The sequence below is a fragment of the Carassius carassius genome, chromosome 17 (assembly GCF_963082965.1).
Source record: "Carassius carassius chromosome 17, fCarCar2.1, whole genome shotgun sequence".
NCBI classification, from domain to species: Eukaryota; Metazoa; Chordata; class Actinopteri; order Cypriniformes; family Cyprinidae; genus Carassius; species Carassius carassius.
The window spans coordinates 4,430,283-4,561,506 of NC_081771.1; the positions used below are offsets into that span (position 1 = coordinate 4,430,283).

General features: G+C 37.1%; 4 protein-coding genes and 1 long non-coding RNA gene across 10 annotated transcripts; 4 read left to right on the forward strand and 1 right to left on the reverse strand.

Moving 5' to 3' along the window:
- The first annotated feature begins 21,371 nt into the window (after nt 1-21,371).
- On the forward strand, nt 21,372-25,926 carry LOC132160799 (phosphatidylinositol glycan anchor biosynthesis class U protein-like). The gene is made up of 12 exons (XM_059570496.1): nt 21,372-21,552; nt 22,106-22,170; nt 22,247-22,306; nt 22,520-22,582; nt 22,695-22,804; nt 22,919-23,019; nt 23,498-23,595; nt 23,666-23,820; nt 23,904-24,047; nt 24,136-24,260; nt 24,703-24,845; nt 25,528-25,926. The coding sequence occupies exons 1-12, from the start codon at nt 21,423-21,425 to the stop codon at nt 25,639-25,641; spliced, it is 1,308 nt and encodes a 435-aa protein (XP_059426479.1). The 5' UTR covers nt 21,372-21,422; the 3' UTR covers nt 25,642-25,926.
- A 4,722-nt stretch (nt 25,927-30,648) lies between these two features.
- On the forward strand, nt 30,649-35,365 carry LOC132160800 (oxidative stress-induced growth inhibitor 1-like). Of its 2 annotated transcripts, none has more exons than XM_059570497.1 (6): nt 30,649-30,864; nt 32,273-32,340; nt 32,784-32,920; nt 33,112-33,303; nt 33,727-33,818; nt 33,984-35,365. In XM_059570497.1, exons 2-6 carry the CDS (start codon nt 32,283-32,285, stop codon nt 35,026-35,028), a joined length of 1,524 nt encoding a protein of 507 aa, XP_059426480.1. In that variant the 5' UTR covers nt 30,649-30,864; nt 32,273-32,282; the 3' UTR covers nt 35,029-35,365. The 2 variants fall into 2 exon arrangements, with proteins under 2 accessions (XP_059426480.1, XP_059426481.1); XM_059570498.1 differs by having other exon boundaries at nt 30,705-30,748.
- A 3,760-nt stretch (nt 35,366-39,125) lies between these two features.
- LOC132160804 (protein MTSS 1-like) lies at nt 39,126-110,117 on the forward strand. Of its 5 annotated transcripts, XM_059570501.1 has the most exons (17): nt 39,126-39,348; nt 39,647-39,775; nt 71,647-71,708; nt 75,546-75,619; nt 96,078-96,162; nt 96,344-96,435; nt 97,264-97,338; nt 103,004-103,161; nt 103,483-103,590; nt 103,672-103,769; nt 104,000-104,090; nt 105,357-105,479; nt 106,396-106,491; nt 106,632-106,788; nt 107,106-107,132; nt 107,901-108,172; nt 108,695-110,117. In XM_059570501.1, the coding sequence occupies exons 2-17, from the start codon at nt 39,704-39,706 to the stop codon at nt 109,337-109,339; spliced, it is 2,235 nt and encodes a 744-aa protein (XP_059426484.1). In that variant the 5' UTR covers nt 39,126-39,348; nt 39,647-39,703; the 3' UTR covers nt 109,340-110,117. The 5 variants fall into 5 exon arrangements, with proteins under 5 accessions (XP_059426484.1, XP_059426483.1, XP_059426486.1 ...); XM_059570500.1 differs by having other exon boundaries at nt 39,126-39,775; XM_059570503.1 differs by lacking the exon at nt 105,357-105,479 and having other exon boundaries at nt 39,127-39,775.
- On the reverse strand, nt 44,007-48,485 carry LOC132160801 (sterile alpha motif domain-containing protein 3-like). The gene is made up of 4 exons (XM_059570499.1): nt 47,521-48,485; nt 47,284-47,442; nt 47,113-47,208; nt 44,007-44,333 (listed from the first exon to the last, which is right to left on the reverse strand). The coding sequence occupies exons 1-4, from the start codon at nt 48,469-48,471 to the stop codon at nt 44,019-44,021; spliced, it is 1,521 nt and encodes a 506-aa protein (XP_059426482.1). The 5' UTR covers nt 48,472-48,485; the 3' UTR covers nt 44,007-44,018.
- LOC132160802 (uncharacterized) lies at nt 49,787-51,268 on the forward strand. Its single transcript, XR_009438075.1, has 3 exons — nt 49,787-49,852; nt 49,940-50,144; nt 50,945-51,268. It is a non-coding gene; the product is annotated as an uncharacterized LOC132160802 (long non-coding RNA).
- Nucleotides 110,118-131,224: the final 21,107 nt, after the last annotated feature.

The window sequence follows — 131,224 nt, forward strand, 5'->3', positions numbered from 1 at the left end:
TCATCGGCATGGTTGTGTCAATGACATTACTAAATTGGCCCAGGAATACTTTCAGAAACCACTGTCGGTAAACACAATCCGCCGTGCCATCAGCAGATGCCAACTAAAGATCTATCATGCAAAAAGGAAGCCATATGTGAACATGGTCCAGAAGCGGCGTCGTGTCCTGTGGGCCAAGGCTCATTTAAAATGGACTATTTCAAAGTGGAATAGTGTTTTATGGTCAGACGAGTCCAAATTTGACATTCTTGTTGGAAATCACGGACGCCGTGTCCTCCGGGCTAAAGAGGAGGGAGACCTTCCAGCATGTTATCAGCGTTCAGTTCAAAAGCCAGCATCTCTGATGGTATGGGGGTGCATAAGTGCATACGGTATGGGCAGCTTGCATGTTTTGGAAGGCTCTGTGAATGCTGAAAGGTATATAAAGGTTTTAGAGCAACATATGCTTCCCTCCAAACAACGTCTATTTCAGGGAAGGCCTTGTTTATTTCAGCAGGACAATGCAAAACCACATACTGCAGCTGTAACAACAGCATGGCTTCGTCGTAGAAGAGTCCGGGTGCTAACCTGGCCTGCCTGCAGTCCAGATCTTTCACCTATAGAGAACATTTGGCGCATCATTAAACGAAAAATACGCCAAAGACGACCACGAACTCTTCAGCAGCTGGAAATCTATATAAGGCAAGAATGGGACAAAATTCCAACAGCAAAACTCCAGCAACTCATAGCCTCAATGCCCAGACGTCTTCAAACTGTTTTGAAAAGAAAAGGAGATGCTACACCATGGTAAACATGCCCCGTCCCAACTATTTTGAGACCTGTAGCAGAAATCAAAATTGAAATGAGCTCATTTTGTGCATAAAATTGTAAAATTACTCAGTTTAAAACATTTGCTATGTTATCTATGTTCTATTGTGAATAAAATATTGGCTCATGTGATTTGAAAGTCTTGTAGTTTTCATTTTATTAAAATTTTAAAAACGTCCCAACTTTTCCGGAATTCGGGTTGTATATGGTGCAGATTTTTAGTCAATGCAAATCATCTGATTTGAAATTATATAAATCATCATTGGTTTTTTATTCAACCACATGAATCTCCATCCATTTTGTTCTGTAAACACTATTTAGACTTAGTTTTCCTCACAAAGACTACACCCGGTAACACTATTTTAAGGTGTCCTTGTTAAACATTATAATAGCAATTAATTATGCATAATTAACCCTAAGTAAGTAACCCTAAGCCAAACCCTATACATTATAGTAAGTACTTGTATATATTACTCATTACTAAAATGTATAATTACACTGTATTGAGGCACCTTAAAATAAAGTAACCCTACACTCTTACCAACACACAAGGTCACCTCCCTTTAAATTCATATCCACAGAGAAACACAAAATAAACCCACACTAATGCACCAACTTCATCCAGCTCTCATTTAAACACACGTCCCTGCTCCATGTTCACTGTTTCTCTGTGGGTTCTATTTGACATACCGCATCCATCAGCTGCCACCTTGCTCTAAGATATCTGTTCTTTATTAAACCTGTTTCTTTCACGTCAATATCAGTGATTAGATTGCACATTTTTTTCTGCATTAGTATGAAAATTGCTGCTGAACCAAAACAGCTGGGAGTTCCTTTAACCTGTGTATTCCGGCCCCCTGGCAGAAGTCTCATTTATTCTGTCTGTTGTTCCTGTGGATGGCTGAGAGGGAAACACGAATCACAGATAAACACCAGCACAGCAGGGTGTAGCTCTGAATGCGGGCTCAGATATGACGGAACAGTCTGGAAAGACATGGTTAATGCATACAACTGCAGGAATGCTGCTCAAATTGAGAAGACTGTATGTGAAAGTCACAATATTTAAACTCTAAGAAAAGTTCTAAGTGTGCTGTTGTATTCTTTGTGCATTTAAACATACACATAATAACATGTTATTCTTTGAACTACACGTACAGTAAATATTAATATACATGAATATGGGAATCACTGACGTACCATGGTATATATCGACATCATAAATTTTTTGGACCCTTACAAAATAGAACTGAAGCAGCTACATTGGCAGATGGAAATATTATCATAGTTCAATATTAAAATACATTAACTAATGTATTTATATGGCACATCAAAGTAGTTCCAAAAACACTATGAAACAAGACTAAAAAAGTTGGACCATGTTTGTTTGTTTTTTTGGGTCATGTACTATAATATATTTTTATTTACTGAAGCACAATGGAGGTCCAAGAAAATGGCATGATGTATAAATATGAGAATAATTTATATATAATATATTTACATATCATCCCTGGACCATGGTGCACATGGAGTCACATTTCATTGAAATCAGATCAGAATTTAAACCTATATACTTAATAGTATAAAAATGTAATCCTCAAACACATGAATGTGCTACTATGTGGGAATAATCTTTTAATGACCAATGAATGGCTTCTCTTCCTTGCATTTCATTGCCATGCAAATGGATAAATAATTGATAACAGAAACTGTTGGTGTTCCTTAAGGATTAATGCTCGGCATGATAGAGAAGCAAAGGATGTTCGGATGAAAGGAGAGAACGAGGGGATGGAATTAGATGGGATTCAAAGCAGATAAACGCCCACTCTCTCCTGCTTTTCATGTGAAAGACAAACAACCTATGTAAATGCTCCAAGGACACAGAGCAATCCCTGAATGGAGGAGTTGATCGCCTTGCATTTATTTTATTCAAATAGAAAAGAAAGACGTGCTTTGGCCAATTCCTCGAATTAGCCTTCATTGACAAATGAAGGACAGAAATCCACCCTTCCCTTGGCAAAAATCCAATTGAAAATGTTCAATAACAATTTATCTGCATTATGTGAGTCTAATAAAAACATTTTCCCTTTCTATGATACACGCCGCACATTTCTAATTTCTCAAGGGAAGTAAGGACAGTCATCCCCTTTTGATAATGAATTAAATTATCTGATTTGTTTTAATTGATCTGGTAGTTTAAAGTGGTTTTATGGTTTTAAGCAGATGCTAATTCGCGAACACTCATAAAACGGACTGAGGAATAGTCACCAAGGCCAGTCTGAAACATTCGCAGACCAAACTGCATGCAAACCAAAAGAACGACAAAGGTGGAACAAGAACAAGGACATCAAATATGAGGAGATAACAGTTGCATATATGGCCTACAGAAGATAACAGTTTACATAAATGACGACTCAGAATTTCCACCTTAGATATCTTCAATCTATATTAGACTATTACAAACCCAAAACAGATAATGTAGTCGCATTCTGACTCTTTCACATTGCGTTTCTACAGCAGATGACTGATATATTAGATAAAGAAAGCACACTAGCCCTGTGGAAAGAAGAAGTGAATTCTAATGCAGTCAGTAACCTGAGAATAGAGGGCAGATAGGTAGTTCAGAACAATCAAGATTTATTAAAGGGGCCTGTTCAGTTTAGTTATCTCTAATTATATTCACCAGTATTCACTTGTCTTTCAATTTCTATTCCAGTGCTGTAAAATAAACCTTAAGGACTCTACGAAATCACCTGGTGAACACAATTTTCTGTCCATTTTGATGCATTCCTTAATGGCATATTTAAGGACCTGTTCTTTTCGGTAAAGGAATAGTCCAAAACTGTGTGGGGGGGGGGGGGTGGAGGAGTTTGGGGGCTTAAAGGACAAAACTCAGCTGTTAGACCATACCAACAATGCTAGATGTGTTAGAGCCAACATTCCCAGCTTGTCATAGTCATAACATCACTGCCAATGTCAGCAGTATATATCACAACATACATTAAAAGTATCATGAAAAGTAGTCTATACAACTAATATTCTAAAGCTATACTTTAAAAGACTGAAATTTAAGACCAAAGTTATTCACTTTAATGTAGTACAGCCATTGATGTTTGATGTGATCCTTCAAAAGATGCCATACTTAATTTGAAAGCTCAATGCATAAAGGTTATTTTCATAAGACTTGGAATGTAATGTCAACTGGACTATTTTCACCATTATTATAACATGAGTATGAATTTGTGTTCCATGGAAAATGCAGACAGGTCTGGAGCAAAAAGAGGTTAAGTGAATAATGACAGAATTTTCCATTAGTTTATGTCATAAGCGTTCATAGGAGTTCATAGGGTCCTGAAGTCAGCATCTGTTTTGCACTTGTTTGGAACCTCTGAAAGCATATAATGTCAAACTGAACAATGTGGCACATTATGGCGTTTACTTTTTAACTGTGTCAGTATTCATAGCACAGCACTACAATACTAGTCGTGCCCCCTAAAGGGGCTTCATACTCACAGTTAAAGGTGATTCCCGGTCTCTGAATATGAATTACTGCATAGCACGGCATGATCAGTGTGAAAATGTCCCACTGATGCATACCTGGCAGACATTTTCATCTGCTGAAATGAAGGACAGAAGCAACCAACAATTACTCATTGTGGAGGTATGTGGCAAGCTACCTCATGAACAGCATCTAAATGAGCGTGTAAGGGCCATCATTTATCTAAAATGACTTTCAACTTTGTTTTGTCAGATTGGTTGAGACTTATGTGGTACTGCAAGCAGGACTACTAGTTTCAGCGAGGGACCCTAAGACACATTCAATTCAAGTTTATTTGTATAGGGCTTTTCACGATACAAATCATTCATTGAGACTAAAAACTAAATATTTAGTTAAATATGCAAAGTTCCAATTTAAATTCACAACTTATTAATTAAGTTTGTGCCATTTATAGCCATTATCTGAAAAGTGTAAATTTATTTTACTGTAAAGGGTTGTTAATATGCCACAATGTACATGATTAAATCCTAATCATAACTAAAGAATTTCAGCAACAAACTTGGCAGTCTTTCGGTTTGTTCTGACTCAGATAGCTTTATAATATATTAAAATAATAATAGCAAAAACACCCCAACTCTCACAGATTTCTATTAAAAGTTATGATTACAATCCCTCCTAGATCTATCAACTACCTAGAAACAACTTAGCAACCAACCAACTATATGCCCATGCATATTTTCAAACAATGTAAATCCTAATAATCTTAAGTGCTTAAGAGTTTTCTCAATTTTGAGACTTCACTTTGTAGCTCTTCTTTGAAATTCAGGATGGGAATATTATGCTCTTAAACCAAGTGCATAGCTCTAAAGCTGCAGAACAGGTCAATATGATAAAAAGAAATTGCAAGTAAGCAAAGCTGTTTCAATAAAGCTGTTTGGTTTTAGTATACTGAAGTTTGGATGACTTACAAAATGCCGACCACAGCATCTTGTAAATCATTTAAAATATAATTTAACTTAGACTTTAGAAATATGTCATGTTACTTTTACAAAAATGAACTGGCAGCACTGAGACTTAATGACCAGCATACAGCACCATAGGGGGAACTGTGATTATTTTGGCATATTTTGGTTAATTCAATCTTTAAACAGTTTGTATGCAAAAACAGTCAGTCTGAGACACTTTAGTTTGATTGAACTATCTCCTTTTTCAATCATAATGAAACCGCCTCATATTGCGGCGCACCAAACTTCTGCCATCCATCAGCAGATTGATGGTGAAGGGTGTTTTCATTTCGATTTAGTTTTAAATTCATCCGCAGTGGTAAATGGAGAGAGTGAGATATTCTGAATCTGAGACAAAGCTAATCCCTTTAACCACACGGTGCATTTCAGTGTTTTTCCATCTCATCAGAAATGTCACCCGCTGAAGTGACAAGGGAGGAGAGATTGAAATGTCATGCATGATTTATGGAACCTTTTCATGTAAAACTGTTTATATGACAGTGCCGTCTTATCTGTGAATTCAGCTTGACTGATTTGCCTCCCGCGAAGAAGTAAACGAGAGATGGTGTAAACACAATTCTGACAAGAAAATAAGACCTGTGGCCTATTCACACAATATACTCAGGCAAAGACAAAAGTACTCACATTGGCCATTTGCTGGCAAAGTTCTTACCAATAACAAAAACATTAATGACAACAACAAAATTCTAACTAGAAATCAATTAAAAAAAAAAGCAGTAAAACAGACCTTCTAGTTTGGTTGGTCATTTTGTCTTTGCCAATTGAACTTCAAAAGTCTATGCCGCAACATCACAAAATAAAATGGCAAAAACAAAAAACAGCTTTCCCCTAAGCACCTTTTCTAACCTGCCATTGCAAACAAGGTGTCCCATCACTAACCAGAAAAAATAAGCCAGATGACTTTGCCTGAACAAGTCATGGGACTGAATAATTAGTTCAAAGATGAAAATAAAAAAATTCTAAAATTTCCATACAAGCAACAATTTTGTTTTCTCTAATACATGGGCTAAAAACAATGCCTTATTAGTTTTTTCCACATAAAATAAATTCAAAACTTGGAAATATACCTAATTTAGCTCAAGCTGTTCCCTTTTAAGTTTACCACCCTGTAAAAATAATGTGTAAAAAGAATTAAAATGTGAAAATAAAAACCTGTATGTTTATTAACCATTTATATTTAATTGCTTACTTAACATAAGGTACAAATTATCCTTTAAGAAAGGAAAAAACTTGTATGCATGAATGAAAAGCAGTCTTAAGCAGATCTTGAGCAGAGTATGGAAAGCTGTAAGGGACTCCAACACCACATTTAAATGCCATCTCCAAATCCCACTGAACTGCATGGGAAATAAAGCTACAGTGTTGGCTGCATACCCTCGCTTGGGAGAAAAAAGAGAAACCATTTCATCAATAGAGATTTGTGTATTAAAATCAATATTTGCAAACAATTCAGCTCATTAATGAACTAAAGCTAAAGCCCTGTGTGTATTCTTAGCCATTAGTCAGGAATCAATAAATGTAATTTCAAAAGCGCACCGCAAATAATGAAAAGGGTCCTTAGCAGAATATTACTTTAATCATCTGAACATTTTTCAATTATTCAAAGGGAACCTTGCTTGTCAGGGTGGGCGGACAATGATTAAAAATTCTATGAGAGACTTTTACAAGGGCAGTTTCATTTCAGGTGAGGCTCGCTCTTACTGACATTCAATCAATTTGCCTAAAACAACAAAATCTGAGGACATGCTTTACATGCTTTGAATGGAATTTATATGAATACTCTCCATACCTATTTTATATATGAAGAGCCATTAACACAACACCTGTTCTTGTGTTTTGTACCATTTTGAGTTTATTTTAAAATCTTGCATTCATTTTTAGGCCATGTCTACACGTACATAGGTATTTTTATAAACAGAGTTTTTGGAAAAATGAAATAAACCATTTGTAATCGTGTGGACAGGGCCAGGCTACAAATACATTTCTATAAACACATGAATACATCCATAGATTTGCGTCACAATCATGGATATGTTAGCGAAAGAGAAAACATCTCTTCTTTTGGATCACAAAGGCTTTAGTCAATGCCAATTAGTTTCTAAGAAGAAAGTACATCAAGAGCCCCAGAGGAGGCATTACCTCCAAGGATAATGTGTCATCACCATTCTAGAAGTAAATGGGGGGGTAATGAAATCATATCTCTTCTCAGGGAAATCACCAGCCAAAAAGGATATGGGTGAGCTGAAATGTGTTTAGCAGATAGGCATCAAATCCACACCGGACAGAACGGGCTAATGGCTGAACGATGTACGTTTTTCAGTGGTCTTTGCTAATATGTATAGAGAGATGGGTTACATTATATTTAATAACCATTAAAGCAAATAAAATCGATTTATTAAATTAACATGCATTTATTAAAAGTATGCACCATTTAAAGCCTTGTCAGGTAGATATGGCCCATCATTTGTAAACTCCTTTTATAAAACCAAACATGTCACTTCTGATGTTTTTGAAATTGATCCTGTCTCAGAGGAAAGGGTGAGATTGTGTCTATCCACTTTGTCAATTAACAAAGCTACTGGACATGACCTTATTCCGTCCAGATTTTTGCGCGATAGTGCCAATGTAATTTCTAGGGTGCTCACCCATATAATAAATTTGTCTTTAAGTCAGGGTATTTTTCCATGTGATATGAAAAGGGCCCGGGTAGTCCCCCTTTTTAAGAAAAATAGTAGATTAGATGTTGGTAATTATAGGCCTGTATCAATTCTGACAGCAATATCAAAGGTGTTTGAGCGTCTTGTGTATGAGCAGGTGGAAGAGTACCTTGTTAAACATAATCTGCTATATGAACTGCAGTCTGGATTTAGAGCAGCATATTCGACTGAAACCTGTCTTATTCATTTATGTGATTATATTCGACAAAACTTTGATGAAGGAAAGTATGTGGGTATGATTCTTCTTGATTTACAAAAAGCCTTTGATACTGTAAATCATGCAATTTTATTATCAAAGCTGCAAAGTATAGGCTTCAGAAATTCTGCGGTGAAATGGTTCACCTCTTACCTCACTGGAAGAACTCAATTTTGTGATGTTGCGGGGGCCATATCAGATTCTCGAGATATTACTTGTGGGGTGCCTCAAGGTTCAATCCTTGGCCCCCTTTTATTTTTAGTTTATATTAATGATATGCCAGCTGCTGTGAAATGTAAGCTGCTTTTATATGCTGATGATTCTGCATTGTTGGTCTCTGGGGATGACATCAGCGAGATTGAGAAGACTCTGGGTAACGAATTAAATAGTGTCAGAAAGTGGCTTATAGACAACAGGCTTTCAATACATCTGGGAAAAACTGAGTCCATTTTATTTGGAACAAAAAAAAAGTTGTCTAAAATAAAATTGCTTAAGATCAAATGTAATGGCACTGAAATAGTGTCTCAGAAAAGTGTTACATACTTGGGGTTAACATTAGACCAGTCATTAACCTGTTCATCTATTGCTGACAAAATACTATCCAAGTGTGCAGGTAAATTGAAATTTTTGTATCGCAGAACAAGGCTTTTAGATTTTTCTATCAAGAAATTACTGGTTGTATCGTTGATTCAATGTCATTTCGATTATGCATGCTCAGCTTGGTACTGTGGATTATCAGTTAAACTTAAAAACAGACTGCAAGTGATGCAAAATAATGTTATCCGCTACCTGTTAAATGCACCCTCTAGGACTCATATTGGCAGAGATGCTTTTAAAAGAGTAGGTCTGTTGCCAGTACAGGTTAGAGTGGAGCAGTTAAAGCTGAATCATATGTATAATGTTATAAATGGTTCTGCTCCCAAATATTTACTGTCCAATATAAAAATGGTTCATACACAGCATTACCATAATACTAGGGCCAGTATCCGTTCTTGTAAAGTGCCCAGAGTCAACAATGCAGCTGGAAGTTCTTTTTTTTATACAGGTATCATGTTGTGGAATAATTTGCCAATTTCCCTCAAAATGGTAAATACCAGAGGGACTTTTAGATACCAGGTTAAGGCCCTTTTATGGAATAGAGTAGCTGATCTTTTTAACTAGCACTGGGTGATTTATGATTGCCTGTTTTTAGGATGTTGTTGAAATCCGGATGATTTGTGTAAATGTTTTTGTCTTTGACTTATAATAGGTCTTTGTTTGTGTGAATTGTTTTACCACCAAGGACCATGTTGGAAATAAGTGTTTACACTTTTACATGTTATCCTTTGGATTATGTATGTCTTTCAATCCATAAATAAATAAATAAATAAAAAAAATAAAAAGCCAATTCTAGAAGAAACGCCATATTCAAAATTGATACTAAAAAGTGACATAACTGAGGACACCACTGAGTAATAAAATTAAATCAGCTATACATCACCCGTGACATTAGAAATCGAAACATAAAAGACTGTTATTCTGAAGAGGAAACGGCACACAGATCCAGTGAGGAGGAACTAAAGTTTCCATCGTATTGATTCCCACTACAGTGCATTGAGTTCCACTCGCCACAGGAGTTCTACAGCAGTGGCACTGAAGAGACAGAGAAGGTCAACCTTTGATTTCTCACCATGGTTTCAAAGAATCTTCCAAATAAAGAAACACTTTCCTTTTTCTTTCTCTTACTCAATCAACTGGGGACAAGCTGTTTCTAATTAGTGAGATATGCAGAAGATACATCTCTCCCTTCTCCAACCTTTGCTGAGATTTCAATTGCCCACAAACACGTCTGTATAGCCATTTTCAAATTATGGTTGACAAGTTGCTAAATAGCCAAACAAAATCACTCTTGAAATGTTTTGCTTTTTAGCTCTAATGCCACACAGCAGTATGCATATTATTGTCATCATTTTCCATAATGGGACACAATTAATCATCAAAGCTGTGGCAGAGATGAATGAATTTGTTGAATCTTTTAGGAATATATGTTCATGGCCAATATAATGATTTATTATTGGCCTCAGATAAAATAAATAGGAAAAAATTATGCCAGACATGAGGCACATTTTAATCCAAAGATGAAGTAGAAATTTGGAAATTGTAGAAACTGAGCTATGCACTGAAAAAAAAAAACACTTAGATTAGAGCTTGCTATAATGTCACTAACGTAATTCTGGTGAACTTTGCCCTGTGAAAGTCTTTGCTTTATTTTACTTATTTTTTTATTTTATTTATTTATTTTTATTTTGGGGGGGGGGGGGGGGGGGGGGTTGCCAGCAATTATTGCTGCATCATGCTGTATGATGCTTCTGCTAAAGACATTTTGCCAGCTCAAAACTAGTTTACTTTCCATTAGAGAAAATTAAAAGGTCAGATGCATCGATTTACTAAGGTTGTATGAGCAAATGCAAATTAACTTTAGTCTTAAACCAAAGAACTATTCATCTTACCTTTACAGAATCATTGTCATCTCTAATTACCAAGGGTTAATGCTAACAATTTTGTCTCAATTTTCACAGTACTTCTAATTGCATTGAATTTAAACATTTATTAAGGGTTCCAGTCTAATTCAGAATGATTGAAATGTCTCTGTGAACATATTTCACTGCTTTATTAAGACAGATCTGTGCTCAGAGTCCTGAGTTTGAGGGTGAGGTCAACACATGGAGTGATACTGATGACTCTTGACTGTGTTCACAAAGCACACAAAACAGATTCATTCTTCCTCCATACATATACAATACAACTAACTTTAATATGACATTGGTTGGTTGATTTCTTCAAGATTGGTAAACACCATGCCATTGGAAAACAATCATTAGTCAACGGTGCAGAAATGACACATTTAACCTAAGGAGGCTTCTTTTATAGGTTTTCTTCTTTAGAAAAAAAAGATATTCCTGAATAACAGTACTACATTTCCTTCATAACAATTTCAGCCTTAGGTTTAAACTGTGGATAATAATTTTGTTAATAGCATCAGAGAAACAGTCAGCACTGTAATTGAGTTTAAAAGGTTAAAATTCATCAAATAACCAACCAAAAAAATTTAAATGACTGTTTGTTCCCTTTGGCAGTAATTTTCTGCATTTTATCTCTCTGCGTCTTTACCTCTAAGGTCTTTTTTTTTCTGGTCTTGGCATTAATTTATTAACACTAGTGAGATAAATGCAACTGATAAATCCAAATAATTAACTCCTATCATGTTAAATCTATCACTGCTGAAAGTAGCTTTCATGTCACCATTTAATTTCAATTGATGGAATGATGTTGATGGAAAGAAGCTGATGTAAAAGTTGAAGCTGAAATTAAATAATATTGCTAAAATCTAGTTGTATTAACCCCTTAACTGTCACTCGTGTTTTTGAAGATAGACTTGAATGTGCATGATACAAACCTAAATTTTTATAATTCATGACTGAAAACATTTTGTAACATGATTTTGATGTGCCATTTACATGGTAATGCAATGTCTGATTTTAAAATGGGTTTTAAAGGATGAATTTTGAGATTTTATGTTTTCAAGTGATATATAACTTCTGATGATTTCTAAAACATGATAGAGAAAAAGGCAACGAGAAAGTCTTTTTTTTAAACAAAGGTCAAAACTCATTTTGTAATGTAGATTTCTGAGGGTGCACTCTTGTCATAAATTAATCTATTACTTTTCCTACATAATTTTTAACAAATAATATTGGAAAAATATATATTTGGGAGTCTTGAACCTTTCCAACGATATATAGTTTGTCAGGATTAGATTAGATTTGATTGTAATATAGTATAGTCAACGTAGGCGTCCCGTATACGGGACGGGGTGACAGTTAACAGGTTAATAGTTCCCTAAGCTTCAAACATCATTGTTCTAACCTCTCATGCACATAATACATAATATTTAATCATTTAATCATTTGCCCCAGGACAAGGTTTTGTTGTGGCAAACACAAAATTAAGATTAACCACAGTTAGGAGTGTATCTGAATGCCCTTTGAAGACAAATATTATTAATGCGATAATAAGCGCAGCAAGAACAATACAATTATTAGGGATAACATCAGCTCATATGCCTTTAAGTGTCTCTCTGGATTACATTAACCTCCATTAGAATAAGTACGCTGCTATGAATATGAAATGGAAATATATAAATAAGCATATGAATATGCTAATGGAGCTGCAGATAAATTTAGGGATTGGGGTTTTTTAATTTTAGTGTTTATGAATAAAGCCTGACTCATATTTCAAGCACACTAAATTGTTTTGCGACAATGTAAACACAAACAGAGTTATTTAAAATGCCTGTGAAATCAAAAAATGATGTTGTTATTTTGCCAGCTAGATATTAACTAATAAACTTTAACTAACTTTCTCAGCCAGATATTCTTCAAACTGTTGCTCTACCATGTCAGTAAGTGACCTGAAAGAGAAAACTGGCTGCAGAAGGAGACTGTTTATGCTAATGTCCGTTATATTGGCCCTTGCAGCAACGCAGAGGTTGTCGTGCGCATATGGTTTGCATTAAAAAATTGCAGTCTGACAAAGTTCAGAACGCAACAACGCATGAAATCGAGCTTGTAAGGTTAGAAAAGATTGCGTTCACGTATATTTTGGGCCTTAGGCCAAAGCACTGCTCTTAAAGCACCTTCAGTCTATAGTCTCTCCTTCACTTGAATGGACCTGAGTAGTTTGTACTCATCCACGGGGGCTTGTGCATAAAGTTTAATGGAGGATAAAAAGAGAGCACGATAAAGAGGATTTGCAGGTCCTTATAAATAAGGCCTCTAATGATGTTCCTGTCATTATTTATGTGTGACAGGTTTCAGACAGGCACCTCGAGGGACAGCCGAGACCTTGTCTTGTCGCAGGCACGTGGTGCCCACAAGAGGGGGACTGATTGATCAGGTTCCAGAGCGTGGTCCGTCTGAGATTGAGACGTGATAGTTGGGGCAGCTGATTGATGTGTGAGCGTGTGCGTGTGAGAGAGAGAATTCATCAAGACAAGAGGCTGAACAGACAAACCAAGGGTGCTGTGTGTAGCGTGTAGATATGAAACTTAAATTTACGAACACTCACAGCACGGCTCTTAGGATTTACAGATTTAACCTACTACAACATTTCAAATATGACTGTCAATTATTAATACTGTATATAATGTCTATATAAATGCACACACACCTACATGTATAAATATTTGCATGTATACATAAATTTATTTATACATATACTGTAGAGTAATTTCAAAGATGTTTCCAAAAGAGCAGTTATGGCCGGCTGCACAACATGATATTTTGACACTTTGAATAACCGAAAAATTACAAATAACTAATGTTTTTTGAAAAGTTAAAGTTAGTACATACATGGGAGAGGTGCTTCATATATATCTTTTTATGCATTTAAACCAATTTTTTACTGAAAAAATGCAATTGTACAGAAAATGTAGGCATCACGACATTGAACCAAATATAGAAAGTATGAAATACTGCAATAACTCAGAATGTAGGCTACATGTTTGAAAATCACAGAAATCTTCTGTGTGTTTTTACACCTCTTTTAAATATAAATGTATGTGCTATTACTTTCAGGGGTTAAATTAGTGGTAGAAAAACTTAGTGTGTGATTAAATCACACAACAGAAGAGTGACTTGCAAAACATAACTCATTGCCCAGCATATTATATAAACCTAGAGCAGGTAATAACAAATGCTGAGAAGTCTAAGAAAATGTATTATGATTTTGATAAGACATATTCGTGAAGGAAGGTTTGAATTTTCCATAGTAATTGTATTATTCACCAAAGTACCATGGTTAAAAGCCATTTCCACTGAATAAAATTATAAATTCAACACTTTTGTTTTTGCCCCCATTTTTCATGAGCTAAACTCAAAGATCTAGGACTTTTTCTATGTATACATTAGGCCTATTTCTCTCAAATATTGGCCACAGATCTGTCTAAATCTGTGTTAGTGAGCACTTCTCCTTTACCAAGATAATTCTGAAAGGTGTGGCATATCAAGATGGTGATTAGACAGCATGATTATTGGAAAGGTGTGCCTTAGGCGGGCCACAATAAAAGGCCACTCTAAAATGTGCAGTTTTACTGTACTGGGGGTCTGGGGGTCTGATAACCAGTCAGTATCTGGTGTGACCACCATTTGCCTCACGCAGTGCAACACGTCTCCTTCGCATAGAGTTGATCAGGTTGTTGATTGTGGCCTGTGGAATGTTATTCCAGTCCTCTTCAGTGGCTGTGTGAAGTTGCTGGATATTGGCAGGAACTGGAACACACTGTCGTATACGCCAATCCAAAGCATTCCAGACATGCTCAGTGGGTGACATGTGCGGTGAGTATGCTGGCCATGCAAGAACTGGGATGTTTTCAGCTTCCAGGAATTGTGTACAGATCCTTGCAACATGGGGCTTGCATTATCATGCATGAGGTGATGGTCGTGGATGAATTGCACAACAATGGGCCTCAGGATCTCGTCACGGAATCTCTGTGCATTCAAAATGCCATCAATAAAATGCACCTGTGTTCATTGTCCATAACATATGCCTGCCGATACCATAACTCCACCACCACCATGGGCCACTCGATCCACAACGTTGACATCAGCAAACCACTCACCCACACAATGCCATACTCGCTGTCTGCCATCTGCCCTGTACAGTGAAAACCGAGATTCATCCATGAAGAGAACACCTCTCCAAAGTGCCAGACGCCATTGAATGTGAGCATTTGTCCACTCAAGTCAGTTACGACGATGAACTGCAGTCAGGTCAAGACCCTGATGAGGACAACGAGCATGCAGATGAGCTTCCCTGAAATAGTTTCTGACAGATTGTGCAGAAGTTCTTTGGTTATGCAAACCGATTGTTGCAGCATTTGTCCATGTGGCTGGTCTCAGACGATCTTGGAGGTAAAGATGCTGGATGTGAAGGTCCTAAGGCTGGTGTGGTTACACATGGTCGGCGGTTGTGAGGCCGGTTGGATGTACTGCCAGATTCTCTGAAATGCCTTTGGAGACGGATTATGGTAGAGAAATTAACATAACATTCAAAGGCAACAGCTCTGGTGGATGTTCTTGTAAAACGCTCCCTCAAAACTTGTGACATCTGTGGCATTGTGCTGTGTGACTGCACATTTTAGTGTGGCCTTTTACTGTGGCCAGCCTAAGGCACACCTATGCAATAATCATGCCGTCTAATCAGCATCTTGATATGCCACACCTGTGAGGTGGACGGATTATCTAGGCAAAGGAGAAGTGCTCACTAACACAGATTTAGACAGATTTGTGAACAATATTATAGAGAAATAGGCCTTTTGTGTACATAGAAAAAGTCATAGATTTTTGAGTTCAGCTCATAAAAAATGGGAGCAAAAACAAAAGTGTTGCATTTATAATTTATTAAATTAAAATTCAAACTCAAAAGAAGACAGCCATAACCTATCAAAAACTGTGCTAATACTCGGATTTCACCTCAAGGTAGCATACAACTTAATACTACTTTATGTGCTTTCTCCTAATCATCTGTCATGGTTTCCCTTGTACAACCCAAATTGTCGCGGAGCTCAGATAAATAAACGCCAGCTATCTTAAAGACGTCGTACATAAAACTCAAGCGATATAATATCCATATTAACTTATGTTTTATGGATGTTCAGTCGCTTCCAGCAGGTGTTCAAATCTTCGAACCAATTTTAATGCATGAAAACCTGGTGTCATCGCGACACTTCTGGCAATGCGCTTTGGCTCCATATGATGTCCTTTTGCATGGTCGTGCACGAGAGAGAAATGTTTTATTTGACCGTCTTTTTGAGGATAAAGATAAGAACAACATGAATAAATAACAAAAACGTTTTATTAGAAGTTACATTTTTTCCCAGCCTTGGAGACTTTTTTTTCTATATATATATATATAAATTGTAAAATAAATAAAAAAATTGCAAATTAATAGTTTTTCACACGGGCCCCATATATAGTTTACTACGTTCTAAGTTTGAAGTCTAAGCATATAAAATTCTTAAATATGAATACATGATTTAAATTTATTGTAAGGATTAGTAAATAAACTTGTTATCAGTCTCATTATGAGGCTCTAGCTAATTCTTCCATCACTGGGGTCATGGGTCTTTAGTGCTAATAGGGTTAATTGGAGTATACCATCGCTCCAGACAGGGCACACCCGTCCATGTGTCTCTCGGGTGTTTGACGCACGTCAGGAGCAGAGGGCAGGTGTGATCACTCCCGTCGTGGCCTGACCTGTCGCCCAACCGTGAATTATTCCACACCAGCCGCGGCAGAACAGTTTAGAGGTGATGAATCGCCCCGGTGCTTGGCAGGCGGTGTGAATTTCATTTCCCCCCAATCAGCAGGTGTCTAGTTTTTCCCCCACAACGTGCAGAAACTCTGTTCCTATTGAGCCAGAGCGCTACTTTTTGCCATGTGTCCCCCACTGACAGTTCTATTACGAAGAAAAATGAACAGGAGACATTAACCGTGCTGTCCTGCCATGGTGCATTCTGAAAACTCCCTGTGAACAGAGCAACTGCGGCAGCCATAGTGCCATCAGGTTATTAAAGCAATCAGCCACTCGAGGCTGTGTGTTACAGTGATTTTACCATGGGTAGGGGTGTCCTTAGACACAGTCTGAGGTCAAATCATTGTGCACATGGCCTTTGTGGATTACTGCAGTATGATAAAAGACACCAATGTTCAATAAATGGATTTATTATTCATAATAATTAGTATAAACCATTCTTACACCAAGTCACATCATAGCTCAATAGTCTGGCCTATAGGGCTGGCTGTCTCATTAAAATGTGATGCCTCCTAAAAATTCTTAGGGAGTGCACCTTGTACCCTTTTGTACCATTTATCTCTAACATGTACATATTAGTACCACAAAGGTATATTAATAACTTAAATGTACAAATACACATTAAATAGGCTTGTACCTTTCTTTAAGAGTGTATGACAGGAAAGGTAGAGGTAAAGGTAATATTAAAAGCTAGTAGGCTAATCTTAATTCAGTCCGCGATCACTTCTGGAAATGTAATCATGTTTAAGGTTATCATGTTCCTTGAACTCTGAATCATCAATGTCTCAGTGTTTAGTGAATGAAGATCCTTGCCAGAACCTCGTGAATCCCACTGCACTAACAATTTATGGCCAGTGGTTTACAGAACTGTTATGTCAAAGGAGCTGTATGGATAAAGATCTATATAATTCATATTTAAGATTCTGTAAAAAAAATTTACAGGGACAATGATTTGACAGTGTTTATTTACTCTATTTCTCTTACAAAATAAAAAAGTTAGTTATTCAGTGACAGATATAGTAAAAATACAAATATTGTGAAAAAAAATATTAATATATATTAATATTTGAAATAATTGATTTTTTAAATATACATTTTAATTAAATTTATTCCTGTGATGGCAAAGCTGAATTTTCAGCATCATTACTCCGGTCTTCAGTGTCATATGATCCTTCAGAAATCATTTTAATATGCTGAGTTGCTGCTCAAGAAATACTGTTTTTAAGTACTGACCTCAGACTTTTGATAGATGTAGTGTACATCAGTATATTTCTCACATCACCACTCCTGGCGTTGTCTATAACACTGGGTCACTAAATCCCTGGTTGTCCCTGTAATATTAGAGATCAGAGTTGGAGATAGATATCTTGGTGGACTGCCACAGTTGTTGTTGACACATTTCATTTGGGAAGTAGGCTTTTCCTTCAGCATTATGATTACTTACATCTCTTGGGCCAAAGTTTGATGATAAAAGATATTTGTGCAGCTGCCTGAAAACACTTTTCTGCTGACCGTTATCTGCACTCTGTTCTTCCTTCATGCAAAATCCCATTTTAAACCCCCATTTTTTCTTAGGCATAGCATGATTTTCACCTATACTGGCAATAACATGAATTTAATTGTATGTGCACAGTATCTGCGACAGTGCAGGGCCCTGAGGTCAACTACAGAATCTGAACAGGTGACGTTTGTTTCTATGTTAATTCATGCCTGCAAGACAGGATTAAATTTGAATGAATTTTGTTTCTAATTTTGCTGCCTAAATCAAGCAAATTATTTAAGGTAATACATAATAAAGTCAAATTAATGTCAAATAAATAAATATTAAATCAAGTTCTAGGAGACTCTGCCTAGAAAAGGGGATTGAATAAATTGATCATTTTAATTTGTTATGAGAAACTAAGGTTTATTATAAAAGCTGAAATTGATTGTTGCATGATTACCTTGTTCTTCTGGATATTATTCATTCTGTCAATAAAAATCCCATGTTCAAAGTCAACTTGAATATCTCTGACTGAGTGTAAAACACCTTGATTTATGAGCACACATCATATGCCAGGTTTTTACTTGCTGATCTTCACAAACTATTAGACGCTAAGACTTCTCTCAGCAAGCCAGAAAATTGAGATTCAGTGAGAGAAAGACATACAGAGTTTCAGGCGGGATGGAATAAGTTATCCTCAGTCAAACAGAAAGAGACTCCTGTTGAATTAAAAGCAAGAGAATAGAGAAAACATCACAGACAGGGGTTTGAAAGGTGAGCACAGCCTTTGATAGCTGTCTGACTTCTGCTTCTGGTGTAACGCTTTTCATCCTTTCAAAGAATCCTTTTCAGGGTTGCAGCAAACATTTTAAAGTTTGAGGCAGCTTGAGTTGGTTGATAATGTTATAGGCAGCTGTCAGTAACTCAGTGAATGATACGACCACAGGAAACACTGACAACTCACATTCAACCCAATAAATTAAATATGTGTATGCATGTATATATATCAGAAGTCATCATGGAATCCAATCACAATCTATTTGATTTCCACAATGTGATGCATTTTTCAGTGAAACAGAAGAAATGTAGATTTTACCCACAGGAGCTGCTGGATCATGAAAAGTGGCCGTTTTATACCTGAATAGAGCCAGACTTTAATTGAGTTTGCAGCTGACATCCACTTTTGCGGAGGCTTTTAGAACCTGAATGTGGAGGACAAATTATTATTGCACATTCTACTGACAGAATTTTAGAAATACTGCATTACCAGGAGCTTAAAACAGTGATTAAATTGCATTCGGCTAAACACTTTAGTCAGGGTAGTGCCATATTTAACTTTTTGACAGGAATGAAAAGAAGGTGAGGGATATAAGTACAGTACGTTCAATAGCCTGTACTATTGTTTTACAACATAACGATTATCCATACTAGACAAAAACAGATTTGAAAGCTGTGAGTTGTGAACAAGATCCATGCAAATAATGCACCAGATTAAGGTCTATTGCTTAACAATAAACCAATATCACTATTTAAAATATGAATACATGCAAATTAACCTGCTCATTACAAATTCAACTTAAGCCCAAACAGAAATTATATTTATATTATATAGGTAATAATCGTATAAAGATAAAATGCATGCCTATTATATGATACAAAAAAAGGCTAAATCTTCAATATCTGTCTGTTGGCTTTGGATTAGATCAGAGGAACATAAAAAAAAAATGAAAGTCAAATTATAGATTAATTGGGGTCTCTGGGACTCCAAATATAAAGAAAGTCATTCTCACCCAGAACACGAAGCTCAGCTTGCTATATTAAAAACTTATTTCAGTCACACTTTCTTATTTCTTGCTCTTTCTAAGGTCACTCTTCTTATCCTGAACTTTCTCATTTCGAATCCCTCTCTATCCACATCTCACAGACTCACTGCTGAGCTTCTCTCCACATGCTGTTACCTGGCCTGGTGCTTTGGCCGCTCTTCAGAAGGGTGAGCCAGTGTCGGTCAACACGGTTGCTCGATAATCTTTATCCACTCACCGGCCGGTTCCAGCCCTGCCCAGAGCGAGAAACAGGGGCTGACTGTGTCTGGGGGGAAGGATTTAATGCGCTCTCCTCCCTGATGTCATTACATCCACAGACCAACATCATCCCTCTTGGTTCAGACCTTGAACTTTGCAGCTTCCCCAGCTGAGACCCTCATGATCCTGTGTGAATCAAGCTCATAGTGGCATCTTTAAATGACCTGATTCTCTGGTTTATGACACACACTCAGTAATCCTCTGACACACGCTTTAGTCATCTTCTCCCCATCAGCTCCATTTAGCCTTCACTGGCTGATGTGTCATTTTATATGCACACGGGTTCTCCATAATGTGATATTGTATCCATAAATGTTACTTAGGCTATGTAATAGGGATCCTTCTGGGTCAGCATGTCCTTGATATGTTTAGAAGGACTGTAATGGGACATAAAGCTGGAGTGCATGTGAACAAAATTAGTTTTACAAGCTTAAGGAGAGTTCGGGTATGTTCTTGGGCAATACAAGAAACTCGTTTACTATCTTGGGCCATTGTTGGTTTATAAACAGGAGCTATTGAGTGTTCAACCACTGCCATCTTGTGGTCGGTTTCGAATCCTGTTCCACATTTTAGTAAAAGTGTTCATCTGTAGTCATTCATCCTCACAACAAACTTGACTTTCTGTAGAAAACGAAATGAAATGTTCTGATTAATGTTCACCCTGCTCTTTATATGTGATACACCATCCTTACAAACCAGCCCACGTTACAAATGAAACCTTTATGATCATTTCATTATGAAAAGCTATTATTTTAATTTAACCTAACACTTTTGAGAAGTAGTGAGAAGGTCCGTTAATAAATTCTTTATCGTTGCATTTTGTTTGGACATTAAAAGCTACAAATCATTTAGCAACTTACTTGCTAAAATAGTAGCTACCAAAACAACAATAAAAGTAATTGAAAATCAGAAATTGTGGATCCAATGGAGAACAGTATAAAGAATTACTGTAATGAAATATGAAATCTGTCACACCAGCAAATAACATGATTAGCCGAAATTATTACATGATTAGGACACACACACACACACACAGTCATGTTTTGCTCACTGTATTTTGCTGTATTGTTAAATGAGTTCACACAAGGACTATGACATAGTATGTGAAATGTGAAAGCTTTCATTTGTTCTCATGCATTCCTAGCCGTAATTTCCATTAAACTATCTAAAGCTCCCATTTTCTCCTTTATGAATGTTAGAGCAGGTGACGGTGAACTTCGTTTCCCAGAGTGCATCGCGCTGACAGCTTCTTCCTCGCGACAAAAATGGCGGCTCCTTTAACCCTACTGCTGATAGTAGCTGTTACAATAAGAGCCGTTTTATTCCGATCCAGTTTGGCAGAAATAATTTCAGAGAGGGTCGAGGTGGTGTCGCCTTTGAATGCGTGGAAACGAGGTATGATTATGTATTTTTTCTGTTTGGGAATGCTGTATACAGATGGTATGTTCTTATATGGCAGCATTGCTGAGCTGTCAGTTTATGCATGAAATATATTTTCAGCAAATGATGTTTTCATGCTTTATTGTTAGTTACATTATTGTTTACTTGTATATCTGATTTTAAATATTCAGCATCAATGGAATACGCAGATTTGAACTCCACAGCCTGTGGCACACAGCTTAATATCTATTTACTGTATGTCTTGTATTGAATGGATTGTATTAATGCAGATTGTTCTTAAGTTTGATTTTACATCAGATCCAAGTTACATCTAACATCCTTGTTATATTTATACAGTCTGGCAAATATGAGATAAACTGGAGTTCATTCTATGAAGTGATGTGATTTTGGTGCGTTGTTTCAGTAGAGAAACCCTTACAGATCTGTTTCAGTTACAATAGTGTTCACTTCACTGCCTTGAATAAAATGACTTGTGTATTCAAAGAGAAATGTCCTTAAGTTCGTTAGCTGTTAAATGCATAATATGATTGATTTCTTAATGAAACAGTTATAGAGGGTCTTGCCTTGTTGGATCTGGGGGTCTCGCCTTACTCAGGAGATGTGTTTCATGAAGTAAGTAATTTTATTTTTTTCCAAGCCTTTTTTTTTTCGGTGTGTTTAATAGTTGTTGTTTTTTTAATTCTTCCAGACACCCTTTATGATATACCTCTTTCATTTTACGGTCGACTATGCAGAGATTGTTTTTATGGTAAGTGCTTATTTTGTTGATTGTCTTTCTTGTTTCCTTATATCATTAGACCATGCAAAAAAGGCAGTTGGTAGCAACAATCTCAAATCTGATTTACTTTAAAATTTTCCAGGTTGTTGTGAATTAATATCATGGTTTATAACTATTACTGTGCGTTGTTTTTTTGTAAATTTCACTTCTTGTAAGTATACTCATGTAACGTTATGTCACCAGATAGCAGATGGAATCACAGCGGTGGCTCTTTATCTTTCAATTCAGATTTATAACAAGGATGTGGTAAGTTATAGCTAACTTTTTTTTGTTGATATCTGTGTATGTTTCTTAAGTTAGAGCATATGAATTCATTATATTTTCAAATTATTAAATGTTATCTTTGTGTGCTTTGTAGTTTAGAAAACAGAAATATGCCTTGGAATCAGACCGGTATCCCGCCGACTGTTTGGAGCTCCTCCGCTCTCCGAAGGAAATGTTTTACATCCCCCTCAAGGTTGCCATGTTGTAAGTTCTGATCTGGCTTTAAATAAAGTTTACGTTATCGCTTTTTTAATTTAAAAAAAGAAACTCAGCCTTACAAGTAAGGCGCATCATTTAATTTGCCTAATTGTCTTCCAGTTATTTGTTAAACCCCTTCACCATCCTGTCTTGTGTGGCAAAGTCAACTTGTGGGCTGAACAATGCAATTATTGCTCTCTTCATTTTCTGTACATTAAAAGGTAAGTGTTCTCTGTGTACACCTAAAGGAAAAAAATGATCAGTTTCCACAAAAAAGGTGAAATGTCCCTTTTGATCATGTGACACTGAAGACTGCTGAAGATTCAGCTTTGCATCACAGGAATAAATTACATTTTGAACCATATTCAAATAAAAAAATATATATTTTAAACTGTAATAATTTTTCCAAATATTGCAGTGTTACTTTATTTTAATCAAATAAATGCAGCCTTGGTGAGCATAAGAGACCTTTCAGAAACTTTCAGAATCTTACTGACCCCAAACTTTTTAACAGTAGTGAATATGCTAATTATGATGTAGTCGATGAATAATCAGATGTGAAGCGTGTCACAAAGATCATCCAAAACACATTTAGGATCAGCAGTCTTTGATCTGAGTAATAATTAAGAAATGATCAGCTGCTCATATTTGACTGTTATTTATTATAATCATGTGGTTAACTGTATGTGATTTCTTCAGGTAGTGCCTTGTTGAGTGGGATATTGTTGGCCTTGGCTACATATCAGTCCATCTATCCTCTGACCCTGTTTGCTCCTGCACTCCTGTTCTTCCTGCAGGTGAGAGTCTGAACTCATGCAGAAACATTGCTCTGCTGGCCAAAATGAAACATCTCTCTCTCTCTTTCAGAGGTTATATATCCCAGTGAACCCGAGGAGGAGTAGTTTCTGGTTCTTCACTCTTCAGTATGCGTTCATATATGTGGGCAGTCTGGTTGTGATCACTGGACTCTCTTTCTTCCTCCTGGGCTCCTGGGACTTCATCTCTTCTGTCTATGGATTCATGTCAGTCAGCAGTCATACGCCACATGCTTTATTTCCAAATACATATGTCTTATTCAAATATTCACTGTGTGTGTATTCCACAGATTATCTGTTCCTGACCTGACTCCAAACATCGGACTCTTCTGGTACTTCTTTGCAGAGATGTTTGAGCATTTCCGTCTCTTCTTCAGCTGCGTCTTTCAGATCAATGTCTTTTTTTACACCATCCCTCTCTCCATCAAACTCAAGTAGGTCCTGCACATACCTGAACATGAGCAGTGTGTTCTTCATTTAGCATGTATAGCACTCTTATGGGTGAAAAATTCAATCAAACAGGGAGCATCCAGTGTTCCTCATCTTCATGCAGATTGCCATCATCTCCATCTTTAAGTCGTACCCTACTGTGGGAGATGTCGCCCTCTACATGGCATTTTTGCCAGCCTGGAGTCACCTTTACCGATGTAAGTAGCGGTTTCATTTCTTTTGTGTGGGTTTTTCTCTGTAAATTAACCAAATGTGGAGTGTATTCCGTGCTCTTCAATATATTAAGCACTTTTTCAGAGCACCTTTACAAATAATGTGTGTACTATTTTCAGATTTCATAGGAAAATCAAAATTGAACATGGTAAAATGCGATAAAAACGGGGCACTGCACTTCTATTGGCAGCCGAAAACAATGTATTCGCGGAATATTAAATAGACGCAAATGCAAGGAGTTGGGCTTCTGTGAATGACTGATATTCAAATTCTGAGGAAATATGTAGACAAAAGCATCCAATGCAGATTTTGTGCAAGCCTGCATAGACATGCACTCGGTTAACTGGATAAAGCTGAAATCTGCTAGCAAGCTTTTTACTTTTTGTAGAAATGAGTTTGCTTTATTTCTTTCTCTCTTTATTTCAGTTTTGAGGAACATCTTTCTGGTGTCGTGCGTGCTGTTGGCATGCTCCGCTCTCTTTCCTGTGCTCTGGCATTTGTGGATTTACGCTGGCAGTGCCAACTCTAATTTCTACTACGCCATCACATTGCTCTTCAACTTTGGACAGGTAAAGAGTCTTGATAAGCCATTTCAACTAAACACAATTGCAAATACAGCTGCCAAATTGTCTGTTAAACAAAAACTCTTAGCCTCAATGTACAGTTAGATTCTATTAATTATGCCATGACAGAAGCTGTCATGCCAGGTATTTCCTGTACTCATGGAGGTAGTACACAAAACCTGGCGACAGAAAGATGATGGCTATTAAATTAAATTAAAAATTTAATTAAAATTACATTTATGCATAATGCAAATTTATGTTGTTTGGCAGGTCAACTGCAAAGATAGCAGCAGTTATCCGCTCATAGCTTTTGGTGTTTGATAGACTCAGCTACGACAGTGTTTACAACTACTTGGCTGACAAATTATGGGTGGAAAAATCGATGTAGGAACAAGGTTTCATTATTCATTAACTCGTATTAGTTTCAGCTAAACAGTCCCATATTAGGTTAACCAAGACAGCTGGCACACCCCACATTACCTGTGAGGCACGAGCACCTCACAATCTTGGAACAAATTTTATCTTTTTGTAGATATTACAAAATTATTTATTATTATTCTGATTCTGATTCTGATATTAGAAGTCTGGGAGTTGTCCGTTTGACCTCAGAATGGAAGTTCATTTAGTGAGCACTGTAAAGTTTACAGAATTGCATGAACTGATGTCATGTGTGTTTACACCATCACAGATCCTCCTGGTTTCAGATTATTTCTACGCCTACCTGCGCCGAGAACATCACCTGACACACGGCCTCTATCTAAAGAAGAAAGATGGCACTGAAGCCACTCTAGTGTTAAAGTGACCTTCTTTCATAAGACTTGGAGATCTCACCGACTGCCTCACACCCGATATCTTTGCTTTTTCAATTTCCATTCACACTACATTTTATTTTTCTCTCACCTCAGTTTGCCTCCCCTTTGCTCTTTCCCCATTACTTTCAGAATTTTACCTCATGTTTGAATGTTGACACCACCTTTTGGATCAAAGCTGTTTTGTACAAGACTTTTTGATAATGGGAGCCAAATTAAAGTATCTGAGTGCGACAGAACTATTTTGGCACCCATGAGGTGGCTACGAAGTTATTTTCATTGTTTCGAAAGATTTGCCTTCTTTATTAAACTCCATTCCAAAAGTGAGGTTGTTTGGCTGGACTTGCAGTTTGAAGTCATGGTCAGCAGAGGGCATAACATGAATGTGGAGACTTCAGAGGGCCAAAGCTGAAGACCCCTCAGCGCCTTTGTGGATATTTTACCTGAGAGTATGATATGAAGAGATGGTTATGTTCGAATGTTCTCTGAATGCTTTACTTGGTTATTGTTTTAACATATTAATAATGCAAGAGGAATTAAAAGTCGCTTAAATATTCACATTTAATACTTTTTGTACAAGTTTTTGTTTGTTTTATGTACTTAAAAAATGAGGGATTAAAGTGCACTGCAATTTTATTAATTTTTAAATTGGCCCTGATTTGGATTGTGTTTATTGTTATGTTTTATGATTTCTTTGGGATTAGGAATTAACCATCTGGATTTACTTTGATCTGAACTTTTTGATCTAGCACCAGGGCACATGAACCGATCGATTGCACACCTGTATAACCCGTCCCTCTTGTGGTTCAACCGTCCTTCTAGATCTTAGATGGTGGAATATTCCATTGTCTGTATCGATTCTAGACTTTTCTAATAATCCGCCCTTTGGTCAGGTAGGAAGACGCAAACTTCTGGGTGGCTTTGTTAATCAGGTCAGTGGTTTCAAAGTCTAGTGTGTGGAAGTCATCTCCAAAGTCGTAGATTCTGAAGGTTTACAAACATATGCTTGCCATTTTATTTCCACATGCACTGGCATAGCTTATCGCACCTTATGTTGACCTTAAATGACATTTATAACTCAAATGGATAATACGTTTTCAATTAGCTTCTCTTCCCACATTGGCTATTTTTTTTTATTTATGCTTAAAATTAAAACAAACATCAGTAATGTAAAAAACTAAATGTTTTATATTTAGTACAGTTTTAAAGGAATTTTATTTTGTTTTGACTAAGATATTGTTACTGGACAACAAGACAGAAAGACCGATTCAGGGCTTAATATTAAGGGCTTCTCTCTTGCTCGCATCAGAGGTGGAACCTGCAGGGAATCTTTTTCTTAAATGAAATTTGAAAAACTTAAATGTGTTTTCAGGAGTTTTTATTTTTATTTTCAATGCCTGCCAGCGGTTCAGAAATGTGCACACTGAAGTATTATGCATTACAACCTCCATGTCACATTACTCGTGGTTCCCTTTTCAGCCTGAATGGAAAGTTTGAGTCATTTTGGATGTCATAACACTGATTTGAAATCATTTGTAAATGATATGGGCATTAAAATGCCAATAAAGATTATTTCTCAGTTGTGTTATTTTGTTAAACCACGTTGATTCTTGATTTAAGAGATTTTGTCAAAACTTATAAAAGATCCACCCATTATGATCCGTTATTTGGGTGTACAAAAGCAGTCTTATGATCTGTTTTCTTTAAGGAGAAAGTGCTATTTAAATTAAACTGGTCATGCGTTTTTATGTAGAAACCAGAAGTATAATCTCTCATGTCAGCAAGTGTTGTGTGTCCCAGTTCAAGTAGATACATACCATTGCTGGGATCATGACTTGATGAGTGAACTAATGAATAGACTTCTTAGTAGATTTGAAGGGTTCTATATATTCTATTGATGCTACAGGCTTCCTAAAAGCTATGAATGAAATACATTTAGTTATTAGTTATGAAATACCTTTAAAGACTGTCAAAATGTTGTCACAGTCTTTCATGTCAATGGGAGCTTTGTAAATCTCGCTGACAGATGACACTGAAACAATGTTGAGTGCAGTAAAAAAAAAGAAAAGAAAAATGTTGACAATCAAGCATTTTTGCCACACCTGCTTTAGTTCATCGAATACTTTAAGCTTTCTAGAGTGAAATCAAGAGATTTAGCATTATTCCTAATTATTTCATAAACTCAACCCATCTGCACTGTGAAAATCATTTTTTGTGTTTAGTTCATTTTAAGTTTTTTTTTTGTTTTGTGTTTTTTTTCATACAATTTACATTTCTACTCTGAAGTGTAGTAGCTATTAAGAAGACTACATATTTGCTTCTTGGCATTTGCAACAAACTACATAATAATTTTAAGTCATTATTGGGATACGTCAGTCACGCCAGGTGAAAGTCAGAATGACTCTGCATAAATCACGTTATTATTTTTTTTTCCGTTTTCATTGTTTTGGTGTCCTTTCACCTCTTTCAGTGGATTCAATTATTACTTAACCACAGGTTGTTAAGCTTTATTATATTTATCTTGAGATGTTTGTTTTTAGATCATATTTAAACACTTATCTATAAAACTGTCAAATTATCCATAAATCATACTTTGAGTTTATATTTGATAGTTTTCTTTGACATCTGTCACTGGAATCCAAGGTAGGTCCTACTTTACAACAACTCATGTTAACATTAGTTAACAATAGTTGAAACCAACTAAAACTATGAGTAATACTTCCATAACATTTATTAATCTTGGTCAATGTTAATATCTACATGTAATACAAAATGTTTTAAGATGTCAAGTTGATATAATATATATATTAACGCTACCCAAGCAGTAAAAAGTTATTGTTTGCTGTTAGTTCATGATACCTATGATAACAAATGTATACAATTATACAAACCCAAGTTTGCTTAACATTGTAATTGCTTTTCATTCTCATGGCTTCTGTGCAGATTGTCTAAATAATGTTGCATAAGCATTTACATAACTTCTGAGCTACCATGACAACTGCACGTGAGCCGCTGAATCAGATTTTCATGAAACCATTCTTTCGCTCTTGAGCTGATGAAGCGATGCTTTGTAATAACACAGACTTGGTTCTCTTTGTGATTGCCGTTGACTCTTGGATAGACTAAAGAGAAATGCTTTCAGAAGCCTTTTGAAAAGGGCCCCTCATTCTGTCTAACTGGAAACTCGTTGAGTCATACGCTGACTGGCCAGCAGGATGCAAGAGGCTACTGAAGTAGAGCGTAAAGGACTCAAACATTTGGTCTACAATATATGCTTGTATTAAGCCCACTAATTACAGACTGTAAATGTTTAATGATTAAAAAATACCAGCATTTGAGTAAATATATGGATTATTCTGAAGAAATATCTTGTGTAACCCTGTCAACCCCTCGAAAATTAAACAAATTCATGCAAAATAGAGATACATTCAAAGAGAAAAAAAATAATATTCCATTATGTGTGCAGATGTCTTAACTCACGGTGTGATGAGGATTAATAAATCTTGATGAAAGATCACAATGTACTAAAGACAGCATGTTCTTTGGTTAAATGTTTAGATGGTCAAGAACAAATCCTCCTACACCTTAAACTTTTATGAAGACCCCAGTCAACGTTGTGATAATATTTAGACAAGGTCCCAAGATAAGTCTTTGTTTTTCTTACACGTACCATTTTAGAACCATTGCAGTGCTAATCTTTGTAATTCTGTAGTATTTTTTGAAATCCCTCGGACGATTATGTAAATGTTGTGGTGTATAAATATGGTACCATGTTATACATCACAATACCATGGTTTTGCCGAAGAAAAGTAGGCCTATTGTATTTGTCCTTCATCTGAACTGTATGATCAATATGAATTTATGATTACAGTCCACAGTCAACCAACAGGGTTCCCTTTTTCGAACAGTTGATCATGTTTCTAGACATGCTGTTCTACTTAAGCACTGAAGTTGCCAAACAGGCACTGTTCCCTTGTGCTATTTATTAAAAAGTCTTATTTTCAGAACTCAACAAAATGTTTATGGGAACCCAAATAGACCCAGGAGAAAAGACCTTGAATGAGGATTTAAGTAATTAGTTCCCAACAATGGAAACTTTCTTTTTCTTTTGAGCAGGGTGGGGGTCAAAGAAAGTAGCCCAGACTATTTACTAGTTATACTGCATCGTCTGACCTATAAGCATGTCACCCAGTCACGTACTATTATTGTTTTTATGTTGTAACTTAAATATGAGGATTGTTGTAAATGGTTTACATTTATTTTACAACAGCACACTAAGCATGTGCAAAGTTCAGTACAAAAGGAATATAAATTACAAAAATGGGGTCAAAGTCACAGGAAGTCTTTTTGCTGTGTAACCTGACCAAGTAACCATATCCCCCAGTCAGATTTTTATTTTTATTTTATTTTTTTTTATATGTTTTCATGCTGTATCTACAATAAAAAAGAGCCAGGGCTATACAAATGATTTACTTAATTAAAAAAAAAAGATATATGCACAAACTAAGTAAATAAACCTTTAGCAGTTCTTATTGCTGTTGCAATTCTGTAAGATACATTCAACGTCAAAATGTTTGTCTTGTGAATAAATAATAATTCACATTTGTATTACAAAACAAAGGCTAACATTAATTGTTTATGGGGTCAATAAAGGTAATAATTCTCTGAGATGGAGATGTGATGGGTTTTAACCATAGACTGTATAAAAACAGGTTTTAACATAGATATATATATACGTATCGGTGGGTTTTAACACTGTTTTCTATGGCAGCTACACCGTTCAAGCCGCTGCGTTTGCTGATTGGCTCGTGTGAAGTGAGAGCTAGACTCAGACCAATCGGATAAGAGCATTGTCAGGTGAATGGAAAACTACAAGCTTAGAACCACAGTCTATGCTTAGAACACGCTCTTTGCGTCAACCCTCATCCAACCAATCATAATGCCAAGCGTCACGTCTTCGCTCGATGATTGGCTCTTATGGGCCGACGCTGAAGAAGAATTATAAAACCCATTAGCGCATGAGAGTATCTTCTTAGGGCTCTAACGGTGCTGCGGCATCTCTCATTACAGCCACACAGAAGAACAACCGGAGAAAGCTGCGTGGGTATTTTACCTTTCCATTTAAAATATCTACGCAGCCGCTCTGCTTGTATATTCAAGAATTGCTGTCTTACGTCAACTGCGAGTTATTCGGATCTCGGAAATTTGCATTACAGGTAACTTACATGCTTTTTGGTTTACGCTTATCACGCCAGTGTAAGTTACATTAGAATATTTTACATCATTTTCAATCGTGATTTGATGAAATGCGTCACGTTTTGCGCTCATCTCATCTCTTGGGTCATTTCAACTCATCTTTGTTCTTGTTTCCTTAATTTGGTGTTGCGTCGTAATGTGTCCGTCGGATATGGAAATTGTCTCGCGACAGCATGTCTGATCAGGCTATTCGCGCATCTGACCAGTTTAACAGTGTGCGACTGTGAAACGATGAAGCCATCACTGGGAAACGCATGTTGACTGCTCTGGAAAGTTCTGTGGAGCGCAAATATCTCAGTTATTAAATGCATTATCGCGTATATTAAAAGTGAAAGAAAAATGACAGCAATGATATTTGCAGAATGTTAGGGACTGTCGCCATTCACTTCCATAGCGTGTGTGCCCACATTAAGAAAGTTTAGTAAGAGTTTTGGTTTCGTCACATTTGGAAGAACGTGAGCGTGAGTAAATTATGACCCTATTTAACTTTTGCGTGAACGGTCTCTTTAAATATAGGCACACGTGAAAGCGTGCGGTTTAGTTCCTTAAATGGACTTCAGAACTGAAAAGGTGCACGCGCGGCAACCTTCTTTTCAATCAAAAATTATTCACAATTTGCGGGGCCGTGGGGGGAAACGTCTCAAGTGTCTTAAATGAGCAGTCCCACAGTTTTGCTTTCCAGTTCACACGTTTATAACGGCGTTATCACGCTTTAAAGCTACGCACTTACGGTTACTGAACGTTGAACTTGAATGATTTGTGTCTGTTAAACTTTTTATGAGATGGACATTAACTTTTAACTAAAAACTGCATTCTTATAAACTGTCCAAAACATAAAAACGTCTTGCACGTACTCCGTTTTAGGCACACACGCCCCCTGGACTTCATTCAAAAAAGGAAAAAGTCTGTAAACTCGGTCACGTGTATTACACGTCTATATATTTAAGTGAAATCAGCAGCAGAGCTTTGTATTTGTGTATTAATAGGTGTACTAGACAACTGGCATGTCGTGCGATCGCAATTCAGAATGACTTGGCGATTTTGACCCTGGAGCGAACCGCTTTAAACAGGCGCTGTCACTTTAAGAAATTCTGCGCACTCGAGGTTACATTGAACTTGTTATGTAACAATACATCGGTTGATTCGTAAGAAGTGCCGGCTGAAGCTAATGTAAAGTTTGCCTTACTGTAATGCAGATTATATAGGGTTATATAATACAAGAGGACAATATGAGTCACGATTACTGGTCATGACTAAGAAAGTGGAAATTGGATGGAGTGATCTTGTATTGTGTATCTTGGGAGGGGGTTTATGGTTGTGTTTATAGCTTTCGCAGCTCGCCATTTATTCTCTTTTTGCATGTAACAGGTGAGCCACTATGGAGCTGTACAACAAAGACATATTTTCTGATGATATCCTGCCTGTTGTCATTGTTGGTAAGAGTTGTCATTATATATTTGTTTTCCATGAGCACTCGCAATTGTTAATGCACATTTACATGCATTAGGCATGCAAAACCATTCTATTTTTATTCTGTTGTTTCTCTCTCCCTGTCCTCTGTTCTAGACTGTACTTCTCTGAGCAATTTAAAATGCATTGCAGCCAAGGTCCAGAATTAACTAGAACAGGCTCAAATGGAATCTGTGCGTGCAGAACTCTACAGAATGCCTTGGAAGGCATGTTATTCAACCATGTTCTGCACATCCAGAATCCCTTGCATTTTTGTTTATTCAATATTTTGGCTACTTTGAAAATCCTTTCATGTCAGTTAGTTTTATCATGTTTAAATGTGAGATTATATCGTCTTAAAAACAGTGAGAACTCTTGTTCTGATCTGTATAGAGCATTTCAAGTATTCACATGCATGACCGTATTTCAGGTAATGGACCATCAGGGATTTGTCTCTCTTATTTGCTGTCGGGATACACACCTTACCTTTCCCCCGATAGCTTCCATCCCAACCCAATTTTGCATAACAAACTGAAAGAGAATCCTCATCTGTCTTTGTTTGACCAGGTAATGCACACCCATAATCCCTCTATACACATTTACCACACCTCTTTACATAACAAGTGGTGATCAATTATTGTTTTTCACCAAAAGCCCCTATAGACCACTACAAAGATTAGGGAATGTTGCCAATGACACACATTCTCCTGTTCAAATACAGAAAAAAAGAACAGTTTTGTCGTCTTATGTACATGTAGGATCTGGAGTACCTGTGTGAGGGTGTAGAAGGCCGTTCATCAAACCCTGTGGCTGTGCTCTTCGATGCCCTCCTTCTTCCAGATGGTGACTTTGGGGTGGATTGCGCCTCCCCGCTGATATGGAGACATGAGCCGGAAAGGGCCACACCTCACCTTGTTCTGGGGAAGGGGCCACCTGGAGGGGCATGGCATGTAAGTAACCACACCTAACATATTTCTGGCTTTTTTGTGAAGCTCTACTATTGTTATTTTAAATGGGTGAGTGTCACAAATACATGTTCAAGTCATGTTTCACTCCAAAATCTAAAGAAAAATAAAATTATCTTCAAATTTTGGAGATTCTTTCCAAATCTGTGTTCCTAATGATGTCATGTGATAAAGGGCAATAAGTAAAATATAGAAGTAAACGTGAAGTTCACTCTAATACACAAGTAAAGCCCTGGGGGAAAACACTGATGGAAAAGAACTCATGTGGTTAATAGTTGCGTGCCTGAAAAGAACTGAAACCGTGTCTTCTGTTGAGGTTTCGTGCCAGTTTTATCATATGTTATTCTTGTGCTCTGCCTGCTTCATTCCAAGGTGTCAATTTTTGTTTATTTTGCTTGATGCCTGCAGGCGATGGAGGGCTCAATGCTGACACTCAGCTTGGCTAACTGGATGGAACTTCCTGGTTTGAAGCTGAAGGAATGGATGAGAGATAAACGAAGGTATAAAGAAATGAAACGGAAACATTAAAATTAGTGCAGAGAGTAATGTTTGCTACGGTGTAATGCGTTTTTCAAATTGTGCTTTTTTTGTGAAACAGGCATAATGTGTAGAACATTTTCTGGTGTTCCAAATGATCAAAACTGTTTCTTTGGTTTTGTGTATAGAAATCTACGTAATGACCGGGCCACACCAGCTGAGATTGCATCGTACTATCAGCACTATGTAACTAAAATGGGTCTGGAGAAGAGCTTCGCTTCCGGCACCACCGTGACCTCAGTGTCTCGGGTTTCCCTTGAATCTGGCCGCTCCGTTTGGAAGATCCAAGGCCTCCAGAAAAGAGCAAGCAGTGGTGAAGAAATTGAAATCCCTTTCTCGGTCTATTCCGAGAATGTGGTGCTAGCCACAGGAACCCACGACATCCCTGCCCGTCTCGGGGTGGAAGGTGAAAACCTTCCTTTCGTTTGCCACAGCTTCTGGGAGCTGGAGGCTGCCATTTCGTCAGGCCGCTTGGACAGCGCTTCAGAGCCGGTTCTTGTGGTTGGTGCTGGGTTGACGGCAGCAGATGCCGTTCTTGCAGCTCACCACTTAAACACTCCGGTATATCACGCCTTTAGACGACCTGTGAGCGATCCGGCGCTCATCTTCAACCAGCTGCCCAAGCTCCTCTACCCAGAGTACCACAAAGTGCATCAAATGATGAGCCAACAACAGTGCAAAGGAGGTCAGACGGTGGTCAATCTGTCCAACCAGCCTCTGTCTTCACCTGCTGATGGCAACTGTTATCCTGGTTACCTCAGTTTCCCAAAGCACCATGTAGCTGCCTTCAGATCTGATGGCAAGTGTGTGCTTGAGGATGAGGGAGGGAAACGCACAGTGCTGCAAGTCTCAATGGCGCTAGTTTTGATTGGTGCCCATCCCAACCTGTCATTCCTCCCTGAACATGGTGGCCCGCTGGCGTTGGACTCTAAAGAGCCAATCAGTTGTCGGCGGAACCCGCTAGATGTGGATCCATACACGTATGAGTGTGTGAAGGAGCCAGGGATGTATGCCATGGGTCCGCTGGTGGGTGAGAACTTTGTGCGGTTCCTGAAAGGTGGAGCTTTGGCCATTGTGTGTGATATCTCCGGAAAACGAAGTAAAAAACGTCAAGAGAATTGCACAGCGAGCTCATTGAATATTCAACTGACCAACTGTACACTGGAAGCATGAAAAGACATTGACTTTAAAGGGGTGAAAAGAGCTCTGATATATGTGACCCTGGACCACAAAACAAGTGTTAAGTGTAAAATTTTCAAAATTGAGATTTATACATCATCTGAGAGCTGAATAAATAATAGTTTCATTGATGTATAGTTTGGGCAATATTTGGCCGAGATACAAATATTTGAAAATCTGGAATCTGAGGTGGCAAAAAAAAAAAAAAAAAACTGAGAAAATCATCATTAAAGTCCTTATTAATGCATATTACTAATAAAAAAAACTGAAGTTATCAATGGTAGGAAATTTACAAAATATATTCATGGAACATGATCTTAATATCCTAAAGATTTCTTGCTTAAAAGAAAAATCTACAATTTTGACCCATATGATGTATTTTTTGCTATAGCAACTTAAGACTGGTTTTGTGCTCCTTGGTCACATATAGCTATCTATTCCAGATACATATCCACATACATGTCAGAAAATGCTCAGTGGTTCTGCTCCAACTGACACAAAGGAATCAGTTGTTGAACAGTTCATGACCGTTCCAACATCCCACAGCGCACGGACACATTTTTTTGTTGTTAATGTCTAACCAACCCACCTCTGAACATCAATCTGAGTCTTCAGACACATGGTGCTTTAACACTTCAGGGATTTATTTTTCCATGGCTGCTGTCTCGAAACACTACTCGTGTTCTCACAGCAATCATGTGTTGTGCCAAATTAACTTTTGTATGCTCAGTGTTTTCAAATCTAATATTTCCTTCATGTAAGGAAAACACAAAACTTATCTTTGCCAAGCAAATGCTACTGTTGTATCAATGGTGGTACTAACCCTCTTACTGTCTTCTTCAGTGAATGTAGAAATCATAGTGGACCTAAAAAATCAGAAAGATCATTGTAGTTTTTCAGCTTCTTGTCTCCCGTACATTGCCTTCAGTTGTAGTGAATCCTTTGGCTATACCAACAAACCAGACTTGAGTGTCTAGAATTAGGGCTCTTAAAAGTTTAAGACGTCCTTGTTGCATGATGCTGTTACAAACCTAAAGCCAAGCTCAGTGAGGTCAGGCTGCTCTTACAAAACTGACCACAAGAGGGCCTTTGCACGCAGCGATAGAAGCCAGAAACATTGCATCATGCTGATCTATCATGGCGTTATATGAATGAATGATTAATCCTACTTAAGCTTATTCAACGTTGTGTTAACTGAAATGGGCCAAATATATGACCTCGAGGACCTTTTGATGCAATGATGAAAATAACTACATTTATTTCAAATTTTGTAAGATGTAAAATCAAAGCAAATGCATATATTGTTCCTTCAAGAAGACCATTCATGATTATGATGCAACCTCCTTTTTTTATCTAAAAACTATTACTGCTGCATTACTTGCATGTAAGTTATGAACCCCGGCAGCTCTTATAAAATGTGTTTGTAATAATAGTTTGTACTTTTTTGACATGTATAGTTTATCTACATGGGTTGTTGCAGTCAAATACTTTTTTTTTAAAATAATAAACTGGAGCCTGAAAACAATACTGTGTATTCATTTGTCTATCTATGGCTACTACTTGGTCTGTGGAGTTTTTATTTTTATTTATCAGTTTACAACATAACAAACAACACAATACAATCATTGCACATTAAACAGTATCAGAGTATACAAATGTAGTACATACATCAACAGGTCCATTTTGTATGAGCAAATGAAAACTGAAACAAAGTGATAGCACATGAAATGGAGATATTTGTGTTGACAGTAGGTGAACAATTATATCATGAGTCAAAGGGGTTTATGGTAGATCAAAAATATATATATATTCCAGGTCTCCAAGAATGTGGATTTTGTTTTTTTAAGCTGTATGTTAAATATTCCATATTTAGTGTGTCGTTTATAATATATTTAAATAATTCAAATGTAGGTGATTGTTCTTTTTTCCAATTCAGTAAAATATATTTCTTAGATACATAAGAAATCAGACCTATCCTTTTTATAAATACAGAGTCTAATGTTTAATTTAAGTCCACCCCAAAAAGATAAGTTAAAGGAGTCTTGTGATATGTTTTCCCCAGGGTCATCACAGAGAACTCATGTACAGAATCCCAAAACTCAATTTTTCACAGTTCAAAAAAATATGCATAATGGTGCCCCTGTGTGTCTTGCATCTATTGCACAATGGGGATGCACCAGGATATATCTTAACAAAACGAACTGGAGTCAAATATATTCTTTGTATAAATTTGTAATTTTGTTCAATTATTTTGTTACTGGTCTGTGCAGTTTTGAGAATGTTGGTAAAGCCACTAAGGTTTTAAAAAGTTTAGACTTTTAAAAAAATTGTTAAAACTTTTCCATCCATAAAAGGGTCACATGATAACAATATGGCTTTTGTGTGTTGGTTAAACTACAAGCAGGTAGATGTATTGAATTCATTTTGAATTCAAAGTCTAGAGTTCTTCAAATATTTTCTTTAATATTGCTTTTTTAACTAGGTTTAAATATGAAATATATGAAAATATGGCATACACAATATATACAAAAATATTAAAATGATGTAAAAAAAAAAAAAAATAGGCAGTACGAAATATAAACTGTAGTTTTTGTAATACACTAGTAGCACATCACATATTACAAATCACTACTAAAGTTTCACCACTAGATGGTAGCAAGTATTTACTACAGCTTAAGCCTAAAGGACATCTCTACTAGTTAAAAAAAAAAAATAAAAAAATAAGATACTGAGTATAGTTAAGAGTAATTTTGTTCTACTTATAAGTTCCAAAATGTTTATTCAGTTAGAAATGGCTCTTTTTTAAGAGAAATGAATTCTAAAAATGTCTACTTCTAATGTTCTAATGCAAATTAAACAAATGAAAAGATACTTTGTGTGTGGTTTTACACTTATTTATGTATATGTGAAATGAACTGTTTTATATAGTAAAATAGTGTTTTATAGCAACACTAAAAAAAGACACTGCCTTCCATGGGCTTTGTGGGTCTGGATGTTTGTGCTGTGAGTGGGCACATGAAGCTGTGTGGGAAGCCCTATGCAGACTGATGAACAAGGTGACCTCCGCTCTCTCCCACAGACAGACAGGTGGCACTGGAGGACGTGATGCTGACTTTATCATGTCTGAGAGGTGGACTCATTTCATAATGTCAGGTAACAGCACAAGGCTGGGCAAGATTACAGTGATGCTGACTCATAGATGATATGAATCCCTGAACACCAGCTCTTCTGTGTAGGCTACAGAAATTTAACAGGATGTACTTCTGTTCTAAGAAGAACAGTGAAGTGAGAGTTTAGCAATTTTGGACAGCTTGAAGTCATAAGTAATCAAGTAAATGGTTCTAAACAGTTTTTATCAAGTCTTATCATTAAAAATAAATGAAGAAGAGAAAAATGGTTATAAACAATGATGCATTTGCTAACTATTTTTTGCAGTTGGTTCACATTTTTGCTTTTACTTGTTTGTCTTAAATGTTTTTAAAAGTACCAAAATTTCATATTGTGTCTATTATGAGGTCATATTATGAAATAGGTCATACATATATTATATGTGACCCTGGACCACAAAACCAGTTATAAGTAGAACGGGTATATTTTTAGTCAACAATACGTTGTATGGGTCAAAATTATATTATTTTTCTTTTACGTAAAAAAAATCATAAGGATGTTCCATTAAGATATTTTGTAGATTTAGTACCGTAAAAATTAGTAATTGATTAGTAATATGCATTGGGCTTAATATAATTTAATAATTAAATAATATTTTTTTGCACCCTCAGATAACAGATATTCAAATAGTTGTATCTCGGCCAAATATTGTCCTATCCTAACAAACCATACATCAGTGGAAAGCTCATTTATCCAGCTTGCAGTCGATGTATACATAATTGACCCTTATGACTGGTTTTGTGTTTCAGGGTCACATATTCTTTACATACATCAACTACTTGAATGTTATGACAAAAGTAACGGAAAAGCACGAACATGTCCGAAGTACTCATGCTCCGCCCCCGTTTGAGTTCGTCGCCAGCCACACAAACGGGTTAGAAAGCGCGAGAGCGACCGAGCCAATAGTGAATGTTTACCACTTACACTGTGGAATCTATCAGGAGCCGAAACTTTAGTCAGGTTTTGCTGGTCACCCGAAAAGCTATTTCAAACGGCAACCGCTCAATAATATCTCTATAAAGGACATATCAGCGGTTGGATCGACTGAATGAAACCATGAGGAATAAAAAATACGGCGGTTGTCGCGCTCTAAACTAACGTGGCTATCGATCCAGCAGAGCCAAGATTTTGAAAACGCCGAGCCAGGTACTTCGGCGCAGACTTTCAACGGTCGGTTTTTCCTGCGGGTTTACCTGTGCTTACGTGGCACTTTTTTGACCTGGAGACTTATTTTAAAAAATCTAATTTTTAGGCTTTTTATCCACTTTTGTCGTGGCGATGCGACGTATTTTTAGAGGTTTTGTAAGTTGCGTGGCCGGGACTAGTTTACTTGCGCCAGTCAGCCAATCAGCGGAATAACACTCACTATTTTTGCTTTAATTCATCCACTTTTGCCTTATTCACACGATAGCCTTCAAAAACAGCCTCGTACTGCACCCTTCAGATACTGACAGCGGGTTTCGAGGCGAGCTTTCATAAGGAGGACTGCGCGTGTGGTAAAATGGATGCGGGAATGGAAAAAGAGTGCAGCGCTTTGGGAGGGCTCTTCCAAATCATCATGAATGATATGAAGGTGAGTCCCTCTCAAATTGAAATAACACACCCGATGCTTTGATTTCCCCCCAGCATCATGGGTGGGTTTGGAGTCTGTCTGTAGAAAGGCTCAGAATAAGTTATTTTCCAGCTGTTCTGGAGGGTTGGCAACAGTTCTGTGGTTGGCCGGCTGCTGATAGATGTGAATCCAGCCGCCCTGTGATGTGTGTCCCCTTCAAATCTCCATTTACATCCGTGTAGGCTGATCCTCTCGGATATACGAGAGCATTTACTAGTTAGAAAGACTGAATACATTTAGGTTATTTGTTAAGAAATATACAGTAGAAACATATGTGTTTATTCCACCTTCCTTGTTCAAAGCCACTTCAAAGGGATTGCTGTCTCACTACCATAAAACTACTATGTTATTATTATGGCTAATTTGACAAGCACGTTGGTATTATTTTAAATACATTGAAGCTTGGAGTACCATCTTAGTAACGTTACATCCATGTTTTGTTTATATACATGTTAATGCAAGATCTATACAATGTCAAAAAATATGGTATGACGATAATACCCTGTTGTAAATATGTTAACAGATGGCACCATGGCAGAATCATATTCATATAGCATACTGTTTGATTTGCACATCAAGGACACTATGGTAAATGTAATTTAAATATGGCTGTGTATATAAATGAGCACGGTAGATACGATGGTATATGAGTATAATATTTATTTAGTAGTACCATGGCATATACTAAAGTGTTGAGCAATTATCCAGTCTATCAGTCTATCTAAATTGTGTCAGCTTGGTTTATCATCTGTCAGAAGTTCTAGTTAACAGTCTCGTGCGTTTTTAAGTTATGTCCTGTTGTCTAACAGCAGTGTTGATGAACATTTTTGGACACTGGATTGTGACTTTTAATGCATTGTAACCTTAAAACAGAAATACTCTTCAAATACTACTCATGGTATTTGTTTATTATAGTAACTCTGACTAATCGTTTTCCTCGTTGAAAATGTGTTGTAATGCAGTTGTGTGTGAGCATGCACAGGTGAGCAGGAAGTCTTTAACGTGTGTCACATCCGGTTGTAAACATGTGTGACTCAGGCTTTATTCATAGTATTAAAATCTAGACATTAAGGCTCAGTTTGCAAGTATGCATTCAGTCAAAGCATTGTTTTTTTCTGTCCTTATTAAAGTTTTTCTATTAGGATGTTTATGCATCATTTTATGTGGTTTGGTGTGTTTCAAATACACAGAAAAGCATTGGATGTCATTTTTTGACTCTTTGTTGTACCTACAAGTGTTCTCAAAACATATATCAGTTAAAAAGTGTAACATGAATAATGTTGCTCTATTTAATGCAACAGCACACATTTCTTAATTGTTCAAATACATTTTGGGTCACAGTATTTTAGGAACTCGGATTAGGGCTGCATGATGTGTCGTTTAAGCATCGATATCGCGATGTACGAATCCACGATAGTCACATCGCAGGATGTGCGATGTAGGCTGTCGTAGTTGATCCGTTATTCATTAACTGTACGGGCCAGCTGCTCCCCGGACCTTGACGAATGTGATTCATGGATTAATTGCACAGCTTAACCATCATAGTTTTTAAGTCCTGTCAGTTTAACAGAGCAGAGAGAGAGAGAGAGCGCGCGCGTGCGTGACAAAGAGAGAGAGAGCGAGCCCCGGCCGCATGCTCACTGTCTTCAAACAACACCATAGAGCGCTGTCCTCCTCTCTCTCCCTCGCGCATATTAATCAATTGACACGATGGTGTCAATGTTTAAATCATTTACAATGAGAATGTAAGTGTGCTCACCCCATTTTTGTTTGTAAGAAAAAATTTTATTAGATTTCATATCGCAATATATATCGCAGCAAAATAAAATATCGCAATGTCATTTTTTCCCCAATATCGTGCAGCCCTACGGATTGTTGCATGTTTGGCATTTAATGGTTTGCATTTATGATAAAAAAAATTCAGTCAAGGTATAGTCATGAGGAATAAATGGACCAGAGGTTTTTGGCAACGTCTAGCTATCCATTTGTATGCGTGCTGTTAATGTGGAAATAGGCCACTTGATTCACAGGAAGGGGGAAGTGTGCAGGAGATCCCCATGATTGTGTGTGTGCGCGTGAATTTGTGTGCATGTAAAGTTATGATTAACAAAAAAACAGCTGTGGGGCAAAGGCTGGCTTGTGATCTATAAGACCCAATAAATAGTACCGACCGTAGAGTGCAGTGATGTCCAAGTGCATGGAGAAGTGTGAAGAAGTGAAGTTAAGTTTTTTCTTTGAAAGTTACAATTTTTGTCCAGATTTAAAGGTAAATAGTTCACCCAAAAATTAAAATTTTAAGTTTATCTTAGAGCATCCAATATGTAGGTGACTTTGTTTCTTCAGTAGAACACAGATATCTTGAACTCAAACCGTTGCAGTCTATCAGTCTTATAATGTAAGTGGATGGGGATCATGGCTTTTAAAGTCCAAAAATATACTCAACCAAAACCAAATTAAACACTGCGGCTTGTAACTATACAGTCGTGGCCAAAAGTTTTGAGAATTACATAAATATTAGTTTTCAAAAAGTTTGCTGCTAAACTGCTTTTAGATTTTTGTTTCAGTAGTTTCTGTGATGTACTGAAATATAATTACAAGCACTTCATACACTGTAAAATGTAACGAGTTGAGTTAACTTAAAAAAGTGAGGAAACCGATTGCCTTAAATTTATAAGTAAAGTAATGCATTACTTTTGAGTTGGTAAAACTAAATAGTATTTGTAAATTAAACTTATTCATTAAGTATAGTATAGTATTCATTTTAAGTTGACAAAACTAAATAGTATTTGTAGACCAAACTTAATCATCGAGTACAATTAAGTACTGGTGACTCAAAAGCATTAGTTGAGGTAACTTATTATTAGTGTTCACTTTACTAGTAAATTTAAGGAAACCGATTGCCTCACATTTTTAAGTAAGCTAAACTAACAAAAACGAGTAAAGCAAAAAATGAACTATGTTGTCAAAACATTCATTTTATTGTAACAGTGTACAAAAGTTGTTTCTTTAAAGCATTTTTAAAGCAAAAATGGTTGATGGTGTGTGATTAAAACAACCAATTAATCAACCCTACAATAAAACATTATAACTGATTAAAACAGACATTTTTGTTGTGGGTATAGGGATTTGTCACCCATCAATCTGCATACAACACCCAAAATGCAAATATAGACCTAAGACAGTCTTGTTTCTGCCATTACAAACATATAAAAAACAAGTTTCGTTACTGCAGTTTTGGGTTTTGTATCCAGGCGGACAATTGATTAAATAAAACTCACAAATTACGTCAGAATTGCAACAATTACAGTTTTGCTTTTTAGGATTTGTATCCAGGATGACAAAATTATACATCCAAAGTTTAAAAACAAGACAACAGTCTTGTTTCTGCAATCAGCTCAAATCTGATTAAAACAACAGATGTTTTTTTAGTTGGATTTGTTTTGATCAGTCACTCATCAACCTGGATAAAACACCCAAAATCCAATAACAGACAAGACTAAATCTTTGTTATTACTAACAAACACATCTTGACTAAATAAAGTTTTGGTTTTGCATCCAGGTTGTTAGGTGTCTGATTAAACCTATACCAAAAAATGCAACAACAGACCTACTGCAACACGGTCTTGTTTCTGCCATCAGAAACAAACAACACACCTTGAACAAAACATCCAATTTATGCAGCAATTACAGTTTTTTTTATAGGATTCATACCCAAGTTGGAGGACTAAAAAAAAAAAAAAAAAAAAATATTGCAATAGACATCCAGTAACAAATTCTTGTTTCTGCAAACACTAAAGATTTTAAATAAAACATTTGTTTTATCTGTCATCCATCAACCGGGATAAAACGCCTAAAGTGCAACAACAGACCTACAATAACTTGGTCTTTTTCTGCCATCAGAAGCATAAAACAAAAACGGATAAAAACATCAAGGTTAAGTTGCAGGTATTGAGATTTTTAATCAGTCACCCATGAATCTGGATACAACACCCAAAAGGCAACAATAGACCTAACACAATCTTGTTTCTGCTATTAAAAACATATTGAACAAATTCTTGACTACAAAGCTTTTAGTGACTGGAGTTTTGGTTTTGTATCCAGGTTAGAAGGTGACTGATTAAAAAAAAAAAAAAAAAAAAAAAAATGCAACAACAGACCTACAGTAACATGGTCTTGTTTCTGCCATCAGAAACAAACAAATACATTAAAACAGTAGGTTTTTTAGTGATTGCAGTTTTGGCTTGAGAGATTTGTGCCCCAGGGAAAGAAAAACCCTTTGAATGAACTCAAAAGTGTTTTTAAGCTGTGAAGGGTACTCCATATTTAAAGCATAGATCAGCCCAAAAACAAAACACATGGCATGTGGAACATTCTCAAGTCCATCCATTGCTATTACACTCTCCAAAATTATTGCTGTATCAGTGACCTCCAATGGCAAACCTTGTGGAGACATGGGGCTGTCCTCTGGCACCACAGTGAGAATTCCTATTGATACTTGAGGTGCAACAATATCAATGTCCTAAGAAAGACAGAAAAGCAATATTAAAGTACATTCTTATATTCCAAACGCAAACAAGTGCATGTTCCTTTTAAAAATTTAAACTGCTTAAGGTGCTGTTAAGTAACAAGTAAATTTGTAACAGGGCTTCAGTGGGAATTGTCAATGATAATTTGGATCTTTTCAGCAAACGAATCATTGAAACATTTAATAGCAATGTCTTTAGTAAAACATATACATCCATCCCATGTTCGGTTTGGTTTCAAACATTCCTCAAAATATTTTCCTTTGTGTTCATCAGAACAAAAATGTATACAGGTTTGTAACAAAATGAGATCCTTTCCCTATCCTTTTAAAGGAGAACTCCGGTCAATTTTAACATTGAGCTCATTTTTTTGTCAATTTGGAGTGCTGTCAATACAGAGAACAACGACAAAAATCGGTATTGCCTACACCGTGTTATCCTCTTTTTAAAATTTGCACCCTGTTGACTTCAATGGGGCAATAGTTAAACCTGGTTTTAGCCTCTTTACATCCTTGATGTGTCATTACAAGTGCACAGGTCATGTGAGTGATTCCTTCAGAGTGAACACGAGTGAATCTGACTGCAGTAGATGTGAAAGATATAGATAAAAATGATTTTATTTAAGCCAGCGCACATACCTGTTTACATCCTGTTTTCGGTTGAAGTCCATAGTAATCGATTGCCGAGTTCGCGCGCGTGATCATAGGTAACTAAACCTATGCGCGTGAACTCGACAATCGACTACTTTGGACTTCAACCGAAAACAGGATGTATTTGCGCTGGCTTAAATCAAATCATTTTTATCTATATCTTTCACATCTACTGCAGTCAGATTCACCCGTGTTCACTCTGAAGGAATCACTCTCATTGGCTGTGCACTTGTAATGACACATCAAGGATGTTAAGAGGCTAAAAGCAGGTTTAACTATTGCCCTATTGAAGTCAACAGGGTGCAAATATTAAAAAGAGGATAACACGGTGTAGGCAACACCGATTTTTGTCGTTGTTCTCTGTACTGACAGCACTCCAAATTGATAAAAAAAGAGCTCAATGTTAAAATTGACCGAAGTTCTCCTTTAAATGTTTAAAGGAGTCATAACCTGTAATTTTCACTTTTCCACGAGAATCAATGTATGTTAACATATACATTGAGTGAACATAGTCCTGTTGTTATCCATGATACTCAAATTAAACAGGTGTGTTCATATAAGTATCTTGGCATCTACATCAACAACACACTCACATGGCAGGTTCATGTTGATTATGTACTAAACTCCAACAAAGACTTTACTTCCTGAGGAGACTATGGTGCAAGTAAAAAAATTATGACATAAATAAATGTTTTTTTACCAGGCTGTGCTGGAGAGCCTAATCAGGTATGGGATCCAAGCCTGGTACGGTAACCTCTCTGTACAGTTAAAAAACAGACTTTCGTACATTATCAAAACTGCCATGAAAATTGTGGAATGGAAAGACCATCCATCGCTTCAAACATTATATGAGCAGTCTGTGTATCGAGGGGCACACAGAATACTGGCGGATCCCTCCCACATTCTTTATTCTGAGTATGTTCTTCTGCCATCGGGCAGAAGATATAGAGTGCCCAAATGTCGACTTAACCGATTTAAATACTCTTTTGTGCCTGCCTCTATTAGAATCCTGAACGATAAGCTTAAAGACGTGAGCGTTTCTGGTTAATACTGATTATTTTATTTTATACTGTTTATTACTTATTAGTTTGTGTGATTTAAAACTGCAGCATTCACATTGTGCCCAAGAGAAATTTCCCTAAGGGGACAATAAAGTATATTGTATTGTATTGTATTATGATTGCCTAACGATTATACACTGGCCGGGAAGCCGATATTTAAAAGTGAAGCGTTTGTTCACCCCTGGGTTCGTAAAACAGCCAACGTGCACGCGCACTCAAATATGAGATTTTAATTTCTGCCCCGACTTGACGTCATTACGGGGCAGAATATCCCATATATGGACACCGCAGACCTACGCTGCAGGAAGATCGCCCCCCCTCTCTCCCTCATATTCAGTCGAGAAAGATGCAGAAACGTAGTGCACACGTGAGTTGCTCTGTTGTTGACTGCCAGAATCAACATGTAAATGTGTTTTCTCTCTTAAGAACGGACCCAGCTATCAGGGACCAGTGGATTAAATTCATTTTTAATGACGCAGTTCCTACAACCCTTCCCACTGGCTTAACGTTAGGTGTCTGTGCTAACAGTTAATAATTTTACGCCGGAATCGTTCACAAATTTGGGGCATTATCAGGCGAAGTTGGCACCGAAGCTCCGTTTGGAAAAAGGGGCCATTCCAACAATCAGAGACTTGCCTGCAATTGTATTTAACGCTAAATATTGGTCATCGAAAGGCATTTTTGTTGTTACTGCTTAAACCGTCTGTACCAGCAGAGTGAGGCGATAGGGTGGAGAAGGGATGCTGCTAAAACTGTCACGGGACATAGGTAAAGAATGGCTATATATACAGACCTCTTTGGGCTGAGTAGTTGGATTGAAATTGAATTGGAAAAATTCAAGACACTATTCTATATGAGATTTTTATACTTTGAAAATGGTTTCATCCACATTAAGATTTATTTGATCAGATGTTATGGAAAACAAAGAATATATTTTACTTGCATTCTATCTATCTTTTATGTGCTTTATATAAGATCTCTTAAATAAACGCAATGCTGACACAAAAATTGGGACATCCTTCTTGTAGCACTTTTTACAGATATTAAATTAGAAGAATACTTACAAAGCATGTATGGAAGAAGTCTGTAGTGTCTTCCCCAAGAAGGACCGCAAGACCACGGAGAACTGCTGTCCGTCGAGCAGTGACATCAGTGATGTTCTAAGAAATAATACATAAAACATCAAGCTCAACAGTGAAAACAGATCACTTTAAACTTGACAAAAAAACACTTACTGCAGACTTCATTTGCATTAGAAACTCCGAGAGCTTTTTTCCAGCGGTGCCTTTCTTTGATTCGAAAACTTCCAGAAAACGAGAAGTATGTTCATCAAGGGCTGAGAAGAATTCTTGCTTGAGGTTTTTGCTTGTGATCCGGTTGAACTCAGCAATAATCTACGAAAAGGAGAACAAAAGAAGCACATTAAGACTTAAAACATTTTACATGCCCTAGATAAAATGTGTCTTAATTACCTGACTTTCCCTGAAGAGTGCTGGCCATCTTTGTAAAGTCTCTTTTACTGTAGGCTCCTTTTCAACCAACTCTTTTCTTCTTAGCGAAAAAGTTATGTCCATGTACTGTGCTATCAGTGAAGAACTTGGATGTCGTTTCTTCATTTCCTCCACAATTTCTAATCGTTTTGATTCCATGCTGCTTTCATTTTCACCAGAAGGCATATTGGGAAGAAAATTGATCTCGAATCGTTTGGGTTTCTTGACATTTCTTGGAGAATCTTGGCTCCCTCTTTTCATTGAATTAACAAGAACATCGGTGCATCCAGCTCTCCGTAGTTTGCTCCTGTAATTACCCATTTTAAACTTTATACTGTTTTTCCATCCGTTCCATCCAGTGGAGGAGCCTGGTTCAAAAAGGCATGGATGTTTTTTGACAAGTGCCGATGCAACATCATTGAAATCTTCTTCACGGGGATATGCTTTGAATTTGTACATAGCCTCAGCAAGCTTTTCAAGCACTTCATGTTTCATGTCCCTGGGAACTTGCAAGTATGTCTTATCTCTCATAAACAAGAGGTTTCCCTGGCGCAGTCTGTATTCCACATCCACGGAAAAGCTGGGAATTTCAAATGTTTCTGGGCATTGATCCTGGCGTGTAAGAGGTGACTCTTCTTGAGAGGTAACAGACATAATGACGGTGTCGGCCTGGCTCGGCGTAGGTGATGTCACAAGAGAGATTACCTTTAAAGTGGGCTTCTCAGGTAAATCTGCAATGTCAGTAAGGTTAACAAGTGCACCGTTAAAATCAGCGTCTTCATACTGAAGAGAGAATGTGTACGGAAGATCAAGAAACTGCCCAAGCTGTTCAATCAGGGAGTCCAGGGTTTGTGGTTTGCTAGGAAGTGTGACCTTCCGAATATCATTGTCAGTCACAATCACTCTTAAAACAGTTCTCGTCTCCATTGTCATGTGGGCCTAAAAATCAATTTGAGAAAACAAATGATTTTGACATGTTCCACAATTTTCAGCATTAGACCCAAGACAATATTCAGCACAAGATGAAATGTTTAATTGTAACAAATATCCTGCCTTGTATTTTGTAGGTTGGCAGTGGAAACAAGTCATTCAAATCAGACAGCTTAATGACTGACATAAGTGGTATATGGCTGGACAATTCATAGGAACGCAGATGCTCGGTATACCACGCTGTCTGTTCTTTGCACACAAACAACACATCTGTGTTGATGACTACAATTTTAACAATTTGCCTGAAATCAGGTAGACCTGAACAGGAGCCAACAGAAACAACTACATCTGGACAGTACTTAATGCCATCAATGCATACTGAGGATGTAACAAGGACAGTGCTTTGAGCACCAAAGTTGTTCTGAAGAACATTCTGAACATTCTCAGGAAAAGATGAAATCAGTGTAACTGCAACTTTTTCCATCTCCACAGAAGGCTTGAAAAAAGAAAATGAATCCATGTGGTACGCCATCATTCTTTGATGTCGGACTGCCAGAGTTTGAGGGACATTTTTGAAATTCTTTGTGTCACGAATGATTTGCTTGAAGAACTTATGTTTGCCTTCAAAACGCATTGTCCAGACATCCCTTAAAGGCCCATACATTCGTATAAGTTCTGGGTAATGCTCGATGTAATGGTGTTTGGGACGCAATGCAAAATGAGGAAATGCTGTTAAAAGCAAACCTCTATGCTCTGAAATTTTATCCGCAAGGAAATCAATAGTTTCCTCAGTGAATCGGAAGGACGTCACCAATTCCAAAATGTCTTTCAAAAGCATTAAAATCTCCCATGATGGATTGTTCTCTGGGATATCAAATCCAATCATGAGGGGAAGAAGTCTTAGAAGTGCCCAATTTTCATGGCCATTACCACCAATTGTGCCTCTAGAGGCAAAGGCAACTGGAATAGTTTGAGGCTGATCAGTCTTGTCCATGAATTTGTATGGAAATTGCTTGATTGTTCTGTTTAAGTAGTCAAGAGTAATGTACTTTTTCTTGATCAAATCGTTAAGACACACTGCCATTTCAACGGGTATGACACCCTCTAAGAGATCATGCATGAGGTCAGGTGGAAAGCCGCCGACAGTGTGAAAATAGTCTAGCTCTCTGAAGACACAACTACCTTTCACACCATACTGTTTAACCAAACTCTGATCTTTTAAAACTTCCTCAACTTGCCTGTCGTGATTTAGCTTGGTCCTGGATTCAAATGCTCCTGTCCGTACCTCTCTTTGTTGGATTTCGCTTTTCTTCACCATACAGAAGCGACAGGGGTGTTCCACAATGAAACTCTCTTGGAATCCTGCCAAGGAATGGGCACCAAGGTTATCAGCAGACACGCAGAGAACAGTTCCCAATAAACATTCTCCTAACCGCTCTACAAAGATGCCATGTTTCTCCAATGTTTTCAGATCTTGAACAAGAGGGTGTAGGACTTTTTCATATCCATACTGTTTCACTGCACTAGCTTTGCATAAGACTGCCAACTGAATTGCATGAAGAGAAGACCGATACTTAGAGGGAAGATTGGCAAGTACCCAGTAAACACTGAACATCTTGTGTTTCTTTTTTGAAGTGCCAAGAGGATTGGCAATCTCAAATTCATCAGTGTAGAGGGTAAGTAAAATCCTACATTTTTCTGCCATCAGAAAATGATTCTCAGAGTAGTTAGTGCCTTCTCTGTAGGAGCTAATTCCACATGCACTGCCATCGGGAGCAAGAACCTTATCAAGGACCTCTGATCTGTTTAAAAGCAGCTGTAACATGTTCAAGATTGGCACATATGCAAAAGACTGTGATTCTTTGTCAAGTTTGTATTCTATTGGCATAACTATTGGAAATTCTTTCTCAAAGTATGATGCTCTTTTACTGATGGTAGATAGAGGCTCACCAGACTCAGTCATTTTTAAGAGCATATTATTCTCTGTGACAACTTTCACAATGTCTTTCAAAACATTATCACTATAAGTGATTTCATGTTGATTTAAAATCTGCTGAATGCCATTACTCAAAAGGGGCCTTGACAGAAGAAAAATCTGAGTAATTTGTTGTATTACTTCTTGTACTGCTGCATCAGATATATGCAGAATGGTTTGCATCTTAAGGAAAAGCAATCCTAAATTATGCTCAAGTTGTCTCTGTAAATCATCCAGACTTTGATTTGGGTCACGTTCTTCATATTCATCCTGGCCAAAATCTGTAGAATCAACTGAATCATGGCCAGAAGCTGTACTTGGTGTAATATCTTGCTGTAAATCGGCAGCAATATTTTGCAACTCCACTAAAATGTTGGACTTGAAGTCCCTCTGAGTGCTAAACTGGTGTTGCTTACTTTTATGAGCATTAAATGTGGAATATATTTTGCTTTCAAAATTGCAGTCTTTGTATGGGCACTGAACCATTTCATTATTTTTCAGATGTTGACGCAAATGACAGAAAAACAAGGATTCTGTGCAGGGTTCTTTAAATTCACAGAGAGGACAATGAAATATCAAAGGGGTTGGTTCTGATCCACTTGTTTGTTTTGCATTTTCAGTGTGATTTCTTGTTAAATGCACTTTTAGAGCATTGAATGATTTAAAAGAACACAAACAGTCTGTGTGAAGACAAGGAATTTGATTGGTTCTTGTGTAGCTTCCATGTTTAATCCGATAATGCTTCAATAGCAGAGCTCTCTTTTCACAGAAATAAACACAGAACTTACACTTCCACTGCATGTCCACTGCACTCTTCAAAGAAACAAACTTCTGCAAAAAAGATAACAGAGTTAACAAAGTTTATGGATTAATGGTAACAAGCAATTTGTAAAAACATTATTTTTAGCATCCACTTTAAAAACTTATATAAAATATTGGTTTCTTTGCAGCACATCTTATTTAACATTCTTTTGCATTTTAAGGCATTGAATTAATGGTTTTCGGGTCGATTCGTTTGAAAACAGAGAAAGGCGATCTAAACTGGTTTACGAATCTCTAATTTGTTCAGTATATGGTCTGAAGACACGTGAGGTGTTTAAAATCAGAATGAGTTTTCAGTCTTAAGAAAAAAAAAACAATGTCGCTTAGACACACGTGCTTACAGAATATATTTCTCTATTCAAACATCAGCGGTCGAGTAAGTGCATTTATTTTGCGATCACAAATGCAAACAATACAGTTGAGATCTCACGACAGAACACAGACCGGCTGAACGACGCTTTCATTAGATCGCTCAATTCCAGCTTGTTAGTGTTTTCAGATTATCGTCGGCGGCTCTTCCACAATGAGGAGTGAGCACGTGCGCATGGTTGCCAGATTGCCTAAAATAAGCAAACACCGGGAAGAAAATGTATCCTTGTAACAGTGGAGCTCTGATTGGGAGATTTAAACTCTTGTTATCTGGCAACCGCTATCATTACAGCTCTCGTAGTAGAGGGGCGTAGAGCAGTCAGCAGTTACAGGTTCCTTTTTTGGACATTCGGCTCGTTCTTTTGAGAAAGTATGCTTGAATTTGAAATATTCGATATTCCCGATATATTCAAATTGTACATCGTCGTCAAAATTATTCCGATAGTATCGCTAATATTCGATATATCGCCCAGCCCTAGTTGGATTGTTGGAAGAAGTTGCTGTTGGAGGGTGTTTTGGTACCATTCTTTATTCATGGCTGTGTTTTTGGGCAGAATTGTGAGTGAGCCCACTTCCTTGGATGAGAAGCAACCCCACACATGAATGGTGTCAGGATGCTTTACTGTTGGCATGACACAGGACTGATGGTAGCGCTCACCTTTTCTTCTCCGGACAAGCCTCATTTCTAGTCTTACTTGATCTAAGTGCTGCGTTCGACACCATAGATCATGACATACTCATAGATCGATTACAAAACTATACAGGTATTCAAGGGCAGGCTCTAAGATGGTTTAGATCCTACCTGTCCAATCGCTACCATTTTGTTTACTTAAATGGGGTGTCATCTCATTTATCATCAGTAAAATATGGAGTGCCACAAGGATCCGTCCTAGGTCCCCTTCTATTTTCAATATACATGTTGCTCCTTGGTAATATTATTAGAAAATACGGAATTAGCTTCCACTGTTATGCTGATGATACTCAGCTATATATCTCAACGAGACCAGATGAAACTTCCCAATTATCTAAGCTAACAGAGTGTGTTAAAAATGTAAAGGATTGGATGACAAATAATTTTCTCAAATTAAATTCGGATAAGACAGAGATATTAATTATTGGACCAAAAAACACCACACAGAATCTTGTAGATTACAATCTGCAGCTAGACGGATGTACTGTTACTTCCTCTACAGTCAGAAATCTGGGTGTTATATTAGACAGCAATTTGTCTTTTGAAAATCATATTTCCAATGTTACAAAAACTGCATTCTTCCATCTTAGAAACATTGCCAAGCTACTAAACATGTTATCTGTTTCTGATGCAGAAAAGCTAATTCATGCATTCATGACCTCTAGACTGGACTATTGTAATGCACTTCTAGGTGGTTGTCCTGCTTCGTCAATAAACAAGCTACAGGTAGTCCAAAATGCAGCAGCTAGAGTCCTTACGAGGTCAAGAAAATATGATCATATTACCCCAATTTTACAGTCTCTGCACTGGCTACCTATTAAGTTCCGTATCAGTTACAAATTATCATTACTTACCTATAAGGCCCTAAATGGTTTAGCTCCTGCGTACCTAACTAGCCTTCTACCACGCTACAACCCATCACGCACCCTAAGGTCACAAAACGCTGGACTTTTGGTAGTTCCTAGGATAGCAAAGTCCACTAAAGGAGGTAGAGCTTTTTCACATTAGGCTCCCAAACTCTGGAATAGCCTTCCTGATAATGTTCGGGGTTCAGACACACTCTCTCTGTTTAAATCTAGATTAAAAACGCATCTCTTTCGCCAAGCATTCGAATAATGTATCTCTTAAATTGTGAGTGTAGTTGCATCTGCATTTTTATTCTTTAGCTTGGGTTAAACTAATTTTACTTTGTTGGATCAGCAGCTATGCTAATGATGTCTCTATTTTGTTTCTATGTTTTGCCACGGGATGTAACTAGGATTTACACAAGCTCCAGTCTGGATCCAGAACACCTGAGAAGAGATGATTCCGACCCTCAGAGGACCCCAGATGATCCTAACCTTGAATCAACAAACAGAACTAACAATTATTGCTACATGTGTGACTGCATCATATAATTACTATTAATTAATAATATTGATAGTTCATCGTCTAGCTGACTACGTCTTGTATTATTATTATTATTTTTTATTTTTTATAAAATCCTGTCAAACGTGCACAAACTACTAGCTACTACTAAATATTGTAGAAACATAATGTTCTGTAAAGTTGCTTTGTAACGATTTGTATTGTAAAAAGCGCTATACAAATAAACTTGAATTGAATTTCCAGATGCCCCAAACAATCGGAAAGTGGCTTCATTGGAGAATATGACTTTGCCCCAGTCCTCAGCAGTCCATTCACTATACTTTCTGCAGAAGATCAATCTGTCCCTGATGTTTTTTTGGAGAGAAGTGGCTTCTTTGCTGCCCTTCTTGACACTAGGCCATCTTCCAAAAGTCTTGGCCTCACTGTGCGTGCAGATGCGCTCACACCTGCCTGCTGCCATTCCTGAGCAAGCTCTGCACTGGTGGCACTCCGATCCCGCAGCTGAATCCTCTTTAGGAGACCATCCTGGCGCTTGCTGGACTTTCTTGGACGCCCTGAAGCCTTCTTTACAAGAATTGAACCTCTTTCCTTGAAGTTCTTGATGATCCTATAAATTGTTGATTTAGGTGCAATCTTAGTAGCCACAATATCCTTGCCTGTGAAGCCATTTTTATGCAACACAATGATGGCTGCACGCGTTTCTTTGCAGGTCACCATGGTTAACAATGGAAGAACAATGATTTCAAGCATCACCCTCCTTTTAACATGTCAAGTCTGCCATTCTAACCCAATCAGCCTGACATAATGATCTCCAGCCTTGTGCTCGTCAACATTCTCACCTGAGTTAACAAGACGATTACTGAAATGATCTCAGCAGGTCCTTTAATGACAGCAATGAAATGCAGTGGAAAGGTTTTTTTGGGATTAAGTTAATTTTCATGGCAAAGAAGGACTATGCAATTCATCTGATCACTCTTCATAACATTCTGGAGTATATGCAAATTGCTATTATAAAAACTTAAGCAGCAACTTTTCCAATTTCCAATATTTATGTAATTCTTAAAACTTTTGGCCACGACTGTACATTGATGTGTAAAGACACAAAACCGCCAGTCTGTGCAAGAAACTAAAACTACCACACTCTAATAGGGCCCTATGAAATCGGTTTAATTTTTAGTTCCATTTTATTTATTTCCAAATTCTGTTATTTAAATTTTCTGTATTCAGTTTTTTTTTTTATTTTAATTTTACAGTTAAGTCTAATTAAAATCATGAAACGTATACATTTTTAAATCATTTTAATAAGTTTAACAAAAATTACATGATTAGGGCCCTATGAAATGTTTCATTTTTTCTCACCATATTTTTTTTGTTGTTACCAAATTCTATTCTGCATGTCTAATCATTTGAATGCATAAAACAACTTAATTAATTTTTTCTTAAAGAAGCCTAATTATTTTTTTTCCCCTCAAAAATTCTGTGTGTATTTACATTTTTGTTATCAAATCAAGGCATTTCGTCCTCATTTAGTGAGATGACAGACGCTGAAATCACCACGAACATCACGCGCTAAACTGTGAATTCTGTTTTTATGAATGGATTCCATGATTCCATTCGCGTTTTCTGCATCGCGGGAAACATAGGGCCCTACATTTCCACCAGCACAATGTATACTCTCATACTTGAACTGCTTCTGTTATTGAACATTCAAGTGATTATCTAATCAAAGAGCAGCTAAGTCTAGGAGAACTCACCTGTGTCACACACACTCCGAACACGTCGCGTTAAACTCGAGCAGTGGTCTGAAACGGTTTATTTATTCACCAAACGGACACAAGTTGACTTCAAGAATGAACAATGAGGCAAAGAAAAGTTTGAAGTACAGTGTTTTAAAAACGAAGCAAACGGAAAGAGCGATCTATATTATAACTCTATAAATGAAGCATACAGACTTTATTAGAGCCATAGAAAGACAAATGTTTAGATGGAAATGCTCAATATACAATTCATTATGTACATTAACAATTCGGGGCGAATATAATGTAATTTAATGGAAAACTATGTGAATGGCGCTCTGAGGCGCCGTGAAGTTTTTTGCTCTGTTCAGCGTGCAGCGTCACGTGTCTAAACAAACAGCACACGCTGTCAGTGATTTTAACCACTAGAGGCTGCTCTCACACTGTATAATGAAAACAGAGCCTTCTCAGCCGCTCCAGCAACTGACCCAACCCGGGAAACTATCAGCCACTCTAGCAAAGGACGAAACGCGGAAAACTATCGGCATGGACTTTTGCCGATACCCGATTGTTCCAGCAATCGACTATCAGTGCCGATTAATCGGCAAAACTGATAAATCGGTCGACCTCTAGTCCTGAGTGCGTTCTTTTCAATAGCAGAAGACTGATGCTTCTTACAGCAGATCGCAGTCTTATAAGTGCATTACTGCCACCTATGTCTCAAATGGACCATTGATACCCCTAATTGAGATTGTAGAGAGTGTCAATGTTCAGACCTATGGTTTTGTGTCTTTACACATCAATGTATCGTTACGAGCTGCAGTGTTTAATTTGATTTTGTTTATGTTTTTGTACTCCCAAAGCCGTGATTCCCACCCAGTTACATTATTATTAAGATCGATAGACTGCAACGGTATGAGTTCAAAATCTCAGTTTGTGTTCTACTGAAGAAACAAAGTCACCTACATCTTGGATGCCCTGGGGGTAAGCAGATAAACATCAAATTTTCATTTTTGGGTGAACTATCCCTTTAACAGTTTAGCCCCCCCCCCCCCCCCCCCATGTGATATTTTGCTTACCCTCATGTGGGTTCATGACAGAAGATGTGTTTTAAAGATCATATCTTATTTCCTATTAAGATATTTGCTTGGTGTGCTTTGTAATAAAGCAGAAGCATTAAATCAATTAATACAATGTGCAAAGCTTTAATACTATTACTTTAATAAGCAGGACTAAGTAGCTATTTCCAGATGTCAGGTATTTGTATAAAAATCATTCTGTTATACTAGTCTTCATTCACACTACGTTATTTTGGGTAGATCTAATGTCTGTATGCTTCCTCCCCTCTTAGGTTATACTCAGTGTTGCACCTGATTTCCCCAAAGTTCAAAAGTAATGCATGTAAAGTGCCTTGCTAGCTGCTGCTTACCTGGGTAAAATGTCACTTATGTTGACAGCCCTCAGTGTAAGCGTAGGCTGTGAAATACAAAAGTAAAAAGATAAATTGTATTCGGAGACAAAAGTCACTGGTCAGAAATAAGTTGTTTCTTTTAAGAATTAGATGTTTAGCAGTTCCAAGCAGTGAGGGATGTGAGCTTGGTTGTCTTGGGTTTTTTTTTCTGCTTTGCTTGACATTAATGGATTGAAGCAAGTGTTTTCTGGAATGCACATTACTTAATTTTTCCTTTCACACCATTGAAAAATGTTTTTTTCTGGTCTGTGATTCATGCTTCTCAGTTTCAAGTGTTACAGCTCTTCACAGAACAAGTTTGTGTTCTGTGGAAATTTTGCCAGTTTTTGTTCACCAAAACAATAGTGCAAGTCAAGAATTGCACGTAATCACAAGGATAGCTGACTAAAAAAAGGCAGTTCTGTCATCATGTACACATCCTAATGTATTTTTAAACCTTTATGGTTAGGGTTTTCATGATAATTAGTAGTAAAATATTTTTATCCTGAACTCACTTTTGCAGGAACAGTGGTTTTAATATGACAGTCTTTGTATCATTTTCAAAGGAATACAAAAGTAACTATTTTTGCTTCGAATTACATTAGATAACCAAAATTATGTAATAGAACAAACTTTAAATGTGGACAATTAAAATTTTTTGGATGAACTGTCCTTTGAAAAATGGAACAATACAAAGATTTCTTTGCCCTGTAAAGTGTGATCTTTACTGGACCGTAGAGCTGCAACTAACGATAATTTTTTCTGTCGACTAATCTAACGATTATTTTTTCGATTAGTCGACTACTCTAACGATTATTTTATGCTTTTTTTTTTTTTTTTAGCTTCTAATATAATAATTTCTAATATAATATTTCAACCTTTATTAATTTTCTTTTCCAAAAAAATACTTAAATGTGTTTTTTTTACAGTTTTTACAGGATACAAAAATAAAGAAGCACAGAAAATTATTGTACTATGGTAAATATGAGTTAACGATAGCGTTTATAAATAAACCACACTAGCCACAAATTTACAGTTGTCTGAGACGTCATGAAATGTTCTTTGGCATCACAAACCATAAAATGTAGTCAGGGTTCTTATGGTTTATTTTCATAATAGGTAAACACAGGTCACAAGTTAACAAGATCACATTTCACATTTCTGTGATTCAGCAGCTGCACGATGTGCCGCCGGGAGTCCTGTCTTGAATCCAGAGATCTGGAGCTTATTTGGTGTAGATCGGTAGCTCGGTGGTTCGTGACTGTTGTCTTGCGGTGCGCCGTCTTTTAACGCTTTTTCGAAACCCGCGCCAACACAGACTTACTTTATTTTTTTTGTTTATCCTACTTACTTCAGCCGCTATGGGTGATCATACCAATAACTTGTTATCCTTACAAGAATATCATAATCATGCAATGAGCAAGTCTGCATTTATTAGACACTTAATAATATCACATCAGTTTGTGCTTTTAGAATCGCCGAATCTGCTGCGGTCGTTCCATCACATCTGCAGCGGAGATCTGAACCAGGAAGTTGGTCACCAGATAACACTGTAACTAGTTAAACTGTAACACCGGAGAGCGCCCGTATGTTTTCCTATTGTTTTTGTGATAGAATGCAACTTTCTCCATTCCCAGGAGCAGAAACCACCATTACGCGAGATGTAAACAGTATGACGCGTCGATGCATTTCACGCACGTCAATAGTGTTGTCAAAAGACCCAGTACTTCGGTATCAAGTAGGTACTAAAAAAATGAAAATGTGACTGTACCAGGTTTCTTTAAGTACCGGTGGTACCGAGGACCCGGTCAACCCGGTTCTTGACGCATTCAGCGCTATGATTTCCGCGAAGCAGAAAACGCGGATGGAATCTCAATATCCAGTCTTGATAATGAAACTTACATTTTAATATGGACAGTCACGGAATTTGCCAAAGTTAGCATAAATTAATCAAATCAAATCTCCGTATGGACCAGTATCTGTAAATGTTAAGCCGCAAAAGTGGGTTGAAATATGAATCCTGCATGTTCAGCGTGTCTCTGTGTGAATGAATGAATGGTTTGTTTACTACATAGACTGAAGCGTGTGACGCTTGCAGTAATTTCAGCATCTGCCGTCTCAATGAGGACAGAAATACATAAACATCACCAGAACTGTTCTGGGTCACTTCACAAGCATTGTACCATTTCATTTGAGTAAAACCAGTATCAAAATAAAAGTAGCCCGTCAAAATAAAAGTTCATTTTTACATAAAGGCATTGTGCTAGAAATATAACTATATAGTAGAATGTATGTGATACTGCTACTACTGTTGAAAAAATAAAACTTTTTTTAAAGTAATAAATCACACAATATTTCTTCCATGTTTAAATTTTAATAACAAATCCCCTTTATCAAAAAATTAAAAGGCAAATTAAATTTGGGTGAAACTTGTTTACTGTATTTCATTATTATATTACTTGTAGAAAAACTTTAAACATAATTGTAAATAAGTATAAAGAATGTTATTGACTTTATTTTTAGTGATAATAAGTTTTTTTTTTTTAATTAGAATATTTTTGTGTTTTGCTTTGGTACCGAAATTGGTACCGAAAACTGTGGATTTTCACTGGTATTGGTACCGAATACTGAAATTTTGGTACCATGACAACACTACACGTCAACGTTTTTTTGTAGTCGACGTAATCGATGACGTTGACGCATCGTTGCAGCACTACTGGACCGGAGTGTTTGTAGGTAACATTAAACACCTCCATTTAATTGGAGAGAAGGATGACATAATATAATTCCATCCCCACTTGCAAAAATACTGTGAAAGATTGGTTCCTATCAGACTCTGGTGGAGGGATGTTTAGTAGGGTTCGTAGGGTTTGCAATATGTATTTTAGATTGCTGAACTGTGATCAGATTACCATACTACTAGGGCTGCACGAACACGATTAATGGCAATTGTTATGCACTTTTAGTCAGTAATATTTAATTGTATTCGAAGCAGTGATAAAGGCTATTTTGATTAGCATTTCATTAAAGATATACTTTATTAAGATGAAAATTATAATAATAACTCCGATAAACCATATATTGCCGTAGTCGTGTGTTTATTAGTCACTTTGAATCAATGAAAGCAGTTAAATCTTGTCTTTATTCAGCTCCAGCGATAGGCATTTTCTGGATTTCTTCTTCAGGGCATATTTGGATTTTCAGCATGAGAGCGCCCTCTGGCCTTCGGATGGAGATTTACTGCTGATCACAGAACTGTGCTTCACTGAAAGATATTCATGACAATTGCAGCTTCTGCCTAATCGCGATTTATTCCCTTTGTGATTTAATAGGTGAAAGTGTTGCACTAAATAGTTTTGCATTTGCATTGCTACTATTCATTGCAGTACAGTTAAGAAAGTGAGAATATAACATCATACGAAAATAACATTTTATTGCGTTTTTGTAATGCAATAAAAATTTGGAAACAAGATTTTCTAAGAAAATCCATTATAAAATTATAAATTATAAATACTACAAAATAAAAATAAAATTAATGAGTGATATCGCATAAACAGGTTTGTACTAAGCATTGCGCAGATGCAATAATATACTGATGTAATTCTCCACTATATTGTGTCAAATCTTTAGATAGTTGTGTATGTATGTTTGTTTTTTTTAAATGTGCGCATTCATATAATTTCTTACAGTTCAGTTAATGTAAATAGCAAAAATCACAAGCATAGCTGATGCACTGGACAAAACTTAAGCAGAGTGTGCTGTTTCAGTTGCATTGTCCTGAGGATAGTGACTTATAGTAAGCTAGTTAGCAAAATTTTCCACCCATATGCTTCAGACAAGATTGATACTTCAAATCATACAGCTTATTGTGAAGAAATGCAGTCTTATTTGTGATTTCATGTTTTGCCTGGTGGACAATAACACGGGTAAAAAAAACCCTTATATTTACATCTGAATTGACTTAAGCCATGTTTAGTAACCATAATGTCATAGCAACTACTGTTTTGCAGCGTTTTCGTGTCCCTCCCCCTCAAAAGCCCAGTGTCTATTCCTGCTGGACACTGATCATTAAAAGGCCTCAACACTTTTCGTTGACATCAGCCAGGCTGCTTGAGGCTGCTTAAGATGTATTGGAGAACTAATGATTTTTGTCTACAGCTGAGGAGCTGTCTGCCTGTGCACATTCCTAATTCAAGACGTCCCCCTTCCCCCTCTCCACCATCCCACAATCCCTCCGTCTGACGTGTGTAAAACTGCATGTTCCATGCACAGGCCTGCCTGTGAATCACCTCTGAAATGCAACCTGTTTAAGACCGTCCTGACACTTGTACGTCTGGTACACGTGCACGCACACACACACACACACACACACACACACACTGGATACACCCTTTCTGCCAGCTAAAGCAGACACACCCTCGTATACAGGCGCAGGTGCCTATTACACACATGCAAAACTTGTGCTGATGAGAGACTTGATGACTCAGTTTGGAGTGCTTTATGATATTCAGTAGTGGTTAACCCATTTGGGTTTCTCTGTGGCTGATTACGATATGTTAAAGAGTAGGGCGGCCTATCTGAGTATTAAACACTTGAATAACACTTAAAAATGTCTGCATGTCATTGTTTAGATGAGAGAATTTTTAAGCAAATATTCTCTCCTCTTAAATTTCCACAGCATTAACTTCACTTTTCTGAGCCATTTTTCTGAGCCATAACTTTTAGCTAGGGATGAGCGATTTTTTTTCCTCCTTTTATAGATTAATTCGAATTTAATGTTATGCCATGATTTAATTTTTTAGAAATAGCAAAGAGAAACGTTCGGCCTGATGGTGGAAAAGCGGCTTATGAATCGCCCATGAGTAAACCTCATGATTCAGTTCATCTGGAAGAGAAGACAAAAATGCTGAAGACCTTAGCTTTGTGGGAGCACTTTAAATTGAGTGAGGACAAGACTGGCCTACCCATTATTGACAGGAAACTGGCCTACCACAACAGCACATCAAGTTTGAAAAATCACTGTAAGTGAGTTCTGTAAGCAGTACATCTATAGTATATTGTTGGTGTAAAAAAACAAAAACGAACTGCTTTTATCCACTGTTAATCAGTAATTTTAATGATAAAATAAAAGTAATTTATGATAAAAATGTGCACTTAATTTGCTCGGAAAATTCTTGCGAATATGGCTATCATAAAAAAAACTTTCAGTAGGCCAGCCTAATAATAATGTTTCTTTATTAAAAGTATTGCTCTTAACAGACTTGTGTGTTTTGTGTCACTAGTGCAGTGTCTGTTCTTGGAGCATGTAAGTCCTGCCCGCGTGAGGTCCGCCGCTTCTGGTTCGTGCTGTTCTGTAGTTTATTAAAAGTTGATTCATTCTGAACGTGTCGAGTGTCCATATTGCACCAAAATGCAATGCCTTGGGTCCGCAGTTACACACCCGCCTCGCGTGAAGTTTATTGGATGAACGTTTCTCGACATAATAAAAGTGCAACACAGAAATGTCTGCCTTTTATTAGAGAGAGGAATATGTTCTGCCCCCTCCCTCCGAAGCTTCAATATTCGGAGTTGATTACTATCTAGGGCTGTCGCAGTTAAGAAATTTGCCCTGTGGTTATTATGGGTGGTTCAATAGCGCGATATGCGGTTTTACCGGCGTTTTTTTTTTTTTTTTACATGCCTAATTTATCATACAAAGCTCTATCATTGAGTTATGTAGCATATATTTTTGCTTTTTTTAACTGACAGATAGACACGTTTTAAAACATTTTTGTTTATTGTTAAACGCCAAACAGCAACAAGAACATGCTTTTTCCAATACATTTTTTTTTTTAAAACAAAGAGTTCTAACATGTATTACATGTATTTGCGCATGACTTTGGACAGCAGAGGAAATCTAGACCGATTATCGCGGCACCACTGGCCCACCAGGACAGTGGATTCACGTTGGAGTCGATGCACTCCTCATGCAGAAAGCGTGTGAGCTCGTTATCTGCTCACGCTCTCTTGGGTATGGGCACTGACGCGGAGGTTGTCCGTGATTTCAGCAGGTATGCCTGTTACTTTCACGGCTGTATTTTACAGATTTCGCAAAGGCTTCAGCTACTCCTAACTGTCGGCCGGTACCGGTCTCAGCTGTTCTTTTTGATGTTGCTACGCAACCTGATGCTTGAGGGGGCAGCTGCGCTGGATGACAGGGGACACTCTAAAACGCTTACCGTGAAAACGCTTAACATGGCTTAATGTACTAAGACAGTGATATTAACAGACCAAACTCACTAAAAATCATACTAATAAAGTATACTATCTATAAAAAAATCAGATGAGCCCTGAATATGAATGCACCTCGTTTAATAACACGTTAAGCCTTTTCCTCCCATAGAAAACCGTTATAAGAAAACGCTTAAGGTGGCTTAATGTACTAAGACAGTGATTTTTAAAAACCAAACCATTACATTATACTAATAAAGTATACGATGTACAAAAAAAAAAAATAGATGATGCCTGATTATGAATGCAAGTCGTTTAATAACACGTTAAGCCTTATGATGGTTATCTATGAGAGGAAAAGGCTTAATGTGTTATTAAACGCGTTGAATTCATATTCAGGGATCATCTGATTTTTTGTAGATACTTTATTAATATGATGTTTAGTGAGTTTGGTCTGTTAATATCACTGTATTGGTACATTAAACCACGTTAAGCGGTTTTCACGTTATGCGTTTTAGAATGTCCCGATGACATCAAATTAGATGTATTGCCGCGTCACAGGAAACTTTTTGCAGCAAATTTTGCATATCGGCTAGGTGGTCGGTTGCTACCGCGGTTGTCTACTGCCACCGGCGGTAGTGCACGTGACGTCACAAACATAATACAAAGTTTTGTATATAAGTGTAATAACTGTAATAGTTGCAAATTCTAAGTCTATGGTAAATAACAAATTACCTCAAACACAGCGTTTCCTTTAGATTGGCAGATTTGAGCGCGGGAAAATACAGTTTATACATTCAACAAATTAATTTAGTGTTGGGCGATGGATCTTGTTGCATTTGCATTTATTCATTTAGCTGACGCTTTTATTTAAAGCGACTTACAATTGCTATATATGTCAGAGGTCGCACGCCTCTGGAGCAACTAGAGGTTAAGTGTCTTGCTCAGGGACACATTGGTGTCGCACAGTGGATTTGAACCCAGGTCTCTCACACCAAAGCCATGCGTCTTATCCACTGCGCCAACACCACCACCCGTTGTTGGGAAAGCAAATACCACCTCACCGATCTGGAGTCATCTGCATTCATGTCACCCATCAGCGTTTACACAAGTTCTCGTGATCGCAAACGCTGGCTGGTAAGGTTTGGTGAGGCTTTCTCCAAACTGGCCAAATACCAACGAGACAGCGATAAATAAAAGATGGTAACAAGAAATATGGCAACGATTCCTATTTCAAAGAGAGCACGTGCAGATGAGGAGTTACTGAGCTTGCTTGGTGGCGGAAAAGTAAACCAGACGCAACAACCGCGTTGCGACAGGTTTAGTCTGTCTAGTATCTATACAGGACATTTGAACTCTGTGTCAGTAGCCTACATCACAGACCGGACGGGGATTTATCATGTCGTGTTCTGCTGCATCCAGTGTAGCATCACTGATTATAATGAGTATTTTCTCGTGTTGCGTCGCTCGCGTCCGTTAGGGTGTATTTAACTTTCTTATTTAGGCTACTTTCTTGTAGCCTAAATAAACATTATTTCTTTGATATTTATTTTAGTGGTTTGCAAGCAACGTTCACTGATAGAAGTGCTCAAATAAACACAAACTGACAAGTTAAATAGGATGTGTTAGATGAGTGAGACAGTGCTGGGCTGATTTCTAGACGTGCATATAAATATATCCTGTATATAATATATATAAAATATATCACATGCATGCACAGTTTAAGTCAACTTTAATCACCTTTTTTGGTAATTCCATGAATTAACTGACCACGACACTGCTTGCACATAGTTTATTTCACAGTTTGATATGAAAGGATACGCACAAAGGAAGCGCGCACCGCCTTTGAGCACAGGACCGTCCGCGCTCGCTTAACTTGCACCTGATAATAAAGTGAAGTGGAGCGCGTGTCTGAAACGTTTCCTGTTCAGTCATTCTGCGAGTCTGCGACTGAATAAATTCACTTCTTGTCATGAGAAAAAGTGACAGAAGCAGCAGTTGTGAGTGGGTGGCCATCCCCGCCCCTACGTAAAATAATTTGAATAAGTTAAATTGGAAAAAAATTATCGCCTTGGTTAACGAGCAAATTTTGACCCTAATATATATATAATTTATTTTTTTTTTTTCAAACACCGCGCCACCGGCGGTTGTTGGTCCATGACTATCGCGGTGGTAAAAATCAGCCACCGTCACAGCCCTAATATCGGCTCATCTATATTCGCTGGCTCGCCCTTTTCATTGGGTTGAAAGCCAAAATGTTCCCAAACTGGCGACGTGACATTAGGTTTTGGGACAAGATTGAGCGCCTCCAATCGTTTCAGCCGGCCTATACAAAACAAACGAAGCACCATAAAGCTACAACAGCTCGCGAGAAAATTACAGTCGTAACCATATTGTATCATTAATTTATTTAACATTGAATGCACAGTAACAAATTGAAAAAAAAACTAGAAGGCCACAGCCTCATAAAAAAAAAAAAAAAGAAACTGAACACTGCGGTTGCCGCGGTTTTTGCGGTTGCTATCTTTCCTCTGCGGTTTGCTTGTCAATAGCGCGGTATTACAATATTGCGGTTATCGCGACAGCCCTATTACTATCGAAGCTTCGAAGCTCAAAAAATGGTATTTGGACCAGCTCTAGTTGACACATACTCTGTTTGATGTACGTATGCAGTCTATGTGTGGTATGTAAGCAGTGCAGAAGCAGCAGGTGCTGCTCACTGTCCTTTTACACAGGAGTCTGCATTATTTTGATTTCAAATCCAAACATTTTTGCTTAAAATGCTTTTTCAGCATTTATAATTTTTTTTGTACAGTATAATACAATATTTTATAGATGTGCTTAAATGCAATAAATATAAGAAACACATTATTCAATGCTTTTTCCTTTTGTATTTACTTCTAGATTTGTATATTAAAGGGTTAGTTCACCCATATAGCAAAATTATGTAATTAATAACTTACCCTCATGTTGTTTCAAACCCGTGAGACCTCCGTTTATCTTTGGAACACAGTTTAAGATATTTTAGATTTAGTTCGAGAGCTCTCAGTCCCTCTATTGAAGCTGTGTGTACGGTATACTGTCCATGTCCAGAAAGGTAAGAAAAACATCATCAATGTAGTCCATGTGACATCAGATGGTCAGTTAGAATTTTTTGAAGCATCGAAAATACATTTTGGTCCAAAAATAGCAAAAACGACGACTTGATTCAGCATTGTCTTCTCTTCCGTGTCTGTTGTGTGAGAGAGTTCAAAACAAAGCAGTCTGGATATCCGGTTCGCGAACGAATCATTCAGTTCACCAAATCGAACTGAATCGTTTTAAACGGTTCGCATCTCTAATAGGCATTAATCCACAAATGACTTAAGCTGTTAACCTTTTTAATGTGGCTGACACTCCCTCTGAGTTCAAACAAACCAATATCCCGGAGTAATTCATTTACTCAAACAGTACACTGACTGAACTGCTGTGAAGAGAGAACTGAAGATGAACACCGAGCCGAGCCAGATAAGAAGAATCGAGGAGCTGATGATACTGCGCATGTGTGATCAGCGTGAAGCAGACTGACACACAGAGCGCCTGAACCGAACTGATTCTTTTGGTGATCGATTCTGAAGTGATTCTGTGCTAATGTTATGAGCGGGGGTAAACCGAAGGCTTGAATCAAGGGCAATCATCGCAAGTGACGCCATTACGTCGAGCGCAAAAGAACCGGTGAACCGTTTTCTTCAACCGGTTTATTGAATCGAACTGTCCGAAAGAATTATCTATTAATTAATTATCTGGCTCGGCCATGAATTACTCCGGGATATTGGTTTGTTTTAACTCATAGGGAGTGTCAGCCACATTAAAAAGTTAACAGCTTCATTTAACAGGTCATTTGTGGATTAATGTGTATTAGAGATGCGAACCGTTTAAAACGATTCAGTTCGATTTGGTGAACTGAATGATTCATTCGCAAACCAGATATCCAGACTGCTTTGTTTTGAACTCTCTCACACAACAGACACGGAAGAGAAGACAATGCTGAATAAAGTCATAGTTTTTGCTATTTTTGGACCAAAATGTATTTTCGATGCTTCAAAAAATTCTAACTGACCCTCTGATGTCACATGGACTACTTTGATGATGTTTTTCTTACCTTTCTGGACATGGACAGTATACCGTAGGGCTGCACGATATTGGGAAAAAATGACATTGCGATATTTTATTTTTCTGCGATATATATTGCGATATTTTTTCTTACAAACAAAAATGGGGTGAGCACACTTACATTCTCATTTTAAATGATTTAAACATCGACACCATTGTGTCAATTGATTAATATGCGCGAGGGAGAGAGAGCAAGACAGCGCTTGTGTTGTTTGAAAACGGCTCGCTCTCTCTCGGTCTCTCTCTCTCTCTCTCTCTCTCTCTCAATTCAATTCATATTGCTTTATTAGCATGACATACAAAGGTACATATTGCCAAAGCATTGTACATAGCAGAATAGAAACAAACAAAACAAAAATACATATATATTCATAAGAAAAAAAAATTACATGCAAAATAAATCCATATACATTTCTATAAACATTGATGGTACTTCTAATGTACTCTCTGTCTGTCTCTCTCACGCGCGCTCTCTCTCTCTGTCTCTCTCTCGCGTGCGCGCGCGCGCGCTCTCTCTCTCTGTCTCTTTCTCGCGTGCGCGCGCGCGCTCTCTCTCTCTCTCTGTCTCTCTCGCGCTCTCTCTCTCTCTGTCTCTCTCGCGCTCTCTCTCTCTCTGTCTCTCTCGCGCTCTCTCTCTCTCTGTCTCTCTCGCGCGCTCTCTTTCTCTCTCTGTCTCTCTCCCGCGCTCTCTCTCTCTCTGTCTCTCTCGCGCGCTCTCTCTCTCTCTGTCTCTCTCGGGCTCCCTCTCTCTCTGCCCTGTTAAACTTGCATTTGGTTTTCAGTCCTGTCAATTATAAACTTTCACTCTACGATGGTTAAGCTGTGCAATTAATCCGCGAATCACATTCGTCAAGGGCAGGGGAGTAGCTGGCCCGTACAGTTAATGAATAACGGATCAACTACGACAGCCTACATCGCACATCATGCGATGTGACTATCGTGGATTCGTACATTGCGATATCGATGCTTAAACGACACATCGTGCAGCCCTAGTATACCGTACACACAGCTTCAATGGAGGGACTGAGAGCTCTCGGACTAAATCTAAAATATCTTAAACTGTGTTCCAAAGATAAACGGAGGTCTTACTGGTTTGAAACAACATGAGGGTAATTATTATTTAAATAATTTTGCTATCTGGGTGAACTAACCCTTTAAGTTGCTCAAGCTAGTGGCAAAACATTTAAAGGGGTCATATGACATTGCTAAAAAGAACATTATGTTTGGAATTTGGTGTAACACACCAAAGAGAAAGAAAAAAATTGAAATCGCATCATATGACCCCTTTAAAGTGACAGCACATTGTTTGTGGTCAATATGAAAAAGAAAATGCATATTAATACACCATTAATGCATATAATTAATGTCTGTGTTTCACAGCCAACACATATGGCTTGTTGGCTAAGTTTAAAGGAAAAATTCTTTATGAACCGCAGGATTCCTTGTAATAAAGATTTAAATGCAACAGAAAAGGCAGCAGAGCTGACTGTTTCTTTCAGTTTAAGTTTTAATTTAGAATGTTTGTGATAACAAAAGTAGTTTAAATATTTTGCCACTTGCTTGAGCAACTGTGTTGTGCTGTTTGTAAGCTATTGCAACAGTTGCATGAGTGTATAACCAAAAGTGCACTTCATGATCAATCATTTAGGTGAGATTAATGTATATTTCTAAAAAATGCTCCCCTCCACCCCTCAAAAAAAAAAAAAAAGTATATTCCATGATATCACAATCACAATAGTGATAAGAGAAAAATACCCCCCATTTCAAAAATTAAATTCAGGCCTTGAATAAATGTCTAAAAATCCTGAGTGAAGTAATACTATAAATAAATCACATGATAAAAATAAGGTTATAATTAAGATATGTATCCGTGATGGTATCGGCAGATACTGCTTTCTTTGATCAGCGATGAGGCTCAAAATCCTGAGCAGAGCACCCCAGACACTACCCTCTCCTCCACAGATCTGCTCAACGCTCACATGGCCAGACTATAGGACTACATTATTTGGATAATTGGTCAAATTTTTTTTTATTATTAAATAAACAGTTCTATTTGATTGTGTTGAATAGAACTGAATCAAAATTAATACATAGATATTTAATATTGTTTTCTGTCCAATTTTGTGTTACTTACAATAAAAGTGTTTTTTTTTTTTTTTTGCCTTTTTTAATTCAGTGTGATTCAAATTAAATTTAGATTAGAAAGTCTTACAAAATTACTTTTTATTATTTAGTAAAATAATAAATAATTATTTAAAAGCATTTCCGTTTCGGTTTTTGGCTAAGTGCATCCAGAATCTTCGGTTTCGGACCAGAATTTTAATTTTGGTACATCCTTAATAATAATAATAACAACAATTATTATTATCATTATTATTATTGCATTAACTAGCAATTTTTCCCCACTCCCACAAGTACTCTAAAATGTAAAAATGGGCAGAATCAGACATTCAAATGGTGTTTTCATATAAAATGTTCTTCAATAATCTGTTTCATTTACAATTTGGAAAAAAATTAGAGTGTATTTTGTAAATACAGTGGTACATACATTTTTGTTTGCAAGTGCACAAATATTTTTGTTGTGACTGAATATACTTAGTGTATATAGTTGAATATACACTCATGATAAAATTGACAATTTACACTTATTTTATGTGATCATACTATTTATAATTATTAAGAATTTGTCATAGTATTTTTATACATTAATATTTTATCCAGTTACTCTTCTATCTCTTATCCATATGATGATGTAGATGAAAAGCGTAGCCAGGATGTGTTTTTGTGGGATCTCCTTTTATAGCTCAGTATGTGGATCATTAGGGTGCTGTTGTTTTAGAGTACTATGCGATGACTCCCTTGAGTCCTTGTTAAGAGAGGGAAGATGTTTTTAAAAACATTTATTATTAATCAAAAAGAAACCATCTGTGGGGGATGCCATTTTTATTTTTGAAATTCAATGGTTGATCCTCATTGCAACCTCTGCCAGGTGTGCTATACATGTGTCTGTTTTGTCACCTGATACAGTGGACAGACAGGTTTTCTGTCCTCTCCTCGTCCTCCGCTCTGTGTCACCACCTTCTTTACCACAGCAACAGGCAAAGATGAGAAGGATCGAAGACGGAAACTGATAATATATTTCTCTCATGCAGTTGAAAGCAGAGCTCTGGGGGGTTACTTCACAGGAGTGGTCCTCTTCTGAGAGCTGAGGGAGAAAGAACTGAGAGTTTGAAAAGGAAATGGTTCACAGGACTGATTTGGTAGGAGGGTTCTTGGGGGTGGATCGTTCTTTTAAGTTTCTAACAGAGCCAGGAAAGCCCTGGAGGCTTGTGTACAAATCATGGTCACTAGTTTTCTATGAGATGCACACTCTGATAACCTTCCATGCTGTAATTATGGCCACCGGAAGGAGCTAGTAAAATTTAGGGGCTGATGTAGTAATATCTGCTGTAATAGAGATTTTTCACATTTTTGAACCCTGTCTTTGTCACTTGGTTGACTACTGGATTCAAATCAAATAAATTGAACATCATGCAGTGGATAACATTTCACTGCTTCAATTTCTAAGTGCATTTATTCCAGTCAGCATTTTATGATATTTTTCTGTAAGCGGGATCAGCTGTTACCGATACCCATTATTGCAAATAGAATTAGCTTGATTTGGATTAGATGTAATAAACAACGGGGCTAAGAAAAAATCTTAGTCATACTGCGATCACTAATTACACAGAGAATACTGAGAAACACACTCTGATTTATGCTAGTCTGTCATGCTGTGAAATGACAACTTGAGTGACTACATGATTTAACGTTTGGAAATGTCACCTGGTATACATAACATTCAGTTGAATAAAACATACTGTACCTCTTTTAATTTGTAGTTATGTAATTAATCTAGTAATTCAATTCTTTAGCTTGCATATGTCACACAACTAGAAATTCAGCAAAGCTGTTGGATATGACAACCTGTTATAATTGCTGCATTATTTGTCATTAATGTTGCTTCTTGTTTGTGTGTTTGTCCAATTTTACCAGTCACCTTGTGAAAACTTGCATTGCCTTTGCATTGGCTGTTTTTGGTGTAAACACTGTACACCAACAACAACTTCATATCATGTGATTGCAGCATTGTCTTATTATATTCATCCTCATGCACTTCCTCATAAACATTTTTAAAGGAATTTCAGTTAACCCCTGACTCTAAATATTAAACTTCAGTGCATATTCCTCTCTTGAATACTTGTATACTCTTGAATACTTGTATATAGAATTTTATGATCGTAGTCCGTAATTAGGAATTGTATTTTTGGCAGAAAAATATTGATGATAAATGTAAAGTGTAATGATTTATTCTGGTTTGCCCTGACTAACCTTCTCTTCTTCTCTCTCATTGTTTGTTCTGTAGGCGAGTTATCCTACCTGGGAGGACTTTGTCACCAAAGGGGCTAAGCTACAATCTCAGTTAAGGTAAGAACCGGCCCCCTGCCTTACACGCTTCCTTGAGTAGGGAGTAATTATGATAATCTTGTTTCGAAAGCAGGAAATGTGCTTGATTATTACATCATTCAGGAAGGATTTGTCATCCAGTATAAGAGGAGAGCTAATAAAAGAACATTTTTGAAAAACATCTTTTTGAAAGATTCAAAAAGGCAGTGAAGAGGCAGTGATTTCATAATAAAGAAATCATTTAGAAGTGGAGAAATTTAAATACAGACAGTTAGGAAATGCATCACATTTAGAAAATGAGGATGTATGGTTGATTCAATGGGTTGTTCTGTCCTAAAGTTAATAGAATATGGCATTTGCAAGCCTTTGTGCCTCCATGATGTGATGAATGTTTGAGTGGAGATAAAAAATAAAAATAAAAACGGCTTGATTTTATCCATTGTGCATTGATTGGATTTTGAAAAGTGAGTGTTACATATTAGAATGGAGCCAGATTGTTGGAGATAGGTGTGAAAAAGTAAGAGGGCTTGGGGACATCATCTAAAATGAAAGATGTTCAAGAGACCGAGGCAGCTGCGTATATTAAAAAAAAAATGAAAAAGATTACAATGACAATTTTAATAGGAATAATATGTAAAGTAAGACCTTGAGTGTATAAGTTGAGTAAATAAACGGGGCAACATTGATTCTGACTTGGGCCATGCCTTATTTTCACAATCCATGTTTTTGTCCAGTGTTATGTTGACTTAATGATCGACACTAAAGTACACAACAGTACAACCTACTAAACAGACTGTAAGTCTATCCCTTGTGCGTATTTGTGCTAGACTAAATATACCATTTGACCTGACTAAGATGCAAGTTGGTATACTCTAAAGTCCCCAATATACTCATGACACATTTTTTTTCTCTTTTTTTATTTATTTATTTTTGCTTTATGCTTCTTAAGAAGGTAGAGTCGCAGAACATGTAATAGACACAGACCATTGGTAGTTTAAAGGTGTTTTAGGGGCCATAAATCAGTATGATACACAAAGGCTTATCATAGGAAGATGATTGTTTAGGTTAGCCGTTGGTTCCATTTTTACAGTGCGTCGCCTCTGCCTGACCTCTTTGTTCTGTCCCTGGAGTAAACAGGCTAATGACCCTCTCAAAGGTCCACTCCATTCCTACAGATAACATCAAACACGCTCCACTCACACACACAATTACATTGCCAGCCGTCTGGACTGCCAAGAGTTGATCATGGTCTGCTTTTTAAAAGTTCCTCATGACTTTGGGCATTGCTAGTGTTTTTGTAAACACAGTGTTTACCCGTTGCTGTATATCACCATATGTCTGGCTGATCAACACCACAGTATATGCAAATATTGATACTAGTCTGACTGGTTTGGGAATGGCTGCTGTAAAGCTTAATGCAAACCACCAATTGCGCTTAAGGTGTAGTCGTACTAACTTAAAATGAAAAACTTTTTTTTTTTTTACGTTTTTGTGATATGCAGGTCAATGGTTATAATTTTTTGTTCATTTATAAAGGAATTCATGCAGTCAATGACCTGGATACACTCATTCTAAAATGAAATGGGTTACAGTTTCTGAATTCAAATTCATTTTGATCATTTCCTGTGGGTTTAAAGTGAAGAAAATAGTGATGTAACTGTCTGTAAATAATTTATTAGTCTGATTTAAAGGCCTAAAATAGTTGAAGAATGTTAGGTCTTTTTATAATAATTTAATTTATTATTGTTCAATTAAAAAGCTGTATTTGTTTTACAATATAATTAATATTTCAAAAACTTTGAAATATTTGTAATTTAAATATTTGTAAACATCAAAAATGTTTTTGTATACTTCACAGTTATGTCATTTAATTTAAAAAACAATTACCTGTTTTTCCAGGGTATTCCTACCATTAACCCAAACTCTGTTTCTAGAGACAGAGCTACTCTTAAAGTGTTAACTGTTGCGAGTCTACCTATAGGGCACAAAAAGCTTTCGCAGGGCTTGGGGGGCTGCTGTGGGTAGGTGGGGGAATTGCTGAAAGGCTGTACTTTGTAGTTCCTATCACCTGATACCACAGAGCTCTCTCTGATAAGCTGAGATCCCTCTCTTCAGAATGAAGGCACTGAATGGATCCATACAATGGCACCATTGACCCTGTCAGTATGTGCCTGTGTCCCAGCCGCTAAACATGCCGAACTCTTTCCTTTTGAGCAACTGTTTACTATATTCTGACCTGGGAGAAGGCTATAGATGTTTTTTTACTGTAGAATCAAATAATATAGTAAATGTAAGCTTTCGGAAATTTTCAAATGTCAAATCAAGTAGGATTAGCAAATTTTATCAAAATTCCATTTCATAGCCATTTCAAGGCTCTGTTTCTGGGATTACGTCTCTTTATATCAGGCAATCCAGTTTTGTTCCTCTGTGGCCAGAATAAACCTGGTTGTAGCCTATATATTATGCTCTGTTAATTATTTTTTTTAGAGACCTCACACTTTTCTACTCCATTTTAAACATTGTTCTTGTATTCAAATGTAAGGCCCCGGTATACTTCAAACGAAATTAAAGAACGAACTGATAGGATGTAATTTCGAACAAAATCAGGCCAAAACGAAGTTGGTTTTGAGTTCATTTTGGCAGTTCTAAACTGTTTACCAAAGCTAACTTTCTTGGGGAGTTCGCTTTGGCTCCTAAACTCCTTTGAGATTCCATTGGTCTGTGGTGGTTATTATTAAGGAGAGCAACATCTCCTGAATACACTGGAGTGTCAAATAGTTGAGCTGCACAATTATATCCGCACCTGTATGATCGCTTGCGGACAGACTTTAAAGATGTAGAGACAATATTTAATTCCTAGAAAGAAATAGCAATGAAGCTTGGTGTCGACGACCCGGAGTTATGCAAATAGCGAAGCAGAGAAACATCCGAGACAAGTTTTCCAAAGCCATGAAAAAAATGAAAGGAAAGAGTAAAGATATAAGATAGCAAGTACCAAGTACATGTTACAAATAAATGTTAGACCATACTGCTGCTGTTGTTCTTTCAATAAGCGAATTTAAAGGGTATACAGTAAATGAAATTCCAAACGAATATACAATAATAAACTTTTTTTTTTTTTTATCAAAACAATTTATCCAGTTTTATAAAATAAATGAACACTAATAAAACAAAGCATCAAACTGATTCCAATATTTTTTTCCCCACATCATGCTAAAGTTTTACAGACTATGGGAGATTCACACTTCCCAAGGACTGATTATGGAACGGTTCTTTTGTATTGCAAACATGATACTTGACTCTGAACTGCTGCTAATCATTATTCTGTTGTCTATAATATTCTGACCATTTGGCCCCATCTCACACCTAGATTGCCTACACTTCTTTATTTCATCGTCTTTTGTTTAGGGGATACACGCGAGCGTCGTGACTCGTTTACATTAATCTACACCCCGCCTCACGTTGCTCAGCCTTTTTGAACTTCTTTTTGCCCCGAAAGCTATAAGTATGACTTTTGTAGTTTCAATTCTGTTTAATTAAACTTTTTACAATATCTATCTAAATTCGTTCTGCAGAATTCCAGAAAATGTGAAAAAAGTGCAGAAAAAAATAGGGGGAAAAATGTGGATTGTTTTGTAAGTTGCACTTTAGTTATTAGTGTCTTCAGGTATTTAAACATCATTCATCCAGAGTATTGTGGGCTGCTGTGCTGTTAACGTCTCTACCTGGTGCAAGCTCCAAAAATCTGTCAGTGGAAATATTTGTCGTGATATATTGACTGTGAGCAAGAATCCAGTCAAAGCCACTTTGCTTGTGGGTTTTTCTTACAGACAAACTCTTTCTCTTTCTGTCATTCAGGACAACAATCATGGTCACTAGCTCATTCCTGGATGCTTTTCAGAAAGTGGCTGACATTGCAACTGGAACACGAGGTAAGATGAGATCTACCTTCTTTGTCTCTCTCTGCTGTCTCACGCACAAACGGTCTGTCTCTCCAGTTATGATAATGAGAAAAACAGGCAGAGTCGTACTTCACAGGAAAGGTTATTCATCAGAAACATGAAGCATTAACTCAGAACACCTCAAGACTTGTCCAAATGTCTTTTCCTTTTTTAAAGGCAGACGTGGGCCGTGTGACAATAAAGTGAGAACACTGCGTGTTTTATAGCTTTCCTGATGATAGTACTCCTGGTGATATGCATGAAACCAAGAAATACATTCACACAAGTGCTTTGGAATTTGGCAGTGCATATCGATAAACTGTTTGGTGCATTTAATTTTTTTTGCAGTATGTCATAGGCTATTTACCATTTAAAAGTGCTGAGACTGAGCTGATATATTTAAGTTGATGTGTGTGTTATGTTGCCAGTGTTCAAACTTTCTGCCCTTTTAAAATGCAGACAAATATAAGTGAAGCATTTGTAGATAGACAACCATAGAAAAAGAGTAAACACTGCAGTGTTAGCAAAACATTGCTGTTTGTTAGAGCATTCCAGCCAACCCAACAGAGCAATGTTGGTTCGACCAATGGCATTTTGGGGGTGGGGCTTTGTTCGAGTGACCAGTGGCAAATAGGGATTTGTTTGGGGATTTCAGGTTGAAAACAAACATTTGAACATTTTTGTTTGATTGGAGGATTATGTTGTCATGTTTTCACTTTGAAGATCAGTTTATTTTTATTATTCTTGCAGTCAAAACGGAAAACTGGTAGTGCTAGTTAATCTGTTATGTTCTATATGCAGTGTATTATCTTTTTATTTGTTTCGTTATCTCTTTGAGATCATTTATTTATTTGCGCTGAGGTCTCACCTTTAGGGCAGTGTGAAATAAACAGGGTAAAATCTTGTCACCCAAGGCAACAAAAAGGTCATCACTGTATTGTTCTCTGCTCAGACAATTGCAGGAAGGCATGAGTGTCTCATAATGGCCTGGATTGGGTTACATGTCTCCACTTCTTGTTAAGGTGACCTGTTTGTTTCTGTAGTCTGTATGCTGTGTGTTTTACACTCCTTGTTCTTTGTGCAGCTGCTGTGATTTAGCCCTGACTCTGTTTATCTTGCTGATAGTCCAAGAATTTTACCTTGATCTTATGTCGCTGAACACTGAATTAGATTAGCATAACAAAAACACGGACACTGCTGCCCACGTGCTATTTTGAATCTGTCTTGAGTTTTTTTTAGTCTACTTAATGAATTCAATCAAAGAAGTATAGTATTGGAAGTATGCTTCTTTTTTTCCATTTTGTATACTTATTGTTGATTTACTCAGCTTTCTTTGATCTAATTGGTCTACAAAGAAACACTGCAACCATAGTAAATAATTTGTGAGTTTTTTTTGTCTGTAGCTGAAATCTGATCTGTTTCTATTGTGCTGTTCCACAGATAAATAGGCCAATGGTAAAACAATGTTATATTCTAGTTCAGTTGCATTAAATCATGTAAAATAAAAATAAAAAAATAGCATTTACAGTTCCAGTGAAATATGTTATATTTTCAGTTTTCAACTTGAACAAATACATTTGAAATGCAATTGATGTCAGACTTCCACCTTGGAAACTTGTGCGGAAGTCCACAAATATGATGTCATGTGAAAGGTATTTGTGTAAGCTGCAGACACTATTTCAGCTCGCTAGATTTCAGAACGGAGCTGTAATATTAATTTATTCTGCATTTCATCCCAATTTGCACATGCAAATATTTTCATACCCTAAGATAATTAATTTTCCCAAAACAGAAGAGGTCTTGACACGCCAGGAAAAGGGAGTGAAAGAGCATTTAACAATTTAGGTGCCAGTGGTGCTGCTGCACCTTAACACGAGAGAGCTGTCATGATTCAAACCTGCTGTTTCATGCCTTCTGATGGAAAACAGTTGCCTAAAATGTCTTTGTTTGGGGGTCTTGACTGTTGAGGAGGTGCTTTTTTGTTCTCGCAGAGGAAAAATAAATGGTGCATGTGTTTGGATTAAGTTTGTATTTGATTAGGAAGTTAGTGTTGACATGGCATCTCTTTCAGTCTGAGGAGTTTTACGTTCTTTAGGTTGTTCTCAGCTTTGTGACAGTTTTGTTCTGTGTGTAGTGACTTTCACTCTTCTCTTTACTAATAAATTCATCCATGATGTGAGAATTTAAGATCATTGATGCTAATCTATTAACAGTAACTCCAAATATATTTAATGTAGTTTACAAACAAGCAATTTTCAAAATAACTACACCGACAATACTCTGCTTTATATTTAGTGGTGTGTTTTGTCTCCATGCCCACTTGGGGTGCACATGCCTGGTCCGATCCTGAGTTTGATTGCTCTCCCCTCCCCCTGCCCCCGCTGTACTGTGTTCATAATATTATTTTATTTGGGTCCAAATCATGGTTCATTTGCCTCATCAAGTCAGCAGCTGTTTACCCCGTTACTTAATAACGATGAACCCGGGTGTGCACCAGAAGTGCTAGTCAGTGTGAAAGCACCTTTGCTCTCTGTTGTCTGAGTTCCACCAGGACTCTTTACTTGAGCCTCAGTATTGATTACGGGGACAGGCATATCAGCTGCTGATCTGCGCACATCCCCCAAACCTGATCAATCGACTTACTGATCACAGATGAGACAGCTTTGCTAAACCAACCCATCTGCTTGGGGTTGTTTGATTTGATCAAATTAAAAAAGTTAAATTGTAAGTTATAAATTAATTGCAATGGACATATGCAATTAAATTACATTATCTGTAGTTATATGAAGATGGTTATGTTTTCTGCGATCTACAATTATTTCTTGCAATTATAGTTTAATTTACATACAGTAATGTGCCTCTTGTGAATAATTATTTGGTGGTTAAAAATGTACATTTTCAAAATAAATGTTATTTATTTATTTTGGAATATTTAGGAGTGGATGTCTGTCAGCTGACTTGTCATTATCCCTTACTTATCAATCCATGTCTAAGGTCAGTGACGTTAATGAATAATAAAGAACAGACCAGGGGCTGGATTCACAAAACATTCTTATTTTTGAATTTATTCTTAACTGCCATTTTCTTCTTATTTTTTTTAACTAAGAAAAAAGTTAAGAATATTTAGTATTCCCAAAAAATTCATCTTAAGAATATTCTTACCTTTTTTTCTTAAGATTGTTCTTAAGACAAAACCTAAGAAGAATTCAAATTCTTAAAAAGAATCATCTTAAAAATCATCGTAAATAACTCCTTTAATTTAAGACAGCCCCAGACTTGTCTTAAATCCCAAACAATAATAATTTTTTTATGAATTTATTGGGTTATTTCAAATGAATTGTTATATTTAAGCATTACAACAACAGCTACATATAATACACAGGAGGACTGGGGATGTGCATGATTTTCTTGACAGCGAGGACTGTTATTGTAAACGATCGCTCATGATTAGCCTGTGTGTGACGCTGCTTTTTGCTGACTGCAAAACTCATTAGCAACTCAAAAACGAGTCAGATAGGGAGCTTTAGTTGAACGCCGTTAATTTTAGCTCATAAATACATAATCTTTGGCAGTATTCAGTTCATATGAATGTGCAGGATGCATTTGCTGTAGAAGCGTGGACTCAAATACCGGAAGCGTTCACTCAGATGAGAGCTCAAAAACACGGCACAAAAATGAATGAAACCTATAGCTGTAGCTTGAGACAGGCTATTTTAAAAGTAACTGTTTAAAAACGGCCCGCATTAGAAGTCACAATGAAAATATACAGTCTATGGTGCGTGCTTATTATGATTATTAGGGTAATCTACTGGAAGCACAAAAAGGCAATAGTGTGAGTTTATCAGTGCGTCATGTATTCATTCAGATAACGGCTGTTATTTTCTTCTTAAGAAAAAAATAAGATGTTCTTAAGAATACATTTGAGAACTTATTTTTCAAGAATTGCACTTAAGAACATTCTTACGAACTTCGTGGAATTTATCTTAAGAAATTTCTTAATTTATTTCTTAAGATTTTCGTGAATCTGGCCCCAGATCTCCAACATAGCCTTGTCCTCACTTTCTATCATCCTAATTGTCTATCCATGTAGTAGCCAAAAAACAGGAGGAGATAACTATCCATCCTCCATTTTTCTATTCAATCATCTGTTCATTCATTCGCTGACTGCATTGATTGATTGCATTTCTTTTTTTCCTGTTCTCTCTTGTATTTTGCTGGAGGTTACGGTCCAAAACTTCCTTGCATTTACTTCTTCAGCTTCTCTCTTCATCGGTTTGTGATTTGCAATCTTGCCTCCATTTAACAACCTCATTCCTTCCATCCATAACAGATGAGGGCAGAAATCCCCCTTGTTTTCTCTCCATCCATTCTTTTCTTTTTCACATTTAAGGCAGCTCCTCAGAGGACAGCTGGTGGCCTAAATGCTCATGCCGTAGCGAATAAAACCGAAATATCAAAGCGGGACATTCTAGTGTTCACTTCTAAGGAAAATTCTTCATCTTATCTCACCAAACATTAGCTTTTGCTCTTACAGCCCACTGATGATAAAATCAGATATCTGGGTACCTGCTCTTCTCAAGTACCTTGTGTGTAAAGACCCGTGGACTGCTGTATTAAGACGAAATGGGAAGAGCAGATGTATGATGAACATATGGAGGTATAGCTGGAGTCGTCAAAAGCACCATTACACCGTCACTGACTGGGGTGCCGTTTTGGTCCCACACCTGTTTTGGCCAGCGCCTGGTTCACAGCTGCTATGCTTTCACAAAGGGGCCACACCAGCCCCAGTTGTCTCTAAATATGTGTGCACACGTTTAGATTCCCTACTGACCCTTAAACGTCAGACCCCACTGCAAACATTCCAGAAACAGGAAGGATTAAAGTGCACTAGGAAGGCTGGATCGGCATGTATGTGTTTGAGGGGAATTTAACCCACCAAGACCCTCAGTACCCACTCTGCAACCCCAGCTGAGAGTGATTGAGCATGCGGTGTGCAGCTGTGAAGTCCCATGACCCTTCCACATAAAGACGAAGTATGCATGTATGCCAAACAGCTTTATTTTAACAGTCTCTCACTTCTATTTGACCTTTTTTACTCTTTATAAACTAGCTCCATCTAGATTTAAACCTAAAAAGTCTAAAGCAGGGCTTCACAGCCTTTTCTGCTAAACCCTTTAAAGAGAAAGAAAATTATGTAATATTTACTCACCCTAATGTCATTTCAAACCTGTATTGCTTGCTTGCTTGCTTGCTTCTCTAGAACACAACAGGAGATTTTTATTCTGAGGCTTGAGGCTAAGTTTCAAGCAGCAAATCAACATCTCGGGATGCTTGAAATGTAGCGTCGCTGTATGTCAGCACGCTGCCCACTATTGGCGTAGACGAAAACAGTAATTTTAAATTGTAATTATATTTTACAATATACAGTTTTAATGTATTTTTGATCAAGTAAAAGCAGCCTCAGTGAGTGAAAGAGACATTTCCAAAAGCTTAAAAAAATCGTATTGACCCCAAACTTTTGAATGGTAGGCCTAGTCTATAATAAAAGATAGATTTTTTTTGTTGTTGTTGTAATTTTACCATCATTATTTACTGATAATCCTACCCTACAGTGAGCTTTTAACAATTTTGAATGGATGATGTATCCAGAACATTGAGAATCGTGTAGAATCATTCCAACTGGTTTTGTCGGAGTGATTAAACTGAAAAAAAAAAATCCTATCCATTTAAGTATTATCTTTCTATACAGAGAATATTTAGATTTGTCTTTCATACATTACACTTTCCTATGATTCACTTTCCCTGATAAATCACATTGACGGGGATGAGTAATGGACTTCACCTTTAGCAATGATTTTCCATGCTACCATATTTATTTAGTCCCTGTGTGATTCTCTGTTGAAAAGACCTGCAAAAACTTGTGAAGGTTGGTGACATGAATGGATGAGTTCCCTTTAGGGCCGTTTTTGAAGCAGATGGTTTTTAAAAGAACAAAAAACATTTTTTTCTAGTCTCCTAGGGAACTCATGACTAGTTACTAAAGTGGTAGACATTGCATAATTGGTTGGCACACCCAGTGTTTAATCCAAAGTGAAACTGCCTCTGGACTTTTAGAGATTCACATATTTTCAGCTTGAAGAAATAAAGTTTGACATATGAGGGTGTCAGTCACCACACTGGTGTGGATACTGTAACGTTACTTAGGAATCACAGATTCTCACCTACGTCTTGGAATATATGACCCAAATAAGAATTTTCACTGTAGATTGTCATGAGAACAAGTACCGTATTTCTCGGACTATAATTCGCACCTAAGTTTAAGTCGCATCAGTCCAAAAATATGTCATGACGAGGAAAAAAAACATATAAGTCACACTGGACTATAAATCACATTTATTTAGAACCAAGAGAAAACATTACCGTCTACAGCCGGGAGAGGGCGCTCTGTTTTTATGAGAGCGCCCTCTCGCAACTGTAGATGGTAATGTTTGTTCTTGGTTCATGTCAAATTAATTTTGATAAGTCGCACCTGACTATAAGTCGCAGGACCAGCCAAACTATGAAAAAAAGTGCGACTTGTAGTCCGGAAAATACGGTATTGTTATACTTTGTTCTCAAATTGTTAGTTAGCATCATCAGCATTGCCTTTAGTGTGTTTTAGCATGTAGATTGCAATTACTGTACAGTTTAAATCTCTAATTATCATACCATTCAAATTTCATATTAAGAAATTATTTTAACCCAAAAAACATTATGCTCCCTTCAAACTGGTTGTCTTCAAAATTTAAATTTAATCCCAGGCTATCTGTAATTAAAAGCACATGTAAAACTGAATATAATTAAATTTCATTTATGTGTTTTATAAACACACAGTCCTTTCTGAATTACAATCTGCCATCAAAATGAATGTAATTATTCCAGCTGCTGTGAGAAAAGGCTATAAACGATCCGCCACCTGCAGGATCCTGACATGTAAAAGCCTATTAGCCGGGACTCAATCTTTATGTTTACAGAAGTGATGTAATGACGCAGAAGCATGCTCGAATTTTCCAAGAAAACCTACCCGTAGCACTCAAATTAGAAAACATTTGCCGTGTTTCCACCGAAATTACCCGGAACAATTGTACCAGGAGCTTTTTTTCCCCAGGAACTATTTTCCCCCTAGACCTGTGGCTTTCTGCGTTTCCACCGCGGTCTAAAGTACTGTGAAGATTAGTGTTGTCACGATACCAAAATTATTGTTTCGATATCGATACCTAGTCAAGAATTGCTATTTCGATACTTTTTCGATACTTTTCCTGAAAAGGGAAAATACACTCTGAAATATCATTGATGTGCTTTATTTTAAAACCAGGACAACATTCTAATCAGATAACACACTAATAAATGAACATATGAACAGCAGATATATTAAACATTTGAACAAAATATGAAATATCAAAATATAAAAAATAAAATAGAGCAATGACATTCAAGGTAAAGAAAGAATAAATTTAGCAGCATTATCTCAGTTATCATAAGAAACATAAGAGTAAAAAATGTATCTTGATTCTGAACTTCGAATAAAAATATGAACAGCGATTATATTAAACAATGTTTCTGAACTCAGAAGATTAAATGTCAAAAGATAAATAATATCAATTTAAGCAATGGAATTCAAGTAAAAGCGGTGGAAACGCAGCTATTATTATAAACTTATCATTGTGAATCAGGCTAAAATAAGACGACAGTTTTGAACACTGGCTGGTTAAGCAAATTTTTTTTTCAGATCATTTTTAACCAAAAAGCTTTAACACTAATGTGCATTCTTATGATTTATTCTCCCAATTAATTTCCTAATTTTCTCTGTATACATGACTATACCTCCCAGTGAAAAAAAAATAAAACATAAAAAAAAATAAAACCTTTTTCTTTTATGATATATTTTATTGTAGAAACATGCATTTTTAAGATTCTTTGATTTATTATAAAGTTAAAAAGAACAACATGTATAGATATCTTTTGTAACATTGTAAATGTCTTTACTGCTACTTTTGTTCAAATGAATTCAGCCTTGCCAGATAAGTGTTAATTTCTTTAAAAAAAAAAAAAAACATTTAAAGTGCATATTTTTAATCGTTCAGGTTTTATATCATGAACAGGGGTCTCATTTATAAAACTATGCGTAGGATCTTTACTAAAAGTTTACGTGCGCCCAAAAGCCAAAAATGGCGTACGCCAAAAAATATTCCGATTTATAAAACCGTGCGTACGCACACCTGTAAGCAATGTTCCCTTTATAAATCACAGATCACCCGCAGATGTGCGTACGTGAACCAGCCTCATATCCCGCCCTGTACACGCCCATTTTTAACCATAAATAGTCAATGCAAATCACCTCATGATTGCTGATCAGCATGTAAATGAGAGTGGAATCCCATATATACCTGGAAAACTGGCATGCGACCCGCCAATTAATTAATCCAAGAAAGTGAAAACGTGCATTTCTGTTAGCCTAATTTTAATAATGGCGACAGGTGAGAAAAGAGGAAAAAAACGTAATTTCTCAGATACTGAGATTGAAACACTTGTAGGGGAGGTGGAGGCTCGGAAAACTGTGTTATTTGGTGGCCACAGCAGTGGGGTCACTAATAAAAAGAAGCAGTGCGAGTGGCAAAGTATTGCTTCTGCCGTCAATTGTGTCAGTGGGACAGAACGGACAGTTGCAGAATTAAAGAAAAAATGGTCCGACCTGAAGGTATACAAATTTTTTTTTTACCAACATATTACATTTGTGTTTTATTAGGCTATATACCTATATAAATAGCAATATTGATTTTCAAAAAGTTTTATTTACATGTGCTTACAGTATGCAAAATATGTGAAATAAAGATTCTCATTCATTCAAGGTGGAGGCAAAGAGAAAACTGTCCTCCCACCGCCAGAGCGTGGCTGCAACTGGTGGGGGCCCATGTACAGCTGATCTCACATCAGTGGACAGCAAAATCGCGGCTATAATTGGGGAGGTCAGCGTGTGTGGTATTGTGTCGGAAAAGGAGGGAGACACTGACGTGACTGAAACCACAGAGGAGCAAGGTTAAACCGATTTTTAATCATTAACGCTGTACATTTGAGTGTGTGGGGTGATAAATGGATAAATGTTGCCAATTGTTTGTCCTCCAGTCCTTCCGGAGTCTGAAGCTGTAAATGAACAGGAGGTTCAGGGTGAGGGGTTCTCAGATGCAGATGCACAGCGTCCGGCTCAAAGCAGTGCCCCTTCTGCGTCTGGCACGTCCAAAAGTGGTCGGGTACTCACTGACGCAGTCCTGCAGTTACAGCGAGAGACAATAAACGCTGTCAACAGGGTTGCAGATGAGCTACGGCAGATGAGAGAAGTGATGCAAGAAATTGCACAATCATTAAAAGATGCAGTTAAAACATGAACCTTGAGTTTTGTCTTTCTTTACAAACGCCGCATGACATCCTCACGGATTCTTGCACCTCGTTGATATCCCTCTTGTCGGCCAGGGGGCTGTGGCTCGGGGTCGTAATGCTGGGGTAGAGGGAGATCAGGAGGGAGAGGAATACCGTTTCTCAGTGCTATATTGTGCAAAACACCACACGCCCTGACAATCTTGCACACTTTTGCTGGATGGTATAAAAGTCTGCCACCCGAGGCATCCAGAGCACGCCATCTGCATTTCAGGATGCCGATGGCACGCTCCACAACTGCGCGGGCACGAGAGTGGACCTCGTTATAATGAGTTTCCTCTGCGCTCTGCGGGTTTAAAAATGGGGTGAGGAGCCAGCGTCTCAGGGGGTAGCCACTGTCGCCTGCAGGTTATAATTATATTAAAAACAAAATTGTTACAGTTTCTACTTTTTAATATTGTTAAACTCACCAAGAAGCCAGCCATCACGTACTGCGCCTGCATTTAGTCTGTTCCCTACACTGCTATGTGTCAAGATAAAGGAATCATGTGTTGAACCAGGCCAGCGTGCCACAATGTTTGTGAGGGTCATGTTGGAGTCACATATGATTTGCACATTAATAGAATGCACATGCTTTCTATTAACATAAGCAAATTCATTTTCAGATGGTGCCCTTATAGCAACATGAGTGCAGTCAATTGCGCCGATTACATTTGGGAAACCAGACATTGCTGCAAATTGCGTTTTAATTTCGGCCTGTTCTCGCACAGTGTAGGGGAACCTGATGTATCGACTAACCATATTAAGTATACCATTTAAAACGACAGATATTATGGCACTCAGGGACGGCTGTGATATACCAGACCTATAGGGTGAGATGATAGATTCCAATAGAATTATTTCATATACAAAAAGGTCTTAGAGACAAATTTGAGGATTACGTATAGTTTTTTTATATTATTAATTTACCTGTCTGCCAATTCCCGCTGGAAACAGCCGGTTGCCAAGAACCCCAGAGTGGTGAGGACTTGTATTTGGACTGGGATGGCATGGTTCCGGCGTGTTGCCCTCTCTAATACTGGACCCAATTCAGCACATAGATCCAAGAGCACAGCTCTAGGGAATCTAAATCGGCTTATTAGCCAGTCATCATCATGGGCCAGGAAATCATCATGGTCCCTGAAAACTCGTTCTCTCCTTATTCTGCCATTAGCGTAATCCTCCAACAGTGCCAGGAGTGCCATCATGAAGCATTACATACCCGGGTCACCGGAGAATTTATATGTTTCTAGCAAATAGACTGATCGTTAACACCTTGACAAAATCACTTAATTAATTTGTGGGCGAAAATTTAAGACGAAAATGTTATAGTGAACACATGCTTCTTGACGGTTTTGTAATGAACACCGTAATAGTTAGGACCGATGATGAGTAGCGATTGTGCTTCATGACTGTATTTGCAGACTTTGACATTTTATGATATAGGCTATGTACATTAAGGAAAATATTTCCTTTTTACACTGTGTTCTGCAGTTCTCTAATAAAAGGGTATTTCATGCTATTCTGTAGGCTATCACGTGTATCGCGCCATGTCCTCCTGTGCTCCCGTTGTGGACAATGTGACTGTAAGGCAGCGCTGATTATTATTTTATTTTACTTTTAATACATTTTGAATTACGTTTGGATTTTACTAGATGTATATAGCCTAAAACAATCGGCACAAATAACACTGTTGGATTTAATCTTCATGATAATGTGGATATAACGTATGAAATGGAGTGAAAATTAAATGTCATTCATTCTTATAATCGTTCTTCTCACATTTATTTTCTACAATCTAACTTCAGTTCACGACCTCACCATCGGTGTCGCCAATTCCCTTTGTCTCCAGAATGTGCGTACGCACGGCTCAAAGTTTGCTTAAAGGTGCGCACATTCTCCCGTCAAGTTTGTTTTTTATAGATCACAACCTTTGCGTGGGAACTGGCGTACGTACGTTTCCAGCCCCGTTTTGTGCGTACGCACGCTTTATAAATGAGGCCCCAGAGCCTTTCCTTATAATAGACATGCAAATATTTTTATGATTGCTGCATCTCAAACTTTGATGTGCATTTTGCACTCAATTATCACAAGCCTTGACTAAGTTGCCAAATCTTGTCTAATTGGCTGTTTTTATTTGCCTTTTCTATGAGTCAGGGTGCTTAAGTTTTGATCAGTTTTCAGGAATAGTAGTTTCTAGGCTGTGACAAACTATTATGATGTGACGTGAAAGAGTTATCTTTGAGCACACCTGAAATTCTTTTTTGTTCTCAGAATTATAGATGGTTTCAGATTAACATGACCCCAAACGTCTTAACTGTGGTTGTTCAGTTTATGTCCATCAGAAGGAGAAAAAACCTTACAGATAAGTAATAAAATAACACTGTATCATGGCCTCATGGGAAAAGCATCACCCATCAGGAACGTGTAAAACCTGACATTTCCTTTCCACATCTTTTTTGTAGCACTTTTTGTGACTTTTTTTATAAATATATAAATAAAAACGCAGGCGTCTGAATCATGAACAGGCGTTGAATGTGGAGTCTGTGCTGTGTAGAGAGTCGGTGGGTGGAGTGAGTAGGTGTGAACAGTGACGACTGTGTAACACGGACACACTGGAGGCTTTTGTGCGGGCCGGGCATGAGTGGGCACTGGCTAAACTAGGTTTTAAGGAATGGAGGAAAGAGTGTGAAGTTTATTTTGGACTGTGTCTAATAGAACAGCAAAGAGGGCGTACAGACAGAAGGATGGGTTGGCTTTATATGGTCATGTTTAGATAAAGTATTCTTGTTTTTGCTAAACTGTCAATAAAGAGATGCAATAAAGCCAGTTTGAGGTTTAGTTTGAAATTTATCGTGGCATATCTGGTGACGAGATCCAAATAGATCTGTGAACTGGTCATGTTGGCTACAATCTAAAGGGCCTTTCGCACCACGGGAACCTTTTCATAGTTCCAGAACTAATTGTGGAACTACGCACTTTTTGCACCGCCGGAACTGGGTGCAATTTTAGTACCAGATGCTGAAGTGCAGGCACTTGTAGCAAATGCCAGTTGTAGTTGGAGATTTTTAGTTCTCCTTTACGTTCTTTCATTCGGTTTACGTATATGTCAACATTCCAGATCCATTATTGTGAAACCCGCGAGACACAACAAAAACACGCTTCGATGACAGCGTCCTCCATCTACCTGTTGTTAACGTTGTTCTTCTGTTTCCATTGTTGAATGCCATGCACAAATGACGTTGCTGTCGACCAGCTTACATCTTCCTAGAACACACTGTTGGTGCGAATGGAATCCTTTAAATGGTACTGAGAAATAGTTTGCACAAAATCGTCCCAGTACTTTAGTACTGTACATTTAGCTCTTGAACTAAAGCGTTGCGAAAGGCCCTTATGACAGTTATGTTTGTCACCACTTTTGTACACTTCTTGTTTTTATAGACACATGTTAAACCAAAGCCAGATGTTACGCAATCTATGCCCACAGATCATCTGCTTGAAGAGGAATGTCTCTTGAAGATCTTGTTCATTCCATTCACCAATCCATACGCTATAACGCTTCATAAAGATTTCTGTCAGGTCTCACCAGAGGGTTTCATTTGTGTCTGCTTTGCTCAATTCTGTAGGGCATTTGTGTGGTAGACGTTTCAAACTCGCATGATCCAGCGATCGTTTGGGACACAATCTGCCTGGAGCTTTTATCTTGTTTTGAGGCTTGTGGCTAAGTGGGCCCCCATGACTCACATGGAGAAAGGAACCAAGTGGTACAAACCCAATCCTGTGATCCACCGGAGAATGTCCTCTTTCCATCTGTGCTTTTCTTTTTTTTTTTTTTTTAATAAATCGCAAGTCAAAATATAAAAACTTTTAGTCAAGCAGCAAGCTTATGTAGCTTGAAATAACACAGCAGTTGTGGTACTCATTGATCTTTGATCTTATCATAGCTTTTAAAAGCAAAGCTCAAAATTCATGTTTGTTTTTTTGCTTTAAAGGATTGGTTCATCCAAAAATGCCGGCATACAGTGACAACATACAGTAACCATGGGATGAGAGTCCATATAGGACATTTAAACACCATGAAAGTAGTGTAAATGAATTCTTTAGAGAGATATTTGAAGCTTTGTATGAGAAACAGAAGCAATTTTATACTACGGTTCAAAGGTTTGGGGTCGGTAAGTCTTTTTGGACTCCAGTCCTCAGTGTGACTCCACATGATCTTTCAGAAATCATTCAGTCATTTTAATATGCTGATTTGCTGCTTTTGTATTATTATATATTTTTTGCAACATTTTGTATAATTAATGTTGAAAAATAATTGTTGCCTCATATTTATTGCAGAAATCATAATACTTTTTTTTGATTTGATGAACAAAAAACATATTAAGTAGTTTAAAAAATATATATTACATTGGCATCCAAGCTGGTATTAATCTAAAAAATGAAGACTTCTGAAATTGAGTTTCCTTAAAGTCCATTCTGTTCTTGCCTGTTTTAAATTCTAAATTCCTATGCTTAAAATAATCTCTTCCCAATATGGTTTCCACTAAACATATGCACCACATGAAGTTCAATGAGTTTGACTCTGCCAGCCTTCCTACAACATGATCTTGCTCACAAAGCAAAATCAACCTTTAGCTAGGCTGTTTTTTAGTGTTTCAGTCAGTTGAAGGTACTAGCTCACAGCTAGTTGAAATGTTCGTATGTTTAAAACTCTCCTGCCAATTTATGACAACCCTAGTTATTTTCAGATTTGTTGAATGATAACGTTTGTAGGTAAGAGATCTGTTCCACAGTCCTTGTGCTCTGTAGTTTGATCATTTTGAATTTGTTGCAGTTTTAGAGGTATGAGTTTGTGCATCTATTGTGATGTATATTGAGGAAGGATAATACAGACAACACCTTAAAGTAAGGAGGGACCGGGGACCCTTGGTATGCTGTGACAGATCATTTAAAGTCTGCTCAGGGAGGACCTTTGTCCCCAGACGTGGTTTACGAGAGTATCCCGACCTCAGTGGGGAAGGCAAGCCGCTGACCATTTCCTTTGGAAACACTCGCGTCCCCAGTGAAATGACCTGTGACTGCTCTGGCTCAGACTAGCTATTTTTGGGTTGAATTTGAACATACCACAGAAAGCAGTCATCACGGTCTGAAGGTTCCAAGACACTTCAGAGAAATTAATTATGTGGTATGATGCTGCTAGGAAAGTTTTTTTGACTAGGGCTTTGTTTTAGGTTTTTGGGGTGTGCATGCACACAAACCCTCACAGATGCATGTGCGTGTTTTCTTGAAGACATTTGCAATTCATTATCCCCTGAAGGGCACACATGACCTGAATGAAGCTGAATTGGCAGCCCTTCAGTCCACCGGTTCCTGAAGTCCACGCAGGATGGTTGGCGATTCTGCTGACGTTGCCTCTAGCTGATCTGTTACAGGGTCAACCTTCATTGACAAAACTGTCTCATAAAGACAAGAGCTTTTCCTTGTATTGCACCTTCATCAGAGATCACATGATTCTCAGCTCAGTGATGTTTAAATCTTGCTGAATGTGATTTATATCTAAATTTCTTAGTAATATATTTGAGAGATTTTATTGCAAAACTTGAATTTCTTTGATTTCTGATTTCTTCAACCATAAACAAAGCCCTTCTGCTGAATCTCAATTTTTCCCCTCTGCACCAGAGAGATTTGGTTTATACAAGCTAACTGATACCTGTAGGGAATATTTCAATGTTTGCCAGCATGTTTAACCTTTTTTGACATTTGGCAATGCCAATGAACTCCCTTTTTTTTTTGCAGGCAGTTTTTTCCTTTCTTTTTTTGTAATAATATTTATATATTTTATTAGATATTTTATCAGGTTTAAACTACAAAAAAGCAATTTTTTTATACTTTGGTGTCTCATGTTTGCATTAACAGACCTTAACACTGCTGAGAAAAGTGCACCATTATGTTTGAGCAAATGCACTTAATGGATTCATGCAATAATGCTAATCAGATTTGCTTACATAAAAGCCTGCTTCATTAAAACACTCTTAATATTTCACTTGGGGTTGGGGTCATTAAGGTTGAACTGTTTTTCAAGGACAGCTCTTTCAGTACTTTTATGGTCTTAAACCAGCTGGGAGTGTAGACCTCTGGCTGATGTCAGTGTAGTGAAATACATTTTTGCATTAGGTGAAGTTTTGAATCCTTAGGAGAGACATATAATGTTTTATAACTGAGATTTTCTCCCAGTAGCAAAGCCTAGTTGGATCAAACTCTGGTGCAACATTGTCATGTGGAGGGTTTGTGAAAGCAAGCACAGTTTTCCCTGAAAACTATTGATCTTCAAATGATTTTGGTTGAACTGCTGCTTTAAGCACGTCTGCACCGCACTGAATAGTTTACTTTGATCTGACCTGCAAACCAGCATGCAATGAATTGAGAAGTTTCAGTTCAGTGCTCACATGATTGCATTATGCTTGCACTATTGTAATGCTCTGTAATACTGTACTCAACTAATGAAAATGCTACTACTTATTTATTCAATGTCAGTGCTTTTTGAAATGGTATTACAGAAAAAACTAATATGCTTCTATGTTTTATCTTAGTTTTAACTTTGTACCTAAGTACCAGAACTTTAGCATTCTAGTGCATACTCGACTGTTCGTGGCTGTCATTTTGTATGTGCGAGTGTGATCAAGGTGTGCTGCATATGTGTGAATGGACATCTTTGTCCAAAGAACGGCCTCTTTTAAGCATCATATCACAGACAGCAGTGAGTGCCTGTTAACTAAGGGTTCATTCTTTGGGCCTCGCTCTCATTCTGAATGAATATATTGTGACTGACCCACGGTCAGAAAAACTCAATAGAGAACCTGAGATTGAAACGGAGCACTGCAAATGCTCTCTTCATACGACGAGCTTACGTGCAGGGAAATTAAATTGTGGCTAAGTGAAAGCTGTTCCAATGAGGAAAACGTGGAAAGTTTATTGCTCTTGAGCAAACACGATTTTGACCGTTAAAGGTGATGAGGACGCCAGCTAGGTGTTGTTCCTCTGAGGCGGAGCGCAAAGGCTTGGTTTTATGTTGAGTTATGGACTCTTTTTCTAACAGCACAAGCAAGAGGAAAGTATTTGAGCACCGACGGAAACCTACAGTCTCTCCGTCAGTGATAAAGACTGTTTTTGTGTGATTAAGAGGTTTAATGGGGATCATACATCATATTGGCAAGAACAGTGAAGAACCTTTTTGTATTCGACACACAGATGTGAGTGTGCTTGAATGTTTTAATCTGGTTTCAGGGAGACTTGATTTGTATATGATATTGTATCTATTTTATAAAGAAAAAATTTAATACTAATAAAAATATGGAATTATATAATCAATATAAATATAAAATAAACTTTGATTTTAATTGTTTTTCTTCAGGTACTTCACCAAAAATATAATCTTGGTGCACAAATATTCTTTTGAAATGTTCTCAAGGTAATACCACATGGTGTATCATTTAGTCATTAAATACTAAAATTTCATTCAAGACAGGGTAAAATACCCATAATGCCTAATACAATAATAATCTGATAGCTGCTAAGTGGGTTGTAAGTATTTCACTTTTTACTTAATTATTTCTAATTGTAATAATGTATGATTTTGATAACTCTCAGCCCTTTTAGTGCATTATAAAAGTATAAAAGTAAAGAAAAACACAAACTACCTCTTAGCTCAGCCCACCTTTTTTATCTCAATTTTGCCCTCGGATGCATTTATAATATTCAAACAAAGCTTGTTTTTCACTTCATTAACTAAAGAATTCATTTTTATTACTTTTTCTTTATAGGCACAGACAAGATAACAGGAAATTTTGGGGAAAAGAAAGGATTTGGAACACTTTTGGTGCTATATTCGTACAAAACTGACTAAATGTGTCAGCATTTGTGTGCTAATCGATAGGACAAAACTCCAACCTAGCTAGACTAAAAAGTGGTATGCTATTGTTTGGCAATGTTTTGAATACATAGCCGATTCGGACAGTTACAGGAAGTTAAATTAATTAAGCGCTGCCTATTGTGGTTTCCACCAAGCATAACAGTTGCTTTTAAAGTGGCTGGAAAATTGGCTAGGTGGTGAAGTTTTATCCCATGAATATACAGAATGGTGCAATCAGCTTGATCTGTAACTTTTACGAGGAATTAAAGAAGGGAACAACTAATTTCACACTGTTTTTACATTGGCAACTGGTTTGTTTGGCGGCCTGCCTGACTTTTACACTCAAAACTCCTGGAATTATAGAGTTTGAGAACTGTTCTTACAAAGTCGTCTGTGCTCTCTTTATTTGACACCGGTTGATCAACACCAGAGACATTTGAAAGTTTAATGTCTTAACCCCCAGCAGATAACATGTTGAGATCTTGCGTGTGAAATGTCGTGGCAGTAATGAGACTTACTGAGCGTCAGCCCGAGGCGTCAGGGTGTGACGTCCCACCTCCCCAGCTGAATCAGTTGACTTCAAAACATCAACAGAGACCAGTTTGTGGCACTAGTGGCTGTGCTGAAGATCACACAACACGCAAACGGCAACAAAGAGACCAGTGAGGTGCATGATATGACATGTCCAGTCCTGCTGGAGGAACAGTCAGATTTTAGAGAGCACACATTTGCTGCCCCCGGCTATAGACCTGGGAAACACTTAGCAGGAAGTACAGTGACAGAGATGTAGTTACGCGAAGAGCTTTAATGGAAAAAAAGAGAACAGCATCAAGGATTGACTTCAGTGATAGTAATGTGAGAGATAAGTAGATGGGTGTTTTCACACTCGGTCATTGGTATCTCAGTGTAAATTTTGACTGCTGCAAATGCTCTGAACATTGGACTTTTAACTTGCGATTTGCATGCAAGGTTCACTTTCTTTTTTTATTGTATGTTATAAAATATGTATATGAGATAAAATACTGTATGTTTACGTTACAATGATAATGTACCTCAGTGATAACAGGTGCAGAAAATCAGGTTTTGTGGGAAATTTGGCAACTACACAGAAATGTAAATGAATAACGAAATGAAATTGTTAATTAAATTATTATATTTGTGTAAATGCAAAGTGGAGTGAGACTCTTTCAATGGGATGATTTAAATGCTGGCAGAATTGTTACTTTACACTTTTTATGGTTCAATTTAATGTTTGGTTATTTGAAGAGGACTTAAATAATGAAAGAATGAAACTGAAAGCAAAGTGCATATTTACGGCAAGTGAATGGCAAGTTTTTCAGCCAATAAGAGAAGTCGTGTTGAGCATAATTTGCATATTGCATCAGCAGTCCAATATAAAGTATATCTGATTAAGAGTCTTAATGCAATTTATTTGAACATTTCAGTCACTGTTTAATCACAGGGTAGATTGTTAATAGCAATTATGTTATTTCAGAGTGTTCGACTCATTAGATAATGTGACCTCTTTTGTGTTTATGGGTGGGCTGGTTAATGGATGTATCATTGCAATGTAATGTATAATCTAACTAGTTTATCTGCTTTTGTAATCAGAATTACTCGGATAGTAATTTATCATAGAGGCTGTTAGGACGCCAGTCTAGTCTATGCCTTTCCCAGATGTTTACCTTAACTGTTAGCAAGTGAATAGTTGGATTGTCTCAGATCAGTGATTAAATAAAGCTTTTTTTGGCTGTTCTTCTCAGCTGCACATGTGCTAGCCCAAAAATGTTGCATCCTTTCCTCAGCTGACTTTAGGTTGGAAAAAAGTGTGTGTGTGTGTGTGTGTGTGTGTGTGTGTGTGTGTGTGTGTGTGTGTGGTCCTAAAAATCTGCTGCCTTTACTGATTGTGAGAGATTGAGTGTTTTTCACTAATTTCCTTACCTAGAAGGTGAATGATTTGAAAATCATTGTGTTATAATGAATACAATCTATAGTGATCATTTCGAACACACTGGATTGGTAAATACATTCATTTTAGCTAGATGAAGTTTGCTATGCTAACCACAGATAATAGGGCTGTGGAAGATCTGGGCTTGCTGGCACCCTGTCTGTAGAAAGGGGTTTGTGTGAGAAGTCTCTTGATGTATGTGCAGTGCTCTCGCTGCATGCTGGAGGCTTTGCTGCAGTGATGAATTAGTCTGATTATGCAGAAGCTAAGTAATTGACCTGTTTAAAACTTTGGGGCCGGAGCACTAATTCCTCAAAGCATTAAAGAGGTTTATAGTTTGATATATATATATTTGTGCGTGTGCGTGTGTGGTATGTGTATGTGTCTTGTCCTCCCTTATTCTGGGTCAGAATGACCTGATGCAGGTACAAGGCCTGCATCAAGGAAACTAGGTCAAATGTGCTTCAAGTCATTGTTACAGTCAGATCGGGAGTGCAGTAACGTAATTACCCACCTCAGTGAAATGAAATTCCTGCCATTATGTACTCACCTTCATGTCATTCCAAACCTGTATGACTGACTTTCCTTCTTCTGTGGAAGAATGTTTGCCTATTTTCCATGCAATTACAGTGCAACCGACACTTTTGAGCCTCAAAAAGCATGCAAAATGCATCATAAAAATATCACGTATTACTTGTTCACTAAGTCTTCTGAAGCCATATGATGCTGTTAGCAAACCATTCTTTTAGTTGGATCATATCAATGAATCAGTAAGGCGGACAGATTTGGAACGTCAGGAGGGTAAGAAATGATGATAGGAGCTTCTTTTTTGGGCAAATGAGAAATCTGCGTTGCTTCATTTGAAGCACACATTCCTGTGAAAGATAAGAGGAGTTAAGTTGCAAACTGTCTGAGACATGTTACAAAATGAAGCCCATTCAGCCACTTATTACAGAAAGAGAGAGGGAAAGACAGGATTAAAGAGAAGAGAGAAGAGAACAATGTGATGAAACCGTTCTTTCAGGACTCTTTAGCAACATGTTTTTCCTCTTGGCATCACAGCTTCTGATGGAGCTCAGAATGGAAGTTTGGAAGATTAAAGACATTGATATTAATTTCCTCTCTTATTTTTTTCTCTCCAGGAGCGACGAAAGAGATTGGATCCGCTTTGACCAGGATGTGTATGAGACACAGAAGCATTGAGAACAAGCTCAAACTGTTCACCACGTATGACTGCTTAATTGTTTGTTTTTCATAAGCTCATTAGTTGAATTGGTAATAAAGATTATGTATTATACAACGCATTAACTGTGTGTGTGTGTGTGTGTGTGTGTGTGTGTGTGTGTGTGTGTGTGTGTGTGTGTGTGTGTGTGTGTGTGTGTGTGTGTGTGCGTGCGCGCGCGCGCAGGGCTCTCATGGATAACTTGATCACTCCTCTGGAACTGAAAATTGAAGAGTGGAAAAAGGTTGGCAGTCAGCTGGATAAAGACCATGCCAAAGGTATCGGCCTCCTTCCCTGTGTGATATAATCAGAATTCAACAGGTTTAGTATTTAATCTTTGTGTGTACGGCAGAAGGTAAAGTATCATTTGAATCCTTTAATGGAGGTTTTTCAAACTTAGTGGGTTGATTTTAAATGTATCGTTCACCTGAAAATGAAAAATTAATGTTCAAGCTGAATAAAAACAATAACTAGAAGAACGGACTGTTCCATACTGAGTGTTCAAACTTTATCTATTAAAAATATACAAAAACCATTTAATTGTTAATTAAAATTTTAATGGAATCCATTTTTTCTTTATCCTTTTGAGATGAGTTAATTATACTATGAAACCGTTTACATAGAAGTCTTTAGAGTGCAGTAACAGAGGAAAATGGGCATAAAAACTGAGTTATGATTGTTATTGGCACAAAAAAAACTTGACCTCGACAATATAACTGTTGGAAAACCTGTCCTGTTAGCTGCACACTGTTAATTATTAAATGAATCTTAACTCTGTGGGAGTCCCTCAGACAGTTTGGATGAATTATTCATAAGAACAATCCATTTTGTCATATACAAGATTAGCCCATTCAATCAGTTAGCTTGCAGCTCACCACGCTACACCCATGCTATCTCCAACACATCTGTCTGAGGTTGCTAAGGGGTCGTTTCATTTGACATCATTGTGAATCATTTATTAGCAGTGCTTGCTAAGGCAGGCAACGTTGTTATTGTTGCTCTTATTTAAGATTAGGGATTTGAACCACTGCCTTTATTATTAACATTTAGCTTTTGCTTCCACTGCAGGGGCTAATGTTCTTCTTTCCCTGTCTTTGTTGTTGTAGAATATAAGAAAGCACGAGCAGAGATCAAGAAGAAATCTTCAGATACGATTAAACTGCAGAAGAAGGTTAAAAAAGGTAAGAACTGATGCTTTTCATTGAACAATAGTCACTGAGGGTGAACACCTTGGGTAAATACTGCCTTAATTATGTTCTGTGAGTTGCAATATATGAAGTCCTGTTGTCTTGTTACACACTCGCCAATCACTGACCTCAGATCTGTCTAAACACAACATGCCCATGACTTCTGCTGGCGCCACACCCCATGTTGTCATGGCATCAACCTGGGCCATCTTATCCTCAGTCATAATACACTTCGAACTGAATGTTCATTTGAAATAGTCCTTCAGTGTTTATTTTTACAGCTTGACCAAAAAACTAAATCTACATGAAAATAAATCAAGTGCTGAATGACGAGGCCATGGTTTCACCAACAGAGCCTGATAAAGTTTTTGAGAGAACTTCAGATCGCCTATAAAAGATCATATGGAAGTCGTATTTCACCCGAAAATATTAAATTAAGAAAATAAAGCTTGTGTGTAGACGAATTAAGATTGTTTCCATTTTGATGTTATTTTCATAACAGTTCATCCCCAAATTATCATTATTGTTTTGCATTACTGTAAAAAAAAATTAACAAATGAATGTATTTATTTTTATTTTTTAAATAATTAATTTAGTATCTACACTTGTATAGGTAACTGTTTTTATCTAGTGTTGTGAATTGTTTTTAATAGGTTTGGTTTAAATTAACAATGAAAATACTGAGTAAAGCATGCTATGGTAATGGGAACTTGGGAAGGTGGGAGTATTTATAATTCTCATGGCAATAATATTGCAATGCAAAATAAATTTGATAATACCTTTTTTTTTTTTTTTCTTTTTTTTTTCTTTTTTTTTTTACAAAATATAAGTACTTTGATTTTAGTGTGAAACATGGTTTAGATGTGACATTAAGCTTTTTGTATTAAATGATTAACAAAGACTTAAGATTGGAATACTGTTGTGTTGGAATAATTATGAGAGTGTTGGGATGAAACGAGTTTAAAATGGAGGAAGAGACGTTAGGGATAAATGGAGCCATGATGAATTGAATTCATGGAAAAGAGGCAGCAAAAGAGATAAATGCGTATGCAGATGTGTTCTGTCTCTATGGTGGATGTCGTCTGCTTCAGCTGTGTGTGCTTGGGTATGGGCAACAGTAAGAGACTGACTCTTCACTTCTGCTCTGGTCAGTTTGAAGGGTCAACACTCCACCCTCATGCAAACGCTTACTCAACATTTCCAGAGAGTGAAAAAAAATTACAAAATTGCATTCTCTGTGTGCTTGTACATAAAACCCCTGATCGAACTCCATTTTATGATTTATGAGCTTTCTGTACCCTCAAGTATGATAATCTTCTTTCCGAGGAGACCCTTCCTAATAAATAATGACCGCTATAGCTATATATACAAAGTTTGTGGTTAGTTAGATTTAAGAAAAAACTTGGTACTTTTAAATTAATCAAAAGTGACAGTAAAGACATTACAGTGCCACAAAAGATTAATATTTCTAATAAATGCTGTTGTTTTGAACTCCATTCAAACAATTCAGAAAAAAAAAATCAAGGTTTCCATAAAAATATTAAGTAGCACAACAGTTTTCAACATTAAGAAGAAGAAATGTTTCTTGAGCATGAAATCAGCGTATTAGAATGATTTCTGAAGAATCATGTGACATTGAAGGGACTACATAGAGGGATTTATTTTTGTTTTGTTTTGTGAAGGTGGTTGGAATGTGATTGTATGCATAAAAAAAGCATTGAGGAAATGAGCAGTTTTTGTCTGAACATTGTCACCAGAATAGCTCATAGCTCAAGGCCACACAAACTCTTCAAGAGGAAGGAGATCCCCCCATCCTTCCTTCCATTGGCATATCATCTTTCCCACCATTGGGAAAACACCCTGTGGTCATACACTCCCTTTCATTTGGAAGGGTTCTGCTGCGTCTGCACGATCTGCCTTGTCTTGTATTTAGGAGTAATATGACCACAGATCCAGTTTGGTTTAATCAGCCACTTTACTGATCATGAAAACTGAAAAAAACTAAAGGGAAATCTGTACAATAAGGCTGGACGCATTTCTTTGGGGATATTTACACGAGAGATCTTGTTCATTAGTAGTTCTCTGGCAGACTGTATCTCCGTGTTTCGATGAGATCAGTGTTCTATATTTGCATTTTCTGCCCCATCTTATTTTGCATTTCCAAACTAGTACCAACTAGTACCTTAGATTGGTTTACTCACCAAAGCTAATCTCTACTTGGAATTTTACCACATGCATGTTAAAAAAAAAGTTACGTTTCCAATAAAAATCATTACTTTTATCTGTTGTACCTCCCACTAACAGAGTCCTTTACTGTGAAGTTAGTCATCTGCAGCTGTAAGATAAAAACATGGCCTTGTCCCGACACCCGTCTGAATCACAAGATGAAGTGTAAGCATAAGTGATTCAGAGGATAGTGCTTTTCTATCACCACAGCACACCCATAAACCCCTCCTAGTGCTGTTTGATGTACTGTCATAACTCTCACAGATGGTGAGAAAATGAAAATAAATATGGCATCTAGACCTATGATGCGCCTCGGAGTGCACATTTATCATTATATCTTGCATTTGTGTTACTCGGAGGTCTACGGGGGCAGACCGCTCTGAAGACTTGGACCCGTCTGTGTGGGGATTGTGAAGAAAAAGAGCACTGGATCTGAATTATTAAAACGCATGCACATTAGTATTCCAATGCCATTGCTGCGGTGTTTGAGGAACTGTGAAGATCCAGATCTCTGGACTCTCTGGCGTATGAATTAACAACATTTTTACGTTGTTTTGAACATCTAGAATTTGTTTGTATTTCATCTTCGATTTAATACAGTGATAAATGATTTCCTCTCTTTATTTGCGTGTTATTTAGACCTAGTATGCTAAATTTTATACAGGCCAGGTATATTCACGTGTTGCTGTGCACTCGTTTAAAAATTAAATCCTCTTAGTCACAGATCCAATGCAGCAACATCTACTAGGTGGAGGCTAACCATCATCATCATCATCATCATCATCAGTAAGGTTCCTTTGCCCTACTTCTCCCAGAAAAGCTGCATGGTTCATGTGTTTGTGGAGAGAAGGTGTCTGCTCATAACATCATAGCTTCCAACCGCTCGGGCTTTCTATACCTCAGGGAACGTCTCTGTGGCGCACACACCTCTGGGTTATTTTCCCATCACGAGTGTTTAAAGAGCTCAAATGAACAACACTAAAGCTCTTACTTTTCTAAAATGTGCATGGGTCTTTTCACTCTGTTCTGCTTCATATAAAACTCATAATTTCCCATAGATTATAGATCATTAAAATTTTTGATATACAATTATTTATCAAATAATATTTGTGTGTATCTTATTAATAAATGATTCATTTATATAATTTTTTCATAAGAAGATTCGAGTGGTACTTGCCAGTGCAAAACTCTTCATGATGTTAGTGTGTTTTAGGTGGTTTTCAGGATGTTGCTATGCAGTTGTTTAGGCGGTATCCTAGTAGCGGAGTCAAAGCTACTGATTTATGGTTGTGGTGTATCACCTGCTTAATAATTTTGCTGGCCTAAAGTCTTAGCACTTTCTAATAGTTGCTATGCTGTTTCTAGGGTGATGTTAGTGTGTTCTGAGGGGTTGTTGTCACTCTTTCACATTTCTCTGTGTTGAGGTGTATTCTGTTAACATGAAACAGCCTCCTGTAACATATTTCAGATAGAGCTGCATGTGTCCTGAGCCATTTGTCTTACAGACAGGCCGTGGGATTTATCAACAGACCTAGTGACCTTTGCCCTTTAAACTGAAGATGACCCCAGCCCTAAGCTGTCCTACCCAACCAGGTTTCTTTCAGCCTTCACTGCAGGCTGTGTTTAAAGGTGTAATGGTCTAAGAGCATCTAAACACACATGCAGTGACACAATCCAGCACAAGGTCAATGTATTTGAGCACCATGTTCACATCTCTGCCTGGAAGGTCAAAGGACTTAACTGAGTTCCGCAACACTGACGAGAATTGCTTAAATCCTAAAAATGCATACTCCGCACTTAAACAGATTTGCAGAGGTTGTTGAGATTTACTGTGCTGTGGCGCTTGTGCAACACTTGTGGATCTGATTCTGTTATTCGATTAAAATGCAATCTAGACTCGAGGTGTTCTCTAAATGCTTATGGACCTTATCGTGAGGATTAGTTAAGGTTTCCTTAACTAAAATATGGTAAATTGAAATTGTAGAAATGTCCCATTCTCAGGTGTATTTGTTACCAGTGATAATTGTTTTGTTTTTTTTACTAAAGTGTCTAGTGCAGGGGTCGGCAACCTGGCAAACCACGGTGTACAGTACATACACATTTTTAAAAGATATGATAACAATTATTATACAAATGATTTTCATGGAAATAGTTTCTGAGGTTTTTTTTTTCATAAATTATTTTTTAAAACTTTCTTGAATAACAGATAAACAGTGTGACCGTACTGAGCACCACTGTATGTGTGTGTGTGACAAGGACAATATATTAAAACCGTTTGGTTTAATCACTGTTCTATATAAATGTGCTGCTTTAATTGCTGCACACACACACACACACACACACACACACACACCACTCGCACACAGAGATCTGAGAACGCGCAGTGCAAGAAGTAACATTCTGTTTTCTCATTCTGTTAAAAGGCCAGGTCATGTGTTTGAAGCTCCTCACGTGGTATGTGCTGGCATGAGGTAAACAAACCTCGAAATGTGATTAACCTCACATTTCCCCATTGCACTTCATCAGTAAAGCACCAGGAGACAGAAGCTGTCATCATATCATAATTAAAAATCACTGTTATGTTCTTATATTAAATACTTTGCATCTTTTTTCTATCTTTTGTGTAAACTTGTATCATTATGTTTGCCAGTTAATGTTTTTCTGTGATTTTTAGAACGTTTGAGTAAGTCCATTTATTGTATGTCTTATTTTCTATAATTAAGCCGCATTATATTAGCTGCCTAGCACCATAGAATCTAGATATCAGTGCTAGTCATTAAAAACAGCAGTAGTGCAGTAGTATTATCTAGTAGCTACTATGCAATGTGAGGGGGCTCTCAGTGGCAACACATGCACACCATACAGTCCACCTGTGTGCCATTACCAGACCTCAGATCCGTCGTCACGCCTGGTCACGAATGACCTATGAAATCTGCACAGCCTGGCTCTTAGAACACCTATTAGCATTGCAGCACATATTTGCATGATGTAAGTGTTTGTAGAAACTGTACTGACTCCTAGTGGTTGAAAACATCATAAGTTTTAGCATAAAGTTACCAGGCAGGTTATTCCTTCCTTCAAATATCAGCAAGACAAAGCTGTTTTGCATCCAGTGCTGCTTTAGTAATATTTAAATACTTTTATAACATTTTTATAACATTTATTATCATTACTTCCTAGCCTTTTTGTCTTTATTTAGTACTTTTGCCAAGACAACATTTTAATTTTCAGTGTTTTTATTTTTATTTTTTATCTAATTTTTTTTTTTAATATAGTTCAGTTAATGAACAAAACTTTTGATTTGATTTTAGCTTTAATAAGCAATAATAATACTTAATGCATCATTCTTTAATATTACTATTACTACTATAAATGTGCATTAATATTAATGTAAATAATATATGAATATTGGAATGTCATTGTGTTTGTGTAGGTAAAGACGAGGTGCGGATGCAGCTGGACAGCGCTCTTCAGGACGTCAACACACGCTACGCAGTTCTAGAAGAGACTGAGAAGAGAGCCGTGTGTCGAGCACTTGTCGAGGAAAGAGGAAGATTCTGCTCATTCGTCACAATGCTCAAACCTGTCCTGGTGAGTGTCTGAACAGACTCTGGTAAGACATTATATTTTGCTAAATTAAAAAAAACGCCTGGTATAAGACCACAGCATTTTGTCATGTTTCAATAACATTTTCACAAAAAGAGATAATCCTAACTGTATAATACAATGCGGTAGTGGTTCATTTTGAAGGCTGATGCTGTTTCTCATTAAACAGGATGATTCTCATTACTGTATTACAATCAGACTTCAGAATGCTTTAGAATTATGCCTAATCGCCATGGAAATGATTTAATAATAAAAATATATATTCTGCTTAATATTGTCATGCCATTTTTTTCTTTGAATTGTCAGGATGAAGAGATAAGCATGCTTGGTGAAGTCACCCACTTACAGACAATTCTAGAAGATCTTGGCAACCTGACGGCTGATCCCAACACACTGCCTCCTGCTAGCGAACAGGTGCTGCGTGGACTCTAATCAGGCACATTGTGTCGATTTGAGCTTGATCTCTGACATTCTGCTCTGGTTTTGTTTATGCAGGTTATTCTTGATCTGAAAGGCTCCGACTACAGCTACTCCTATCAGACTCCACCTGCGTCTCCTAGCAACACGTTATCACGCAAGAGCAGCATCAGCAGGTGAGTTTGTTGTCAGAAAAGAAATGTTTGTGCAAGAATTGTTAGCTAACTTGCCCTTAGAATGTTATTTGAATTACTGATAATATATTAATATTTTAGTGTTTGGGTTGCAAAGGCCAATTTTATTTATTTTTTACATTGTATTTAACATGCTATTTTTGCGAAATTGACACTCACGTAACAAACAATTGTGTATTGTACATAATCAGTATAAACTCTCTCTGTCTCAGTAACTACACCTCTGTGCGTCATGTCCCATCTCTGGACTCCATCTCCAGTGCAGTAGATGGGCTTCATCTGAGAGCACCAGAAGCAACACAGGTATCATGGATACATGCTCCACAACACAAATCTGAGGGTCCAAAATGTACCTAGTCCAACTGGTATACAAATCCTAAGAAACCCAAATAGTTTGAATAATCTGTCACTCAGAACACACATACAGCTTCATTCAGCCCATAGGAACACATACAGCCTGCAGGTCACTGTGAGCATAATCCAGACCTCTTCAAAATCCAACCTCTTCGGACCCCAAAATCAAATGAGCAAATTGATCATCAATACACATATCATTGGACAGTTCTTCAGTGCAAATAATATATAAGATTTCATGTAGTTTGTCTGGGTATTACAGTGCAAGTGTAATGGTAATAAGGTAGTACTTCACTGTTGTGATGCTTAAAATAGTAACACAAAATGCTTGGTAATAAATTAGACAGTTTTATTATACAATACAGTGTTTTACAAAAAAAGAAGCAGGTTAATACTATTAGAACACTAAATTATAATACTGTTTGCTATGATTATGTGTAGTATGCTAGTTTAGAAGTCTGATATACAAGATCATTAAATGTTAATGCAAGACAGCACAGGTAAATATGGTTACATTTTTAATTATTACATCACCATACTTTCCCAGTTCATTAAGACAATACATTTTGTATTGCAAGTTTTCTCAAATGCTGTTTAAATGTCAATTCTGCAAATATAATAAAAAAAGCACTTATTTGCATAGATTTCCGGAACAGAAATCTGAACGTTGGACAAAGCCATGTTCAAAATTCTTCTTAAATTTCGTTGACAAATTATAGATTTTACAAATCTATTTCAAGTTTGGTGTATGAACTGCTGAAATTATTTATTTCTCAGTGCAGGAGAAAATACTTCTTAATCTTTAGAAAAAAAGCCTTTAAAGATATGTATTGTAATTGAAATCTACAGACCTAATAGATGAAGTATGATCAAATGAACACTTTAATGTCTGTATTGGGAGTTTTCTTTTCACTGGTCTGAAAGATGATGTTATGGAAGCAAAATAACCCAACATCTCAAAATCAACCAGTGATTTTACTTTCTTTAAAATCGTTTATTATATTATGTGATGTATGTATATATTTTAAAAGACAGATCAACAAGTGCCATTTTATGATTTTCCAATCGGACATTGAACAGAATACCAGAAAGCATTTACTTTCAACAATTTGTACAGGGGTCTAAGGGGGTTTGGATTTTGATGGAGGCTTGGATTGATCTAATCTCATCTTTCTCTTGTTCCACTCCTCTCTGCCCCTCACCTCCATCTCCCAGCGCTCACGCAGTCCTCTCCTCCTGGTCGGAGGGGAGGAAAGTGCTCGCTCTCTCAGTGAGGGGAATTCTCCCACAATCCCTCGCACGGGCCACCGTGGCCAACACCTCCGGCACAGGAGCACTGTGAGCATAGACTCAGTGTAGTGCTGTGTGTAACTGTGAATGGACTCATTAATGTTGCATGAACTACTGGACACTTACCTCTCTGGTGGTTTACTTCCTTGTTTGTCTTTGTGCATGTGTGGAGGTTCTGTCTGTGTAGGTAGACAGCGCCCTCTGCAGACCATTTAGAGGGACACCTGATAAATTTACACATGGAGAAAACTAATTTCTGTTTTTGAATGTACATTAACACATTAACCAGTTTGCATATCTATAACCAAAAATCTGAATGCTCTGACAGGCCAATCTAACTTAACACTTAACAAAGCATCAATAAAGTCAACATGAAATCAGAACGGACTGTTTACATATATTTCTGGTCTTTTTGTCTGCTATTTATTTTTCCACCCTTTCCTGCTGATGGTTTAATGTTATCCAATGACAGAGTTGCTGTTTAGGATATATGCTATTGTTTTAGGTAATGCAGCCTTTATAAAATATAACATATTTTAGTAATATTTAACTCTTTCCCTACCAGGGTATTATTTTGTCAGCCACTGCAGACATTTTTGATCATATTCGCAAATTTGTATGAATATGTAAACAGATGTTTTTGTTCTTTTATTTTTATTTTTTTTACATATTCATTTTTTGGCAACTGGAAAAAAAAATATTCTAATTGATTCAATATTTATTCAAATCATACCTTTTCTTTTCTTTTCTTTTTTCAAGCAGGAAATTTAATATTTGCATTTTTTTTTCTTACTTCCGTTGAACTTCATTTGTATAATGGAAAAAAAAAATCATGATAAACTGATTTGTGAACACCATTTCATGTTGGCTTTAAATACGTATTACTTCGTGACTACAGTGTGTCATAGTGTCTTTTGCTATTTACTAAGTTGAGATGGACTAATAGAGTATATTTTTTGTGTAGGAGAAAGGCACAGAGAACGGGACCTCCATGCCCCCACTGCTTAAAGCTTACAGCGGGCATGAGGAGAGAGCCAGGACACTGTCCATCTCGGACAAGGTATGCGCTGATTTAAATGCAGAAATTATTTTTAAGCAAAAAACAGAGTGAATTTTATACACCCTTTGATTCTACTGGAATCATTGTGGTTGACTCCAGACCTTTTCTGATCTCTGATTGGCTCTGGTTCCTGTCCGTAGCCACAGTCAGCCAGGGAGCAGCTGGCTCTTACTCTTGGAGGCGGGTTTAATTCAGAAGCTCCTCGGACCAGCCGAGATTCCCTCCACTGCTCCAGCGGATACAGCACCCAGACGACCACACCGTCGTGCTCAGAAGACACCATTCCCTCGCAGCACGGTCAGTATGCCTGTATGTACGCTTACATGCATGAGCTGCTCATTTCTGTTCTGTAATTTTCCTCCTTTGCTCAAATTTTGGAGAAATGATAAACCAAGCTCAATCTAGATATCTTTTTTTGTTTAGCATTTTAACCCTTTTTCCCCTTAACACAGTAATCTGATTTGTGGTTTGTGTGCACATCAGATGTGCTAAATAGTCCAATTTTAGACTAAATCTGATGTGCTTGCACAAATCACAGGCTTCGATTGCTGTCCAAAGTGCGTGTTTTTGGGCTGTTGTATACATGTTAAATGTACTTTATTGTTCTTTTACAGTGGTAAAGAAAGAACCTCCTCTTTATGGTAGGTTTCTGAATGTCATTGCATAGATTTGATTATTCTCATTGTAATCATATATACCAATAATAAACATTAAATGTCTTGATTTTAGGGAATCCATGTCATTTTGCAGGCATTCCTTTGTTGAAAGAGTGTTATCTGTATGCGTAAGATCTGAGTGTGTGCAACCATGTGGCATCTTGTCAGTTGTCAAGTCTGTTGTCCATCTTCTCATGTTGCCCGAGTTTAACTGAAAGACACACTCTTAAACAGAGCTTTTGATTGCGTTTTTTTTTTTTTTTTTTTTTTTATGGTAATCTAGTACTGTTGTCTTCATGGAGTAATGTTTAAGGGCTGTCAATTTAGTGCAATTGTTTAATAATATGATTAAAAATATATATATATATTTTTTAGTATACTTGTTATTTTAAAAATTGTATATGCATGTTAAATTTGCATTTAATTTAAACATCTTACTAATTAAAATTTGAACAACTAGATAATGCTTTAGTGTTAAAAACATCACAAAAGACAAGTTAAGTTTGCTAGGTATAAAAACCCATGCACTGTCCTGTCTGGAACACACTCACAAAGTTGGGCCATCTTTATTGATAAACCCTGAAATTTTGAGACATGATGAACTGCTGTTGTGTTTTCTTCCACTGTCACATTCTCTGCATATGTAATTTCTGCTTGAATTAAATTTTTCTCTTCAAGACAATATAAAAATGCTATCATTCAGCATTATCACAGTGTGTGACTCTCCTCATTTTGTGTTTCTCTCTCTTTCAGACTATGACTACATCTCACTGCATGGAGGAGAGGACGCCCACAGCCAGTCTGAATTTGATAGATCTTCCACGATTCCTCGCAACAGCGACTTGAGTCTCAATTACCGCAAGATGTTTCAAAGTAAGAGGCCGGCTTCTACCGTTAGCCTGTTGATGGATCCGGAGCCTATAGGACCCCACACAGCCACCATCCGCCGTAAACCTTCCAGCAAGCCCAACATCCGCCGTGGGACCATCAGTGGAGGAGTGCCTATCCCCATCTCCACACCACAGGTCCTTCATCTACTCAAACTCTACTCAGAACATTTTTAAACTGTGTAAAAGAGACCTGCTGGAATTTCTAGCATAGTTTGGATGCAATCTTGAAGAATTGGGAATTTAATTTTATTTTTTGGAAGAAATTAATCATTTTATTCCACAAGAATGCATTAAATTGATCAAAGGTAAAACTGCAGACATTTATAATTTTACAAAATATTTGTATTTCAAATAAATTCTGTTCTTTTGAACTTTCTATTTGAAAATAATCCTGAAAAATGTCCTGGTTTCCAGTTAATTAGAAAGCTTTCTGAATGATTATGTGACACTGAAGACTGGAGTAATGATGCTAAAAATGCAGCCTTGCAAGTTACATTTTTAAAATAGATACATTATTTTAAATTGTAGTAATATTAAATATGACAGTTTTTACTGTATTTTTTTATCTGATCGTTCGGCCATGTTGAGTGCAAGTTTTTAACAGCATCGTGTTATATTATAGTATTAATAAGAAAACCACTTTCATCCTGCTCTTAGGTGCCGATGAAGGCGTCCGTTTCCACCGCCGGCCTAAGCGGCAGTGAGGAGACCATGTGCCCTCCTGGGGTGACGCAGAGTAACAGGGTACCTGGCTCTGATCTGGCTCACACCAGACATAACCTCTGTACGTCCACTCAGAGTCTGAGTGCAATGCCGCCTCCATACTATTCCATGTTCCCTGGACAGCCACCAGTGGGTGGCACAGAGCCGCTGTATCAAATGAGCAAGCAACAGCAGTATGCACTGCACCAACAGCAGCAGAGGCAATATCATCATCATCAAAAACAACAACAGCTGCAACAACAATATAATCAGCAGCAATATAATCACCGACAGCAGTATAACCAAGCGCAGGAGCCGCAATATCAACAGATAAATCAAAAAGAGCTCCAGCAGAAACTCGAACGGCAGCAACATCAAAATCAGCAGCAGATTCAAATCATGGCAGCTCACAGTTCCAGCTTGCCCACTGAAAGCGGGAAGATCAATTCTGCTCAGCCTGGTGTGGATCATGTCGACGGCGTTCCTGATCCAGGCAGCGGAGGTGACATGTTGAGTATGATCCGAAGAGGAGTCAAACTACGTCGGACACTAACCAATGACCGTTCGGCTCCTTTAATCACCCCCAACCATCTCAACTGATTTCATTTTTCTTTGAATTCATCTGTGACTTTTTACAGTTGCCTTTGGCTCCTTTTCGTTTAGCAACTTTTTCATGCCTTTTATTGTTGAGGTTTGCATTTTTTTGTTGTTGTTGTTGTTGTTTTTAAGTGGAGGCACTGTTGACTAACGTGCGACTCCTGCCACATGAAAAGATGTTCGATTTAACTACACTGTGCGCGAAGAGTAACTGTTTAGCAGTGTCTATGCGAAGGTTGCGAATTAATTCCGCAGGCTGTGTGCTTTATAAATATATGTAAACCTATATATACAGATATATATGTCTTTAGAGATCTAGATTGAGCATCGGAGCTTAAGATATATTCAAATTATTTGTTTATGTCGTATTCGCAAGGATAAAGCACTCAGCCTTCTGGTTAGAGATCAAAAACTTCTGTATATATTAGCGAAACAATTGAAAGACTGTTGTATTATTATTAATTTAGTTTTCTTGTCTGTTTTCAAAATTAGATAAAGCAGCACTAGGCATCTATTTTTGTACAGTTTAGGGTAACAGAAAACTGCCCCACTGCCTTTAATCCACCCAATGACTGGATGCGAATGCAGCCAATGAGAGGAATGGAGGAAGGGAAGGAACAATGTGATTGGGTGGATGAATGAAGGACTGGAATAGTGGATCATATTTGTGTTGCTTATGACTGTGAGAGCTTACAAAGGCATCACTGTGGTTATTTATTCAACCTGTTTGATTCTGAATCAATTTTAATCATTTGGTTACCAAAGCTTTGATGCTGTAGCCCTGTAGCCCTGCGTATAAATCTGCGTATAAATACAAACTTTTTGCCCATGATTTTGAGCTTTTTTTTATGTTTTTGAATTACAAAACTTCCTTTAACTCAGTTATTATTACCAGAAAAGAAAGTAAATGGTTGCATTAGGTGTATAGATTGAATCTGTTGCAAGTTGCCTTCTTTGTTTGAAATCGAAGTGTCCCATCCTTCCACCAATTTAAGTGAAGCTTATTCAATGGAAATGTAGGGTATACTTGTCTTTTCACTTTGAAAGACTTAAGTCAAGACTCATATCTTAAGAATCTTTAACTGCATCTTAATTAAAACTAAAACCGTGACGCGATATGGTTAAGTACGACTATCAAATTGCGATAGCTTTGCTTTAATTGAACAAATATAGATGCGGTATGTTTCAGCATGAAGCGCAGAACTGTGTTCTTTTACACGCGAGCAACTCCTGATCCATTGTTTTCAATATATCAAAATCTGCTCCACCTGAACTCATAAGTTTGGGATGCTTATACATGCATCTTCCCAAACTTCATTAGAAGCGCTTATAAAATGTTGACTATGTTGTCAACCAACGAAAAGCTTTAAGACAAGAGACGTTTTCCATCAAAAATGAAATTATTTTATAGTTGTAAAATGTTTTACTGTAATAAAACATTTGTTTCTTAAACTTTTTATTTTACAGTGAACTATTACAATAGTTCTATTTTAATTTAGTAGTAATGATCATAAAAAATATTTTATTTTGCAGTACAATTATTGTTATTATTACTTTATAGTCATATTGATGTAATCACTACATCTGTATAGCCCTGCAAATCTAGACCTCTTTTGAATCAGATTTTAACTTGTAATGGCGAGCTGAGAATTAAAGTGGTTGTGTTTTTGTTTTCTTGAATGAAAGCCAATGCTGGACGTTTGCTTTCAAGTTGAAGTGCATCACCAATGCCTTTAACCTATTTAATAAGAGGTTTAATTACATCATTTTTAGCACCTCTAGATTTAATTAGGACAGTATTCATCTCAGTATGATGCTGAATGTAATGAACCTGATATCCAGAAGCACTTCTGCGGTCTGACGGGATTTTTCGCGGGCATCTGTGCTCTCTTTGATGTCTTATAATTTATCATAGCTGTCACACACGTGCTGGCAGGTGCACTTTGAACTTTCACTCCTGCGGCAAAAGTTGTTTCTTCATATCTTACCGCATTCTTTTTTTCACCGCCCCCCTGTTTTTTTTTTTTTTATACTTTTCAGGTTATTCTCAATCTAGGGTTACTTCACACCTGTCTGAGCCGTGTCTAGGATTTCGCCCCCCCCCCCCCCCCCCCCTCCATCTGAATGCTCAGTTGTTTTGTCTCTCTTCCGTGATTTAGACATGGCCAGATACAATGCTCCTCAGGCCTTTTACTGTAGGATTAGCTTGCAGCTGCTGTACGGCGCTCCTGGAGTGTAAAAGAATATAGTTTTACTCTGAAAGATGAGCTGACCGAGGTGTTTCTCTAATAATCTGCATTGCTATTAGTGCTGCTCAGGGCAGTGATGACTGAGGTGTTTAATCTGTGTTGAAGTTTTCTTTGCTGAGATATAGCGATGGCTGGATCATAATGAGTGCTGCCTGCTGCAGTGATTTATCTTCCAGCTTGAGCCAAAATGATAAACTTGCAAAATTGAAAGGTGGAATGAAATGAATTTACCCAATATAGTGTTTTTAGACTTTTTTTTTTTTGTCGTTGTTTTTGTTTTTTGTTAACATTATCGCTTTTTGATTCCTTCATCTGATCTGATGCATTCTGTATGCTAGACCATTTCATGATCTAAACATCAATGGAAAGGGATGAATGTCAAATTAAAGTGAAGAAACCATGATTATTGTGAACCAGTCTCTTCTCCATTGACATTTTGAAATCTGTTTTAGGACTTTAGTAGTCATTAAAGCAAAAAGCCACTAGAAAGCTCTGTTGTAAATGTGGGTGGTTACCAGGGTGTTGCTATGTGTAGTTTTTGATTGGTTTTTATCATTTTTGCTATGCAATTGTTATTGTATGGTAAGTAAAATTGTATACTAATTGTATACAGCTTAAAAGTTTGGGTAAGCAAAATTTTATAAAGATATAACACTTTTATTCATTAAGGATGCATTTAATTGATCAATAGTTCCATTAAAGACATTTATTATGTTGCATATATTTCTGTTTCAAATAAATGTTGTTCTTTTTACTTTCTATTTATCAGATAAACCTGTGAAAACTGTCGGTTTCAACAGAAATATTAAACTGCACAACTGTTTTCAACATTAAAATGTTTCTTTAATTATTAGAATGATTTCTGAAGGATCATGTGACACTGAAGACTGGAGTAACAATGCTGAAAATTCAGCTTTAGTCACAGAAATACATTTTAAAACAAAAATAGAAAATAATATTTCACTATATTACTTTTTAACTGCATTTTTGATTAAAAAAATTCAAGCCTTGGTGAGCAGAAGAGATTTCTTTCAGAAACATTTAAAAGTCTTACAGAACCCAAACTTTAAATGGAAGTTTGATTCTGATCATTTTGAAGAGTAATATCATAGTTCTTAAAAAAATGAGCAATAGTAATAGCAAACTTTTTACAGTTATCAAATAACTACTGTAGAAGTATTAATATAAAAACTAATGTTAGTACAAACTCCTTTCTAACAAAACAGTCCTTTAAGGATTGTATGTTCCTGTCAAGTTGACACACGTTCCTGCTACAGCAGAGTGAGGTTGTGATCAGTATTATGTAATGAACAGGCCCTAATTAGTGCAGGATTTGAAATCTGAACAAGCTGTAATGTTGACGTCAAGTTTGTGTGGACTTGGAGGTGACTGAGCTGTGTGTGTGTGTGTGTGAGAAAGAGAGAGAAACCTCTTTCCATGTTTAGACATCATCATCCTCTACTCTCCCTAAGGAAGGAAATGTGTCACTGTAAAAACTATTTTAATTTCTAATCTATACATTTGTATTTATGATTAAAAATAGAATTTTATGTAATTTAAAAAATATATAAATTTTAGTTAAAGGGTTAGTTCATCGAAAAAACAAAATTATGCCATTAATAACACCCTCATGTCGTTCCAAACCAAATCAAACTGAATCGTGAACAATAGACTGACTTGTTCGCGAGTCAAGAACCGGTTGCATCGGTTTTCAGATCACCAGTAGTTCTTTCGGACAGTTCGGTTCAATAAACCGGTTGAAGAAAACGGTTCACCGGTTCTTTTGCGCTCAACGTAATGGCGTCACTTGCGATGATTGCCCTTGATTCAAGCCTTCGGTTTACCTGGGCTCATAACATTAGCACAGAATCAATTCAGAATCAATCACCAAAAGAATCAGTTCGGTTCAGGCGCTCTGTGTGTCGGTCTGCTTCATACTGAATCACACATGTGCAGTATCATCAGCTCCTCGGTTCTCGAATCGGACGCGTCTGACAGAAACGGTTCTTGACTCGTGAACGAGTCAGTCTTTTGTTCATTATCTGGCTCGGCTCGGTGTTCATCTTCAGTTCTCTCTTCACAGCAGTTCAGTCAGTGTACTGTTTGAGTAAATGAATTACTCCGGGATATTGGTTTGTTTGAACTCAGAGGGAGTGTCAGCCACATTAAAAAAGTTAACATCTTAAGTCATTTGTGGATTAATGCGTATTAGAGATGCGAACCGTTTAAAACGATTCAGTTCGATTTGGTGAACTGAATGATTCGTTCGCGAACCGGATATCACAAACTGCTTTGTTTTGAACTCTCTCACAGCAGACACGGAAGAGAAGACAATGCTGAATAAAGTTGTCGTTTTTGCTATTTTTGGACCAAAATGTATTTTCGATGCTTCAAAAAATTCTAACTGACCCTCTGATGTCACATGGACTACTTTGATGATGTTTTTCTTACCTTTCTGGACATGGACAGTATACCGTACACACAGCTTCAATGGAGGGACAGAGCTCTCGGACTAAATCTAAAATATCTTAAACTGTGTTCCAAAGATAAACGGAGGTCTTAAGGGTTTGAAACAACATGAGGGTAAGTTATTAATTACATAATTTTACTATCTCGGTGAACTAACCCTTTAAGCTTTTAACTTTTTTAATGTGGCTGACACTCCCTCTGAGTTCAAACAAACCAATATCCCAGAGTAATTCATTTACTCAAACAGTACACTGACTGAACTGCTGTGAAGAGAGAACTGAAGATGAACACCGAGCCAGATAATGAACAATAGACTGACTCGTTCACGAGTCAAGAACTGGTTGCATCGGTTTTCAGATCACCAGTAGTTCTTTCGGACAGTTTGATTCAATAGACCGGTTGAAGAAAACGGTTCACCGGTTCTTTTGCGCTCGACGTAATGGCGTCATTGGCGATGATTGCCCTTGATTCAAGCCTTCGGTTTACCTGGGCTCATAACATTAGCTCAGAATCGATCACCAAAAGAATCAGTTCGGTTCAGGCGCTCTGTGTGTCAGTCTGCTTCATACTGAATCACACATGCGCAGTATCATCAGCTCCTCGATTCTTCTTATCTGGTTCGGCTCGGTGTTCATCTTCAGTTCTCTCTTCACAGCAGTTCAGTCAGTGTACTGTTTGAGTAAATGAATTACTCCGGGATATTGGTTTGTTTGAACTCAGAGGAAGTGTCAGCCACATTAAAAAGGTTAACAGCTTAAGTCATTTGTGGATTAATGCCTATTAGAGATGCGAACAGTTTAAAACGATTCAGTTCGATTTGGTGAACTGAATGATTCGTTCGCGAACCGGATATCACAAACTGCTTTGTTTTGAACTCTCTCACAACAGACACGGAAGAGAAGACAATGCTGAATAAAATCGTAGTTTTTGCTATTTTTGGACCAAAATGTATTTTCGATGCTTAAAAAAATTCTAACTGACCCTCTGATGTCACATGGACTACTTTGATGATGTTTTTCTTACTTTTCTGGACATGGACAGAAGACCGTACACACAGCTTCAATGGAGGGACTGAGAGCTCTCGGACTAAATCTAAAATATCTTAAACTGTGTTCCGAAGATAAACGGAGGTCTCACGGGTTTGGAACGACATGAGGGTGAGTAATTAATGACATAATTTTGATTTTTGGGTGAACTATCCCTTTAAGTTAGATCTTCTTAATATTTACTTATTGACTTGTATTATTTATTGATGTCTAGGGTTAGTGTTTGGATTTAACGTTTATTGCATTTACTTACAATTTACATTAATTTGCTTCACTTCTATACTTACTTTATTTACTAGTCAGCACTGCGGACCTGATTGACAACCAGAGCAAGAGCATTTTATTCAGTAGAATAAAATTGATTTGTTGTCTCTTAAAATAGAATTGCATATGCCTGCAAAATGTTTATTTGCTCAACTTTTAGGAGTCCCACGATTCCCACAGTCCAGGGTCTTTTTAAAATTGTGATGGGTTACAAAGATCATGGGAACATTCTACAACATTAAAAAATCATGCCAATGTACTACACTCATATCAAATCAGAGGAAACAAGCATGTTTTATTTTCGATTATTTTTGTTTAAATCTCAGTTTCAAAGATGGGTACATGACATAGAAGTGTAAATCCTCCCCATCGAAAGAAGTGCGTCGAAATTCTAAGGTACTTTGCTACAAACTCATTTTACAGTTATCAAAGTTTATGTTCCATTGGTTGTTTGTGCATTTATCTTAGTTGTTCTATTCAGCCTTTGCATCATGTTATTTATTTATTGCGATCCTAAGCATTTTATGCCGATATTAATAACTCTGCACTTATTTTATTTTTTTTTATAGGGTGATACTGTTGAATTGTGTGGGATAAAAATACTGCTGATGATGTCCTTGTCCTGATGTAAATATGAGGCTCTGGGTGATACAGATGCGTCAGTCACTCACACAAACAAATACGTAAGACGCTTCTGTGTCACGGTGACTAAGCATTTTATGGAAGCCGTGTGACTTCACCGGTCACGATAATTCGGTGATTTAATCTGACCTTGATGCACTCGGTATTGCTGAGTGATTGCAGTATGCTGACTCACCTTCATCAGTTCAGGCAGTGAACGCCAGGTGGCGCTGCCAGCCGCGGAAGAAGCTTCCATCCCTCGTCACTTCCAGGAACCACGACCGGGAGGCAATCTGAAGGGAAGGAGGTGGGTGTGGGGCAAGAATACAATCTAAGTGCTCATGTGAAAACTATTTATTTTTTCCCGACATTTCCTGTCAGCTGTTAGGATGTGAGGGAAATGCTGATTTACTGTAAAACGAGGAGGGGGTCTGTGGATAATCACTCGGGGATGAACACTAGCCAGTGTTTTACTTAATATTGTAGTTGAATAGTTACAGTGGCCCTCTAATGTGAATTTGGACACTTACACTAGGCTTAAAAATATCTAAAACTAAAATACGTTAATCCGATACAACGAGGAAGATTGTCATGATAAAATATATATAAATACACTATATTTCAACGTAAACATACTTTAATACATAAATATTAAAATAAGCAGTTGGACACTTTCTATGGAAGATATTCATAATTAATGTGATATACATTAACTTGTGTGAACTTAAGTGGAATTAACTTTATAGACTAACACCAAAAAATTAATTCAATTTCATTTTAGAGCAATTTTTGGATGTGGTTATTGTGTTTACAATATGGCCAAAGCACAAAATGTCAAGTAAAAGTAATGCTCAAGCAATATATATATATATATATATATATATATATATATATATATATATATATATATATATATATATATATATATATATATATATATATATATATATATATATATTTATATATATTTATATTTATATTTATATATATTTATATATATATATTAGTGCTAATATTAAAGGGAAAAAAGATCACCTTTACACTAGTTGAGTAGCAATGACAAAATCAAAGTTTACGAATTACAAATTAATGTTTATGGTTGCCATTTGGTTATGTAATTTATTCAATGTTTCAACATGCAAACTTTTTTTTTTAATGCGACTTGAGCATAAAAATTGGTTTTGGTGCCATAGTTATATCTTGGTAACACTAACATTGGAATAGATTGCATCAGATTGCGGCTGAAGTGTTATTGACCGCAATTAAATGAGTCACACCTGACCTGATTAATGTAACCGCAGTCAGTTGCACTGTTTCTTTTTCTTACTCCATCTGTTGAGCCTTTATGCAGTCCTGTTTTCTTTCTCTGTTTGGGACAAGTTAAGAGGTTATGGCTCCATCTTCTAACATTGGAGTCTCTCTCTGTGTGTGTGTTTAAAAGGGAGAGTGAGTCAGTGAGATTCCATCCCATTACTGGTGCTCGTGTACTGACTCACTTCCAGAACGTTAGATTATCCACAAGCAACAGCTTCCTAAACCACAAAACCACAAACACACACTCCAAACATCCCTTGAACTTTACTCCAGTTATCCCGCTTCCTTATCTTTTCATGGATGTTTTGTATGTTTTGCACAAAACTAAAAACACCTGTCTCACTTCCATTGGGATTTCCTGTACTAACGTTTAAGTAAATCCATGCGACTGTGACCTTGCTCTGTGTGGTCAGATCTGTCCATGAGAGTATCAACCTATGACACATTCACACAGACTTTGGATGTCTGTTGTAACTCTAAGCAATAACATTCATTAGTGTTGACCCCATAGGCTGATTCAAGGTTTTTTTCACTGAAGAATTCGATTTTTGTCATTTACTCACCCTCATGTCATTACAAACCCATGATTTGCTTTCTTGAGTGGAACTTTAAGGGAGGTGTTTTGATGAATGTTCATGCTTCTTTTTTTTCTCCATAAAATATATGGTGACAAGGAAATTACATGAACCAAAAAATCAAACAAGTCTGAAGCCATGCAATAGTGAAAGTCATTTTTACGTTTTGTGTAAAACATAACAACAACAAAAAAAAACAGTAATGAAAATTAGAACTGTTGTCTTTCTAACTAACTGAAATAAGTTTGTTGAAGTATAATTACTTAAAAATTAGTTAATGATTAATAACATGAGCAATGAACAATACATTTATTACAGTATTTATTAATTTTGTTAATGTTAGGTTATAAAAAAAAAATAGCTCTGTTCATTTTTAGTTGATGTCGGCTCGGGTCTATTAAATAATGTTACAGCGTTTGATTTTAATATTAGTAAATGTTAAAATTAACATTGAGATTAAATGATTTAGCAGCACTTTTCATTGTTAGTTCATTTGAACTAATTAACTAATGTTAACAAACAAAACCTTACTAAAGAGTTACCTAATGCCATAAAATTAAAGCTAAACAGAAATATTTTACCAAAAAAGTGACAAAAGCACATAATAAATTAAAGTAATATAAGTAAAATAAAAGTACTTTATATATATATATATATATATATATATATATATATATATATATATATATATATAAAGAGAGAGATAAAAATACTGAAATTGTGCTGCTCTTATGTTTACTTTTATTAGCAAATAAATCAGCTGCTTGGACATTCTTTAAAACATCTCCCTTTGTTTTCCACGGAGGATAGAAACTCCTACGGAACAACATGAGGGTGAATAGAAAATGCCAGAATTGAAATTTTTGGCTGATCTACCCCATTAAGTTGTGCCAGAGCTAAAGTTGAGTGCCCACGGCATGCTTTCTGCTTCTCTCTCCCTCAGTTTCTCTCTTTCTCCTCCCTCCTCCTCATTAGGCGGTCCTAATAAACTTGTGTCTGGTTGTGTCTTCTGTAGTTGTGCCAGCATCTGTGATTGGTCATAGCCGTGATCTCTGACGCACCGCGTGATGCTGCCCTCATCTCCTCCTGATCACCGCATCATGCCGGCGTCTGTCTCACAATTGGCTTTAAAAATGCTGCTGCACAAAACACTTTCTCATGACTGATGAGGAGACAAAACAACTGTGATTTCAGTCTCAGAAATCACTGCACACTTTAATGGTTATGGTTTTCTTAGAAAACACACTTCTGAAATCAGATAATCTTTTTCAGGATTTTTTGATCAAGTTAAAAAGAAAGTTATTTATTCAGGCTAGAACTTATGTAACTATAGATGCCTTTACTGTCACTTTTGATCAATTTAATGTGTCCTTGCTGAATAAAAGCATTAAGCATTCTTTCCAAGCTTTTAAAGGGTAGAGTACGTAAGCATGTCATGCACACTTGATTTTAGAAAGCTGTTGATCGTTTGACGTCACTTGAGTCACTGTAGTGTTACTTTTCGGCCTTGTTTTTGTGAACACTTACATGTTTGTGTGTTTGTCCGTGTGAGTGTGAGGGCATCATGAGGCGTCCGAATCTAATTTGTGGGTGACTTCTCTCACACTTGGTTATGTTGCTAGGGATATACTCACATGATGACTGTAAAATCACAGTAATGGCATGAAGGGGAAACTTCTGTTTAGAAGAAAGTAGTCAGTGTATTTGAAGCCATAAAAGTGGTCAGTATAACTTGTGCATCTTATAAAGTCATGTTAAATCTTTGTTTGAGAAACAGACCTAAATTGAAATCATTTTTCTCAAACATCCACACTAGCTCTCCTTGACATGTTCACAAGAGAGCTAAAGATGTCTGTTTGTAAAACGAATTGTTCTTTTGAGTCTAATTTAGTTTTTGTTTTTTCTGTGAATTGGTTGATCATGTTTTCCCATTTAAACCTGGATTTAGAGTTTCAGTGATAAGACATTTCACTCTCATGCAGGGATATCGTATGTCTTCAGAAGACTTGATATACAGTGTACATCTCATAAACCAGTTTTATGCTACTTTTGTCGTTTTCAAAGCTTTAAAGTTTAAGTACCAATTGATTTATAATTGCTTTGAACAGTGAAATGTTTATATTTTTCTGCATTTAAAGAAAGAAAGATGGATTTGGAACAGCATGAGGGTGAGTAAATGGTGACAAATCTTTCATTTTGTTTGTAGTCTGTCCCTTTAGGTCTTTGTAAAGACCGCCTACTCATAATCTCAGAATTCTATCTGTATGAATGAGAGTTTACCCCCTGAAGTATCTGTTGCAATCCACACCTACAGGGAGGAAATGCTTTTATGACTCTAACCGTTAGATTAACTAACCCTTTGAGCCTTGCGCATGTTTTCTGTTTGCCAACATGTTCAGCACAAACTGTGCTATGACTTGGCTATTATGCTTACTGTACAGTAAATGTGTTAATATGTAGCCAAAGTTATGTTTGAAGAGTGACTCTGATAAACGTCCTTCAGTCATTGTGGCAGTGTCATGTGACTAACAGCTCTTGGACTTCATCTCAGGTTGAAAAAGGCGGTTTGTCAGTTTGTTAATGGAGAGTGTTTTATTACACCCTTCCTAAAATTGCGTTAACAATTCCTCAAATTGCAATAGTGCCTGATAGAGTGATGGGTTTCTTGTTGTGACACAATGTGACCATAAATTATGTTTAATTAAATTGGCAGATTGACAAATATGACTCTGTGTAAGATTGTTCTTTCATGGTTGCATTGCAAAATATTTAGCTTACCACGCTTACAAAATAGTACCGTAGTATTACCATGGTGTACATATATATGAATTTTAGTGCCATTTCATTTTAATATCATAGTATTACCATCTGATACTGTTGTAAGGCCATGGTCACTTAACATTCTGGCACTTAAAAAAACAAAACTATACCATGGTACAGTGATAGTACAGATGGCAGTACCATGGTACTTTAAAATATACACTGGTAAAGAAATTTGTGAGCCATGGTTTAAATATTTTGCTTAATGGTATGTCCAAGAATACCGTAATATCATAGTAATATTGATCAGTGTTGATAAATGTCCAAAATATTGTGGTATTACCATGGTACTTTTTGGTACTCTTTTGTGCATGGTATATATCAAAGTACCATGGTATTACCATCTGATACTATCACTATGTTTGTTTGTTTGTTTGTTTGTTCTTTGTCAAGCCATCATGACACGTTCCAAAACATACTATACCATGATTGTATTAGAGGGCAGTACTTTGGTATAGTACTTTGATATCATAATAATGAAATTTGTGTGGCATGATTTATATATATATATTGTACTTAATGGTATGTCTGAGATAAGTGTCCAAAATACCATGGTCCAAGAATACCGTAACATGGTATTACCAAGATGCTATTGTAAGTGCACAGTATTTTTTTAAAGGTGAAAACTTTTCTAATTACAAACACTTTGTGAATATTACAAACAATAATGAATCGGGGGATAAAATTCTTTTTGCTTCCCCCTCACAGTTGAAATGATCTTCTCTTCGACTCTTTTCAATACAAAGAATATAAAAGTACACAAAAGCTTCTTTTTTTTTTTCCTAGGGAATTTTCCCGCCAAAATGCAGCTGGCCTTGTATCCAGTGTCTGTGGTAACCATGGTAACGGATCCTATTGCAACCCTGTGTCACGTGAATGAGGAGGTCGTTCTGTGTGTTCAGTTACAGTGCCACACACACTCTGATGGTGTTAGTCGGTGCCACATGGACGTGTATGTGTGTGTGTGTGTATGTGTGTGTCATGCTAAGGTAATGAAGTTTGGCAGATCCCTAGGAGCCCTTACCACCTCTCTGTGCTCCTTGAGTTACATGTTCCCTCTCAGACTTCAAACAACATCTTCACAATGGAGCCTGAAATATAAAGGTCCTTTAATAGACGCTGGCAGTCAGTGAATGTACTGTAAAATAATAGCCGTGTGTCATCATGGTGCCAGTTAACCACTAGAGGCCTCTGTAATGTGTGTTGCCTCTATACCCAAAAGCAGACTCCCATACAGGTGGAAACTCCAGCTGTGCTGTTCTGGTTCAGAGATACTTCAGCTCCAGCTGATCTTACTGAGGTCTCAGTCCTGGCTATCTCACCTGACACAAACCAGTGTCTGTCTGTCTGCCTTTTGCTCTCACCTGATACAGTCCAACAAAAGAAAGTCTGTGTGTCTAGTAGATTATCTTTCTGTCCGTCTGTCTGTCTGCCAAGCATTTCATCTGTCTGTCTGTCTGCCAAGCATTTCATCTGTCTGTCTGTCTGACTAGCATTTCATCTGTCTGTCTGTCTAGTGTTCTATCATTCTATTGCTCTGTCATTCTATCTAGCGTTCTATCTATATTTATCTGTGGTTGTATATATATCTATTGTATGTATTTTCATTTTATCTATCATTCTAACATTCTGTCTCCTTTTCTCTTGTTATCATTATATTGTGTTTTTGTTCTATCTATCATACTGTCTATGGTTCTGTCAATGGTTCTATATATTGTCATTCTGTCCATAGTTCCATCCATCCATCATGTTACCTGTCCATTCGTTCCTGTCTTTTTTTGTATCTATCTATTGTTCTGTCTCTATAAATATTAATTTTTCCTTAAACATATATTTAACTTGTATGTTTTTGTATGACAGAAAAAAAAACTTTTTCAGAGTAGGCTCATTAGTAGATGCTTCTGGAACAAATGTGAGTGAGCATGCAAGAGAGAGAGAGAGAGAGAGAGATGGAGTATCACATGAGGTCCCTCCCCTCAGCACAGCGGACTCATTGACCTTTTGTTCTCTCCTACTCGGCTGTGCGAGAACGGGAAGCGCGCGAAACGGCAGCCAATCAGGTCGCGGCGTGGCAGCTGCCAGAGAATACAACAATGGCGCACAGTTCTGACAAAGGGTGGGCCTGTTCCCGCACTATGAAAAAACACTGGCAGTCTTCCAAACGCATTCCTCACAGAAAGCCTCCTTCAGAGGAGAGCCGAGAGAGTGAGAAGCACGGGCTTAGAATGAGGAAGCGTGCCGGATGCATTGTGCTGGTTCTGCTTTCCGTTTGAAAGCTAAGTTGGGCAGTTAAGTGTTTCATCAGCAGCGGTTTACCGCACATTCAGTCAGACAATTAGTTTGCGATTTTTTTCTTTATCTTTTTAAACATTTTCATAAAGTGTGCTACAGCCTAAGGCTTAATTGTGTTCAGAACTATGTGTGCTTCAGAATTCCAGAAAGAAGTGTTTAGACTAGAGAATTAGAAATGGGCTGCATTCAGTCTGGCAGCGTGGGCCTCTCGCTCACTATGTAGTAAATCCAGGCGCGAGACAGTATGAATGGGGTTGCAGCTTTGGCTGCATCTCCAAAGCCAATCAGCTTTAGCAAACAGAAGCATAATGCAGTACCGTTGGCACTGTCAACAGTCAACGTGTCACATTTCCATGGAAGAACTTGAGTAGCCTTTACGTTTACCCAGAAAAGCCCACCTCCCCCTTCTCACATTACAAATGCAAGTCGAAAGATGCCTTTACACCCCCTTTCCAAAATCCTCTGATGATCCCACCCATTTATAACTGACAGCTCCGTCAATACTCCCACCACACTCTTGCTGCGTGCGGTGCACGTGTGAACCCCCAGGTGTGTCTTTAACATTTGCCTTCATAGACCCTCCTCTTTCCCATAAGTAACGTCAGAGCTCTTTAAAAAAAAGAAAAAGAAAAAAGAAAACCTGTACCTTTAACTAAGCCGTTTTTATTTTTTCTCTCATTCGCTTCCTCTCTCTCACACAGTGTAATGCAAACGTGGCTGAGACATTTGATCTTTCTAGCAGTTGTCATTACAGTGGCCTGCAGAGACACCCGTATAAGGGCTTTGTGGTGTGAATGGTGGTGGCGTGATGACAGCTAAAGAGAACATCTGGGTGGACAGAGATGTAGAAAGAATGTGCAGCACGTAATGTGATTTTATATGTGCATGAGTGTATGAGTATATGCAACATATATAGGAAATATGCAATAATTCTTTATTAAGGTGTTTCGCTACCATCGGTAATACAGCTTCCTAACGTCTTAGAATAGATTCATACGCCTTGTGAGTAGTCTACAATGGACTTTTGTCTATTTGAACATCTGCCATGTTGAAGGAGGAAATATGGTTCCCAGTCTTCTCTCTAGATCTGTCCACTGTGGTTTGATGAAATTCAAATCAATTGATTTGTCTGGTCAGGACAGATGTTGGTGCTCCAGCTGTTCAGATATCATGATCATGATCTTTTTTGCATTTTAGCATTGGTATCTGTAATTAATGTTTTAGCATTTGCAGCTCTTTCTCTCTCTCTGGTCTTCAAGGTGAATATTGAAGTTTGCAGGCCCTATCCATTCACCTTCAGTTTTGCTCACTTTTCTTCTTCTCTGATGAATTCTTGCCATGCTTTATGAATTCTTGATGTACTTGATCCTAATCTTAAAGATTGTTAATAAAACACCAAATAATTGGGCTGTTAAGGATATATGGATACTTCCATGATTTATCCCTTTTGAAAGTCTAATTAGTCAACCATTTCACAGACTTGCGAAAAAATGTGAGCGATCCTTGCTTGTGCAGTGTTGAATAAATTCTGTTAAAATGACCAACACTAAGTATTACAGTTGTTGTATTAGCTTTTTTACTTTAAAAATGGAAAAATTATCAAGTAAAAACCACTTCAACTTACATTAAATGAAGCTGAGCCATATCTAGAGGCCAGTGGCTGGATTCACGATAATCTTCATGTGAAAGAATTTAAGAAATGTCTTAAGATTAGTTCATAAGCATGTTCTTACATACAGTTCTTCAAAAATTATTAAGAAGTTCTGAAATGTGTCTGGGGTGCACTCCTGTGTGCTGAAAGCTGGCAAATATTGTCATATGGCTCCATATTTGACTTGTTTTAGTAAGTTGTTAGACTACTGAATTTCGAATTAAGTAAAAAGTTGCATTTCATAAATACTAATGGCAATGTCAGTTATCAATGACTTAAGAAACATTGTGCACATCCCTAGAAATATGTATTCTAATGTTGTAATTCTTTAATGCAACTGTTCATTTGAAATAACTTAAATTCATATAACTTATTTTCTATCTATCTATTGTTCTATTGTTCTGTCATACTGTCTATCATTCTATCTGTTATTCTATATATTGTTACATCAGTTCTTTTCAAAAAAATTGTTGTAATGTATGTTTTATTACAAAAATATTCAAAACTTTTTTTCTTTTTGAAAATAATAAGAAAATGGCAGTTAAGAAGAATTTTATTCTTAAAAATATCCCATGAATCTGACCCAGAATATTAAAGAGACACTAAACTGAACTAGTACTAAACCAACTGGAAAAGTTTCCTTAAACTAAGAAAATGGTAATGTTTCTCTTAAGAGCTCTTTATGGAAAGAACCAAAAATGGTTCTTCTATGGCATCACTGTGAGTACCTTTATTTTTAAGAATATACAGGAATACTCATTCTCCATGGAACTCAAAGTGTGTGTGCATTCACATTATACACGTACGTGTTTGTCATCTGTGTGCACGCTCGTCTCAAATCCTGTCTCGAAGGGTCGTGATGGAAAACAGTTAGTGAAGATCCTTGGACGCCGTCTGAGACCACAGTATGTGAAGCTCAGCGAGGGGGAGGAAGGATACTGCGTAGTCTGTAATCACACTGACACACACTCCTCCCTGACTCGGAGAAAGAATGAAAAAGCTGTCGCTCGCAGGCCACACAGCCGTCCCACGCAAAAGCATGTATGCCACACGCATGCACAATCTCACACAGGAATTTAAAGCAAAGGCAGTGAAAACTTTATATGCGGTTGAAAGGCTTTGTACACCTTGCTCCTCTGCATGTTACCACAGCTTACACAGAGCGGTTTCCTTCCTGAATCACGAGCCTTGGTTTCATTTCGATCTCAAAAAGAGCTGGGATCATTATTAAAGTATTTCATTGTCTATAAAGCTTTTTGCTGATGCCTTGTCTTTCTTTGCTTTTCAGCTTTCAAATTCTCGACCTCAAGACAGCTCTTCCTGTCAGAGCTCAGTTGAAATTGAGGTTTTCAAGCAAAGAATGTTACATTTCTTTGTAATCACAGAGAGACTCATATGATCTATTATGCAGATTAATAGGCCAATTATATATTAGCAGCATCGGAAGATTGTGCCAATTGTCCATTTCAAAATAATGTGCAGTTTCATGTTGTAAATTTTAAGTTAACATTGAGTAAACTCGGTGTTTACCTGACTTTGCATCATGTTCAGTGAACAATGTCATGTACAAAGAACTTGACTGACAGCCACAGTAATGTCAGAGTGACACTGCTGAGGACATGTTCCCCCGTCAGCTGAGAATCAACATGAGATCAAATCCAAGGTAAAAGCAGAGAGCACCAGGTAGTGTTTGCTCATATGATAACAGCTTAAATGTAAGGGTAATGAACTACCGCTGTAATAACACACGTCATTTAGTTACTATTACAGCACAACCAGGTCCGTTTGCAATCATGTGAGAAAGTGCATCTGTCAAGCTTCTCTTGATGGTCGATTCAGCAGATACCGAACATTAGCCAATGACATCACTCACAGGCTCATTCTAGCACTTCATGAGCAGTTGTTCAAAGAGCTGGTTATTTTATTATAGTCATTGTGATGGGGACATTTAAGTTATGAGTTTTTACATCATAGAATCATTAGCTTGAGCATGAATTAATGATTAGGTCACCCAGAAATGACTTTTCTGTCATAGTTTACAGAACAGGAGCTGAGGTTGCATGCTTCAATAAACAAATATATATAACTAAATAAATAAAAGTAGTTCTTATGATACTTGCACAATATTTTTGATGTCTTCTGAAGTCATTACATGGCTTCATGTAAGGAGCGAACCAAAATTTAAATCACTATTCAGTGATAATCGTCTATTGAGCTGTTAATTGCTGTGAGCTAATCATTGAACTGAAGAACTGAATGAGTCTGATTTGTGAACGAATCAAATAGAACGTATTATGAACAATTCATTGAAAAGGTTTAACTCCAAAGATTTGTTCACAAATCAGCCATCGCTGTTTGTCTAATGAGCTCTCATTGAAAGGCCAGTCAGATTTCAAGGTTTTCAGATTCTGATGTAAAGTTCAGAATATACTACGAGACATGTACCACTTTTATGATGCTTTTGTGTCATTTTTAAAGCTTCATTCCCCATTTGTTGTAATTTTCTGAAAAAATGTTGACCTAATGATCTCTTTTTGTGTCTGACAGATAAAAAAGAAAGTCACACTGGTTTGGAAACAACATGAGGGTGAGTGAATGACATCGCTTGAATATTTGCATGAAATATTTCTTTAAAGGAGCCGCTGTTTTTATACCCACTGCCTGAATGGGATCTAATGAATGTCGTCTAGTGTTCCTTTAACTCTGCAGATAAGACTGATTGTGTCAGGAGCGGGTCATTGGGTGTATATTACATGCTGTTGGCTCAAACTAGATTTGTTCGCTAAACATGGAGTCTCTCTGTTTCTCAATCACTCACTTATGCATATGTGTATGAGGACATATTTTCCCACCACACAGAAGCTATTCTGAGTTGTGTCGGGAGATAGGCCAGATTACGTATCTGAGCAGCCTGTGTATTTGATTGGCTGTCGGCTTCATCAAAGTCCAGAGCTCTGTTAGACACCGCTTCCCTCTCACACAGAGTACGGGGGTGTAATGTCAATCATTAGTGATCTGGTTAATCATTAAGTTCATGAATTGCTCTTATTATAATAAATAGAGTTTGACATTTTCTAAGAAAATGCGAGTGGCAAAAATGATGCAAGGGCATTGCTAGGTGGTTGCCATGATATTTCAGGTTACTGGCTTAAGCCAAGAGAGTTCATAGAGTCTCTGATGAATTATGAACAATGGTTGCCTTTGAAATCATCTTATCATACTTAGAATTGTTTGATTCAAAAGCATGCAAATTTATTTTAGTATCTTTAGCATGATATAATATCAAGCAGTGCTATTCTGGTATTATTTATTTACGGTTACATTTACTGATATTTTAAATTAACTTTTATTTTTATGTTTGTTTTCATCTTAGGTTTTACTAATTTAGTTTCTTCTCTCTCTCTCTCTCTCTCTCTCTCTCTCTCTCACACACACACACACACACACACACACACACACACACACACACACACAAATCAAGGCTACATTTATTCCATCAGATTTACAGTAAAAACAGTAGTATTGTGAAATACTATTAGAATTTAAAATAATTGTCTATTTTAATATTCTTAAAAATAAAATGCATCCCTGTGATGGCAAAGCTGAAGTTTCAGCATCATTACTCCAGTCTTCAGTGTCACATGATCCTTTGAAATCATAGTAATATGCTGATTTATTATTAATTTATTATGATACTTTTTATCTTAATAAAAATGCATTTAAAAAGAATAGCATTTATTAAAAATAGGAATCTTTTGTGACAATATTAGTCTTTCTATCAATATCAATTTAACACATCCTAGCTTAATATAAGTATTTCTTTCTTTTGAAAGGTAATGTATGTATATCTGATTAGTGTATTTTATGACATATTATATTTCAACATTTATGTTTTTGTTATCAAGCTTTTTTTAAGGTATGTCTATTTTTTATTATTAATTTATTTCCGCTTATGTAAAAATGACAATGTCAACAAATATCTTGGTACACATCCATTTAAACTGCTTGGACGATTTCATCCGCCTGCAGAACTTTTCCAAGAAATGGCAAAATCCTAAAGGTTTGGGGCTGAGCTGAGGGTGTGTGTGTGTGTGTGTGTGTGTGTGTGTGAACCTTTAGTAGTCAGGCATGCAGAAAGCAGGTAATAACAGCTCTCTACTGCCGGAGCTTTAGTGAGTAAGCAAACAATCATATATCTGTTAACAGTGCTGAGTAAGTGCTTTGAATATTCTGTACATGAATTTGCATCCATATCAGTCTTAGAATGACAGTGTTAACTTAAGCAAACAAACCTTCATACCACTAGAGTTGAAGAACTCTCAGTGAAACCCAGTGAGTCAGTCCACTTGACCGCCATCACAGCTATTTTGTAGTCGTGGAAGTACAGCTCCTGTTTGCTTGAATGGGAAGTCTGTAATGTCTAAAACAGTGTGCTAATAACATGATCCGATATTCTAAATATTTATATTTATAAGCTAAAATTAAAAATGTTTCTGCTAATATTTAGAAACCTGAGAGCTGGTAACAGGAGAAGTGTTATTGCACATTCTAACACATAGTTCTGTTGATAGATTTTGGCAAAGGATGTTACACACTGTGTTAGCATCTGCATAGTTTGGCTCCATGACAGATTAATTTAGAACTGAATTTCAAATGCAGTTCGGACACTGATAGCAGAAATTTAAAAGCCGTAGATATTTTCTCCTTCCTTTAAAAGGCAAAGATGTCCAAGCCTGCATTTATTTGATCAAAAACTCAGAGTATCACTTTTGTACAGGGACCATTTCTCACTATTAACTAGTTGCTGATTGGCATGAAAAGTCACAGTTAATGGTTTGTTAATTGCGAGAATTGAACCTTAAGATAAAGTGTGACCATTGTGAACTTAAAATAACTATTTTGTATTTTAAAATATTAAAAAAATGCAATGTATTCCTTATCATGGAAAAGCTGAATTTTCAGTTAATGTACTGTCACACGATCCTTCAGAAATCATTTCGTAAAAAAACCATGATACATTTTTTTCAAATTCTTTGAATAATCCAAAGTTAAAAAGCAGGATTTATTGTAAAATATATTTCTTTTCTCCAACAAATAAACCTTACTTTTGAATAGTGCTGCATTATTTTGTTATGCTTTGCCATATGCTATGCACAAAGATGACCCTGGACAACAAAACCAGTGTAAATTGTGAAATACTAAATTGAGATTTATACATCATCTAAAAGCTGAATACATACGCTTTTCATTGATGTATGTTTTTTTTAGGACAGGACAATATTTGGCCAAGATGCAACTATTTGAACACATGGAATCTGAGGGTGCAAAAAAAATTTAAATATTGAAAAAACTGTCTTTAAAGTTGTCCAAATGAAGTTCTTAACAATGCATTTTACTAAACAAAAATGAAGTTTTGACATATTTACTGTAAGAAATTCACAAAATATCTTCATGAAACATGATTTTTGGCATAAAAAGAAAAATGTATAATTTTGACCCATGCAATGTATTTTTTGCTATTGCTACAAATATACCCCAGTGACTTAAGACTGGTCTTGTGCTCCAGGGTCACAAATATACAGTTACATGCAGTTTAACAGCTTGCAAAATCGCAGTCCCTCATTTGGTGCTATAAAACTACCATCAGGTTTACTACAGACATGCAGTGAAACATTAGCTAAAGGTGCAGACACTTATTTTTGTCACTGGATTTATTGAATATGCATTTGTAGAAGATTCCCTTTCAGATGCAAAAATAATGGGAGGAGAGCATTTAAATGAATAATCCAAGGTTACTTTACTAAGGTTTGCAGTAATCAATTTTCTGATACTTGCACCATTATTTTCCTCTCTCTCTCTCTCTCTCTCTCAAAAAAAAAGCATAACCCATTTTGAGCCTGCGTTGTTAGTAGATTACCTGCACCTGATTACTGTCTGCTCTGCTTGCAACCCTCTGCTGATTTGGTAGATTGCATTGGTCATTATGCTCATTATGGAAATGATCCATGTTCTTTAATTCGCACATTGTCAAAACTTTCCACTCCCATTAGTGCTTTTATGAGATTGCGCTCTCACACTAATTTGCCCTGTTTAGTAAATCTGGCCCTAGTTCTGTATCTCACCGTCTGTAATGTTGAAGCGCTGTGAGGGTGTAACGTGTGTATTTAGTGTGGATGGAGGCTGCTGAGATTAGTATGCATCCTGGATCCTCTGACAGTATGTATAAGGCAGTGGTCTTAACAATATAAACAGCTTAAATAAACACGGTCCTATGGCAAATGCCTGCTGTAAACGGTTCACTGGGTCAAATGGAGACCAACAGCTGGGAGAAGACATAAGTCTCTCTGAAAGACTGACATCTTTTACATATGGTGCAATGATGTTACCATATTTTTGGACATGTACCAAAATATTACCATGCTGCTTTTTGAATGAAATGCACAACTCTAGAGGACGATTGAGAGAGAACGGGTATGGGGTTTGGTGCACAGGAAGTGAGAAAGTGAGTGAAAGTTTATTCTCACGGATCAAGGAATGTGTGATTCAGTGTTGAGCTGTACAGGCTTGTTTTACCAGCAGCATCCTGT

Coding starts and splice junctions, on each gene's coding strand:
- LOC132160799 (XM_059570496.1), top strand. CDS start 21,423: ATGGCGGCTCCTTTAACCCTACTGCTGATAGTAGCTGTTACAATAAGA. Junction 23,596..23,665: donor CACTCCTGTTCTTCCTGCAG/GTGAGAGTCTGA, acceptor TCTCTCTTTCAG/AGGTTATATATCCCAGTGAA. Junction 24,261..24,702: donor CTGGAGTCACCTTTACCGAT/GTAAGTAGCGGT, acceptor TCTTTATTTCAG/TTTTGAGGAACATCTTTCTG.
- LOC132160800 (XM_059570497.1), top strand. CDS start 32,283: ATGGAGCTGTACAACAAAGACATATTTTCTGATGATATCCTGCCTGTT. Junction 32,921..33,111: donor ATCTGTCTTTGTTTGACCAG/GTAATGCACACC, acceptor ATGTACATGTAG/GATCTGGAGTACCTGTGTGA. Junction 33,304..33,726: donor CACCTGGAGGGGCATGGCAT/GTAAGTAACCAC, acceptor TGATGCCTGCAG/GCGATGGAGGGCTCAATGCT.
- LOC132160804 (XM_059570500.1), top strand. CDS start 39,704: ATGGATGCGGGAATGGAAAAAGAGTGCAGCGCTTTGGGAGGGCTCTTC. Junction 39,776..71,646: donor TCATCATGAATGATATGAAG/GTGAGTCCCTCT, acceptor TTTGTTCTGTAG/GCGAGTTATCCTACCTGGGA. Junction 71,709..75,545: donor AAGCTACAATCTCAGTTAAG/GTAAGAACCGGC, acceptor TCTGTCATTCAG/GACAACAATCATGGTCACTA.
- LOC132160801 (XM_059570499.1), bottom strand. CDS start 48,471: ATGACAATGGAGACGAGAACTGTTTTAAGAGTGATTGTGACTGACAAT. Junction 47,209..47,283: donor TAATGCAAATGAAGTCTGCA/GTAAGTGTTTTT, acceptor ATTATTTCTTAG/AACATCACTGATGTCACTGC. Junction 44,334..47,112: donor ACTTCTTCCATACATGCTTT/GTAAGTATTCTT, acceptor TGTCTTTCTTAG/GACATTGATATTGTTGCACC.